This window comes from Cyprinodon tularosa, unplaced genomic scaffold (genome assembly GCF_016077235.1).
Source record: "Cyprinodon tularosa strain WSP-4 unplaced genomic scaffold, ASM1607723v1 ctg680, whole genome shotgun sequence".
NCBI classification, from domain to species: domain Eukaryota; kingdom Metazoa; phylum Chordata; class Actinopteri; order Cyprinodontiformes; family Cyprinodontidae; genus Cyprinodon; species Cyprinodon tularosa.
Genome location: NW_024039430.1, coordinates 119,389 through 263,567, shown reverse-complemented (window position 1 = coordinate 263,567; position 144,179 = coordinate 119,389). Strand labels below are relative to the sequence as shown.

Genomic DNA, 144,179 nt, shown 5'->3' with positions numbered 1-144,179 from the left:
ATTCTTTTATTAAAAAGAAATTGAATTTAATTTGATCAAATGATTCAAAAAGGAAGCCTAGCCACAGATTCTACTCATCTAGAGATAAATAACTGACCATTAAAGCGTTATCTGTTAATACTACTTAAAGGTATGCATCGGAGGGAACATTTCCTTTTTTTGTTATGTTCTATAAACAAGAAAACTGACATTTTCAACAATTTGCACCAGAAAAATCTGTTCATTTCAAGCATCAACTTGCAGAAAATGAGAAACTGTCCAAACAGACCTCAAAGAAAGAAAGTTTCAGATCAATTTCCTAAAAACACAGTGATACATTAGTTGTTTTGGCAGAATATCTCTGTATTTCAGTCACATCTTTTATCCATCTTGACCTACTCGCTTTGATTTTTCTTCTTTGGGTTTTTCCATTCATTTGATCAGCACAAGGATTTGTCTTTTTTGTTGGTCTCAGATGGATACTGGATCACAGTGCTTGTTACAGAGGCTGGCAGTGGTCTCCTTTTTTTCTCAGCTATATAAGTTAATTAAGAGAAAGTTTGGAAAAATCTATATTTGGAAGCAATTGTAAGACCTTTATTGGTAATGCAGAGCTCGTTCTAAATGTGTTTATACCTTGTTCCTTGTTATTGCAGACGTTTCTTGTGTTTCTGGTTTTCTGGCCAAATTATGAAGCACTTAAGTTGTTTCCTTGTTTGTTTTAGAAGTTGCTTAAAATAAACATTGGCAGCATTTGTTGTACGGTTCTTCATGTTTAGTTCCTTTTTATTGTTTTTGGTTTACTCACTATTTGTCTTGACTGGGTTAACTGTTGGGTATGTTGGTCAATGTTTGCTGCTTTTAAACATGCTATTAAATATAACTAAGATGTGAATGTTTTATGTTTACATTGAGGTATATTGTTTTAAATGCGGGACATTAGACAGTTTTGACAGTTTTATGTAGGCCCAAGAGTTTTATATGTAAAATAAGTCTTTTTCCTTTGAAATCCGATTTAGATTTTAAAGATTTTTCTTAACCATTACTTTTCATATAATAAATATAACACAAAAATAAAGGTATGTGACAACAAGAATAAGGAAAAGCTTCATATTAAGCATCCTCTCAATGGATTTAATGATTTGTTTAATGATTCTCTCATTTGAGAGTGATTTTTATGACAAAAGAATACCGTTTGCTAAAAACAATCTTCTACATTTTTGGATGATTTGTTCTAAATATAGAAGTTATTTGGGAGTTTATTGAGACATTTAAATAAGTAAAATAAAAGAATTTAAAAATGAAATCATTTTAAAGATTGATTTAATCCTTGAGAAGACCAAACGACATGATAAAATTTGTGGTTTATTTTCTATGATTTAGAAATTTTGAAAATCCATTTCTTATACCCTACTAAACTGTCTGTAAGTTCGAAACATCTCTAAAGTCAAACCATTAGATGTGGAGCTGGAGCAGTCAAGAAATATGCTGTTTAGTGACTTATTGCTCTACACAAACCGCTCTTTGAACCTCCAGGTCGTCGGCATCAGAACTTCTTATCACCGTTCTCAGGTGAAGCCAAGCCCTGCGCGCAGTGAAGGTAGTGAATCAGAGGATGGAGGCAGGGTCCCTCATGCTGCTGTGCTTCAGGAGCGTTGTGTTCTGGTGGAGAAGCCATAAAAAAGCAGTGCCACCCACACAGCTGGAATGTCATGCATGCAGTCTATAGAGTCTGTTTCAAGAAGGAGGTGAAGGGAGGGGGAAGGTGAGGTGAGGAACCCACTTTGGGTCCACGAGGTGGGGTCTGCTGCAACTACAACTTCTACTGCTTCATGAAAAGAAGATGGAGCAGGAAAAAAAAACTCTTCTCACCCATCAAAAGGTTCTCAATTAACATTTTTCCCCCTCTTTTCCTTGGTGGGAAATTATCAATGACGATCAATCAAGGCTGTTTGGTCTTCAGGCCGCCGAGAGGAAACGCGGAGGGGAGATGTGAGACGGTGGGATGGGGGTTGGGGGAGGTTAAAGGGCAGAGGAAGAAAGGAGGTACATTTTCGGAGGATGGGTGGTTTGAGGGGGGAGAGAAAAAAAAGAGAAGGAACAATGACTCCCATGTTTAAAAGGCTTTTCTCAGCCCCATGACACCTCACACAGACAGCAGTTTGGAGTCAGGCCTTTCAGAAGGGAGTGCTCCCGAGTTTGTGCTTGTTTCCCCCCCTTAGGCGCAGGATCAGGAGAAATAGTCAGGGAAACATGAAACTCTTTTTTGTTTTTACTTTTTTCTGATATTAATCTATAGATACATTTAAACATGTGATTTATACCTTAATGTTTAGCCTTAAAATTTACTGGTGAATCAGTTTAAAATCACTTATCATAATCCAGTTATTACATCAGTTAGGATATTTTATTTATTTTTGATTTGGTGCAAAAAATGATAATGATAACATAAAGCAAAATACAAATATGAACACTGTATAAACACTGGTCTATATGAAAAAAATGATTAGAGATTCAACAATTTCACTTTATCGATCACTAACAAATCTAAAAAAAATCATAAGAAAACAGCAGTCTTCTTAAAATGATTCTGATTGACTGACGTAGCAGAATTTGTATTAAGAAAAATATTTCCACATTTTCAATAAACAGTTGTGCAGATTATATATATTTTCGTTTGTTTGTTAAAATTACTTTTGATTATTAAATTATTTTGATAGAAAACTTGACAATGGGTATAAGCTTTTGTTCAAATCAAGACAACGAGTGATTGAATTGAAATATTTTTGTATATTTGGTAAAAATGTCTTTTGTTGTGTGTTGAAAAGAGAAAAAGATCAATCTGACAATTTTTAGAACATCTCATAATTTATTATTTATAACTTCTTTATTTCCCAAGTATTTTCCTTTTATTTTTTTCTTTTACTGGTCATTTTTTAAATCTTCCTGACTAAAAAAGTATACAAGTAAAAGAAAGAAATTGGTAGACAAAAAGAAAAGTTAGGATTTTTTAAATCTTTAGTTAAATTTTTGCAAAGAAAATATTTCATTAGGCTTTTTGAATTCTCCAGGAGAGAGAATAGGATTTCATTTTATACATGTTCATGACTTCTTTTAATTAAAGAGAAATAAACCATTCTTGACAAATCAATTAAACAATACAATACGTTTTAAAATGCTGGAATTCAGCTTAGCTGTGTTTCAAGTAAAGGTATAGAGAAAGCAGACAAATACATGTCTTTTTCTTTTTAGGTATCATAATCTTTTATAATAGTTTTTTGTGGGAATCCGTTACGTTTTTTGTTTTTTAAGTGAATTAACATTTTAATAAACAGTGAAAATCACCCACATTAATTATTGAACCAGTTTAAAAGATCTATATAAAAAGCTTCACTTCTCTCCAAAGTGAACCCTTCTCTTTACAGTTTCTAGTTTCACAAATTTAACTGATCTATTTTAGTGTATATAAGTCTATTTAAGAGTTCACCTTGCCATTTTAATTAACCAAACACCAAGAAACAACCTTTTTTCGTTGTTTGATGAATTATGGAAAATTGTTTGTTTTCTTATCAGTATGGAATCTATTGAAATTAATTAGATAAACCCTTGTGGTAAAACCATTTCCAGGTTACTGTGCAGTTTGTGGAAAAGATTTCTGAGTGTGCATTTGGTGAGGGGGGGCAGACCCACACCATACTTATCCTACCTCAACTTATATAAATGTATATGTATATAAATATATATGCATATACATTTATATATAGGAGTGCACAATCAGATCCCTTCTGAGCAGGCCGGGGTCGGGGGTGTGTGTGTGGGGAGTAAAGAGTGGGCCCTCTCCCACTGGATAATGCCATTATTTCAGCTCCTCTGGCCAGGAATGCTAAATTTCACAGCCCGCTACTCCTTCCTCTGCGTCAATCAAAGTTGTGGAGAAAAAAAAAAAGGAGAGGGGGGGTTGCACAGGGTCCGCCTCCTCCAACACCGTGTGGTCCGATCCAACTCTAGATCCCAAAACCCATGCATCCATGCACTTCCTGCGTTAAAAAAAAAAAAATATGTAAATGTAAAACTACATTTGGAGAAACCTGTTTCTATAAATCAAATTACACTGTAGTTTCTAGGCAATCAGACATATCCAATTTAAGAAGCTATTTATAAATACAGAGGGGCCACCAAGGGGGGTGGGCTGTGGGGTGGGGTGGGGGGACTAGGGGATGCCTTCCAACAAAACTGTTTTATTACTAATAATATTCAAATATTTTATGGAAATAATTTTTTGAGAAGATACAGCAAGTTTAATTTAATTTCAACAATTTGTAGTTATTCACCAATAATTGTGTTTGGGGTTTTGGGGGGGATTTTTTGGCTTTTAAAGAGCTTGACTTTTGAATTTTTCCTCCCTAATACTAAAATGCCTAGGATTATATTATTTATATTATTGTTTCTCAAACATCAAACTTATTGTGATCACAATAATGCTGTTGATGTTACTGTAACTGGGATTTTAACGGAAAAACAAAACTATTCTATACAGTATAATCTATTTATATAACTAAAGATGTATAAAGTGAATTCTGGCTGCTGTAATTTCATTTACAGTTCTTTTAAAAAGCCAGGAAGAATAACATAGTTTACTCTGTCTTTGTGGGGATAGACTTAGTTGTTCTTTTCATTAATTTATGGGCAAAATAACTCACATTCACATCAATTTGTAGTATTCTTGTTAATTGCTGTTTGATTTTCTTTTGAAGCTATTTCATTTTGAGTTGTGCAGAACTGTTGCCATGCAGTTTGTTAATCATTTATTTTACTATCGAATCAAAATTATATATCAATGAGTTGACAAAACTGTGACAGTTCCTGCTGTATCAGGCCAGAACTTTGAACATTTTCAGAATGTATCCTTTCATAATTAGCAAATAAAATTCCTATATTTTGGTTTCGTCTTTTAAGGTTGAGGCTCATTAACTTTCCTCTGCTGAGGTCCCTTAGGAATCTTCGCTAAGACCATATTTAAAGTAATTTTTTTTAACAACTAAAATAAATCTCTAAATGTTAGAAATATTATTTATCTATTTATACTTGTCTTATTTTTTAAACCTAGATCACCATAAAGGCTATTTATTTTAAGGCTTTTAGGTTTAATAATCCTTGATAATTAAATTAATTGATCAGCCTCCTTTAGTGCAGCGACTTTAAAGAATCTTCTTAAGGCGTCTTCATAGAGTTATATATTTCAGTTTATTTTTTGTTTGTTCTTTTGCCTAAACTTTAAAGGTTCAGTAGCTCACTTTCAATCTTTAAATTGTAGGTGTTACATGAAACAAACTCAGTTAAGTATATATATATATATATTTTTTTTTATCTTTTATTAGATCTTTTTTTAAATATTTGAGTAAATGCAACATAATAATGAAACCTTTAGATTTCTGTAAGATTTTTTTTTTTTGTTTTGGTTTGTAAACCCAAGATTATTAGTGGCCCCCATCATGAGAGCCCTTGAAAATATTTCTGGATATGCCCTTGGATAATTAGCTCCTGTACTTTAATTATTTGAGTTCTTACATTTAAAAAAAAAAAAAGATCTTGCTATCAGGACTTTTAAAATTTTGATTAGCGCCTGTAATGAAGACAAATTCCGCGCTAATCACAACCCCCCTTAAAAAAAAGCGCAAAGGTGTTTAAAACCGCAAAGTAAATCAGATAGTTTTCCAGATTCTAGAGTCCATGATGGGAAATTTGTGAATGGGACACGTTAAGTAAGGCACTTTGTGGTGCTGCGTGACGCCTCTCCCCTGTAGCCAATCACACAGCCCGCTGGAAGTGTCGAGCATTCCGAGCGCGAGCCAATGGCGCACCATGGAGCAAAGACTAGCGCAAGAAGCGGCCAATCAGCGGGAGGCATGCAAACGAAGAATTTGCTCCGGCAGGCTCTGAATGTCAAATAGTCAAAGATGGAGTCCGGATCTGAGAGGCCGTGTGCTTTTGCAGAGAGGATTTTTTCCCCCTCTTCTCCACCTTCGCAGATCTGCTCCCTGTCCGCTCGCAGCTTCTTCCCAGGATGACAGCGCCAGTACCCACCGTGAAGTGCGGCTTTCGGAGAACGGTTGCTTTTCTTTTCCTTTCCTCTTTTTTTTTTATGGGGAACTTTTTTCCCTCCTGCTCTCTTCTGCCCATAACGGATCGTCCCTCCCTTTGGCCAGATACTATTCATGATTTTGGAGGAGGGAAAGGAAAGGAGAGAGAGGATGTCCACCGTCAGTTGTAGCCTTTTTTGCGTAAAAATGCCAGGAGCTCCGCGAAAAAACTTGGAAGTTGTTTTTTTTTTCATGCGATCTTTAAGAGGGAGGGGGATCAGGAACAGCGACGGGAGTTGAGTCAACCCACGTTGCGCTGCGCATCTGGAAGCTCATCTCAAAAAAAAAAAAAAAAAAAAACTTGATCATGATCAAACGGACAAAGCTTATTATTTACAGCATAGTAATAAGAGAAATTGAGGTTTTGGGGGGGATGCGCGTGTTGTTGTTTTTTTTTTTTTTCTGCGTGTGCGGCCATATATGCTGTTGTGCAATCTAACAAGTCGCCTGTGATATGTTGTAGGCTCTGGTCCTGCGCTGCAAGAGGCGGATAGGCCGCTCACACAGATGCATGGCGGATTTGTAAAGCCTCCATATGCAGGTAACGCAGAAGACAACAACACCTGGAGGGCTTTCTGCAAACATCCACGGTGTTCTGGAGATTTCCAGTGACCCTCCTGTGCCATGCCATACGCTCAGTGGGTTGTGTAACTCTGTTTTCAGCGTTCAAAGTTGTCTGATTGTTGCACAACTTTCTTTTATATAGTTTTCCTTCTCCTCTAGCAGCTCAGGTGATTTTTTTTCTTCTTCTTGCCTTTAACACCTACATAACCCAATGTATATGTTGTGTTCTGGCTGAAAGCTGGTCAAGTGTGTTGCACCCCCACCCGTTCTTCCCTTTTGCGTTCATTCCGTTCTTCAACCCCCCCTTCACCACCAAAATTAGAATGCATGTCATTCACTGCAGAGAATGGTATGGGCCCACATGCTGGGAAATTCCCATTCTCCCAGGGTTGTTGAGGAGGGGTGGGGGTGGGGGGTGGCAGTGCTGTTTAATTTGGGGAAGTTCATTTAACTCCACCAGTGAAAAGTGATATTGTTAATCTGTCAAATCCTAACTTTTGCCTCCCCACAGATGCACTTTCTTCTAGATTTTCTGTAGCTGTTATTTGTGTTATCTTATGCAAAACCTGCTTGTTTGGTGAAAGTACCAAATACTTTCACTGCTTGTTAGGCTTTTTGGATGCATTCCTTTTTATTTCTAAAGAAGTATAATAAATGCACATATCATGTTAGAGAACAGAAGAGCTTGTTTTGTGAAGAGGAGGCCGGTGGGCTCCATGTTGTTGTCCACTGCCCTTTTTCTGTTGCGCTACTGGAAACTGACATGAGCAGTGCAATATTAAAAGGGCATTGGATGATTAAAAAGAAAAGGGACCCACACCCCTTCTTTGCTTACTGGGAAACATCTTAAGGGACATAAAACACCAAATGCTTAACTTTGTCATTTCTCTCTTTAAAAAGGGAGACACACCTCTTGCTGAACATGCACTTAATACTATAATGCTAAACATTTGGGTTTCTGACATCTTTTGTTATTAGAAAGTTAGTTTTCACCTTCTTTCTTTCTCATCCTCAAGTAACATACTATGTTTATACATGTACTTGTTGCTACATATATGCAAATGAAAAAGAGAAAGTAAAAAAACAGTTTTGGTTGTTATAAGTCCATGACCACAATAATCAAATGCATCAGTTATGATACAAAACTCATCTGATGCATCAGAATCTTTGTGCTTTTATTAAAACTATTTAGTAAAGTTACATTTTCTACTAATTTTCTCTTGTTCTAGTAGCCAATTCAAGGCAGCTAGTGCTTTTTGCAAAATATTTTATTTCACACAAGACAATTCAAAAATTCTTCTATTTTTTTTCTACATATTTGAACCTTTTTTCTTTATCTTATTTTTTTTAAAGACATCCGCACGTGATGCAGTTGTGAGTTTTTCATTAGAGGAGCAGCCATGTGCTCACACATGCTGAGGTCAGCTGCTTTGACAATGTTGCACTACTGTACCATCCATTCTAGCAGTGCAATAGTATTGTCATAGCATTTGGTCTCAGTGCTAAAAAAAAAAAAGATTAAGCCTGTTCAGAAAAAGAAAAAAAAAAGAAAACGGTGTGAGGAAGTAGAGCTGATAGCAGGTGTTGACGAGGAATGTAGGAGGTTCCTTAAACTGTTTACCCAGTTTACTCTTGTTTGAAATCAATAAATGATTAAAAATGTGCCCAAAAGAGAAGATAAAAAAAGAGATGGGAATAAATTAACCTAAGCTAAAGAAAACAGGATTGCTGATTTCTGTCCCCCCCACACACACGCACACACTCTCTCTACCCCATCCTGCTGGTCTTTATGTGACTGTTGTTTTGTTGTTACATCAAACACTGCCACAGTGCGTATTGATAAGTAGATGGAACAGGAAAAAGAAGCAGAATGGGGGGTTGGAGGTCGATGTGTGGCTCTGAGCATCCTCGGTGGCAGCAGGTCTGTGGGGGGAGGGGCCCTTCAGCAGGAATGCAGGGCCCTCACAGCCCCCCCAACCCCGTTTCCTTTTTTTTTTTTGCGTTTTGCCGTCTCTTTTCTTTCTCCCTCTCTCCTTTTATCCCCCTGTTGAGATTAGGTGTCAGTTCTCCTGTGTGCCTCGTGTTTGAACCCTCTGGTACAAGAGCAAAGAAGTTTGTTTGTTTTGATGACTGTGCCAGCGTTAAAGTGGTAAGTGGGTGGACGCGTTTAACCGCAGTCCAGTTGCTGTTAAAAGCTGCATTGAGAGGGACACTCAAGTCATTATTAAAAACAGACATGTTCAGGGGGGCCTCCGATGGCTGTGCTGCAGTAAAAGGTTTCGTTTCCCTGAGCTGTTTTAGGAAAAAGGTTTAATATGTTTAATCCCGACAACGGTTGAGAGTAATTCTGAATCAAATGTGAAAGCATGTTGTTGTTTTTTAACAAATTCACTCTAGAAGAAGAAAGCAGAAAGGGAAACTTCAGCTTCTTGACTTGTGTGAAATTCTCCCCAGGTAAAGAACGTGACTTGTTTAGGCTTGCTTTGCAGTGCTTGCTGGGAAATCCTGGAATGTGTGGAATGGGGGACGGTGGTGCTTCTGCAGTTATCTGACTGCACGGAGCAGCAGTGGAGCCCTACATGTCAGCAAATGTGTTTTCACATGTGCAGCTTTTGAAGGTTCAGCTTAGATGGATCAGAATGAAGCGTCTATATTTCCTAAATCATAGTTCAAACTTAATAAGTTCATAATGTTTGCTTTGGGTTGGTGTGTTAGGTTTTAGGTTTAAATGTGTTTAAAGACTTTATTTATAAAGAATAAAGCTGAAGTTTTTATTCCAGAAAGATCCATTGATTCACAGGGCTGTAAGTAATGAACAATTTCACTAATTCATAATCATTTATTTCTAAAGTCCTCTTTGAAGTTGTTCTCATTAATGTTTAAATTAAAGCTGTTTTCTTCGCCTATCTCCTTTGAAAAATGACAAATAAAGATAATTATATAATTCCACATTTCTGGAGGATTTTTCTTGAAAAAACTCAATAAATGCAGTCAAACATATGAAAGTAATCACCCTAAGATAAACATTTCTGGACAAAAGGAAATTCTGAGTTCATGGAAAGGTTCATTTAAAAAACATTGAATCTGAAAAATAGGCCTAAAAGGTATCCTCAGTTTGAAAGGGATATAATTAACTCTTAGTGAGCATTTTTTCAATTTCAGCAATCCTTTTGGTTAATCTTCCTTTATATTATAGGTTTTAAAAATCATAATTATTTAGTTCAAGCACAATGTTTTTAAAACTTATTGGAAACTTCCTATTATCTGAATTTGGTGCATCTTTAAAATATAAATCAAAGGTTTAAATGGTATGCTCAGGGGAAACATCCTAGCTAATAAATAAAAAAAATAAAAATGTTTCCATATGTAAAAAAAATGTATTTGCATTTTTCTGCAAAGAAATCCCTCAAAGTTTGTATGTGTAAATTAGGGGGTCTTTTTCTAAGAGTAAAATCAAAACACAAAAACAACTCATGCGTCTATGACAAGCTTTGCTTTTCTTATCAACATTTTTAATGTCTCAATAAGTTTCTCAAAAAAAGTAGAGATGCTGTAATTGATATTTACTGTTTAGATCATCATCTGCAAAAATAAAAAAAGCTTTTTCTGCTATTCAATCAGAAATACTGCTAACAGGCTTATGATCTAAAGCTTATCAGGCACAGGGGTAATTGATTCTTGTGCAGAGTAATGTTAGGATAAAGCTTAGTGTATCTGAATATGTAAAGTCTGTCAAAATCCATTCCTGCTTACTACTGCTCAACCCTCAAAGAAGCACACATGGTGTCAGAAAGGCCGCTTTGTGGTGTTGGCAGAAAGCAAAATGTTTTATTTATATCTCTGCTTTACTTTCAGATGCTTTTCAGGATTTTTAAAGAACTTGGATCTAAGAGGCAAGAGTTATGACATTGGTAGCATGTAATGCCAAAGGCTTTTTTAGTTGGTAATTAGATATTTATAAAGTGAACCAGTGACCTATAGAGCTAATTAAACAGCTTTGAGTATTGTTTAAAGCTATCTAAAAATCACTGAGTTTGGTATCCATTATTGATACTTGCATATGTAAATGCTAATAATTCACTCTTTTCATTTCGCTTTATCCACAAATCAAAACAACTGAATAAATATTTTTTCTTTTATTTCATAACACAATCTATTTATTTCCATCCTGAGACATAGCACAGAAGTGGTTAAAGCAGGATAAACAGTTCAGAAGAGATGAAAGATTAGGCTTTCTGCAGGCAGGACAATATAACAGGACAGAATTAACCAAATGATCTAGTAACAATAAATACAGGTGACAAGCAGACAATGGTGAAGGGAAATCCAAACAAACCAGAAATAGCCCCGTTACAATAAATGAAATCATCTAGGAAACATGTGTTTGTGTGTTTATGAGGACAGAGGCTCTAAGAAAAGAAGAGGGTTTACCACCTCCCTTTTTTTAATTAGCCTACAAAAAAAAAGATCAAGCCTTGAGAGTATAAATGGTGTATTCCTTCTAATATTTTAGTTCTGAGCACCTGCATAATGAAGCAGAAAACAAAACCAAACTCAAAAACAAAAGAAATGCAGTGGCTGTGTGTGCCAAACAGGATAGCTGTGACACTCTCCACACTTCAGTCCTGCAAGATGACTTTATCATTTCCTGTGAGGAGTGGTCAAAAAAAAGCTCTTATATATAATCACACATGAGCTCTGACATCATGCAGCGCTGAGAAGGAGGGAGTGTTTTTAACCACAGTGGGTAGGTACCACAGGACCACACAGGTCTGGCTGAGTGTGTGTTTGTCAGTTCATGTGGGATACAAATATTACACCTGATTAGATCACTTCTCTGTTTAATGGCTCTCCAGCAAATCAAAGGGTTTCTTGCAGTTTTTAAAGGGTTTGTTTACTGGATTGAAAGCGCAGCATGTCCACCAGTTTAAGTTAACTGATTAGAAACAAAGCTAACAATATTTGGCTGAATTTGATGCTAAAAATAAAAAAAATAAAATCAATTATAATGTTTATGGTATCACATGTTTAATAACTGAAAATAATCATTGCAAAAGTGGTCATTCTGTATGCTGCAGCAGTGATTAAGCGCCATCTAGTGGATCCTTGCAGGATAAAAGGCTGTTGCTTGTATGCAGTAACCAGAGGGAAAGTGTGTGTGTGGGGGGGGGGGGGGGTTACCCCCTGGACAGATTAACAGTCCTTCACAGGACAACAGAGAGATGCACAAAAAAAAATCATTACAGCACACACTGATCACCGGAAAATAACTGTGCACGTATAGACACAATGTGGGTATTCTAGAGAGACCATTTCATGCCACATGCATAGTTTTATATGGTTAGAGAAAATCTTGCAGGCAAAACTTGTATGTACAGGAAGCACAAGCTAGTTAAAAAGGAACAGGTATTGCAAAAACATGGTCAAAAACCACACTGTCTGAATAGAGTAAAAACATACTGTTATATTACAGTTAAGGCACAAATGTAATTGATTAGAATCACATTATATTTCTCAGTATATATATATTTGTGGTGGGGTTGCTGAAATGAAATTCACAGCAGATTGAAAAAAAAACAAAAAACAAATCAAAACAAATAAGTTCATAAATGAAACTGTGTACTAATTTGGATTTACACAAGGGAATGTGTAAAACAGACCTAAATGATAGTTGGCATAAACTCATTTTTTGTTAATAACATTTCCATTATTATCCTTCGATGTGAATTGCCCATCTGCATGAAATACTCAGCTGTAATGCAAACATGAGGGCTCTGAGGGCTCTATGCCATCAAATCATTTGTTTTTTAATTCAAAGTGGTGTAACCACTTAACCAGATTTTTTTTAGGAGCTTTACATTCTTTGCCTGAAACCACCCGAGATTTTACTTGTCAGTGCTTCGGGGCCGCTGTGTAACTAAAACCTTTACCCCTTTTTTCATATTTTAATCTTCATCAATTTCTTCGTTAATTTCTCCATTCATCTCTCCTTTGATCTGCAAGTATTGTGAGCTAGGAAAAAAATGCCACACACTAAAGTGTTCTCATTTTTGGACTTTCCTCCTGATAAGGGGTTTTAAGGTGGTGTTGAATACCATTCCTCCACAAAACAAGTTGTTTGGTATCATCTCTTAAGGCTTACTTAAACCAAGCTTAGACATACTTTTCCTTCAGCAGTGGACTGTGCACAGAGGCCACAACTGGCCCAATTTTTGTTATTTTTTTAAAAGATAAAATCTACCTTCAGAAGGATCTGTACGAGTATTTGTGCAACTCTTCTGATTTTGTGTCTGGACTCTTCTGTCATATTTCCTGTGAAGAGCACCCAGTAGGTAGACTTTATTCAAGTCAATGGGGGATTAAAAAAGGTTTTTGCTGCGATAAGTTTATGTGTTTGACGTTTCTTTTCCCTGGTGTCGTAAAAGTTAACTATTTTAGGAAACAAGCTTTCTCAAAAATCTGAACTCAAAGAATCCACTTCAATAGATTTTGAATGTGTACAAAGTTAAGATATAATTTACCCAATAAAAAAGAAACTTGAAAGTCTTGATGACAAAGTTTTTTATTGTGTCAAGGTATTACTAAAGATTGTTTATCATTTTGTATATAGGTGGAATTATCTTGAGGTGAATAACTAATACTTTCCCCCCCTTTTATAAATGAGGGCAGATATAAGTTTTTCTTCTTTCTGCTCCTTTTCATTCTCGGTTTTAGTTGTTATATGACTGCTTTATGTTGTGTTTTATTGAATGAAATAAATAAAATACAATAAAGATGTGGTGTTTAAGCAGCTTAGTAAATAGACAAGAATATAACTGATTTATTGACTTTATTCAGCAGATGTTGCACTAACAATGAATAAATAAAGTGTTTTTAAAACCATTAAACAAACCTTAGAATAAAAGTGCATCCTGCAATATTCCCTATAAAACACTCCTTCTTGCAATAAAAATCTTAAACCTTTCAGAGTAAACCTTTTAAAGGCTCCACAATATTTATCCAGTAGATGGCGCGCTTGGGGTCGTAAGGGATCTGACCATCCTTCCATATCTGTTGGGAGTAAAGGAAAAGGGATAAAAAGGTTTTTATTACAGGCATAAAACAAAGCTAACATATGTTTTCCATTTTAAATCCTGATAGAAAAACAAACCTTAGTTTCTGTGCGATGTGATCACATGGTTGTTCACATTCTGCTCTGTTGAAGCAACGTCTGCAGAGTTTTGTGAAGCTGTCTCATGGGGCATCTGAGAAAAGATCAACCTCAATGAGACATTTTTAAAATACATCGACAGAACTCCTAAAAGTTTTTAATAATAAAGGAGGAGCACTGACCAGGACTGGAGGAGCCATAAAGAGATAATTGAAGGGGTAGTAGAGGAGGTTGATAAAGGTGGAGGAGTAGAGATCTGCATAGCGAATCAGCTGACTGGCAAACAGGGTCTGTGTGTAGCCGCTGCGCAGAAGGCTGCCCATTTGCCCATAGGACATGTCCATTCTGTGGGTCAGCACCTGGAAGCAAAAAACAAATGTTTATCGGCTACAAACAATGGCCTAAAGGGACGGATACATTGTGGACCTGCAAACGTTTTTATATCATTAATGTTTTCACTGGAATTTATTTAAGTAGATCAATACACTGTAGTTTGTGCTTGTGAACCAAAAGCGAGGTTTAAAGATTTTTTATAATTTGAGCTAAAAGGCAACATTGGAAAGAGAGCAGAGCATTTTGTGTAGGGTAGGGGCCCCCGACTAAAATAGCAAGAGGTCCAGTACATTGATCTTAATAACAATCTGGAGTACAAACAGTTTAATCCAAAATGCATTTTTTTATACATTCAATTAACAATATAGATTTTTTGATCACTAATTGCAAATGTTCATTAGGCAATTGAATCGTCTGCTAAAAAAATAACAGTGCAATTCAAATTAAACACAGAAAATGTTATACACAAAACATTAAAATAAGAAAACATTCAGTTTAAAAGGTCAAGTAGTATTCAGCAAAACTAAGTGCAATTTATGCACCACAAACAAGCACAGCTATATTTCACAAGGAAATTATGCAATAACTGTCAATACAGCTCTTTATCTTTTTAATTGGACTTATTTCTGGACCACATGAACAAGTTACTCTAAATCCTTCCATTGTAGCTGTTTGGGATTGGTGTTTACCTTCTATAATTTATTGAAATAAAAAATTTTTAACTTGTTTTATTTTGTTTTACTTATCTGATCCCAACGGGAAAGTAATTTAGGGAAAAATAAAACTACAGAATGGCTCAGATTATCTCATATTATTTTATTGTGTTTTTTATAAGAATTTTATCTGTCAGCCGTATTGCAACTTGGACTGATCAGCAACCTTATAGGTGCTTAACTTGTGCTTATTAAACTTATAAAGAGATGACATTCCTCAAGCAAAAATAATCAGGATAGAAAAACTAATGCAGTTAATACCATTTTAGAAATTTACCTTTATTCTTTTCTGAATGCTGCTGATGTCAGGATAGTCTTTGCTGCCGCTGTCTAAATGCCTTCAATCAGAACAAGACAATGATTTTTAAAACCACGGCAACAAGGTAAAACAAAGCAAGCCCACTTAATCATAAAAAAAACTGCTGTAATCATAAGTTAAAAATGAAGATTACATGGTTGGTCTCTGTGACCAGGCTGGACCCACATAATTAGCTGTGCAGCAGCTTCACCTGGTGGCCAAAGTTAAATACACATGGTGCAAAAAGTGTGTGCGCATTAAAGGTACACTATGTAACCGGTGTTGATTTTCCAGCGAGGCTCCCCCCAGAGGGCGAAAGTAAAAGTGCACTGTCGTAAATATGCTCAGCTGTTCTCCTGGTTTCTCCGTCAAGCCAGGCGCGGTTGTTTTGAGCTTAGCAGCGAATGACTAATGCTGCGTTCACACTTGACGTAGCTGGCGCGACAGAAGCAGCGAGTTTACATGCAAAGTCAATGGTTGACGCGCGTCAAGGCGCAGCAAAAGGTCCAGCGGCGCGTTTTGAGCAACAGGCGCAGCACGTCTGAGCAGCTGAAGCAGCGCATCGGGCGCGTTTAACGCAGGGAGAGAGACACAGCGCTGATGATCACTCCTCTTAAACAGTTTATTGACGCCTAAATTAACTTAAAATGCAGAAATCTGCCGGCAGAATATGCAGTTTGGATTATTTAGATGAAAAACACCTACCAGCTGCCGCGGTGAACCGCTGCTTATGAAGGGATCCATACTGTCGGCGCATCCCTGGTATGTGGGGGTCTGAGCGGCTCCGACAGAAAAAATATTGAAGGCAGGATAATAATCTGAATGAACTGACTGCACTGATTACGTTTTCAGGTGTATTTTCTCACTTAAACACATATTAAAACTACTTTATTCCCACTGATCACAGCAAATATAGCTGCAAGGCAGAGAAAGGTTAGTGAAGCTCCGCCCAATGCGCCTCAGACACACTTTTGCACCGCAGCCAGAGCAGCAAAGCTGCTTCAGCCGTGCGTCAGAACAAACTGGTACAAGCAGCAAAAATGAAGCAGCAGACGTGCTTTTGCTGCGTGAATGTAGCATTACTGCACAAAGATTGCCACTGTGCTAGCAACGAGCATGCTTTTAACTGGGGGGTGTAGCAGTTCTCGCCGTAAAGCAAGACTGACTCTCACGAGACTTCTGAGCCTGTGGGTGCGGGTCGGTGCTCCTGCAGTTGCAAGTGCAGTATTTCCCCCACAGACCACCAGGGCGGCCGAGAATACCTTTGTTCAACCTGAAATGACTCATTTAATCATCCATAACGTTATGGAACACATTAATTAACTGAAAAATGTTGCATAGTGTGCCTTTAAAATTGCTTATGTATGATGAATATAAACTATGTCCTGGGAATTTTCTTTACATTTGTTTGTCTAAAATAATTGATAAAAATACGTGTGTGTGATTTTAAGATAAAAACAAAAAAAAATGTATGCAGGTACAAGGAAAGAAAAGCTATTTTGGTTTCAGTAATAAACAGAAAACAGCTGCTAAATTGTCTCTTTATCTTTAACTCTATTTAGGAACCTCCCATCAAGTACTTTAAATGCTGGGCCAATACAGACGCAGACTTACTTGTACAGTTCAGCTAAGTAGAAGTCCAGACGTTTCAGCTCCTCAAAAATATCTGCAAATTCAGAGAAAATCACCCAGAATTAAAAAAACAAATTACATAATGATTGTTAAATAGTAAATAAAGACAGAATGCTCACTTTTCCTTTCCTCCCAAACTTGCAGCTCCTTGGTTAGCTCAGGTACAACAAGGAAGGTCTTCCAGCCTTGGCGTTTCTTTGATTTAAGGATGTCTCCAAATATGTGATCTCCAACATAGAGGATATCCTTGCCTCTGACATCCAGCAGATCAGTAATGAGGTCTGAAGATCCTGCATTTCGAGAAGAAAATATGAATTAGGCATACAAAAAAATTTAATAAAATGAGGCTTATTTAAATGTAATATTGTGAAAGCAGGTTTAAACAATTAAAGTAGACTTATTCTGAATGTCTCTGTAAGGCTCATGGTTATCTTAAAGCAAATTAAATTCTAAGCACAGTAAATACTTTATTTTACACATACAGGGCCGGATCTATCAAAGGTTTGCGTGTATAAAAACGTGAGCTATTTCACTGCGCACGCTAAAAAATGTACAAACTGATCTATCAACAGCATGCTAAAAGGATTTGGTCTTTAAAACGTGCTAAATAGCGCCTCTTATCCATTTAGTACTTTTTCTGCTATGAATATGCAATATGGGGCGTTTACACGCAAAAGTGCGTCTTGTGGGAGGAGAACATGTAAATATATTAATTTAGCACTCGCAAAGTGATTTATCAAACCTGAAAGCAATTTTGCTCACGGTATCTGACTCTATATTTAACACGTTTAAAAAGAAGGTGCAAATGGTCTATATGCGTAATTGCGCACACATGGCAGCGGTTATTGTAGCAAGAAGGAGACATCGAAATGAAGCAAGGAGACGCAGAGAACGCATTTTTTTCACTCCGTGTGAATATTTTTGGAATGACTGAGGAAACGATCATCAAAACATATCGTTTATCCAGCATTGCCATTTTGGAGCTGTTGGGGGAACTCCGACTGGATTTGGAGCCAGCCACAAGGAGGACCCACGCAATACCAGATATCACAAAACTCCTTGCAACATTGCACTTTTTTGCATCTGGGTCATTCCAGTGTACGGTTGCAGCGAGAGCTGGGATCTCCCAATCTCGTTTTTCAGAAGTGCTGTCCGACGTTCTAAATGCCATGTCGCCCTGACGCCCTAACGGAGAAACCAGACCCCCTGCGCCTGTGGAGCAACATGCCAATGATGCGGGGATGCGCAGTACTCTCATCCACAGTCACCTCCTGTGTGCCATTTGGTATGTGCATTTTTCTACAGGCCAATACAAAACACTAGTTTTTTTTGTTTTTGTTTTTTACTGCAGTGAAGTAGAAATTCAGCCACATACCACCTTAGGGAATAAGGGTCGCCAAAGTTTTATATATATATATATATATATATATATATATATATATATATATATATATATATATATATATATATATATATATATATAAATATTTTCTTTTTGGAGGGGGTGGGGGTGTCACTGTAAGATTTAAATTTCTTAATGCACTAGTTACAAACTACAAACTACTTTGCCGCAAACCACAAAACGCGCAAAACCATCATTTAAATAGGGCGTCTCCAACAGTTTTGCACCTGCCACCAGTTACGCAATCTCTCTTGTTAAATCACCCGCAAACCATGGTTCAGCCCCTCGCGCAAAATTCCAGTTTGCGAGCGCAAATTACTGCACGCAAAATTGGATCTTGATAAATCCGGCCCACAGTGTACAGTGGGTTTGTAAAGTATTCAGACCCGTTTAAAATGTTCATTCTTTGTAAATGGAAGAACTTTGGGAAGACCTGAAGTCTTTCTAGACCTGGCCGTCCAGCCAAACTGAGGATTCGTGGGAGAAGAACCTTGGTCAGAGAGGTAAAGAAGAACCCAAAGATCACTGTGACTGAGCTCAAGAGATGCTGGAGATGAGAGACAGTTCCACAAAGTCAACTATCACTGCAGCCCTCCACCAGTCAGAGCTTTATGGCAGAGTGGCCCGACGGAAGCCTCTCCTAAGTGCAAGACATACCGGTATAAAAGCCTGCATGGAGTTTACCAAAAAAACAAAAAAAAACATGAATAACTTCTAGACTATGAGAAAGAAGATTCTCTGGTCTGATGAGACCATGAACTTTTTGGCGTCAATTCTAAGTCGAGAAAACCAGGCACTGCTCATCACCTGCCCAATACAATCCCAACAGTGAAGCATGGTGGTGGCAGCATCATGCTCTGGGGGTGTTTTTCAGCTGCAGGGACAGGATGACTGGTTGAAATGGAAAGAAAGATTTATGTGGCCAAGTACAGATATATCCAGGAAGGAAACCTCTTCCAGTGCTCAGGACCTCAGACTGGAATGAAGGTTCAAGAAAATGACTTTTACACACAGCTAAAATAACAAAGGAGTGGTTGGTAACAACTCTGTGACCATTCTTGACTGGCCCAGCCAGAGACCTGACCTAAACCCAACTAAGCATCTCTGTAGAGACCTGAAAATGGCGATCCACCAATGCTCACCATCCAACCTGACAGAACTGCCGAGGATCTGTAATAGCAGAGGGTCCTCACATCCAGGTGTGAAAAACTTGATGTATCATTCCCAAGAAGACTAATGAATTTACTAGCTCAAAAGGAGTGCTTCTACTCAATACTGAGCAAAGGATGAATACTTATCTGAATACTTATCACAATGTGATATTTCAGTGTTTCTTTTTCAATAAATTTGCAAAAAAAATCTACATTTTAGTTTTTGTTGGTGTAGATGGGGTGCTAAGTCTACATTTATTGAAAATTAAAATGAACTTTATTGATTTAAACAAATATGTCTATTTAAATATAACATGGAACTGTAATCTTGAATTTAACAGAAAACTAAGGGTCTGAATTTCCTGTTCTTACATTTATCTTTATCAAGTAAGATCATTAATTATGAACTAAGTTTACATCCTTCTTAATCTAGTCTTCTTTATGAATGCTAAACAAAGATTCTCCACATGAGATAAGCCTTAATGATGTAATCACCCTTATTCCAAACATAATAACAACCAGGGTAATATACTCATCCCTTTGCTTGGCCTGAGAAAACCTTGTTAGGTGACATCAGGCTGTTACAGACGTGGATATTGATTGGCTGATTTGCTTTGGTGAAATGAAAGGAGATACTGATTGAATTAATGGAGTGATTACTTAGGCAACGTAAGAAAGAAAGGCAGCCAGATAAGAGTAACAGGGAGATAATTGTTTTAAAAGCAAATAAATATGTTTAGAAGTTTTGATTTTAGATCTTAATATATTCAAGTGTATTAAGATTCATTAAGCCAAATCAGGTAATATTTTCTCATTTTTGGTATTTTCGTCTTTTTTTTCTCAGGATTTCAAAACTTTCCTTTACAACATACTTACCCATACCATGACTCAACCACTGCCATGTTTTACTGAGAGGTTTTTTTTGGGAAATTGTTAATAAAATGTTAGTGTTCTGCGATATAAAAAATAATTAAATATAGGCTAAAAAGTACAGTTTTGTCTATGCATTATGAATGTTGTATAAATTCCCATTCCCAAAATGCTAAAAAAAAAAAAGAAAAAACAAATAAATCTTAAAGTGTAACAATTAAACATCCAGCTGAATTTCTTTCGTATTTTTTGGGGGATTTTCATCTCTGTTGCCCAAAAACTTCAATTATCCAAAAAGGTGGAGGAATAGATTTAAAATAATGGCAAATGTAAAAATGGTTTGTAATGATTACGTATGAGCTCTTTTTAAAGAGTTGATAAATTACCTCTAACCATACCATTCAAAATACATGTTACCTATAATCCTTAAAAAGCTTTTAGGTGTGATTTTATCTATAGGGGAGTTTAATAATCAGTAAATTCGGGTCTCACCTCCAGAGTAAACTGTGCCCAGCTGCAGGTCGCCAGTGTAAGTCCCAATCCGCAGCTTTCCTGTGTTCTTTGTGTACAAAATAAAGGAGTACACTGTTATGTGACTGTGACAATGCACAGTAATAGTTCATCAAAGCACCTATAGCAGACAGTTTTCATACCGTGTCAACTTGTCTGAGCACAGTGCCATCTGCGAAGAACAGTGGTTTTCTGGTATCAACAACAACAAGGTCAAAGTAGGAGCGCCAGGGCTTCTTGGGGCTTCCAGGCTGCAAAAACATAAAAATGTTTTATTCTTTTTGACTAAATTACACCTCCCTTCCATGCACACAGCATATAATATAGCCTTACCTTTGCTTCACCTTCCAGTAGGTACTTCATGATGGCCTAGAGTAAGAAAGGATATAAAAAAAAACATGTTACAGTAAGAGAGTGGACTCATATTTTGTCTCCAAAAACTAGCTTCTTTTGAGCTCACCTCTGTGTAGTTGTAGTCACTGTTAGTGGCCAAGAAAATCTTTGCCACCTCTTTAATTCGAGTCAGGAGCACAGGGATGTTTGGCTGTGGAGGAAACTTGTTTTTTAAAACATTTCATCCATTCTGAGAAATAAAAACATTCACAGAAATGAGCTGATCAAGTATACTTACATCTCTAACAACATATTTGTCCAAGTTTTTGATTGTCTGCTCTTTTAGGATCCCCTATAGGGCACCAAGTTTCATTAATTAACATACTGAGATTTGATAGAAAATGTGCATTATGTTGATTGATGGCTTACTGTATCGTGAATAAAGTCCATTGCGTCTCGAACATCCTGGAACATGCTTCTGTAGGACATGAACAAGTCGCCATGTTGGAAACCTTTCCGCAGGCTGGAAAAAGGTTAATAGATATAGTTTATGTTTGAAATTCACAGGGTTATACATAGGTTGTAGAAAAAAATGAAAGGCAATTTGAGAAGCTCATAAAGATGTTTGCCTACCTGGTGTATCTGGAGCATCGGGTAAAGAAATCAACAAGACAGGCATAAAGATAAGTCTCTGAAGAATGAAAGGGATTGATTAGCTTATATTGCATTATGACTCACAACTATACAAGCAATCTCGAGATTTTTCTTAGCATTTTTTAGATCCTATACATGACAAGATCCAATCTAAATATACTTATTTTTGTCCTTACCTGACAGATTGAAGAGGGTGTTAAGAACGTAAAACCGGTCAGTGTCATCTCTTTGAATGAACTTGTTTGGGTAGTAGAAATCAATGTCTCCCCTGTGCATCAAACCACATAAAATGTTAATATTACTGTACCTAAATAGACTATTAAAGTCCACAAATTGATTGTCTAATATTTTCAGAGTACAGTGGCTTTGTTTTTTTATTCTTGAATTACGATTTGGGCATCAGTAATTATAGTTTTAAAAGTGCTATTATTGTATATAAGGTTAATAAGTCAGAATTGCAGGTTATTTAGTTGATTATCTGCTAGATTGGGTTATTACTTTATTCAGTTGTGGGTTAGGTTGTTAGTAAATCGGGTAAACAGATCTGTTGGTACTTTGAGATAATTTAAATTGTTTTCTAGTTGAGCAAATAATTGGTTGGCAAGTTAAACGGATGATTGTTTTGTTAGTTTGGTGATTGGCTGATTTGTTAGATTGTCCGGAGGCGACAGCGGCGTAGGATGCAGGAATTTGTCCTACAACTGGAGGGATGCCGGTTTGTACCCTGGTTCCAACCGTCTCTTTCACTGTGTCCCAGGAGGTCAGCTACAATGTACAGTAACTTTCTGGTGTGTGAATGGATGGATGACTAAACTTAGTAGGGCTGAAACAATTAATCCGATTAATTGTGATTAATGGATTATTAGAAATAATAATCAACTAATTTAGTATTCGATTAATCATTAACTGGAGCATAGAGACTCTAGATCATGTCTTTAGCGGACAGAGCAACCCAATTAGAGCAGTAATTAAATCAACATTGTAAAAAAATACATAGAAATTTTGCATTTAAGATGAAAAAACCTTTTTGTCTGTCAATATACTCTATCCAGAACTCCAAAACTGGAAAAGTTTTTGTTTCACCTGGTTTAATTTCATAAAAAAAAAAAAAAACTTCTTTAAGGAACCTTTAGCTGTCTGATTAATAATTGATTAATCGAATAAATAATCAACAGATTAATCGATTTGTAAAATAATCGTTAATAGTTAATTTAGTTAAGCTCTTTGGAAACCCTTGACTGAAAGGCTGCGTTAGAATTACAGGTTATTTACCTTGGTTAAAAAGTCAGTTGGGTGTTTTTTTTTTTTTTTTGGTTTGCTTTAATTAGTTGATTTAATGATTTATTAAGTGACTGAATTACTTATCGACTAAATGTGTTTAGATTTAATGATTGATTAGTTGGCTATTTGACTGATTATTTTGTTTTTCTGTTTTTTTTTCTTTATCATTTATGAATTAAATCTTGACTGATAGATTTTTTTCTAGACTGATTCTCAATGATACATTGAATTTACTAATTATACAGTCAACAAATAGTTTTTGTGAATTTTTCCAATGTATCTGGTATTTTAAAGAATAGTTCTGTTTATTCAGCTTGGTATCGATGATCTACATGTTTCTGATTAAAGAAAAAAAAAAAGCGAAACAGAACCCCATGCCAACATTACTGTTACTTAACATGACTTTGATCTTACTCTCTAAAGAAGCTGAAACCATGACTGCAGACTAAGATGTTGCCGTTGGAATCCACCTTCAGCAGGTTCCCTAATGTGGTGTCTAGGACGATTCCACTAAAAAAGAAAAAAAAAAAAAGTGAAAAGAATCAATATTTCACTTGGTAATCAAATAAAAACATGATTTGCAATTTTTTTGAACAAACAAATGAAGCATTTGGTAAGAAGACTGACCGAGTGGGAAAACTGGGGTCATATGTGTAGCGGAGAAGCTCATGAGGGTATCCAACTGAAACCATTCTGTCTCTTAACAGCTCAAAGCCCATGCTCTCATAGTCAGGAGATTTATACACTAGAAACAGAGAAGCACAAACATGATTGCTATTTAACCAGGAAATCTGTCATTTCGAATCTAGGTGTTTTCGCCTTATACTGTCCTTACTTGCCAGTGTGTAGTCCATGTCAAAGCCATAGCACTTGATATTTTCCAGTGTCAGACTTCTGTTAACAAAAACCCTGTAAATAAGAAATAATAAATATGGTTAAGATATGAACAAAGTAAGAAACATGTTATGCTGTTCCTTGATGACTTGATGATTTTTTGTTGTTTTTTGTTTTTTTTTCAGAAGGAGACAAGTCAAATTATCAAGCCAACATGTTTACCTTCTTTAAATATCAAAAGTCAAACTTGTTTTGCATTTCCTGACCTAATTAACTGTGTCATAGTTTTAAAAATCTGGTTTGATTTATTCTCAGATATTCTAACTGGTTTACTTTTAGAATAGCCCAGTATTAAATGCTACACTGATTCTTCTTTCCATATATTCTCAACAGTTTCCCTAACCCTTAATAAATGAATGTATCTACACAGCATGATGCTGCAACCACCGTGTTTCAAGGTGGCTTCTGTGTTCAGCATGATGAGCGGTGTTAGTTTTCTGCCACAATAATAACAAGCAAGCTTTATGGATTGTGATAAAGGTAAAACTTGTGAAATGCTTGAATTTCAATGTAATAAAGTTAGAATTTTTTACTTTTTTCATCATTTTGATTTGCTGATGATTTAAATTGCCTTTTAAGCTCTTGTACCCCAATCAGGTGTTTGAAATGGGTGGAAAAATAAGAGTTTATGCAGCTTCCAGCCAGTGATGTATCTGAGGTCCCGATTGCTCCCTTAGCCTTTCCTGAAAATCCATACTCTTACTGGACAGATGGCCTACATTTGTTGGTTTCTCTTAAAATGATCCAAGCAAATTTGCACAGGCAGATTGCTCCCTGTTTTTGTTGCGGGAGCTCTCACTGATTGGGGGGCAACGGAAGTGCCTGGCTGCTGACTCAATCATTTTGTCACAGGATGCAAGTTTTACCCAAACAAGAAATATATATCAGAAATCTTTTAAGAGGTTATTATTTAAAGATCTGCTATTTAAGCAAAAATAAATGAAAATGCCTTATTCTAATGTCATACATGGGTTATAACTGCGCAGTGTTATATTAATGTTGCAGAAGTAGAACTCACTTTTTGTCAATGTCCCTCTTTGCCATTTTCTCCACAAGGTGAACGTAGGGAGATTTGTCCATCGCGTCCTCAGAGGAAGCTTGCGGTTGGTTAACTGTGGTCGATAGCTACTCTCTAACGCCTCAGACAGCTTTAAATGGCCAAAGTTACCCAAAAGTTGTGGGTTTTTTTCTTCTTCTTTTTTGTTTACGTAAGCAGTTGACTTTGTGCTTTTTTCTTTTCTTTTTTTTTTTCAAAACCAATCCAGCATCTAGCAATTGGCCACACGCCTTTGCTCTGCGGTAGTTCCAGCTCTGAGCGTTTAGATTATGTTATCAGGAGCGCACACATGTGCCCAGGCTGCGTGTGCGTGCGTAAATAGGTGGGAGTTCCCTCGATTATTGTCGACAACACTCTGACCCAAAAGAGCTCAATTAGTTCCATCAACATAGCAGAACATTTGAGATATTTTGATTTGTCATCTATTTGGCTCTGTATTATATTGTTGACGCAGTGACGAAACTGCCTCAAACTTTCAAGTATTTTTCTGTTTATTATTATTATTATTTTCAGTTTTTTTGTGTGCCAAACAAACAGAAACATTACAACTGTAACATGTCCACTTCATGAATCTTAAAAGTGTTCTTTGCATTTTCCAACCCACACAGGGTCAGCACTGGAAAAAAAACTAAATCCAGATAAGTCTTTTTTTTTTTTAAATAAGTACATTTATTCTTGAATTCAGAATTGCAATATCTAATTATCTTATTTTAAGAGTAAAAAGATATATATATAGATATATATATATATATATATATATAGCTATATATATATTCACATATATATTCACATATATATTCACATATATGTTCACATATATATTTACATATATGTTCACATATATATGTATATATTCCCGTGTTTGTACTTTTGGGGACCGAAGGCTCTTCCTAATGAGGCGGAACCCCATTTTTACCTTAGAGAGTCAGTTTAGAGGTAAGGTGTGAATTAAATTTAGATTAAGTTTGGGGTTAGGAATGTATTGCTAGGGTTAGGATAAATCTCCGGCCATAAATGCAATAAATAAAATGACCGTAAGCCAATGTAAAGTCTTAAAGTCATTTGGATAGAAATTCAAACGTAAGCGTATCTGTTCTTTTTTTTAAACATTGGCCCATTTTCTGGAAAAATGGCATGTTGTGGGAATTGAGTTTAGCTTGGTGTTAGGGTTAGGAACATGCAACGGTTAGGTTTAGGGTAACAGTCAATGTTAGGCTGTAGAAAGTCGATGGAAAGGCCTTGCAAAGATAGTGAGAGAAGCTAGTGTGTGTGGGAGTGTTTGTATATACAAATCTGCAGAAAGGCCCCCAGTTGGCAGAGGCAATAATATTTTCTACAAGCTTCCTATTAGAGCTTAGAGAGAGGTAGTAAGATACCAATGAATTTCTTGTGACTCCCCCCATGCGAGGAGAAGACACCCCTGTGTCTTCTCAGGTCACAAAGAAGTAGAGGTGGGTGCTTATCGTAGCGTTTATCGATATCTGGATACGTTTCTAGTAATGATTCATGACTTATTGTCTAAAAAATTAATTAGAATCGATGGAGATTACAAATTCCAGAAACTGGGTAAATAGTCAGAATTTTGTTTTACAATATTTCTCCATTTTCTTAAAAAAAAATTTAAACTGGCAAATAGAAAACTTTGAAGAATATTATTAAATACATGTAATTATGAGATATTTAGTGATATAAATCCTACATTTTATGTAACCGGTGTTCTGAAGAAACTAATTTTAAATGTGCATATTCTTAAAGAATATTATTTGTGATTTTAGAGCTATGATTGCTGTGATAAGCAGTCTAAGACATAGAGCTACCTAGGAAAGACTGCAAAGAAGTCAGATTTTTGTTTTTATCATAACTTTTTTCAATATCACGGTAATATCACCCAATATTGTAACAATATTTTATGTGCATATTGCCCTGCCCTAAGAAGCAGGGGTATCTTCTAACATCAACAACCAGATACTAGCTTCCTATTAAGTGCACGTACTTAAAGGCAATATAAAACATTATTTTTTTTAATGTTTTTTTTACACATCCCCCCTCAATGGTGCTGATCTGCACAACTGGCCACATGGCCCACATAATCGAATACCTTCGGTTGGATTAGATTGACCTATTAAAAGTGAACCTCTATATATTTCTCCATAAATTCTCATCAGTTTTCCTATCCCTACTAAAGAAAATCCCCAAAGGATGGTGTGGCAACCCCCATCTTTGACCATGCATTCAGTGTATTTAGTATTTAGTATGACTTCTAATGGATTTTTATCAAATATAGCTGTTTTAAGCACTCTTCTATGAGGACCGCACTTGTTGAGCTCATTTCTAATAGTTGTCAACAGATTCTCTTACCTGAGCTGATTATCTCTTTCAAGGATTGCAGTGATATTGTAACCTTTATATTTATGTGTTTTAAAGGAAAAGTCCGGTCAGCTAAGAATAATCAATGGCTCATTATCTATACGTAAAACTAACACATTTGCTGTGATTTAATGAATTTAGTGTTAATCAGTAAAAACATAAAAAAATAAATTTTCATCTAGATCACTGAGTCAGGGAGCGGCCATTTTTGCCCAAATACAGTAACACCTTACTCCTGACATCTTCAAGCAGTGAAGTCACGGTGCCATAAGCTGAAGGTCATTCTCCTCGCTTTACAAGCAAAATCAATGGAAACTACTAGACACAGAGGCGCACCTTGTCAACAGGCAAACCAAGCAACTGCTTGGAGCCCCGAGCCGCTGGGGGGCCCCCGAGAGCCAGCTACTGTACACCCGGTAGATACAGCAACAGGCGAGCATGAAGTGGCAACGCTATAGTGACTGAAGAGATGCACAACTGCATATAAAAATTCCGATTGGATGGAATGTTGATTGACATTGGCTTTGCCCAGTCAAAATCCAGCCTTGCCCAGCCCAGGTGGATGACTTCCCTTAATGAAAATGAACGTAGCCTAGCGAATGGGTGACGTTGTAGGCCTATCGTTCAGTAAATTGGAAAGCAATTATGTAACTAAGCTGAAGGAAAATGATTCATTTTCCATGTCTCAAGAGAGACTTTCAGGACTGGCGTTTATTTCTATAGAGTATAGCGTGCGAAGGTCTTTGGATCTGGAGGACTTAGGCCCCGTCCACACGAAGTCAAAACGAACACGAAACGCTAATATTTTCCAGAACGTTTGTCGTAAAGACGGAGACGTAAAATAAATGTGATCGACCACACGAATGCATGAAAACGCTGCAAAATGTATGCCAGGCCTGTAAGTGGCGCTGTGGTGCCAAAGCAAAAATTGGCAACGAAATGTTGGGCATGCGCACTTATATTTATACATGGTTGCCCTGCGGGTCCATTTTCGTGGTTCAGTCAAGTTCAGGTGCTGAACTATGTCGTCGATATTGCTCTGTTCTTCCTGGAGATATTCCAGAAGAAGAAGATTCTGTTGTAAGCAGGGTGAGTAGCATTAGCAGCAACCATTCAACACAGTACGGCGCCATTGTTGTTGCGATACTGTGTCGCGCATGCGTGTTTAGAGGCGACGCTATGACGCATGCGTGTAAAAAAAAAATGCGGTTAGAGCTTAAAGATGGAAACGCGAAAACGGCGTTTCAAAATCTTCGCACTCTGAAGGCTTAATAAAAAAACGATTGTTTACAGACCCCCGAAACGCCGGCTTCGAATGGATGAGAGGCTGGTTTGGTGAAAAATTTGTGCATTTAGGCCAGGGTTCGGCTTCGTGTGGACGGGGCCTCAGTGTCTGCATTTGCACAAGCCAAGGCCCGTAAGCAACAATTCTGGAAGCAGTATAGGACCCCAATAATTTCACTACACTTACTATACTTTATATTTTGCACAACGTTTATATTGGGTATTTAAAGTAATTTACTGTGTTTTTTTTATTTTATTATACATTTATTTTAATGTATTAGTTTATTCTTTACTTTTATTCTTTTATATTTTCCAAAATAACAAGGTTGTTCATGTTTAGAACATTTGGAATAAAAAAAGTTTTATTTAATACATTTTTCTTTGGTGTCAGATTATTTATAGCCTAACATAATGGTGATGAACACTCGTCAGTAGGGCCCCCTAGAATTTTTTGCTTGGGGCCCCCACAGACTCTAGAATCGCCTCTGACTAGACACATCTTGAATAAAAACAATAATTTAAGATTTTGAGAGGAGTTCACCATTGAAATTCGCGAGAGCTATAAATAAACTGACAATGCCCACGTGCATGGCAGTTGGATATTGTAATACATTTGGTAAAAGTGAAAAAAAATTTGTTATTTCACCTTTCCGATTCATGATCCTCCACAATCGTTGGATTGCCACATAATATATAGCCAAGAAGAATGCTTTCAAGATGACTTGGGACTTGAACAACAGCTGATACCACACTGTGACATCACAAACCAGTAGGTCACAATAGTATTGTTTTTTTTTTTGGTGTTTTATGGCACTAGTGGGTCGTTTTTTCGGACAGTAGGTCGACAGGAAAGGGGGAATGAGAGGCGGGAGAGACATGTAGCAAAGGACCGCACAGATCACATTTAAACACGGGTCGGCAGTGTCGAAGACACCGCTACTGCCACCAAAGTATGCCTGGCAGTAGTGTTCTTTGACACACATGGATGTCTCCAGTAAAGCACATTCAAATGAAATTACTCTTAATTAAAAATCTTTAATTTATTTAGCAGTATGTAATAATATATATATTTAAAGTACTTTCAGAAGTTTCAGTTCTGAATATGACCGGACTTCTCCTTTAAACTGAACTCTGAGAGTGTGGAGCAATGAAAATTGCTTTCTAGCCTAACCACACCTTAAACCTCTCTACAACTACAACCCTTATCTGCAGCTAATCTAGGTCTCCATGATGCTGTTTGTTCAGTAATTTTACTTAACAAACCTCTATAGCCTTGAAGTAAACAGCTAGGTAAAACACAGGGGGATTTTTTTTCACCTGCAGGCAGTTGCACTAGAAATGAGAATGGGTAAAGTGTGTTTTTTGTTTCTTGTAGAAAAAATAAAAGGAAAGTGTGCCTCACACCTTTTAACCATTTCAAAGGTATTTGAAATAGTCACTTTACATTTCAGTTATTTTATTACACATATACACCATGGTTTCATTATAAAGAGTACTATTTGTCCAAACATACCACTGAAGGCTCAATGGAAGGAAAAAGATCTTTATATGTAGAAAATAATTATTAATGTTCCAGCCGCTGTAAGTTTGTGGGGATATGTACCTTTATTTGCCTTCATCGTGTTAAGTTATACTTCAAGCACATATGTACCATTCTTTTCAAAGCACATGAGAAGAGATAAGGTTAGACACAGCTGCGAGAAAAGAGCCTTTTCTTTGTCCTAAAAATAGTCACAAAAGTTTAACTTATTGCTTTGCAGACCATTCAGATTCTTCCACACAAGCCTTGTTCATCCATGGTTCATGCATTGCACAATTGTGCACAGTCATGTTGAAGAAAAAACAGGGCATTTCCAAACTGTTTCCACAAAGTTCTAAATATGAAAGTGTCCACAATAAAACATTTGAGCAAAAAAACTGAACCCAGCTCTTAAAATACCGTCTCACGCCATACAATCCCATGTCTGCTCCATGTTTCACATTTGACAGCATCTAGTATTACAAGTGCTGTTCTTCTGACAACATATAAATCCATACTGGCCCAGTGGATTCCCAGACAAAGAGGCAGAATTTGTGACTCAGGAAAACATGGCTCCACCGATCGGGAGTCAGTGTCATGGTGATTTATACCACTGAATCTGGAGCTTTGCCAACCTGCTTTTGTGTTTAACCGCGTCCATGGCCGTAATGCCGGTGTTTAAACAAATATTCTTGATGTAGTTTATACAAACATATATTGTGCGCTTGTAAAATTGCCTGTGAATAAATAAAGAGATCTGGATTAAGTATTTTTGACAGATGAAACCAATGTTTAAATGTTTGGTCATTAAACACATCAACACATGCATTTCCTGCAAGCTATCAAGGATTGTGGTGAATATTAGGATTTTGGCTTATGTTACAGCCAGAGGACCTGGATATTTTTGCAGTCTTTGAATTAACCACATACTCTGCATTTTAGAGACTGTTTAGTAAATCATAGAGCAAAATAAAGACATCAGGTCAATGTGTTACAGTGGCAAATCTAAATCCAAGTTTGGAAGTCATGTTTTTTACTCAAAGTCTGCTTGTCACTGTTCCATTTTTTTTTCCTACTACACTGTGGAGCTTTTTATCTCTGTTACTTCTTCCTTGTGGTGTACTTTCAGCTAAGAAGGCTCATCTAGTCCTACCCATGTGTACTTTAATGGCGTGTCCCCCATTTCCTCTTGAGAACCTTTACTTTTTTTTTTTTTCAACATATTACCTGTATTTCTGTCCTAAAATCCACCAAACATGAAACGTGATTGAAACATGATGGGATCTTCCAGATAAGTTAATGCGTTCAGACCTCAGTGATGATTCCTCCAAAGGTGTGTCAAAATAAAATGTGTTTCCCATGGTATAGCAAAAAATAAATGATTATTTTATGTGGATTTAGAACCACAAAATTTGTCTCAGCTTCTATATATTGACAAGAATAAATTATGAATACTGTTTGATATTTACATTTAAACAATGCATTAATTTTTTAATCAAAGAACTTCGTCACACTATACACATATGCCGCTACATTTAAACTGGCCTTGCCTTGTTTTACCCTGAACATGTGGTCTGATTTTTATTGGCCTGAGAAATCTACAAATATCTGCTTATATTTAATCTCTATTACACTGAACTGTAAATCTAAAATTATTGCACTTGTGGTTGAGTTTTAAGCCAACCTCTTCCTGTATCATAATTTGGTCTGTTGAACTTTGATTTCACAGATCCCAGATGACTGTTTCTTCTCTGAGGCCTTGTCTTTACTGTGCATCCTGTCAAACTCAACAGATATCTCCAGCGCTGTTCGATTTTTGGTCTCTGGCATGTTGAACCTCACATGGATCCCACAGATGAGGCAGGCAGCCAAAAATATAAGGAAGCAAAAATTACCCAGATTCTCCTGGAAAACGTTTCATTAATCAGTTAATTAACAGTCAAAGTCATCTGGACCTCAGGTAAGAAGGTGTACAGTTTAATGAAGTGATACTCACCACTAAGATGGGGAAAAGTACCCCAAGGACAAACAGGCAGATCCAGTTAATAGTGCATCCGACTGTGTATCCGGCTGATTTAAATGACTGAGTTAAAATTTCCCCTGGAAGAGGCACTGTCGTTGCAGCTTAGGATCAAATAACAGAATAGGAGAAGATGTTACAGCAAGATTGTATTTCAGAGGAGTGCGAAATCTGCTTGAACATTGTAAAATACACATACCAGGTCCACTGGAAAAGAAGAAAATGAAGAGGAAAAAAAGAACCATACTGCAGTAAGGCATCCACCAGAAACTTTTCTGCAGAGAACAAGAAAAAAATCTTGTCATGTCACACAGATTAAATAAATAACAAAGAAATACGCATTAAATATCAAATGTTTTAGAAGCTCACCTGAAAATAAATAGTGACTGTAAGAACGCCCATAGTTGCAGCCATTCCCATGTAACCTCTGAACAGCAAGACCTTTTTGCTCATACTCTCAATTATCATGAACTGCAATTATAAAGGAGATTTAAGAGCTCCACGCAATACTCAGCTGTCACAGCAAGGAGTTCAGTGACCACATGGGGGCCCTGTTTACACACATGTAGATAGAATAGTTTCAAATGAAACGAATGAGTTTGATATTTTAAAGGAAAGCTGTTGGTTTTTAGATTTACCTTTACTAAGTTATTCCTTTTTTTAAAATTAATAGGCCAATATCAGTAAAAGTGAACTTACACACACTATAGAGGTGGAAACTTCACACAAGCCTGTTCCCAATGCAGCATATGCCAACTTGTTTTCTTTGATTCCTGCAGTTCGAAATACATCAAAAGAGTAAAAGTACACCTAAAAAATAAACAAAACAAAAACACACACATATTTTAAACCCCTACAATTGATTTAGAATATATTTTTCTTGACAGGGCCCAGAATTGGCCAATTTTAGACTTGACCAGCAAATCATTGATCATCTAGTCAGTGATATTTTATAGATAGTCAGTAGTTGTTGCGGAAGTCGTTGCTAAAGGAAGATGTATTAGTAAGACGTTTTATAAAAAGTTTAACAAAGTCATAGGATTGGAATTAGGAGGGTTCAAGACAGTTGATCTGTTTTACCTTTTATAAAACTCCAATTATGTCTGTCATGGATGATACTGGATTTCGAAATGAGAGAGATATTTTATGGTAAAATAAGAAAATAGATGAGAAAAAAAATATGATCACAAGGGCAAAAGACAGTCTTGAATATTACATCTAATTTAGTATACGGTAAGTCTTGAAATAATATTGAAATGCTGTTTAACGTTTAACCATCTATGAAATTTTTATTTCAAAGAAAATAATAAAAAAGCAACTTTGGAGATTGTCAGGATCTACCGATGACTCTGCAACCAATAGATGAACAGCAGCAAGGTCATCTCATAGCTTCCTCCCATCATAACATTATATGTGAAGTCATTAAAATCAATAATTTCTGTGTTAAATAGCAAATTCTGTTCGATGCAAATGTTGTAAATTTAACACTCTTAAATGCAACCAGACGCAAAACAAGCTAATCTGGCCCTGGAAGAAGAATGCAGGCAAGAGAAGGTGAGAGTGGGAAGCATAACTTCACAACTGCACAACTTCCAGATGTTTTATTTTTTTATCATAATTCAAGTTATGTTTTCTTCCCAGTCAGATTAATTCCAATTCTCACAAATACTGCTTCAACTAAAACAGTAAAAACACTTGGCAGAGAAGTCAAAACTAATATAGATGTGTAATGCCAACTACATTTTTAAACACACTGAGGGATGCCACTTTTGGCTCAAATGTAAATAATTTATGACCATTTGTCAAAGGCTCCCTTGCATTTAGAATAAATGATTAAACAGCCTAAAACATAACCATATATGTCAAACTTTGCCTCTGAAATATTAGGAAGGACATCGCTGTAATTTACTACAAAAGATTTTGTTGTAAAAATAAAAAACTCCTGAGAGATGCTGTCAGGAATGCAAAAGAAAAAAATATAGCAATGACTTTGTAAGCCGTAATCCTTCTTGTAAGAGAGTGAATTTAATATGCAAAAGTTTCTTTTATATTTACTTATAGTTAAATTTGCCAAATTAACTGATGCTATTTCTCCTTTTTACTGATTTAGAAACAAAAACTTTAAATTGAGATTGTTACTGTAAATAAGGCAGCTTAATTTTACTATATATTCTTTATTTTTAAGAAGGCCCAAATGATACTTTTTACACAAAGTAGATCCTTTTTATTTATGTTTATTTACAAAACGAAAAGTTTGGCAAAATTTGTGATTAGTGAAGTCAGTGAAGTAAACAACTTTATGCTTTAAAAGAAGAACAAATATAAAAACGACTCATTGCATAGAAAGCAAATCACTATAGGCTGAGTCACAGCTAATTGTATCAAACAGAGTTTAACTCACAGCACTGATGCCATTTAGCTGCAGTGCAGCGAAAGCAATAACAATGGTGAGGAGCTGCCAGCGAACTCTTCGGTTCTGAATTAGCTCCAACACGGAGCAGTTTCCTATACCCTGGATTGCTGCTTTCTCCTCCAGCATCTCCTCGACTTCCTTGGTATAGTCTTTTTTACCCCATAGTTTCCTAAAAGCTATGCAGGAATAAAAAAAATAATTGCCTTTATATCCAACTGATGTTAAATACTAACACAGTCAATCTAAAATTGTATTCTTTGTCAGATTATTTAAGGAAAAGATCATGGCATATCAAACCCTTTTCAGCAGCCTGCAGGTTTCCTCTCTCCAGTAAAAGGAACCTTGGAGACTCTGGTAGGAGAGGCAGGGTGCAGAGCTGGAGGAATGCAGTGAAACCATTGAAACTAAGCAGCCACGGCCAATTCTTCTCTGAGCCAAGCAACTCTCTGTATAAGGGGAAAACTGACTTTGAGATGATGCAAGAGTCCAGCTACTGTATACACACTAGCTTTGCTTAAAATGCAAACTCCTGAAAATCGTTAACAAGCCACTGGAATGCATTCTTTTAATCAGTTATAATGAATCAGTTAGGAGGACTGGGGTAGAATTTTCAGAAGTTGATTTACTTAACATTTTAAACTAATGTGGAAAGTATGTTAGTCATCAAAATTAAAAGGTTTGTAAAAACCTTAGCATAGAGTTGTAAATAAATATACATTTATCATATATAGTCATGAAAAAAAGGCACCACAGATTCTAATATGTTGGAATATATTAAACAAAAGTGAAGCCAAAACGGAAGAGTTTGTTAAAAATAGCTTCAGTCACAAAACACAAGATAGAGCCAGTGTGTAAAAAGGATGATAAACAGGGTGACACTATGAAATATAAAGATGATGAAAATGTGGCTCAATGTATCTTTTGTTAATAACTGCATAGAATTTAAAAAACAGCATAAAAATACTGATTCAAGAAATATAAACGTTTTTGTAGTCATAGGTCATATATAACATTTTCTATAGATGTGATATTCAAGAAAATGCACATGTACATGCCTGCATTGTGAAGGATGCTAACCTCTGCTTTTTGCTGTGTATTGATGTGAATTCAGCATGTTGAATGTAAACACAAATTTAGATGAATTCTTTATCTGTAATGCCTCTGAGATAAATTTGTGATTCACTCAATCTTCTAAAGATTATGTCACAAAGAAAACAGTGTTTTTCTGACTTAGCCATAAATAAATTCATTGACTTTTTAATGATAAATTATACATATTCATATTCTAAGATCTGACATCACAACAACTATCAACTCAGTCAGAGTTTCAATGTGACAACATTGCATTAAACACTGACAATAATAAAGTTTAGCCTAAATAATCACACAACAAGTATTTAAAATACTTCCACGCTCTCTATGCATTATCAACTGGTAGTATTTATAAGTCTTAAGTAGTATTTTGTCTGTGGTCTTTTAGCCAGCAGTCAGTGGTCATCCAAGGAGAAGGAGAATCACACGTCTTTCTAAAGCGTTACCTTCCCAGGTGACAAGAAAGGGTCATTCTGGTTCTGCAAAAAAATTTGCCTCACCTACAGAGATGGGACGTAACGAAGTACAAATACTTCGTTACTGTACTCAAGTAGATTTTTCTGATATTTTTACTTTACTACTTATTTTTATGGCGACTTTTTACTTCTACTCCTTATATTTTTACACAAATATCTGTACTTTCTACTCCTTACATTCTAAAAAAATTGGCTTGTTACTTTAGTTTTGAATCATTTCAATGGAGTTACCGTTATTATTTTTCACGTCATCAATACCAAATTGAATCTAATTGGATGGGAATCTAAGTTGCATTTGACGCACCACTACAAGATGAATCGACAGATTCGGCGGTATTCATTTGCGGCAAATCATTGCAGCTTGGTGGCGGTGGCGTTAGCATAGTAGTATGGACGACGAGATGATTGAAAATTAACACAACAGAGATCTAGTCCTATTAGCAGACATCCATTTAAAATGTAGGCAACGGCATGAAAAAAGTGGTTTCTACTTTTACTTTTATACTTTAAGTAAATTTACAAGCCTGTACTTTGTTACTTTTACTTGAGTAAAGAAGTTTAATCAGTACTTCCACTTTTACCAGAGTATTTTTTAACACAAGTATCTGTACTTTTACTCAAGTACGGAAAGTGAGTACTTTTGCCATCTCTGCTCACCTATCACTTCACCCTTATAAACTTTTACTTTAAAAATTCCCTGCAAGGTGAATACCTGCATTATTTGTTTTTTCACAAACACACAAGAATTTATCTTGTACAGTCCCAGCTTAAACTGTTCAAGACCTGAAAATGTGTTAGCCAATCATGTTGCAGTACTGTGATATAATGCACAGGAGGATGTATGCATAGCTGCTGCTATTACGTCTGGTTTGTCAGAATTAACAGTTTCCTCTTTGAAAGAGGAACAGCACAATAACATACTTTATTGGACTTTCTCATGGCCTCTGCTGCTATTTCATTCATAACCATGATTGGCTATACTCAAATCTTAATCAGTAGAAGTTATGACAACTCACCTGATTCCTAGCAACTGACCACAAAACTTTCCGAAGGATAAGAAGGTTGCAATGGTGACACCAACCATTCCTTTCAGCTTTTTTGGTGCAGATTCAGTGAGATACATGGTTTGAGCTGAAAGACCGACCCCTGTACACAAAAACAAATAGTAAGACATGATTACTATTTACAGGCACACTACAGCTAGTGGTGAACAAAAGCCGAATTCTAAGTTGGATTACCTGAATTGATCCCATAGAGAAATCTCCCCACGATTATCATCTCGAAAGAAATGGCTGTTCGACTCAAAAGCATCAATATGGCTCCAAATATAGCCAAAAAATTATTTAACAGAAGACAACGTTTTCTGAGGGAAAACAAATGCCAGTGATCTCTGCACCATCAACAACGCAAAATAACCACACTGTAACTGTATACCGACCTGCCAAATCTGGAGGTGAGTGGACCGGCCATCAGTGATCCAATTAATCCCCCAATGCAGAATATGGACACTGTGAAAGACCAGATGAGCGAGACCTCCCACTCCTCCAAGATCCGGTCATATCTGTGCAAACAACTTTCATTCACCATCTCCTTTATAAACTACAATAAGGAAACACACAGGTATTCATCGGTTAAATGCATAGAAAATTTACCTTTTAATATTGTTTTAAATTTCACATATAAAAAACATATCGATACACTCTTTTAAACCATCTCACTTACAGCAGAGGGGGATGTCATCACAGAAACACTGAATCCATATTGAAAGGTCCCCCCGATGCTGCAGATGAAAATGGCAGCAATGAGGACGGGAGAGTCTAGCTGCAAATACACACACACACAAAAATATTAAGCAAAACTGAACTGTTTTGATCAAAATGTAATGTTCAAAAATAGTTGTTTCAGCATTAAGAGGGAAAAGACAATCAGTGAGGAAAAAAACATGACCGTCTCCTGATGCGAGGGAAATCACAATGACTATAGGTTGTTAGATAAAATAAAAAAACTTTTATGAAGTGAAATTCCCATAAGAAATGTAAGAACAAAAGATTGGTTGAGAGCAAACAATAAAATAAATGAATTTGGATCTTTTCAGTTCCTCTTTTTCTACAGCCTTAATTTACTATATTTTGTACACCAACAATGTCACTTAGTTCTTATGCAACACCAACCCTTCAGTGCAAAGTGTAAGTAAAAAAAACTGTCTGAAACCATGCTATACCTTACCAAATGTATGTATAAAGCACTTTAAACACCCAACAAAAATAAGGTGCGATACACAATCATAAGATACAAATAGTCAATCATAAAAAATAGATAAAGTGGTATATATATAAGTATTAATGAAATAACAAGCAGTAATAATATAAGAAAAACAGTAGACAAAAGTCAAGGTAAAGAAATGGGTATTATGAAGAGATTTAAAATCAAAAAGTGAAGAGTCATTCCACTTTTAGGAGCTGTGACAGAAAAAGCAGGGTCCCCTTTGAGCTAACGTTTTTTTTTTTTTTGGTACCCTCAGTAACAACTGCAAAAGAAAAATGTTTTTTTAGAAATAACTTACGAGGAGCGTCAAATGTTGTGGCATGGTTGGAGTCTGTTGTGTGTCTTCTCGTTTCACTTGCTTTCTTTGAGTTTGTGTTGTAACTAGGTGCTGAAATTATTAACTTTTGTTTTGGGACAAAATGACATGACATTCATTTCTTCAGCCGGTCTACACTTGTGAGGAAAAAAAGAAACCACTCTGAGCAATTTCTCTGTCTTAAAATGTAGAAAACTCCTCTCAATTCAGAACCAACAACAAAGGAAAAAATGGTTCAGGATCAGCCACGAACGCAGCGCACCCCAGGCCCATCAGGCTCACCTCAAAGATTCTCCATCTTTGAGGTGGGAAACCACAGTAAGCTACAAAATACATTTTAAAATGAGAAATTTATATATATATATATATATATATATATTTATATTGTCATTTCACTGTCTGTGTACTGCTCCAGGCTGATCCGCACTCCCTATTGGAGCAGCACTTTAGAGAGAGAGAGATTAAGGAATGGAGGAGGGAAAGAGATGAGGTGGAGTGTTGGAAAAACAGTGTAGACAGACGTATGATGTGAGGAGCGCATTTCAGAGCACATTTTTATGTTTGTTAGAAATATCATTCAGTAATGTTCTGACAAATAAACATTTGATCATTCATTAGCAATCAGATTTTCATTCTAGTTTTCTCTACTTCAGGGTAAAGATTGTTCAGGAGGTAAACAAACAGCATTTTGTACGATCATGGGGGGCTACTGTAACTCTAAATTTATTAAACATAAACACTAAAAAAGTGCGTTTATAAATGTTCGGTTTCCATTTGTAGGTTTTACTGTCCTTTCATCAATACCAGGGGTCCGTCTCTGCTAAAAAGCCAAAAGTTTGACCCAGTTAAGCCCTGATTTAATCCCATAACATTTAAATTCATCAAACAGATCCGTTTAACCTGTGATGTTAATTGAACCCAAATCTTAAATATTACATATCTAGTGTTTTTTATCATTCCCTCTTATTTGTTTAAAGAATTAAAGTAACTTCTAACTCCATTGACTTTTATCATTTAACCAACCCTGTTATAGTCAACCTTTTTACTCACTACACCATCATACATTTATGTTTTAAACAACAGATATTTGACTAATATTTGTTGAGGATAAATAGAAAACATGAAATCATTACCTTGAAGTGTATTTTCAGCTGGCACAAAATGTAGCCACGTTCTACAAAACATTATAACTTAGAACCAGATCAAATAAACCTGTAAGATCTTTTACACTAGAAAGAAATTATAAAAATGCAACTGGGAGAATTTGTTTAAGTATCTCTAAGAGCTGTACAGGTGCTAAAAAAGACAAAAGATTTTTTGGGGGCATAGTTTCTTGCAGCCTGAGAACCTAAAGCACACCGAACTTGGAAAATAACCCCTCAAAAAGCACTTGAGATATTTAAAAAGCAATCTCCTTACATCTGTAAAGCCGCAGCTGTGGGGTTAGTCTTTCAGAGGCTCTGCCTGAGTGAAACAACTTATTCAGGTCTGGGCAGGAAACATCATTTGTTATGGAAAGCTCTGTGTTTACACCTTGAAGCTTTCTTTCTCTGGTTGTTTTCCTGAGAAGGGATAACTCTTTAAGTAACCCTTCATAATGTATATGTATTAAATAACCATGAGACATGACATGGGATTTGGACAGAAATTGTAATCTTACTCAGACAGAGAATTTGCTTAGAGTTACAGAAGGCAATTCTTACCAACCGGGCCAAAATACCAACTAAACCAAAATCACAGTTTAAGAAGCATTTTATACAACTCCAGTATGCCACATCATGACATCATAGACGTTTGTAGATGAGGAGACTTCCATGGCTCCAGCCTTATCAAAATATTACTCCATGTTTTTAGATCAAGGACACTGCTCTCCTTCCATTCCCAATCTACTGAAGATGACCTTTCATCCTGACAGAGGAACTGTCCTAATAAGATAAACTACTTGGAAAAACATTAGTTTCACATACTAATTATGATTAACCGCATGTCCTGCTCAAATTCACAAGCTATACCCAAACCTTATTCCTGGAAGACAGTTGAGCATAAAGGAGGCTAAAAGATCTTTAAAACAATATTTTTTGCAGTGATCTGAAGAAAAAGCAGAACAGAAACAAAGTCACTGACATCTTTCAGCCTTGAAAGGGTTACTAAGGCCTCTGACTCAGCCAAATTAGAGCAAGGCATTATCTACAGGGATTATTTCAGGAGTAAATCAACCACTTATCCAGAAAATCACAAAAGAACCAAAAACAACATTTTGAACACTACATGCTACACTTGCCTCTATTAGGGTCAGTGTTCATAATTCAACATTATGAAAGGACATCATTGTTTTTACTAAGATTCGGATTTCTCTGATATGAATGGCTGTTTCCTCAATGCTCCAATTATCATGCATGACACAAATGCATAAATAAATGTAATCTGTGAAAAGCAGAGCACAATGATACTGGTATCTCTGTGTTTGTGCTCACAGATTCCCAGAGGAGATTGTTAATCATTATTCCAAGACTCTCTTTAAGAGAAATAGTTATTTATTGTAAGCATGAATCCTACAATTTTTGAAACAGAGATATGAAGTTATTTGTAGAGTCATAGACTTTCTTTGACTTATTTTATGACTGATACGTTTAAATCCAGTTTAATCTGAAAGGTGTGTTACCTATTTCTAGGTGTAATGTAAAATCATGTTAAGGAATAAGGTTTTAAAAATTCTAGTCACATAAGATTTAGGATGAGTTTTTATTTAATGAGGACAGAGATATCCTAAGGTGTTGCTTTGAGTTGCTAAGAGGATTCTGTGTTTGGGCCAAAAATAGGCCAAGTAAAAACTAACTTTACAATTTGCCATTAAGAGAGACACAGTGTTCAGCAGTGCTGCTGGCTGTAGTAAATTGGAGCTTCTCAAGTTTCCCTGTGGCGAGAAAAGAAAGTATATTTTTTAGAGCTTGAAGATTAAGGATAGTAACCTCGGGGTCTTTGCCGATCCCAGTTTAGTGTTAGTCCCAGTTTAATACCCTTTTCTGATTCTGATCACAGTCACACAGATTAAAAAAAAAAAGAACCCTCTTGGCAAGGCCCAGTTTTTCTTTCCAGATGTCACACTTTCACACACGTAAAATAAGAACCAATAAATAAAAGGACAAAACAACACTTGAAGTTACTTTTGATTCCACATTTAGGACAAGAAATACGGAATAATTTCTAGTTCCTCAGGTTGGACAGTAATGAGATTTAGCCGGCAGTCAATATCTAACCTTATAAACTCAGTTCATTAAGTCTACATCTTATTTTTAGGAATAAAGAGTGATTAATATGATCCAGATTAACTCTCACCCATGAAACTGTGCACCGCCAGTGCCCATCAATTCACTACAAGCATCTAATTAGGCACAGATTAGGCATTATTTTAGAGTCAGATGGAGGAATTAAACACCTGAAAGGGATAATAAAGATTGTCATATATTTGTTTTTTTAATTACATTAATCCCCTTTTGTACTTCCCTTTCCATTTGGAGAAAATTGTCTAAAAGATTTAATTAAAACTATCTTTGAAAGTGCTTACTCTGCTTAATTAGGTTCAAAGCTACAACTTGTTGTGAGTGCTTGATAACTGTGTTTAAAGTCAGTTCCCGTCCATTATTGGACCAAATATGATTAACTTTAACCATCATGTTGATAACACATTTGCATTCATAAAAATACACCTACAGTAGCTCTTTTAGATGGCAAATTATTTCAACACGTCAACATAATGTGATATTTATGCGGTGCAAAGCAACTACAAAGATAATTTATGTTTAAAAAGGGGGAAAAAAAATATTTTCTAAAATGTTGTTTCAGAAGTCTTGGAACCCTTACACAGTATTTCACCCTACTTTGGCAAACTGTCCATTGATTGAATTTCAGCACTTTATCTTCTTTGGTAGGAGTCTATCAGCGTCCATCATCTTTACTTCATGGAATCTAGGTGGAAGCTCAACTGTAGAAACTAATTGCTCTCCTAAATCCACCTGCGACACAGCCAATCAGCTTTGAACCACACCTCCACGAAAACCAATCGGCATCCAAAGTTCATCTTAAAAGGCCTCCGATCCACTTGTGTGTTCCTTTGCGCAGGGGGTGACATCATTCAGATGACACCGTTTCAACCCACTTCCAGTCCCTCCTACACCATCATAGCTAAAGCTTCATCAGAGAGTCATTCCTTCCGGACTCTTACTGCGTTCCCTGTCTCATCTCAACCGGTCCGGCAGAAGACCGCCATGTTGAGCCTGGTTCTGCCAGAGGTTTCTTCCCATTAGTGAGTTTTTCCTCTCCACTGTCGCTTCATGCTTGCTAATCATGGACAGGTTCTCTCAACCTGTGTTATCCAACTGGACTTCCATCTTCCAAGTCCCTGAGCGAAGCTCTAGTATCAGCACAAGCAATCCACTGGATCTCCCCATAAAGCTCAGCAGACCGTCTCGCTAACCAGCAGTCTATAGACTGACCAACTTCATCTATCTCCACTCCACTCCACCACCAGTTTAAGGCCTGGGGGGAAACTGCCCTATTCTTTGCTCCTGTTCATGCATATTTATCAGAATTAAGTGCTATGTTTCCTGCCGAGGTCTGAGCGCCAAAGACAAAGTAATTGTATCAATACATTTCTCCTAATTGTCCTTTCTCTGTGAGTTTTTCAAATTGAAATAGTCTTTGCTCACCTTCAAAAACTTTTCTGAATCTCTTAAATATTGCAAACATCTTTCTTTCACAACCCCCTTGAGGGCATGCCATATATATTATTTTCAATTTAGATCTAGAGTGCCAAATCTAAAATAGTTTTTAATAACATATTCTTTTGTGGATTTGGATGCATGCAGGCTTTATTTGGAAAACATAAAATATGTCTTCAGCTTTCTTGCAACCACCTGACAATCTGGGGTAAGATGGTCTGGTATGTACAATCAGAACAGCGAGGAAAAAGTTAATAATTGCTCAAAATGTGCTAAACAGAATAGAGATTAATGTAGTCAACAACATAATCCAAGTGAATGTCTACAGTCTCTACATGGTCATTCAAGAGGGGTGTGTCCTGCAAAGTCAGTGACTCAATGCAGTCAGCTGGTTTTCCTGTGAAAATGTTAAACAATCCGGCTGCATGATCTGACTGCTGTCTCTAAAGAGGAATTAGAACCACAAAAAAAAAAAATCATCCATGCACCACACACAGGGTGGTAGAGGCATTAAAATTAAGTAAATAAATGTGACAAAAAAAAAAAAAAGATTAAGTTTGGATCAATGTTTTAAAATTACTAGAATTCTACTCTTCCAAAAGACTTTTCATTACATAATCATTCTTATACATTGTTTTTACTCATTAAATTGACCAACTGGGAATGTCTTTAAAAGCTATATGAGTGCCCCCAAGTGGTTAGAGAATTATTGCTTTCACAGTCTGCATTACAGCGATTAAACCTAGTCTGGTGATGTCTTCATATGCCCCCGTGTTCCCCTGGATCATTAAAACAAAACAGATGCATGCCACGGAGTGACAGGAATATGAGAATGAGCTTTTTGGCACCAAGCATGCCAGGTAAAGCTGACATTAGACAAAAGACAAATAAATAAAAATCTCATTCCTTCTGTAATGTATGATGAATGAGTTGTGATGGGGAGAGACTTCTTTCTTCTTTTTCTTTCAAAAACTTTATGAGTTCAGAGGACAAGTAGTGGAAGCTTCTTTGAAATACTTAATTGCTCTCTCTGTATGCTCCAAACTTAAGCTATGTTAAAAAAGACAACTTAATAATGTCCACTGTAATTAGCTGCAGGAGGAATGTCTATGACCATGTGACCTGTTACAAAAAAATATCAAACTTTAGATTCTACAGTTTACTTGCACCATGGGTGTTTCCTGGACCTGGGAACATTGAGGAATGAGCCCACACCCTAGTAGGAGCATCTCAGGAAGTTTAACTGGTAAAAAGGGCGTTTTATTGAAGCCTTATTTAGCATTCTGGCTCCTTGTTTGAAGCCAAATACAGCAATGTCTACAGTCCTCTGTATAAACTTGTAGTTTGTGAAAAACCTTGGGAAATAAATTATTTTTATTTATTTGTCATCATGGGTGAAGCTTAAAAAATAAACACTTAAATTACCCTATATTTGATTCCAGCCTCTAGCTTCTCCATTTTGATTTTCAAGAATAAAAAGTAATAAGATCATGACACATCATGAGAGTGAATACATGTCAGATCATTTATGCATAAATACCAAAACTTGATTGAGGCTAACCTCCTTCATCCTTTCTGTCTTTGTTCTTGATTGTTTAATTTAGATCCACTCGCTCCATTCTAGAATCCAAGTCAGTAGTGAAAACCAATAATTGATGCCATAATTAGTCATTTTATTTTTGTAAGAATCTGTTTTGTCAAAACATCAGCTTAAAATAGGTGGTAAAGCTCAAGATCACAAAGTATCTGAAACATTTCATAACTGAAGTAAAAGCAACTCTGGAAGCTTTTACTCTTTCCTCATTACAGCAATGCTGCAAAATAGTTGCTTCTTGCATAAAATTTTGAACAAAAAATGTTAATGTGATGCTAAATGATTAAACTAGAATAAATCCCTGGTTTATATTTGTCATTTAAAATGTGTTGTTTAACTTTCTTTAAACTAAAAAAAATGTGTATAATGAGCATCAGCGCCCTAGTAAATTATGCCGAGTCTAATCACTGAAGTCCATCCCCTATTAGTCAAGCCTCTTAAAAATTACCATGTACTGTTTACATTTGTTGCAATGGTTATAGAGTTATCAGAAATAGATAGGCAGCTCAGTATATATTTTTCTCTACATTTTCTGATAACAAAAGACCCAGTATGAACGATTTCAAGTGGGCTGAAGAGTCTTTAAGGAAAGGCTTGGCAGCAGAAGCAGACACTCCAGGAGTGAAGCCAAATTTGTAAGGTCCTTCCAAGCTAACAGAGAGTCACACAATGCTTTATCACAATGAATAATGAATGAGTCATGGGTTCACTTTACAAGGAGTTGTTCACGTCCACACACATATGTTGTGTGGTGTCTTCAGCCTGAAGTGAGAGGGAGTTTTGGAGTATAAAACTTCTAATTTCTTCCTGGTATTTACTGAAATCATTTATAGCATACCATATTTGCTTTTATTCATCTCTAGAGCAAGTTTCTTTAAAAAAAGAAAATGAAAACCTTTCCGTTCAAGAAATGTCTTAAAGTGAAATAAAGATGAAAGGTGAAAAGATTATTTCCAAATTTCATTAAGAAATACAGAATTTGGTAAAAGCTTGAGGACACTCTGCTTGAGAGCAGAGACCATAGTTGCAAATATTCCAATAAGTCATCCAGGTGCTGGAATAAATGCATCTCCAGGCCATTTTTGCCATTCCTGCTGCTACTTGTCCTGATTTCCACCTGTTTGTGTTTCAGTTAATTATCCCCACCTGTTTTCAGCTACTCCTTAATTTATTTAAGCCTGCACCTTAGTTGTCCCTTTGTCTGGCTTTAATGCTGACATAAATCCACTCTGTTCTCGATTTTCTGATTAAACCTTCTTTACAATCATGTGCCTTAAACAAAAACAATTACACTGCTGTGTTTTACTTTTAGAATGTTTCTTTTTCTGAATTGTTATTTTTATACCACATTAAACAGAATGGATTTCTCCAGAGTTCCACTTTTGTCCTATAAGTCATTGGACATTGTTCTTTTCCCATTTGTCTTTTAATTTGTGAATTTAATAGGATTTTCTACAGAAATTGTGAAATGGTTTTCCTTTGGGTTGTGGAGTTATTTAGCCTTGGAACTCTCCTAAGGATTCCAGCTTTGTCCTTGCTATAAGTTGAATTATAAACAATGTCATTAACAGTGGGAGATACTTAAGCATACTTTTTTCTTTCAACCTATTCCATACGATTTTAATTTGCTATAGGAGTAGATTTTGTTGAGCCTTTTTATGAAGGTCACCACTGTTTGTTTTCTCCATTTGTTGGATAATAACTCCCATACTGGGTTATTGGAATCCCAAAATCTAACAGTGCCATTGTAAACTTTTTCAGACTGGTAGACTTTATTGTCTTTGTTTGTTTTGGGTTCTTGATTCTTAAGATTAGAAAATTTGGTGTTACTTTTTGAGCTTTTTTGTCTAATTCTTGTCTTTGGAAAGGTCATGGTGAAGGGCTTTTTTGTATCCACGGGACAGCCAATAATATGGGCTGTATGAAATGGAGCAGTTTTTGCATAAGGTTAATAGTTAATTGTTTTTTTAACAAAGGTTCAGATAATTTAATTACTTTTATAGAACCCTTTATAAAAAACATTGACCTGAAAATGTACTTTGTTGTTACTCAGATTAGCTTTTCCCAAACATTATATTTATAATTAGGTCAAACAGAGTAAACTAAGCACTGTATGTGCTGAAATTTTAAAGATTAGGGAAAAAAGTGTTCTACTTTAGAGTCTATGATACTCAGGACAGCAACAGGTGGGTAATATAATCAGTATGGTCTTTGGTATGAGTGATATGGCTCAACACCATGGCCCCATTTGCTTCATAAGTCCTAAAAAAAAAAAATTGGTAAGTTGTGTAAATAGCTCTTTCATTTACATTTATCTCCAGGCAATAGTATGTGGACACCCCATTGTTGCAACCATTGGTTAAATTCATAAATACATATTCATATGAATTCATTTACCCAGTAGATTAAATACATACATATAATGCTACATTTACAATGTATTAACAATATAAAAATATTTCAATGCACCCTAGCAATAACACCAAACTTTTAGCTAATTTCAAGCAATCTGGTGTGGCATGGATCACATGGCCATTTTGACATTTTTAAACCATGTGGATAGCATTTGACCATTGTTATCTGAAAAATGATAAACACATAAAGCAGTTAGAACTCAGCTACATGATGCCACTGGGAATACAGCTTTTTTAAACTGCAGTATGAGGTGAAAACAGAAAGTGTAGATTTATTTTGATATCCTATTCAACCTTAAATCAAGACAACAAAAAAAGCCTTATATAGCTGTTTTCTTAGAGGATGTACCTTTGTGTTTGCAGGGGACAGCAACATAAAAGTCTCACCCAGGGTTTGATCCATGCAATAACGAACAAGGTTGGCCTGACCACTGGCATGCAGAGCATTCACCGGGTGGCTTAAGCCTATTTTTGGCCTAGCCCAAGGCTTAAACGATGCAATCAGAATACGTTTTATTAATTATCTATTCTATTAATCTATATAGAACAAAGAATGAATTTACCAAATTATATTTAATTCAGTTATTTAAAAATCTATTCTTTTCATGGCAACAAGGATACATGAAATACGGCCAATTTCTTGTTTTAAATGCTTAACCCTCCTTGGCATGCCCCTTTCCTCAACTCTGACTGAAGTAATCAGACTAAGCTATTAGAGGTGACTAGGTTTGCAGAGCTCACCTTGGTCTACCCTGTAAAAATTACTAATAAATCACTATAACGCAAAGGGATTGCAGAGTAGGCCCCAAAGCCCACAAGGTGACACAGCCAAATATGTCAAAACAATATGCTTTTTTACACCACACGTGCAATTGGAGCAGTGGAAAGGACAAGTATGCTTTGCAAGTGGATTCAGGTGAGGAGGAGAGAAACGCGACCCAACAGGGACGGACTGGGATCAGAATAGTAACTAAAGGAGTAGTAAAAAAGGAAATCCTTTGTGCTGGCAGAGATAATAGAAGATAAAAGAATATGTATTAGACCTACAAAGAGAATTCACCTGTTATAACCATAGTGGTAAGAGATAGGGATCCAGTACTGAAAAGTAGCAATACAAATAGATATATTTCCATAAAACATACAACATTACTTAAATGCTAGTTATAAGCTATAAACTAGTATTAGTGAAACATTGCTTTGCCAAAATGGATGATTTATCATTGGTAGAGGTTTTTAGTTATTCATATTCATTTCAAAAATACCTAATTCTTTCCAATGGGACTGTTGGTATTTAAGATTCTTCTGAAGAGGATGCACACTGTTTACCATTATGCTCTATATTTTATGAAGAATAAAAAAAAAACTGGGCACATTTACTTGTGTAACCTTTTGAAAAAAAATTTGTTTTTAAGGAGTAGTTTAACTGCAGCTATCATTAAAGACAAAAGTGGGGCCATATAAAAGTGGAAAGTAAGCTTGTATGAATGATGCAAATAGCAACTTTTAAACATGAGGAGAAATGGGCCAATGCATTCTCTCGCACTTGTTTAATAGGTGGTCCCTCTCGGGAGCAGGTACAGGGATGTGCATGTATTTTTTTTTGGGACAGGGCGGGTCTGCTGCTATACTTTAATTTTTTAAACCATTCAAAATATGAATACTTTATGTGGTACATCATTAAATATAATTAATTATGGTTTCATTGCTTTTGGTTTCCTTTAAATTTTTGTTTTGAAAGGATCAGAGGAAATCACCTAAATCTGTGAGCAATAGAGTTAAAACCTTGTAAGATGCTTTTAGTTTTGCTGCTTTCTCTTTGCCATTGGAATAAAGAAGAACCATGATAAAGAGTAATTATTGTATTTTTTTCATGGCACAAGAAATATAATATTATTGCAACATAATACTAGCATCACTGAAAATGCTTATTGTATGGGTTGCAGGCTTATTTGGTTAAATACTTGCAACCTGATGTAGTAAGATTTTTGTTGAGATATTGTTATCACTGGTTTCATCAGCTTCAGATTTTTTTGTTTAGCAAAACTAAACAACAAGTCCTTTTTGTACTCTTTAAATCAAACATTTGCAAGAAAAAAAATCCTTGTAGTGACAGTCACTGTAAATCAGCTCTCATTACCAGTTCAGCAGACTGATCGGGACAGCAGACAAACAGGAAAAAAAAGACGTAAATAGTTTTACAGGAACTGATGCAACCTTAGTTCAGACTTTTCTAAAATGCTCTCACAAGGGAGTCAATAAATTTTATTGTTTTTGCTTTTTTGTTGTTATAATTTCAAAACACCTTCACACAGAAAGTCTGGTTCTAAATTAGCATTCATAGTGAGCATCAGCAAGCTATAAAACATTCTTGTTTATGAAAAAAAAAGACATGCAAGCCAATTAGGCTTTGAGTTTTTGCAAGTTTATGAAAATCAGCAGCTCATTCACCATCTCACAAAGAAAAAAAAATACAAATAAGTTACCAGAGCATCAATATATCACCCTGCTTACTGGAATAAACTGAGGGTCAAATCTTGCTTGGCGTGCCATCATGTCCTTGAGTGAGGCCCTTAAAGCAAGATTGCCTGTAAATCTTGCTTAACGTAAATAGGTCTTCTGTTCAGTGTGGCATGCCTGAAAGCTCTGTTGACTCGGATATCAGGGACGTTAGCGGATGAACAATAAACAGGAACAGTAAAAAGAGGTGCTGATTGCTCCAGAAGGGTGATCTTTTCAGGTCAGGTGTCCTGTCTTCATATGACCTGTAGCTGAATAAATCATGCTGAGATAATTCCAAGAACAATGAGTCCAGGTGACTTTGGATTTGTGGAGAATGCACAAAAGGACAGTCCATGTATTTCCTGTATTTAAATTTTTTCTTTTTAAATAATGTTTGCTTATCCTGACACTCAACACCTTAAAGTCTGGTGCTAGATTACAGATATGATTAATTCTGCTGTTAAATTATATTTTAGGATGCACTAATGAAATGGGAACCAAAGCAAAGTGTGTAATTAAAAACTTTTCAAATTTAATTAACCTGGCAGCTAAAGTTTAGTATGTAAAACTTTCCAACATTCAGTCAACCTTTACTTTTAGTAACATTAAATTCAAGTCCTTTAAGCATAACCAAGAGTAAAAGTTCGCAAAAAACATGTTTTTTTTTTTTTCAAATCTCATACAAACCTTTCTGCACAGGATGCATCTAACCTGAAAATGGAAATTATTTCTTCCTCCCAATTATTTTTAGAATAATGAATGTCAAAATTCTTATTTTTATCAAATTTTTCTATATTTAGTTTTTTTTTGTACGTGTCTGAATTAGATGTGCTTTCAGCTGTTACTCTGAGTCATGCTAGAGATGTCAGACTGAATTAAGAGGTGCATAAATTGAGTTTTGACCAGAGGGCACAGCTGCTGTTTGCAGAATAAATGACATTCACTGCTTTACCCTGTTCAAATATTTATGCTTTAAAACTGGTCATAAACTGCCATGGTTTTAAGTATTTTAAGTGTTTGTGTATTCTAAGGGTTGCATTTCTCTTACACTTTACTCTGCTTTGTTAGTGATGTTTTTCCATTATCTCCAGTTTACTCAGTGCTCTCACCTGTGTACACCTCTGTACTTTGTTTTCTTTTCTTATGAACTTCCTCCTCTCCGTATATCTGCATTTGACTCCATCATCTTCAGAAATCCTGACAGAAACACTCTGTGGAACATGGGTCTCAAACTACATTCTTTATCATCAGTTTCATCATCAGGATATAACCAACTTCTAGAGAGCTATGCAAAGACCTGAGCAAGGACACATATAAAAGTCAAGCAATTTCCAAATCTGTCAAAAATGTTTTTTCATATATCTTTTCTTGATCCATCTTATGATTCAATTACACATTTAGATATATGCACTAGGACCTATTGCCATTGGAACTAAATAAAAAGCTGAAAATGTGCATCCAAACTTGAATAAAATATATTTTTCTGGGATAAAAGTATCTCATACAGGATCTGCTGTGGCAGATTGATTAAAGCAATTTGAAACAATATTCAATATAACCTTAGAATCAGTATACAGTAGTTGCTGTGGTAAGTCAACCGTATAGAAAACAGAAAGCCTGGGTTCGTGTCCCAGCTGGGGCTAATGGGCTGTTTGTGTGGGTCGTTAGGCAAGATCCTTTACGCTAATGCCTGCTTTACGGAGTGCGGCCTAGAGGTTAGGACATTGCACTTGAAATTTCTGAGGTTCTGAGTTCAAGCCCACTCCCATGGACTGCCCCTCTGGCACCCTGAGCAAAGGCCCTTAACAGCACTCTGCTTCCCAGGCCAGGTTTGGACTGCCTCTGCCCCCCAAGGAGTTGAGTTAAATGCAGAGATTTCATTTTGTTGCCAATAAATTTCAGGTAGATTTGAGGTACAGCTCATTTTAATGTGGACAAACCACCTGAATTTCAATCATCATAACAAACATTGAGATATCTGTTGGGACCAAGAGTCTTGATATTCTTGTTCAAAGTGAACTTGCACCATCACCCAAAGGAAATCTCCTCTAAATTACTCTTTCTGTTAAGTAAGCAGTCTGTTTCCTTTTGGCTGCTTCATTAGCACTTTCAGTCTGTAAGCTGGTAGGACCAAAATGAATGAAATGAAGTTAATCTTTAAATAAGAAAAAGTGTTTTTTAAAGGAATACCAATAGTATGGAATTAAAATCTTCTTATCTTCAGAGAAATAAATAATAACATAATAATAATAATAATAATAATAATAATAATAATAATAATAATAATAATAATAATAATAATAATAATAATAATAATAATAATAATAATAATAATAATAATATTTAGTATTATTTGGGATTATGCCAACCATTTCCACAAACATGTATCTGGTGCTCATGGTCTGAATTTATTTTCATTGTGTGTTACATTTTCCCTTGCATAATGATTCTTATTTTGTTTGTTTGGAAATGTTGAAATGCTCTTTAAATAACATAATTAGTCTACTGTTTGGTTTTAATTATTGGTTCTGGTGGTAAGCCTAAGAACGTGTTTTTAAAAAATCCAAATAATTTATCTCTGTGAATTTACAAGGTCAATTTCTGATTAATTAATCCAGCACTGAGATAGATCTTAAGCTGGCTGAGTCCTGATTTAATGAAAAGACATTGATAGAACCTGACCAAAGAGGATTTTCCAGGACATACTTAGCAAGACTATATCTTTCAGATTCTACTGCAACTGTTTGTGTCACGTTTGATGCATTTGTCTAATTTTTGTCTGATAGTCACATGGGATTTTGCTTCAGATTTCTTTCCAAACCAGGAAATGTTACAGTTTTGAACATAAAATAAGTAACTAAAAGACGCCCAAAACAAACAGTTCCAGGGCAGACCTCTGTGGTCTATCATTTTAGAGTGAACTGTGGACAAACTGAGCTGCTGTTGGAGAAGGAAAGTTGACTTTCCCTCCAGTCAAGAGGAAAAAATCCCTAGGGTAGAACACAAGTTGGTTTCAAGAAAATAGACATCCTGCCTAAACCATCTCTACAGTTATTTTGCCAACAATTGTGGTGAAGCAGGTTCCCAGATTAGAGGTGGTTTTGAAACTTTTAGAAACCTACATATCCTTTCTCCCCTAAAATTAATACAAACTACTGTATTAGAACTCATAATGATACATGAATCTCCTTACTTTAAACTTTCAAGAGAGACTTGTCTGTGATAAAAGTTTAATTTTTTTATTAACTTCCTTTTTCTGCTTTTAGCAGTAAAGTTAGTAGAATTCATTTTTCTATTTGTGTAGTTTATACTTGAAAGTTAACATTATTTGCTACAAGAAAAATTAAATAATATTTAATTACATCAGCACCTTTCCCTTTTGAGATTTTTAAATACCACATATTGTATAGAAGTATACAAGTATTTAGGATAGATTTAGAATATATCTGAGAATGACTGACCAATGTCAATTTACAACTTTAAAACTATTTTGTTAAATCCACTTGTAATCAAAGCTGTCTAAATAGCATAAGGAAAAGATTTCTGTTATCTCCCCTTTCACTAGAAAGAAACAGAATAATGTATGTATAAAAACATCTTGTAAACATCAATTATCCATTATGAATATTCTTGATATTTATATTTCTTTCTGCTTTGCTGCTTAAGTGCCTTCCTTGAAAAAAAAAAAATTCTCAAAAGGGTTTGTTTTTTTCATCATGCAAAGACTTATGCGCATTCATGCATGCAAGTCTCTGTGTAAGCTGCAATGATATGACCATTAGAGGGAACAGCCAAAAAGACCCAGTCAGTCAGTGTTTGTTACAAGTTGCTCATGTGGTCAGAATGCATTTAAGTGCCCGCAAGATTGTTATTATTAAATTCCAGCTTTTAATTGTTAAGATCATTGCATTTAAATTTACAGTGCTGATTAACCATAAACTGTGAGGGGATATATGAGTAATTAGTAGATAGACAAACTATCTGTCACCAAGTAAGCAGTCCTTTATAACTGTCCCCGAAACTCAAGCTGAAATTAATAAAAAAAAAAAAGAGGAACAATGGAGGGCAGAACAAAAGCAAGAGAAGAAAACAAAACTAAGACAGATGAATTGAAAAAACATGCCTTTTTCCTCATTTGGGGGAAACAAATTGTTCCTCCTTTTAGTTTTATAATTAATTTTTCATTTCCCATTATGTATATACATTTCTTTGTATTAATCACAAAGCTTTGTACTGAGTTTTTAACCATTTTGTCCACGAATAACAAATACAAAATGTTATATTGTTAATGTGTAAACAGTGCAAATGGTACCAAATGCAATGGTTTTGTATACATTGTACTTTATCTCTCTTAACAATCTAATACTTTTTTTGTCGATCCTACCACCAGAGGGAGAAATAACAAACCTCAGAGATTTTAGTATATCCTATTTTTCTACCTTGATGGTTCAAATATCAATGCTTTTTTTTTTACATAGATAGATAGATAGATAGATAGATAGATAGATAGATAGATAGATAGATAGATAGATAGATAGATAGATAGATAGATAGATAGATAGATAGATGGATGGATGGATGGATGGATGGATGGATGGATGGATGGATGGATGGATGGATGGATGGATGGATGGATGGATGGATGGATGGATGGATGGATGGATAGATAGATAGATAGATAGATAGATAGATAGATAGATAGATAGATAGATAGATAGATAGATAGATAGATAGATAGATAGATAGATAGATAGATAGATAGATAGATAGACTTAAATGGATAAGGACTGCTTTCATTCATTTTCACTCTACATAGAAAACAGAGGCAAGCTCCAGCTTAAGGAAATTGTGTGTGTGTGTGTGTGTGTGTGTGTGTGTGTGTGTGTGTGTGTGTGTGTGTGTGTGTGTTGGGGGGGGGGGGGTCACGTGGTTTGATTCTCGAGCCAATGAGGTGTAAGTGCGCATTGCGATCCTGTGCAGAGGGGTTGTTTTATTGAGAGGTTGCTTGTGATCAATGAGAGCTGTCCGTGGTGCTGAAAGTTACATATTTGATTGGCTGATTTTTAGAACCTCGGACAGCGCTTGATGGCATGTCTTTATGTTCGCACATTTTATTTATTTATTTATTTTTTATTTATTTTTCGTTTTTGCAAGTGATTTGTCTTTACTTTTTCACACAAAAAAACGGTCTGGGAATAACTGGACTATAGCTGAAACATTAAAAGGCTTACAAAAAAGAAAGAAAACAATAGCCCTACAAAACCAATTCTCCACCATATAGGTTCTGATACCTAATTTGTTGCCGATATAAATTCAAGAGGCGCGAATAATTTGGGCTCAGGCTCTTTTTCATGCCTCACAGGCTCCTCGATTGTAGATAGTTGGCTGCAATTCCTTGAGGGTGCATTACTCTCCAGCTCCATAATAACACAGCCACCAGTGGTCCAATCAGTGTTTGGCTTCACACACAAACCCTGGTCATATGGGTGCTCTATTGTCCGAAACTGCCACAGTGGCCATTGAGCAGGATAGAATCATAGCTTTAAGCTGCTAAAGATGTGTACAATGCCCTTTCAAGATGATTCCTTGTTTTCTACTACATTTTGTCACATTAAAACCTTCATTTTTTTAGAAAACATTTAACAGCTACATATATTGCTTTACACAATAGTAAATCAGATGCTAAGGGAACCACTGGCTGCTCTTTTTGTCCATTCATTTTCGCAAAGCGTCATAATATTAGTGTTATAAACCAAATTTGCATATGTGGTAATATCGTAGTAGATTTCAAAATAAAATTGGTTTTATTTAATGTTTGAATGTTATGCATCTATCAGGAAAAATGTAGGACTTAATAACACAAAAAAGTCGACATTTTTATTTTAAATTATTTATATTTTTTTCCACAACATAAATAAGCTCTACTTTTAAAATGAAATCTTAACTAAACACAGTTAGGTTTGTACCTATAACAATGGATTCTATTTAAAGCTGTAGTGCCCAAGTCCAGTCATTCAAGGTTAGAAAAACTTCAGGAATGGACTTTCGGAGGCCTAATGTAAAGCAAATAAAGCACATCATAGGAACACGGGTGGTGGTGTGAGTGGTGATAGATATATTTGGAGAAAAGAGTGGTGATCATTATAATAATGATACAATTGTATTGATCAAAGACATTAAGCATTAAATATAAAATGATACCCTTAGAAAATAATAAGAATGCACAAATTAATTTCAAATAAGCCAAGGAGCATACAAATGATATTCTTGTGTGTGGCAAGTTTGCAGTAAATTCAGAAAGCAGCAATACTCTCTTCTGATCCCATTATGAAATTCGGCAGGATTTCACATCCCAACGTTTTTCGTGACGTCGAGACAGTTGTTTTGGTCTGATCCCCCCGCCCCCCCAGCCCAATCGGAGGTCCATCTCACACATTCTCCCGGAGCCGAAATGGATCTGCTCATGCAGCGGCTCTGTCCTCCTGTGTGGAGGACCAGAACGCCCTTAGTCGGGTGCTCCCTGGTGCCTGACTGCTGCTGTGAACGGCAGCACTGACATGGAAACCCCCTTCCAGCTGCACAACGACTTCTTCCCAGAGCAGCAGCAGCAGCTCGAACACTGTAGGTACCAGCACTATTACTGCGGACGGGAGCAGCAGCAGCAGCGCTTCGGCAAGCAGCACGACCAATGTTGCACCTGCAATAGCTGCAACACCTGTGATGCGAGAAAAAGCCTCGTCTTTCGCGGGACGTCGCCGACCACTGTGGGAACTTTAAGGACACCTTCAGAGACATCATCGAGGCAAGGCTACCAGCAGAGTACCGCCTGCGACTTCACACCTTCTAGTCATGGTAGTTCATCCAGATATCCTCATCCTCACCAACATCAGCAGCAGCAGTACTATCGTCAGCGGGGCAGCCTCGGAAGCAGCCACAAAGACAGCAACTCCTACAATGAAATAGCCATGAGCAGCTGCAGGTACAACGGCGGTGTCATGCGCCCGCTGAGCAACTTGGGCTCATCCCGCAGAAACATACACGAGTTCGATTCCGAGTCGCAGCCTCTGCAGCCCATCTGCGCCGCAGATGCGTCGGACACTCTTGTATCCAAGCCGGAGAACAATTCCGCCAACCTGATGCCTTATGCGTCGGTGGACGGAGGGGGTGGCTGCGGCCACAGCAGCGGCAAATCGGGGAAGAAGAAGAACCAGAACATTGGGGAGAAGCTGGGACACCGACGGGCCTTGTTTGAGAAGAGGAAGCGCCTCAGTGATTATGCTTTAATCTTCGGGATGTTTGGGATCGTAGTGATGGTAATAGAGACTGAACTGTCATGGGGAGCCTATGGAAAGGTGCGTATTTTTCCTCAAACTTCGTGGGTAATTTAGTCACTCCTCACCACAACCACTGTGGATGCAAATCGTTTAGATGTAAAAAAAAAAAAAAAAAAACTTTTTTAAAAAGTGTGGAAGAAAAGTCTGATCCTCTGTTGTCTAATCAAGAAAGAGAACCAGAATGATTATGTTAAGAAACAGCCATGTCCCAATTAGTTGCAAACATTAATTAAGGACATACTCTGTATTTTCAGAAGTGTGCATGGCATCATGTTTAGTCTTGTTTGGCTTTAGTGTTCTCACTCTTTTGCAGGAATCCCTGTATTCATTAGCTCTAAAATGCCTGATAAGCCTTTCTACAATCATTCTCCTGGGGCTGATTATCATATACCATGCAAGAGAGATACAGGTAATGTAAACTTTTTTTTTCTTTATTCTCCTTCTACAATTTCATTATATTTGCTGTTGTTTTAGTAGAGTAATCAAACACTAGTTATAATATTTAACAATACTATAATCGTTCTGTTGGGTCAGACTTTTATGCAATATTCCACATGTAATGCTCACCATCCAGGGTGACCACCAGTCATTGGGTTGCAGTGTAACTGTTTGCAGGAAGCATGCTTTTCTACTGCTTGCTTGATGTACAGTCAATGCTGAGATGGGAAGTAGGACTTCGACACTAACAACATTAATAACGATAATGATAGAGATATAGATTTTTTTTAATATATGATTAAAATTGTTTAAAGAAACATAACACATTTACCTATCTCTGTCCACATATCAGTACAGCATAAATGCATCTTTCATTTAGCTTTACACTGACTTTTAATACCCAGAAGACAAAACCCAATAACATCTTTGGCAGTTTGCATGTTAATGCACATAGAAATACTCTGTGTAAAAGGGGTACATTTGCTCACCCTTCCAAAAACCTTACAAAACATGCATTCCTAAGATTCTCCACTTAAATATAAGGCATCTGAGGTCTAGCGCTGACTTCCAGCCTTCAGCCTGTTGGGTAAAATTAAGGTGGTTAAACACAGAAACTAACACTGCTAAGAATTCACAACATTTTACAATATATTGATGTTAAATATTGAGGGAAGACCAACTTGTCCAGAGTTTGATGGATACACTTTAAATCACCAGGGAAGATCGAATTTAAGGAGATTACTATATGGCCAAAAAAAGTATTTATAACATGTAAAGTTTGGTTTTATTTTTGCATTATTTTCTTTCATTAAGAATGCCCTCAAACATAAATTTTCTTTAAATTAATTATTTTCAAGTCTTGCGCTTTTTACTATATGATCTTAATTGTTGGTTCTTTACATTTTCTTCAAATATTATAATTTGTTTACTGGCTTAACCCCTAATAGAGAGTGAATCCACACCACATTTTGTGTTCCAGGGAGGAGAATATGGACAGTGTCTGTGAAGTGCCACTAAACTTATTCAAAGCTTCAGATCTAGTGCAAAACTAAAGTGTGTGTTTTGGGTTTTTGTCTGGGGGGTGGGGATGTTGCTTTTTTCTTAGTGGTTTTTTGTGTGAAAACGTCTGGATTCAATTTGATCATATTTAATTCAAAGTGTAAAGTGCTTAGATTGAGCAAACCTAAACTGGACTTTCTTTACTAAAAATAGAAACCCAGGTATCTTTTAAGGCTTATTTTGTTTGAAAAAATACACACAAACAATGCCTTGATTTTTGTTTCTATCTGCTGTTTTACCCTGTGCCAATCAGAATGCATTACCTACTGTTAGCTTTGATTTCAGAAGTTTATATAGAATTAAAAATTTTTGGAAGGGTCCCTTTTGCCACAAAACTGGCTTAAATCTGAGGCTACTAAACTTACATTCTGTTTTACTGAAAATGTTTCAACACCCACCCGGTAGTCTTTATCAATTCTGTCAGCTCCCTGACAATCTGTAGAGAGCATTGCGAGTTAGATGCAAATCAAAGACCCACCCTTCATTCTCCTGAGTTTTTGGGGTCTCTTGATTTGTATGAGTTTTGTGTTTGGTCATTTTAATCATGATGCGACTGCTTGTATAATGTTTTTCAGAATTAGTTCAATGACAGAGTTGTATATGCTTGGGAGCTGAAAATACAATCCCCCCTTCTGCTTAGTGTTTCTTCACCCCTCTTTCAAACCATCTTTCATTTCTGTCAAAGATCTGAGCATTTTTGTTTTCAAAGGTGTGTCCTTTGTTCTTGAGGTGCAATTGTATAACTGAATCTTGCTCAGAGCAGATGGCTCTACTGAGCTGTGACATGCTTTTATGTAGTTGTTGTTTGGTTTCTTCTGTGTAGGAGTGTGAGCTGCCCTTGCTTTACTGGATTGGATAAATAACACAGCTCACCGTTGACTTAAGTGTTCCTGTCTTTAAGATAAATCAGTATTTGTCTGAAAGTATTGTTTGGTTTAAGACCACGGAGCCGAGAGGTGGGCAATAGAGGGTTAATGGGTCCATTCCTCCAACGTCTACCGCTTATCTGTCAGGATCACAGGGGGCCAGCAGCATTTGGGCAAAAGGCAGAGAACCCAAAAGACAGGTCACCAGTCCATCAGAAGAGATACAACCATGAAGAAACACACAACTTTATAATTCTATCCGTATTGAGACTCTAAATTGACTTACAAGCCTAACCCTGACATTTACCATAACCCTAAGCATTATCAGTATATCCCTAACCCTAACCACACTTAACTGACTCTAGGATCAAAAATGGGGGTCTGCCACATTAGGACCAGCCTTTGGTCCCATAAGGCCTGTTGGTCCTCAGAAGGTCAGCAAATATACCAAAAATGGTCCTTTATAGGTAAGATAAGCAAGTACAGGCACACACACTCAAACACACTGACACTTGTCTCACTATCTTCGTGGGGCCTTTCCATTGACTTCCATAAATTTCTACATCCTAACCGTAACCCTAACCCTAACCATTATGGGTTCATACCTAGCCATAACCACAACCTAAACTCAATTCTATACTTCGTTCTAAACATCACCCCTGACCCAAGAACAGCAATTCCCTCTGTGGTGTCCAAGCATCGGGCCCCATAAGGAGCAGTCAGTCCCCACAATGTGCATTTTCCCTGAAAGTGGGCTCCAAAATGTATTAAAAAAACAAGGAAACACACACACCAACTCCTAAGTGCAATTTAGAGTCACATGTTAACCTAATAGTTATGTCTGAGAGCAATTAAGAGGAAGCCATCATATCCAGCATGGACAGGGAGACCATGCGAACTCCATGCAGAAAGACCCTTGCCTTGGATTCAAACTCAGGACCTTCATGCTGCAACGGCAACATCTTGCAGCCCATTGATAATAAATTAATAATGAATATGAATAATAATGCAATTAACCATATGTATTTTGAAACGTCAAAGACGAAGTGAAAAGAATAAAAATAAAAAAATTTTAATAGATAAAGCATTGAATATTAATCATAAATCCTGGAAAAGCTGAATGTGCACATCATATCCCTTGGATTTAATTTAATTTTCCCTTCACAGGCTCTGTGATGATTACTCTTGGGGGGGGGGGGGGGGGGTTTAATATTCAGTTTTGGTTTTTATATACATGCAACAGTACTGAAGTTTAGTCATGGTCTTTTTCGTTTTGGTTCAGTTGCATAAAGATGGCTTGCTTCCTGCAGCATGAATCCATCCCCCCCAGATGTCCTTTTCCCTGCTGATATTATTCTGTTAGCAGTATTGTGGGGTTGGGCAAAAGGACGGTTTCGCCCAGGGCAAGAGCCAGCACTGCATGAAATCATATCTTTTATAGCTTTTTACTGGTTCAAAAATATGTTGTTTTTATTATCCAAAACCTCCACTATGGCAAAGCACATTTTATCAGAAACAACAACAACACAAGGTTTAGTTTTAGAGATTTAATGTTTTCAATTTAAGGTTTCACAGTTCTTTATTTAAATGAGTTGCCTCAAGTTTTTTTCCCCTCAAATCAAACCTGCTAAGCAATACTTAAAGTGTTTCTTTCTGCAGGTATGCTTTTAAAAATGTATCACAGGCCTTAGAACTCTCTCTACTGAGATGCTTCAACACACGTTTTTTAGCTCGCCTTGGAACAGTGTTGTGCTTTGTCTGCATGTCTTCACAGAGTTCATAAAATTAACTGCAATTGCTGCTGAGTAGATGCATGTTGGCTGAAAGGTTTCATCTATCTAAAACATATTTTTCTTTTTATATAAAATTAAATCAAAAGGAAAAGCTCACTTTAAAGAAAATGCAACATAAGCGCTTCCTCAAACAGCATCATGTTCAATCATGTTAATGCATTTTCTTATGCATATGATTGCCTCAATGGGCATACGCTGATCCTGCTGGTTTCTGTCCCGTTTAAGCCTCTCTCGGATATTAATAGATGCCTTATTTTTCTTCTCTTTTCTACTTGGATGAAAAGGTTACCTTCTTTTATTTCTTTTGATCTAAAGTCACATTATCAGTTGAATGGATCAGCCTCGTCGGTAAATTTAGAACTAGCAAATCCCATGAGAGGCTCAATCATTGCATTGTGGCACTGCTTTCAGCTGTGAGTCTTTCTTCATGAAGGATGACAGCAAATCACCAACATCCATTCCACATTTCATTTCATTACAGAGGTGTTTGATTTTCCCTGCAGGCAGGCTCAAATAGACATAAGAAATTAGAAAAAAAATAATGGCATGGGTAAAATTTGACACGTTATTTTAACCTTCTCTGACTCCTCTGGCTTCTACACAATTAACTTAAACAAGGCATGGATTAATACATCAGTTTTGCTGAGGGGGTAACAGGTTGGTTATCCAGTTGAAGTGGATTTTTTGGTTCTTGAAAAGTTCCTTGAGTGATTTAGTGGAAGCAAAGGGTTCCAGTAAAGCTGTTTGACAAAAGCAATATCTGTTTCTATAGTCTGAGAAAAAAGACAAGCTTGTGTCCAGTGCAGATTTGATTCCAGGGTCTCTCTTGTAACTAATCTTCTCTGTTGTGTTATTGGATAGGTTCTTCCAGCACAATTTGTTTGACTTGGGTATCCGTTATTACACTTTTCAAGAAGCTTGCAAGTCTAAGAACACCATCCAGTAAATTGCATCATAAAGAAGCAGTACCTGAAAATATTAGCCATGTCAAGTCAAACCTTGGGTTTGAGTGGGTTTTTCCAAATGGATGATTCCATCCATTTCACCAAATTAGTTCAAATTTGACTTAAGGATAACAGAGTGTATGTTATAAAACTTCCCTTAATCCAACATGACCTAAAATAGTAAAACTTTGTTTTGATTTTGAGTGAAAAGGGAAGAGAATCTGCTTTTTTTTTGTGTACATATCTGGTTTCAGTTGTGTATGCTTTCATTATTCTTTCTCAAAAAATACTTTTGATTGTCTAAATTGATTATTTCAGCTTTTTCTGTTTGAATTGCAATAAAAGCAAAGATGTCCCTTTGCCCCTGCTATCTCAGGAACACTGAAATGCTCATTTTAGCTCTAAAACAAGCTTGTCTTGCTTCGTGTTTGTTGTCAGCCGTTGTATATTTATCCCACAGAAAGACTGATTAAACCTCTTTGATCCAAGCTTCCCTGACAGTCACATCAAGAACCAAAGCATGTTTCACACCAGATAGCTCTTCCTTCACAAAGAGAGGTTTTTTTTATTATTATTTCATATCCTGACCTAAAAAGAAAAGTATTGCAGTAATTGTTTGCCACAGAGTTGATTATTGCAGCTCAGATTTCAACATAAATTCTTAATAACTGAACTCTGGAGACAAATCTAGACCCATTATCATGTCTTTCTCAACACTGCTTATCCCAGGGTTTTGTAAATGTAAAAGATGATGAGAAGCTCTGTCTTGCAATTCATTGAGCCCTCTTGGGGCGTATATAGCAACCAGCTCCCTTTTGCCGTTTAAATCCAGCTCATACTGTTTATGTTGCTTCTTCCACCTCACCAGCTGCTCCTTTCCTTCCTCGCTTCAGGCTCTTTTGTGGCTGTTGTTGCTACTCTGTCAAAATCTGTTTCCTGCAGATGGACATATGTTCTGAAGCACACATGCAGACACACATACGTGGATGAAGAAATTCCATATTAGCCTTGATCATGTCGCATGTAAACAGCCTTACTGATGATTTTGCTTGTTTTTCATGTCCTCTGTGCTTTTGTCTCAAGAGGAAAATTTGACTCAACTAAGTTGCATATTCTAAACATTGAAGAAAGACCCATATTTGTTGCTTTTATTTGCAGTTTTATGGTACATCTAGTCAAATAGGTAAAAGGCCATACTTATGGATTCAAGCTTTAAAGATTGATACAGATTGCTAAAACATGAATAAATTAAGGACTTTTTAAACAAGTTAAGGTAGTTTTACATCACTATCCTGAAGAAAACCCAAATTTGTCCAAGGTTTAGCTGCTAGATGAGTAATTTTATTTAAAGCTAAAGAATTTTAGAGATATTCCTGCATCTTTTTTTAATACACCCACTTTCTGCAACACACCAATACAACTGGCAGTTAAAACAATCCATTAGCATGATGCTGTCACCACCATGCTTAATAGGTACAATAGTCCTAGGTTTTAAAGCCCAATGTTGACTCATTCAAACATCAGTCTAGTTATTGAGAAGAAGCCTGTCAGTCTAAACTTGCTTTGATGTAGGAAATTATTCTGTTTTTTATTTTGTTTGTTTTTTATTAGTTTTCAGGTAAATCCAGGTTGAGTCTCGGTGATTCCTGGGTTTTTTCTTGAGGACAAGTGGAATTAAGTTTTTAATTTAAAGGCTGATGACTGTCAGATGCTGTTCCCACAATAAAGGAATCATGTGACTGGTTTTAGAAATGAAGAGGTAACAGTTCTCAACATTGGTTAGGGAAAAATATAAAGACCCTTCATCTTAATAAATGTATTGATGCTAATCTTACAAAACAAAAAAGTTGCACTCTAAGAGCTCACTCTAAAATCCAACTAACATTTAAAGTGGAGATATAGCTGTCATTTTAACTTTAGAGAAAGTCTCCAGCTCAAAACAAGAGTTTTGCATGTGCCCTTCATTGAATTTGATTTCTATTTTTGGCCCTCGCCTCATTACTCTGCACAAAAATGCTAACATGTTTGCAGTGTTGCCATATAGATTTCTACCTCTAAAGAACTCTTTTTTTTCCCTGCTCCTGCAGTAGCATAGATTATGCATGCACATCCATGAGTACTCACAGATGCCTGTCAGAGGTAGTGGGATAAGTCAGGATGATGAGATGTTTTCTCTCACCATTCCCACCAATCACAAAACTGATTTTCTTGTCAGGCTCTTGGAAGAAAAAAATAAAACTCAACACAAACACTTTCCCTCTTGGAGTAGGTAAAATATCCCAAGGTTAGGTCAATCAGGATGGAGGTGCAACAACACCTTTTTTTGCAGGAATACATCTGCTCTGACAGTGATTTAATAAAAAACAATCAATACAACTACAGCGTCGGCCACATTTACTGGCACTCTTGAGAAAGATGTTTTATAATAAAAAATAAAAAAAACTTTCATCCATCTGTACATTTGCATAACTTTAAAATGTAAAAGTGAGGAAAATTTCAACCATTAACTTGAGTAGCCTACATCTTCTTAGTTTTGAAAATTCCCAATTTGAAAAGGTTTTCAACACAATCACTGGTGGCTGAGTTTTTTATATTAAACATCAACCCTAAAATATTGTAACCAAGTTATTTTTTAATTAGGTCTATAGTTAATAATGAGATTATTAATACATGTTTTTGCATTCTTGGTGTAATGTCATCATCCCTGTGCAGGAGATTGATGACAAGGCTGATGTTTTGTTTTGTTTGGTGAAAGATTTCTATGTTGATTTCAGCTCGGTAGAATTGGACCAACTAACTTGGTCCAAACAACTAACTTGGTCCAACAGATGTCTTAATGAAATATTTGGGGGATATCTAAAGTGTCCATGAAGCTATGCTCTCTACAAAGTTTCCCAAGCTCACAACATCATACTTCTCCGCCTGTTCATCCTTAAATCTCAGAACTACCTATTCATTTTTTTTTATTTATTTATGTATGTATTTTATTTATTCTTTATTTTTTTGCTAAAAACTTCTGGTCCAGGCTAAAATCTTGGTATCATAGCAAACTCCAGTGGGTTTGTTTAGAAAAAACATCTTCCTGCATCACTGAGAAGCAACTACTTTTCATTTAAAGAGCATTTATTGTTTCTTTTTATATAAATTTTTTTGCCCTACGCTTGTTATCACTTCCCTTTCAATCCTTTTACTATGTTTTAATATATAAACTCATAATTTGAAAATAGCAATTTTGTTTTGTTTTGATTTTTTTAACACAATATAATGTGATCAAAAACAAAAACAGAGTAAATCTTTAGGAGGCAAATACTTATTTGCTGTGTGGTGAATGTAAAGACAGGACTCCATAGTTTAATTCATTTCATTTTTATTATTTACTAATTTTTTATTACAGTTTTAGGATTTATAAAATGTTTTTCTGAGCATGTTTGATGCAATTGCAGTGAAGCATACCATTTAGTCTGTAACTCTGTCCTGACTTTGACTTCTCATTGCCTAAACCTGATACAAGCTGCACGGAGCTGGGATCCTCTTCTTGCTGTCTGACAGTTGATGAGCTGAGCCTTTTTCTGAGCAGACACAAACTCGCATCAAGGATGTCTTTGCTCGGGGGCATCTGTGTTGAGGACACAATGTCTCTCTTCACCTCGTAGTGACAGTTTTGCTGAGTCCTCCTAAACTCACGCAAAATGCTTTTGGGGGCCTTTTCTGTTTTGGCTAAAAGTTATTGCTGACACTCACACAGTGTTAAACTTTACAGTACATAAGAACAGTAACACAGCCCAGTGTCCGAACTTGCACCAGGAACTCCTTCCTAAGTTGAATTCTACTGCTGTTGTATAACCTTCCCCCTCTTAGTACTGCCATATGTGTCAGAGATATGCTTCGACTTACAGGAGGCTATCTGCATTTCTCAAAGTGAAATCTGTCCTCTACCAACGTAGAGTCCAGACTGGAGTCAGATAACCACCTCTGGCTGGTGACCTCAGTGTTTTAACTAAACGTCCAAGCTCAGAGCAGAAACACCCAGGCATGCCAATTCTAAAGATTATTTATTGATAATATTTACTGCATTTCAGTTTAAACATGATGATTATTTTGTATTATTAATGTGAACAACTGGAACTGGGCAGCAGTCTCTGCTCACTTAAAGACAGGCATATTTATACACTGACTCTGAAACATTTGCTTGAGTAGACAAAAACCAAAAACAAGTTTGAGACTCTATTTCAAGAAACAAAAGGAAACTGAATCTGCAGCAGCCTTAGATTTACTCAGATTTACTCTGCAAAGTTGCCTCTTAGTGGCTCGCTTTGATACCATAAATAAAGCATTGCATTAATTCCTAATTGGACGGAACCTCTCAAACTAATTTACTAATGAGACTGAGTGATTTAATTCTCAATGACAAGATATATGTTTCCATCTCCACATTACACAAATTAAATATTGAGTCGCACTCCATTAGATTTATTAAGAGTTGCGAAACCAGTAACTAAACTAACTGGTGATTTGCCTGAAGCTCTCCCAAACAGCTCGAGGTTCATGGAGGGAATAAAGCTTAAGACACAATCAAGTGTGCAGTACATCAACATGACATGAATAAACCTCTGCTGTGATGAGATATGGGACATGCACTCTCAGTGATTAGACTGCAATGAGTCCATCAGAAAACAAGCCGGCTATCTGAGAGAAACCATGTCTAAATGAATGTGTCTTCAGTATTAAATGATGACCTCTCGACTTGCCCTTTGAGCCTTGTGTTGCAAATTAGGGAGAGGTCTTTTATTTTATTTTCATGATGAGACCACAATTTAAAAAAAAAATGTGAGCAATGTTTGTTGGATCTGAGAATTATGTGTTGCTCATGAACTGTCCCTGTTTTTTTTTATTCTGTGTATTTACTGGGAGTAGGGGGGTAGTATTGGCGAGGGTGTTGCAATACGATACACGTCACGATACTTGGGTAATGATACGATATTATCACGATATTGCATAATATATTGCGATATTTTACATAGCTAATATTGAAGATAAATGTAGAGAAAAAAGAGCAAGTGCTGTATATATTAATCAGAAGACATTGATCTATCAGTTATCTTGTTATTTTGGTAGCCATGTTATTTGGGGTTTGAGTCAGTCACTGTGACTGCCTCTACTATAAAAATGTTGATGCTCGCCACAGCAAAAAAGCTTAACGGCGCCATCTACTGGAGCGGCATTGCAGAAGTAACTCGTTTACCCCGGAGTAACCGTGTGGTTGAAATTCAGGATAACTTTAAAGTCCTTCCTGAGTGAAATTTGTTTTTCTTTGTATGTTGAGTTTTTAGTTAAACAGAAACACAACAGTAGCATAGGATGCAGAAGTTTGTCATCCAACCAGAGGTTCACCGGTTTGAACCCTAACTTCTTCATTCTCAGTCATTGTTTCTGCTTATGAGGGTCAAAGATCCTGGTAGGGTCTATGTACCACAGCTGTGTTTCTATCAGTATGCCACTGTCCATCCATTTTCTGACACGCTTAATCCCGATTGGGGTCACGAGAGGTGCTGGTGCCTATCTCCAGCTGGAGGAGGCTCTGAGGAAACCGCCGACTGCGGCTCTCTGACAGGAACAGGGGAGCCCGCCGATTGCGGCTCCCGGTCAGGAACAGGGAAGCCCGCCGATTGCGGCTCCCGATCAGGAACAGGGGAGCCCGCCGATTGCGGCTCCCGATCAGGAACAGGGGAGCCCGCCGATTGCGGCTCCCGATCAGGAACAGGGGAGCCCGCCGATTGCAGCTCCTGATCAGGAACAGGGGAGCCCGCCGATTGCGGCTCCCGATCAGGAACAGGGGACACCACCGGCTGTGGTTCCACCTCTGGAACTAGGGAGGCCACCGGCTGTGGCTCCACCTCAGGAACTGGTGACACCACCGACTGTGGTTCCACTTCTGGAACTGTAGGGAACACCAATGGAGGCTCAAGTTCAGTCTCTGAGGTGGCTTGAGGCGTCTGTGGAGGACTCTTGGTGGTTTGTGGCCTTTGCTGAGGGGCTCTTGGAGGCATTTTTTCACCAACTCCACTTTCTGAAGCCCTCTTAAGCGTATGCTCAGGGGTCTCTGGACGGCACAGAGCAGACTCAGGGGTCTCTGGACGGCACACAGCAGGCTCAGGGGTTTCTAGACGGCACAGAGCAGGCTCAGGGGTTTCTAGACGGCACGGAGCTGACCCAGGGGTCTCTAGACAGCACAGAGTTGACTTAGGGCGACGCTGTTTCTTACGCCGAGGGGTTTTAGGAGCTAGGCTAACCGGTTTATTGATTGAATCTGTCGATAAACTAACCGGTTGAAAAATATGAATACCAGAATGAATTACAGGAACTGAGGCTAAAGAGTCAGGCATGGGGTCAGGATTAAAACTAACTGGTTCAGGATCTAGATAAGGCTGGTGTGGAGCAGAATGTGGTGGCTCGAAAGGGGAGATATCCTCTCTATCTCCATAGAAAAAGTTCCATAGATCTGTCTCATGGATGTGGGGAGCCAGATTATCAGGCGAGAGAACAGGTCTAGATACAACGGTGACGGGTGCAGGTGTCTGATCAGGCTGGCGGGGAACTCTAACTGTTTGAAGTGAAATTGATGGGTCAATTTTGAGTCCTTTAACGGATGGGGCTTGAATGTGAGAACAGAGGGTAAACTGGCGCGGGAAGGAACAGGAACTGGTTTGAGATGCTATGTCTAACCCAATGGCTAGTTCTATGAGATCCTCGAGGTTAGCTGGTTCGACGTAAAAAGAAAGCTCTTTTCTGACAGATTCATTTAAAGCTAAGAGATAAGCAGACTTGAGTGCAGACTCGTTCCACCCGGAAACGGCTGCTCTACCCAGGAACTCGGAAGAAAATTCAGCTACTGACCTATTACCCTGTTTAGAATTCAGAAGGTTGCAGGAAACGGAGAAACTAGAGGACTGATTAAAGGTTCTTTCTAACTCCCGGATGAATTTCTCATATGTGCAGTTTTTTCTAGTTTTAAGCGGAAATTTTGTCTCCGCCCATTCAAGGGCTTCACCAGACAGAAAAGAAACTACAAAAGCAATCTTATCCTTATCCTTAAGAAAACAAGTAGTATGAAAACTAAAAAATAACCGACACTGAAATAGAAATCCCTTGAGCTTACGTGGGTTGCCAGAAAATCTCTCAGGTAGTGAAGGACCAGGTGACGAAAACGACGGACTGTGTTCGGACCAGAAAGGAGGGTTATCATCTTGACTCGGAGGTGACGTCACTGCCGGTGAACTAGGAAGCGGAAGTGAATTCGGGACAGGACGAGCTGCTGACGTGCCGTTAGCATTGTAGAAGTGACTAGAGAATGTTTGATTAAGCAGTAACTCACGGAGGGTTTGTGTGTGTTCAAGTATCTGAGCGTCCCGTTTCTCAGTCCAACGGCGGAGGTGTTCTGCTGGGCTTTGTGTTTGGCCGCAGTGTTCTGTCATGATTGGGTTTCTGAGAGTAAAGCCCAAGATGCAGAACACACACGGAGGCACTGGTAAAAGTCCAAAGAGTTTATTTAAAGACAAAAGCACATGGATTATACTGGAACAATACAGGCAGGGGGCTGGTTCACTGGGGTCTGTGCAGGGAAAGGGAGATGGCTGGTAGCTGAGATCATGTGAGGCTAAGCATTTAGCTTCAGGCTTAGCCTGGCAGTCCTGGGTTTGAGCTTCCAGCTCACAGCAGAGAACATCAGGGGAAACACGAAGGATTTCTCAGGCTGAGCTTCCAGCTCTAGCAGGGAACAACAGGGGATTAACTCAGAGGATTCTTCAGGCTGAGCATCCAGCTATCAGCAGGGAACATCAGGGGAAAATCCACATGGGAACCTCTAGGGAAACTCCACATAGAAGTCGTCAGGTTACAACCACGTAGGAATCTTCGGGTTGGCTCACCAGGGCAGTTTAGCTGGTTTAGCTCTCTTTGAGCTTCAGACTTGTGACTGGTTTCCTGTGGTGCAACTCTCCCAGAGCTGCAGGCCAGAGACAGGTTGCCAGAGAGACAGCTCTTCCAGGGCTTCACGAAGAGACAGGAGGTTAAGCTCATCCAGAGCTTCACGAGGAGACAGGAGGTTAAGCTCATCCAGAGCTTTCACGAAGAGACAGGATTCCAACTAAGATCAACACTGCGGCATTGAGGCAAGATCTGAAGTCAGCTTATATAGGAAGGGTCTTCTGATGAGAGGATTAGCAACAGGTGTGCAGGAAGGTTCCAGCTCCAGAAGACCCACGGCGCACTCTGCTGGAGGCAGAGGGTAGTCCCCAGATCCACACAGTAACTCAACCCTAAGGGAAAAACACAGAGCAGAAGAGGATCCTCGGCGCCCTCTGGAGGGCAAGCCTGAGGATCCTAACACATTTCAAGTTTCAAAATCGTTAAGAATGAAATTTGTTGTTTTTTAATGTAACTATATCATGATTTATTTTACTTTTAGCCCAGTGGATCAGTGGTTATCAAAGTTTGTGGCTTATCATTCAAAAAATAAAACTGACTAAACTGACTTGACCAATTAAAAAAACAGGGAAACGCAATTCTCTCATAATTGACCTATGCAATATGAAGCTATTTTACCCTGTTGTTTTTATCCACAGCTGGTAGAAATTGGATTTACATGATTTAATTACAATCTCTTTACAACCTCTTTGTGTTTCTCTAAAACACATAAAGTTTCCAGTGTATTGTGACAGAAGTATTTTTAAATCTTTTAGGTACAGGAAGTTTTATCTACTGTGTTTTGTAATTTTATCAAGAATGTTTTAATTTCAAGAAATTTTAAATGACTCATGTCAGTAACACACACTGTGTGCCTTTAGTATTTTACTCCATCTGTTTATCATAACTTCTACTGTGAGCAGGGGATATTTTCTCATCTAAGGTAAAGGGCCTTTAGGGGTGTTGTATTTCAGGTCATCCATTACTATAATTGCTTTTACACACCAAGTAGGCTTTCCTCATGCAACCTACCCTAAATGTTTAATTACGCAGTTTTAAGGTTAACAAACTCCGTAATTGCTTTTGACAGGGCCGGTTTGTTGGCTAAAACGTACAATAAAACGGGCCTTGTGCTTTCTACAGACAATAGACTCAACTGCTAGAGTCTCAGTTCTTCCAGTAAAAAGCTGTAGTTGAGTTCAGTCCCAGCTTGTGTTTCATTGTCTACATTACACTTAGTTGGAAAGCCAAACAAGGGCAAGCTGTGGTTAGAGTTACGCACTTCTCTGACAGATGTCAGTCTGTTCAAGAAGCTCAGTGTCAATCATTTGAAATGAACAACTGCCCTTGAAATTTTAATGTCTGTTTTTTCTTGGGTTGGAGGAGAGACTCATTGCAGGTTTCATATAAATGTAAATGAGTTGCAGAGGCTTTGTGGGACCGTTGAACTGTTTGTTCAGGGACATGTGTTTATAGTAACATTCTCTGCTTTGTATGCAATATGCCAGCTTGTTACTTTATATTTCTGCCACTGAAGCTTTTCGAAGCATAATTGACTCAGAGGTGTGTAGTGTACACTAAATTCTGCGTGTTAATGTGAAGCGGATGAAAAGCTGTGGTTTTCAGAGTGTCTTTTGAAGCTGTCAAACTACGCCAAGCATTCATGTATGTCTGCAAAAGAACTGCTAGCTGTTGGCTTTATTGATTCTTTGTGCACTTATCTTTATCCTCGAGATGAGCACATTAAACAGGAGCTTTTGTTCAATGTGGCATATGAGATTCTTTTAATATTCTATTTTATGTCGGCACTAAATTTAACATCTAGGTCACTGATCCCATTAGCCCTTCACGAGTAGGACAGTTCCTAATTACTGTAACAAGAAATCCCAAACTCAACTAACTGAAAGAATGTTGGCTTAATATCAAATTATGATCTCCCACAGCTCAGCTGACGATCATGAACAATTAACTGCTTTAGTGTGTTTAAAACAGCCATACCAATGTAAAAAAAAATGATATTTACAAATATTAAGCTTTCCAACGTAAGAAAAAGTGGATGTAGATAGAGACTTAGATACATTTCATTGTACATGTCTGAACGTTTGAGGAACAGTTTATAGGAATAAAGAAAGCCTTCATAAAGAAAGCCACAACAGCATTTTTCTCATATTTTTTAGATAATTTTTTATACAGAGAATTAAAAAAGTGCATTTTATATTAAAACATATGACCAGGCATAGAAATATGCCAAATAAAACTTAAAAACTAGATAAAGAAATTGTACTTTTACAGAGAATGAGAGACTAAGGACAGAAAGGCAGGATTTTGTTTTGCAAGGAAATATTGTGAAATGGATTTTAAAATGTACATGTTAATATTCTAAAAATATCCTAAATGCAAATAGTAAACCTAGAGATTCAGATGTAAAGAGATCCTCTATACTTTCTAACTTGCTTATTGTTAAAAGATATATTATTTAATAGGCCTGTAAGTAAAAATAATAATCGTAACAATACACGATTTTTAGCACCTTAAGGGAAAACTAAGTTGTAAAGTGCTCCACAAAATAATATTTTATGGAACACAGAAAAATACATAAACAAAAGAAAAAAATATTTTTATTTTCTTTATCTATTATGTCTCAGTTTTGTGAAGCAGGGATCTCCAACCTGGGTCCTGCTTGTTTCAGATGTGGTTCCTTCACTACACCTGTTCCAAACACTATGAAATCCTCAGCATTGTGCTGCTGAAGTCTACTAAGATTCAAAGTCACATGTTGAAATGAATAGAGTCCAATTTCCAAAATTAAAAATAAAGGTTAGGAACAAAAAAGAAGAGGTTAGAGAAGAGACTGCAGAGAACCAGTGAATGTGGCGAGGAGAAAAGACTAAGAGCTTGATTTTTGATTGTTCCCAATTCCTAATCCTTTACCTCTCACAGATTCAACAGAACACTTTCATTGGTAGGAAAGGAACTTAAGATTGCTGTGCCTAATTTGGACAGCCTTTAGCCTTATAGACGTCATTACACAACAGATGACGCTTGTCAAAGGAGGAATATATACTTCTAAAAAGAACTACAAAAAGCATAAGGTACATTAATGTAGCACTCCATTATTAAAGACAAAACTTATGAAGATGCATGTGTAAGACATAGTACACTTGAAGAAATAATGTTTTTTTGTTTAACTCCGTGAGATGGTCTATGCCTATAGGTTGCTATTATGCAAAGAATTCTGGCCAACTGCATAGTTCCTATGCACTGGATAGGAGCATCGGGAGGTCCCTGTGCTAAAGGAATAAGTGATAGGAAGCATCTTGCTTCCTGTTCTACTTCCTTACTGCCAGCCCTATTCAGACAGCACTTATTATGGTGACTGCTGACGATTTTGCTTAAGTGCCCTTATCAATTTGCAGAATTTTAAATCATTCAAACGCTTTTTAACAGCTGGTGGGATTCATGAACAGTTTGAAAACCAGGTGATGCTAATTAGGTAATTATTAGCATTAGCTGATCTGGGAAATGGAAGGATGTTAAAAATATTTAATCTCCATAGTCCCACACATTCTCATCTTTATACTTTGGACCTTGTGCTGCCATATGGCACTGGCTGTGAATAACAGTATTTCCTCATAACTCTTTTTTATCTGATCACTTTTTAGTTACCTTCAAACTTACTTCTCCTCACCCAAAAGAAGTTTTCACTTTAGCAGAACGTTAAAAGATAATGCAGTTATAAATTTTAAAGAATCTGTTGCACTTTGTATCTCCTCTGTATCTCTGAACAAAACGGCAGAGGGTAACCATTTAATTTATTCCCCTTTACAACTTTCTGATTTTGTTGATGGGGTTACTTCTTCTCTATGCACTGCTTTAGACAATGTAACCCCTTTGAAAAAGAAGAACTGTATTAATAGGAGGCTTAGCTCCTTGGTTTAATACAGAGCTGTTTACAGCGAAGAACAATTCTAGTAAACTGGAGAGAAAACGGTGCTCTATGTGTCTACAGAAACTATTTGATCTAGAAAAACAGTTTACTGCAGTATAGAATTACCTTTTGTGAGACAAGAGCAGAATATTTCTCTTCATTAATAGAGGAGAATAGGAATGATTTTGAATTTAACAAACTCACAAAGAGGCATAGCTCTGTTGAACAGTCCGTTTCCCCTGCTCTTAGTGTTAATGATTTTATTTGATTCTTTATAAATAAGAGTTATTGCATTAAAAATAAGATCATGGCACCGCTAGATATGATGTGTTTATCTCTGAATGGTGAGGTTAATTGGACATAAAAAAAAAAAAAAAATGGACATAAATATAGAACCTGAACTGTGTTTGAACTGTTTTGATCCAGGTGAACTTTCAGAGTTGACAAAATTATTATCTTCATCTAAACCTTCAACTTGTGTGTTTGATCCAGTTCCTTATTTAAGGAAGTATTCCCTCGGATTTCCACCTACACTTTAGAAATTATTAACCTATCCTTGTTCCCTGTTTGGTAGGGCTAATTCTCTTATATATATTACTATATATTTGCTCCCAATTCGTAGAATTATTACACAGCATGAGATTAATTTCCATTGTTATCCTGATGATACTCAGCTTTATCTGTCCCTGAATCCTGAGGAACTGAACTGACAAGGCTCAGACCATTTGACCCAGAATTCAGGCAGAAAGAACTGGTTAGTTTAAAGGGAAGACGCTTTATTGAAAGCTCTGGATAATATGAGGTGTTAGCTGGGACCGGCTTGCTGGGTTCTCTGTAGAGACAGACACTTAGGTAAGTGATCACTAGGCTCAAACGGGGAACTATAATGAGCATGTGAATCACTAACTGGTTATAAGTTCAGTCCGTGTCCAGAGGAAAGAGTGGGAGTCAGTGGGATGACTTCTCCACTACATGTGGCGGGAACCGCCCAGAGTGTTCCAGGAGCAGAGTAGAGCAGCCTTTAGAGCGGAAGCCAGCTGATGCTTAGAGCAGGAGAGTCCGGAGGTAGAATCCAGAGCAGGTAACAAAGCAGGAGTCCATACCAGAAGATCAGAGAGATGTAAAGGTACAAAGGGGATTATCCAAGCAGGTGTCAGGGGACAGATCCAAGTTTGCCATCAGGCAGAGTAGAAAAAGCAGTCCGAGAACAGGAGACAGGCAGAAACAGACCAAATCAGGGGCAGACCAAAACTCAGGAATCCAGTGCCAAAAACAGGTTAGGATCAGGTAGTCAAAAAACAATGCAGGGTGCGCTAGAAACGTATCACACTAGGCCTCGAATAATCTTGCTCCGATGGCTGGTAAACAGGCATCATAAATAGGAGCTGGAAACGGGTGGATCAGATCAGCGGTAATGAGCAACCAGGCAGAGTTAAACAGGTGAATAGAATGAGAAATTAAGCCAGCCACAAGCGCAAAGATCATAACACTAACCCATTAGACTACAGGCATATCTTGAAGACGTAAAAACCTGAATGACTCTAATCCTTCTGCTTCTGAAAGCAGACAAAACAGAAGTTGTTGTCTTTGGACCAATCTTTGAGAAAGATAATTAGAAAATGACTTCATCTGGTGAGATTAAATTATTATTAGTTAATAAAGTAAAAAACCTTGGTGTTATTTTTGATCAGGACGTGGAAATCCCATATCCAAGATTTTCTAGAATTCTTTTATCATCTTAGGGATTTTGCAAAAGTTGGAATTTTGCTTTTTTCCCAGTTTTTAGGTTTTTTGTATTGTTTTGTGTAATATCTTCATAATAGATAAATAATATCAAATAATTGGTTTCCTGTCTGAAAAACGTATATGCCCATATTGTGGCAAATAGTCTAAAAGGCAGTTAAGTACACTATGGGGTTTGAAGGTCTGTGCTATGATTTGGTTAAATCCTGAGTGCTAATGAAGAGATGTTGGAAAGCTGACTCCTGCATTATGAAGACATTGCAGTAAGTGAAAGCTTTGCGGCTCCCAACTGCTTATAAAGTGTTTCATGGCCTGATCTAGAGGAGATAAAAGCATGAATGACAGTAAGTCACTTTAAGTAAGTGCTGTTATCAATCATGCAACAGAAATTACTGTAGAGCATTTTTATGCTCAATGAAGGGATAATATATCTAAATCAATTAGAGGATACAATTAAATGTTTTGCTGTAATAAAATTGTTTAAACAATAAAACGCAATAACAGATTTTGCTTAATGAAAATGGAAAATAGAATTAAACAAAATTCCCTCAGTGTTTATCCAACTGCACATCATGTACTTAGATGCATTATTATTTTACCCAATCTTTTGGGCAAAGGTCCAAGCATTAATACCAGCGTATATCACACAGAAAGTTGTGCTTGCTGGTAAAATATTATGCAGTCAGTGACTGTTTACCCAATCCTAACACCAAAAGTCTTAACCTGCTGCTCTGGGTGTCGCTTCGCTTTAAAGCAATTGTGGGCCGTAAAAAGTGGGCCGTAATTATTTAAATATTCTTATTATTTTCAAGAGACCTTGCAGCATTTTGCTTTCATATATATATATATATATATATATATATATATATATATATATATATATATATATATATATATATATATATATATATATAGTCAATAAACATCTGATGTTCTCTGTTTTTAGTACAGATAAAATTGTGCAAATGATCAAACTTGACAGCAATGTACATGCATTACATAAATTTGTCCAAAAAAGCTTTTATTTTGAAACTTAATGCTGCACATTTAACGGTGAAACTGAATTAAATTGTGTTGCATTTAATTGAATGTTTTTTTGTGAGTTGGCTTGATTAGATATGTAGAAAGACTTCATGGAAAATAAATGTGAAAAGATAAATCTGACATGGGATCCATGAGTATGCCAAAAAAATCAGTAATTCCCCCAACTCACTTCAAATTCTGTAGCTTAAGATTTCGTTCAGGCTGTGAAGCTTTATTAAGGTTGCGCTTAAAGTTCAGCCAACCTTTGCACAATTTTGCCTCTAGCTATGTTACTGTGTAAGCAGAAAGATTTTACTGCATGTGCATATCACAACCACACATATTGGGCGGGTTTATGATGAAATGTACTTGTATAGTGATTTTCTTTTTATTTTTTAGAAGGCTGTCCACTCAGAAAAAAAACTGACGCCTGAAATGTTCACTTATATTTGCTGACGGCAACATTTTTTTGAAATATCTACTGCTGCTTGTGACGGCTGGTGCAGTCAAAGGACCTTGACATGATTAAGTGAATGGAGCGAGAGCAGCTGTGGAGGAACATCAGCGTTGTGAGAGAGAGAGAGGGGGAAGTTAATATGGCTCGATAGCACTTGATTTGCAACCCAAACCAGAAAACAGAAACCTCCCTAAGACGAGAAAGATTGAGACAGTCTGTCCACACCCATGAGTGTGGTAAAGGATCATGTGTAAGCAGAAGTGATGGCAGCCATTGCGGAAGATCACAGTACATTGGATCGAAAAAGATAAAGATGAGGTTTTAGCTGTAGTAGAGGTGACCATGGGATGGAGCTGCAATATATGACAGAGGACAGGGAGGAGAAGAGTAATGATAGCCACTGAAATCCATTCACATTAACTCTCCTGTGAAACTGTCTGCCTTCTGGTCAGAGCGGCCAGGCGATCAAAATCTTATGCTAATGCACAGGTGGCAGATGTTCTAATCAGAGAGATGTATTTAGTTTGAAAACATTTACAGCATGCCGCAAATGAAGCATTAGGTGTTAGAGCTTTTGTTTAGATGAGCTGGAGATGGAAAGAGAAAGACATTCCCTTAATTTGCCTGAATCTTTAAGTGAGATTTTGTGATTACTTTTAACTATTTGACATATTAGTTTATCTTAACAAAAGCAATGTTCTTATAGAAGAAATATCCCAATCAACGCTTAGGAGTATCTAGTATCCCTTCGTTTTTCATCAGTTAATCAGGGTCGATTAGTGAAGTATATGAAAAGATTGAATATCTGTAGCTTTGCTGGGTAGAGCTAAGGTCAAAAATGCGAAACGTACACACAGCCAAAGATCCATTTGATTGGGAGTTTGAACAAAAGTACCCATTCAACTTATGTCCATTGAAAGTCTAAAAGCAGATATTGAATACATGAATGTTAAAATAATGTTGCTTGGAAATGTTGGATCATAAATCTTCATAATATTCTTGTCAAATAACAATTTCTCTGAATGCTGCTCAATACATGTCAAAGTACCTACCTAAACTGCCAAAAATATCCAATTTCCTATTCAAATCTATAAATTAAAGTGTTTCAATAGGGTATTGGGCCAGATGTTTAAAATCAAGGACAAATATCTTCCAGTGTTTTTATATGATATATATATAGTCCTTCTCTTAGTGAATTCCAGCATAGTACAATTTAAGGCTGCCATCTTTACAATGAATAAAATTGTGAAATACCTTTGCAACTAAATATTCAACTGTTTTTGGTATTATAACTCAGATGAAATAATTGCAAATGACAGCAACTTACTTATATAGAGGAGACAGCAGACATGTTTCTGTCTATTGCATTTTTCTGTCATTTTTCTGTCTATTTATTGCAAATGAGTTTAGCTACTGTTTTTCTGTTGTTCTGTTGTTCTATTTCTGTCCATGTATGTGAAATTACTGTAGTTAAATTGTCCTTTATTAACATCACCAGATTGAAAAACACAATGTTCTGTACCTTTGCTTAAATTTAGTTATTTTTTTCTATTGACCTACATTAATATTTAGTTTAGCAACATCAAAATATGTTTTTTTAATTCAAGTCTACTTGAAATTATCGGCCTTCAAGGCTTCATCACTTCCATTTTTCCTGCTTTATTTACAGCTTTTTATGGTAGACAATGGAGCCGATGACTGGAGGATAGCCATGACATATGAGCGCATCTTCTTCATCTGCCTGGAAATCCTGGTGTGTGCCATACACCCCATCCCAGGGAACTACACCTTCACCTGGACGGCCCGTTTGGCATACTCCTACGTCCCATCAAAGACGGATGCGGATGTGGACATCATCCTGTCCATCCCAATGTTTCTGAGGCTGTATCTCATCGCTCGGGTCATGCTGCTCCACAGCAAGCTCTTTACTGATGCCTCTTCCCGGAGCATCGGTGCCCTCAACAAGATCAACTTCAATACTCGCTTTGTGATGAAGACCCTCATGACCATTTGTCCTGGCACTGTGTTGCTGGTCTTCACCATCTCGCTCTGGATCATCGCTGCATGGACAGTGAGAGCTTGCGAGAGGTGCCTGGATCAGTTTTTCAACCTTGGACTGTACTTCACAGCCCCAAACATAGATAGAACCATAAAAATAGACTAATCACTTCTCTGCTCATTGTTTCCGAGCAACAGAAGAGACTGATTTAAATATAACAGACTGAGCAACACAATAACTATCTTTGAAATCTTCAAAAGCTAAAGATCAAAGTAAAATATTAGGTGTAACTTAAAACTTTTATTGTTTTCACAGGTATCATGATAACCAGGACATAACCAGCAATTTTCTTGGAGCCATGTGGTTGATCTCAATCACGTTTCTGACCATTGGTTATGGGGATATGGTCCCTCACACATACTGTGGAAAAGGAGTCTGCCTCCTAACGGGCATCATGGTTAGTGTACATTGGATGGTTATACCCTTTATGGTGATTTTTTATGAATAATTTTCTCATAATTTAAATATGCCGTTTTTACTTTTTTTCTGGGAGGAAAGTGAGAATCATAAAACCTTATTAAACTCAATTTTGTCTATTTCCATTGGACAGCTGTATTGAACAAATGTAATCGCAACACAGTTTACGAGGCAAACAGGTCCATATCTATTTGCTTATTAACCCAAATTAGTATAAGGTATAAGATCTAAAACCACCTACATGCCATCTACTTAGCTCTTTCAGCGACTGTATACAAGAAAGAGACACAATGAAACATGAAAGCAATAAGCAAATAAAACTTTATTTGGAATAGAAAAGTGATTACATAGTTAATGTCAGCTATAGCTCTGTCAGTGGCTCAGTCCAAGAAAAAAAAAAAAAGAAAACGGAGCAAAGGCAGAGTAAATAAGGGGAGTTGTGGCCTAGTGGTTAGAGCCTTGCGCTTGGGTTCTGAGTTAAACTGAAACTGAACGCCACTCTGGTTCCCTGAGTAAGACCCTTAAACTTATTATTATTAAAGCAATGACTGCACCAAAAGCTTTATAAGTAGAGAAAACCGAAAAAAGTAGTTTGTGTCCTCCATCTGTCCAACCCTATAGCAGCATTATTGCTATACCTCAGTGACTTATATGCCTAGTTGAGTTTTACCAGAGAGTTACGTCTTCAGCCAAGTCTAAGGATTTTAAGTAATATGATGTCTGCCTCACATAAACACTTTTTTAACAGGAGAGTAACCTAATCTCTCCACATACTTTGTATAGAGTAACATTTAAACAGCTAGAGGAACCAGCCACAGGTGTTGACAGTATAATAGTTTTATCTAACGAATCCGATGTGGTCAGAAGACCAATTTGGGGGGACACATCGAGGGATTTGTAATCATGAGGGCATATAATGGCCCTGGATATAAATTTAGGAGATAATGTGTCAGCTGTGACTTGTCATCAGGTCTCTCATTTCTTTTCCACAAAATGAGGTGAACAATTTTATCCAGCCATCTTACCTGTGTTCTTTTAGGGTGCTGGCTGCACTGCCTTGGTGGTAGCTGTTGTGGCAAAGAAACTGGAATTAACCAAAGCTGAAAAACATGTTCACAATTTCATGATGGATACCCAGTTAACAAAAAGGGTATGCCAGTATTCTTCATTCAAAATACTGTTTTTTTTTCCTCCACTCCTTTGGTTTTAATCCTTGCTGTATTTTTGCATTTACAGGTAAAAAACACAGCTGCGAATGTTCTCAGGGAGACGTGGCTCATCTACAAAAACACCAAACTGGTGAGGAAGATGGACCACGCAAGAGTCAGAAAGCATCAGAGAAAATTCCTTCAAGCCATTCACCAGTAGGTTCCGCATCCATAAATTAATTCATTATATGATAGGATGTTAATTAAAATGATCAAAAACCTGAAATCTGAATTGTTTGACACCTGTAGCAAACATACATGTGCTCATATCAGTCAAGAGTGCTGCTTTTCACACATAGCATGCCAAAAATATGTCAATGTGCTGGTTTTAATCATGCTTGTAATTTAATACAGCTGTTACATTTCATTAGTATGAATGCTCATTATGAAGGAAACATGAAACTTGGTTTACCTTAGTATATTGTGGTGTTTGAGCTGTTATTGATTCGTCTCTTGCTGGCCCTGTGCTGCCAGATTGACTCTCGTGTATCTCTTTCTCTGTGCGTCAGATGTCAGGCTGACCTCAGGGCTGACACATTGGTGTTTCTGCTTCTCTGGTGGCCGGTCCGGCACCTACCTGTCAGCTAGTCCTTTAGTGGCTCCCCAAGGACTTCAAAGTTACTCCAAAACAGTATCGATTTTAGCCTCACCTCGCTGTTGTTTTTCCTCACGCTACAGTGCTCACCGACACTTCTGCTCTGTGTCCTTTATCTGTGGCCGCTGGAAATCAGCGCAGAGCTTTATCACGAAAAAAATAACTGTAGCAATCTAGTTAGTATATAGCATAACATTTCAAAACGTTTTTGTTGAGCACATTTGTTTTCTTTCTGTGGTTTGACTTTGTGCTTATGAACATCTATAGTGTCCCATGTGCAGCTTTAATTTGTCCATGGATATTATGAAAATGCATTTCTGCTTTAAAGATATCAGGAGACATTATTATGAGACAGGGAGGCGAAGTCACACAGAATGCTTGCTGCTAATTCTCCTGCTATAACTTGCATCCAGATCAGCAACATTTATGGTTGATTATATCTTATTCTCTATGTTAATATAAAGGCAGTTTGCTGCAGAATAGACAGGGTCTTGTGTCCATTTCCTGTTCTATGGTCTTAGGGTTGGTTAGTCCTATAAAGGGAGTTGCCCAGAGTGGCAGCTTAATTTATAATAAACTAAATCCATTGGGGAAAAGATTACATCCAGCACACAGCTGGGCGAGAATATTGTCCATATTGATCTTATAGTATATTTTCCCTCTTTAGTCTGATTTAGAGGGTTCAAAAGGTTATATTAGTGTTTGAAACAATCTGTAGTCTATATGTTTTGTGTCCTACAGTATTAGGGAAATTCTTGTTTGAGATAACTAGCGAAAAGATGCATCAAAAAGTTACTATTGATAAAGCAGCTGTCATAGATTTTCTTTCTCCTAATTTTCTCATCAATTAAAGGAAAGAGCTGTAAACTGCTGCTAAATGACATAGACACTTTTTGGCACTGCCTCTGTCCCATATTGCTTCAGGAATGTTTCTAATAGTGTAAATATAATCAAGATGGTTGATTTAATTTACTCTTCTGTGAATATAACAAGATTAGCATTGGGGGTTAAAATTCAGGGATTCAGGGTATGAGCACAGCTGCACCAGAAGTTGTCGAAATATTAAATAAAGAGGCTTTGTTTTTAGGATAAAGACAGCTGAGGTGAGAATATTACATTTGTGGGTTATTGACATGGATGCTGTATACATTTTCTGATAATACTCTTCCATTTTTTTTAAAGTGAAGCAATGAAATTATAAACAAATATACAGTTTAAAAAAAAACAACTCAGATGGATGAGTTGTTGTTTTTGACATAGCTTTTCTCTAACCCAAACAGGGTCGAAGTTGTGCATCCAGGCTGAAATATGTACAAAAACCCTGCATCAGTGCTAGGAGAAAAGACTCTTAACAAACTGTGTAAGCATGATCCTTTAGCCGTTTGTTCTAGAAAAGTAATGTTTGCCTGCTTAATCCAAACATTTACTGATTGAATCATCCATTCTAATCTTAGTTTAATCGATCTAGTTGTTAATTTGAGGTTAAGTTTAAAAAAGAAAATCCTGTTTTAGACTTATTTATATATGAACACTTTGTGCAACTAGTAAAATCCACAGAGAAACATCCCTGTCGCATGATAATGCTACAGCCATGCCCGTGTTGATTAAGTGTTTCTTTTGTTGGAAAGCCTTGTGGTTTCTCCTTCTAGATTAGTTATTGTAAATGTAACCTGTCTAATTTTATAAGAAAACTTTGCTATAGGAAAACTTACAAACATCTTAAAGTTCATGCATTTGGATTGACCAAAAAAATATTTTGGGATGAAAACCTGAACTGAGAGCAGTCTTGGCCCCAAAAGAAGTACAAAACTCATTCCAGACTGTGTAGATAAAACTGGTGACTAGCTTTGTTGCTGACACACATTGGACAAGCTAGAACTTAGTTTTTAACATCCTTATATATTGAAGGCTACCAGAAATTCCGTCTAAGGCGTGTGAGAGTTCGGTTGATTCCAGGATAGCAGGAGAATTTTATCATGCAGGCCCAGTGAATAAGGTGGGACCTAATGGAAGCAGGAACATATACCTGGTTCGGAGTTCCAGTGCCATCTTGCGGTTCAGACCGTTAAGCCTTCAAGGATTGATTCTTTATTTCTCACAAGGCAGGAAGGTTGAATGACTGTTAAGATATTGGGTTCCTGGTAACTGGAATATTGCCTAGACAAGGCATCAGGTTTCGTGTTTTTAGAGCCTGGATGGAAAGAGATGACGAAGTTAAAATGGGAAAAGAATAGAGAACAATGTGATTTTCTAGGTTTCAGACTAGGGGTGTAAATCACATCCATCATGGCGATTCGATTCAGTATCGATTTCCTGACCCAACGATTCGATTATTTTCGATACTCAAGAATACACCACGATTCGATTAATCGATTAATTGGTTAAAAACTTTTATTTTTTTTTATTTTTTTTACACCTTACAGGCTAAACAAAGTTTCAAGTTTGAAATAAATCAATGAAAGCTGTAATATCTTTATGCATTTTTTTTTTAGAAACAGCAGCAAATAACAGAAGTAGAAATGTTGCATTAAAAAATACTGCAGAAAATCAGTGCAATGAGTTCAATTCAATACCTCGGCTCCAGAGTGTCGACATCCCCGCCCCCTTGAGAGACGCTCCGCTGCTCCTCTCCCAAATTGTAGCTGACCACAAACAGTGCCGCAGACAGGAGGCCGGCTTGTTTTGTTTTTATGACCGAAATTGCGGAAAACAACTCGTGAAGTTTGACCTGCTAGATATGGCAAGAACACTGGGACCCTTTTTCCGCCTAGATCTCCGCTCTTTTTGGCCCTCATGTCCCTCCGTCGTCGGACTAAACTCGCCCCCACTTCCTCGCCGCCTCGGCCGTATCTAGACCCACAGTGTGTAGCACAGACCACGCTTCAATATTGAGCATAATTTAAAAATGTCTGTGTCAAGCTTACTGTAACACACTGCTGTAAGAGTATAACCAGGAAGCGAGGTAGGAGGGCAAAATAGGTTTAGCGCCACCGCAGCACGGGAGGTAGAATTACGCCCAGGAGCAAATGGATAAAAATAGACCGGAGGAAAAAAAAAAACATGAATCGATTATCTTGCGGACGTGTCGATGCATCGGATCGTCGGCTTTTGGATCGATGCATCGATACAGAACGATTATTATTTACACCCCTATTTCAGACATTTTTCTTCTTGGAGATAGGACAAATTCTTGTGGTCCGTCCCCACAATAACAGGATGTTGAACTTTTCAACCAGAGGTGACACTCTTCAAAAGACATTTTTTATGGCTAAGAGCTCTCCATCACCCACATCATAGTCCTGCTTGAGACAAATAGCAGGAAAAGAAGGCACATGGACAAAGTTTATCATTGTCAGAGGAAATTTGAGAAAGGACTTTAACCACCCCTAAATCAAAGGCATCAACTTCATGGGCTATTTTTCTGGATCTGGGTGAAACAGAATCAGGGCATTGGCAAACTTTGTCTTGAGCTCCAAAAAAGCCCTTTTGATTGTAGTTTTTCATGAAACTCCGGTAGAAGTTGGCAAATTCTAAAAATGTTGTAGCTGCTTGCGATTTGAGGGAGTTGGCCAATTGGGAATTGCCTCAATCTTGTCTGGATCTGTCTTCACATGCCCTCTATCAAGATGGGTTCTCTGGAAGACATTGGAGAACTTGACACACGTGGGTCTTATGTTTGGAAAGGTCCAAAACCCTTTAGTAATACACAACTTAAATGTACCAATCCCTGGGATTTTACATAAAATATTGACACAATACATTTTACTTCATAACAACAAACCACTTAATAAGAAACCTAATATGTGTATAGTCCGCAATAAAAGTTTATTGATTATTGATAATACTCAATGAAAACTTTTCTTTTTTTTCTAAATCGAAATCAAACAACGTTTTTACTATAGACCTTAATCCTCATTATCACAATATCACCCTTAATAATAATAATATTAATAATGATCAAAATGCATAGTATAATACTGAACAGTGATAATACTTAACAATGTCTTTATTTTGGTTCTGTTTAAGATTTCTTCATTAAGTTTTCATTGGTTTTACTTCAATCTTGTGTTGTTCTAGTTATTTTTGAGTTCCTATGCATTTCTTGTTTACCCTCTGTTGCCCTCTTGTGTCAGTCTCTTTCCCCTAGCTCCCTTCTAGTTTCTTCTTTCCACACCTGTTACTCGTCTACTTCGTCAATTTCTCCTCCCATTCTTTCTGTCTCCCATGTATACTCCTTTAGATCATTTACTTTTTGCTGGTTCCCTGTAATTTCTTTGCCCTTCATGTGAGTTTTCCCTGATGTTTTTTCTGTTCTTCTGTATTCTTGTATTTTTTGGATTTTTGCTTCAGTTGCCACCTTTTTTTGTTATTAAATCTGCAAAAAACCACCTCAGCTTCCGTCTCTGCAATAGGGTCCTCTAAAAACCTCCACTCAACCTGACAAATAATGAATTATAGTATACATAATACTTAGTTTTCTTAGGTCTTGTTAATTTCCATATAGCCTATTATTATATTGTATCTCATTATCTGTATACATTTTCCTATAGTTTGACATGATTTTATTTTATCACTGCAGCTGTAGGTTGAACTCCTGAACAAAATAAGATGAATGGTGGTAGTAAGATATTGCTAAGGGGCTGTTTAAGGTCCATGCTTGCCGACAAAATATTTAATTTAAATAGATCCATTGATGGTTAAAAAAGCATGATTGTGTATGGTCATATTTGAGCCTCTAAATGTAATTTTGACCATGTGGAGTTTTGAGAAAATCCCGAATAAATTCAAACTCAAAACAAATTCTTGTTTTTAAAGTTAATTAAGGTTTCTTTGTGGTACACACCTTTGAACTTGAGAAAAATACTCTTCAAATACATTATTGAAAGCTTGAAATTGAAATGACATTCATGTCAATAATCATCAACTCAGAGGTTAGAGTGAGATCCTAAGAGTTGCTCAGCCAAACCTATAGTGTCATATTTTTTTTATTTCATCTGAATATGTTAATCTAATGTTGTAAAAATTCATTTGTCTACTTCATGTTCCCTTTTTTTCCTGTGTGTCGACACAATGCAATAGAGCTCGAAAGTAAGTCTTCGCCTTTAATGTAGATAGAGACCTGTTGTGTGCATGCCAACGAGAGCTTGTCCTTGAACCCGATGATGCTACTAAAATATGGCACTCCCTCGTTTGATAAGTGAAATTCATGCTTTTAAAAAGATGCCTTTTGCATCGAATCATTAAGTTTTCAAGTTCCTTAACTTGCTTCAGAAGATTTTATTGGGTAAAATTTATGGTAAACATAATTGAAAACACAACAAAAAAATATCTTTTTAAGATACTTTCTATACTGGCCACAACCACATATCCATGAATTTCACTTATCAGTGATGGAGGGTGTTTTTCTTTCCATTTCTGCATGGATGTGATGAGCCTTTGACCTTTAATCAGAAAGCTGCTGATTAAACTCCAATCAACTGTGCTTTCACATACCGAAGGATGACAGTTAGTGCTCCCCCATACAGGCAGGCCTGTTGTTTTATAATTCACGACATCCTTTAAATACTTTCTACATGCAGCGGAGCAGTTGTCCTCATATAGAGTAAGGCTGGGAGGGGTCATCTTTCGGCGAGTGGAACCATTATTGCGCATTTGCAGCTGCATTTTCCTCTCATTTCTTTTTGATGACTCAGTGGCATATATCCAGGCTGTTAAACAGCACAGCAACAAGGATATTCATCAGTCATGCAAGGGTAATTAGGAGCGTTTGCAGCATAAATGGTGTAAATGCTGTTGAGGTCGTTTGGATCAGACATGGTCAGTTTACAAACGAATGACATACGTTCTAGGCCATAACAGCTTAGAACTCAAGTGTGGCTGTACAACATTATGCTCCCTTCCAACTCCACCCCCCAAAGCATTACCATCATTCTCATCCTCAAGGTTGAAGTGGGGATCATAGCAGGAAGCACCATAGCGAGTGCTTGTTAGTTCAGAGATCATTGAACTGGAGAAACAGAGAGTGACCTGTGAAGAAGGTCGAATGCAAAGCAATCCCATTTGTGTCAAAGGGAATGTGACTGTGACTACCAGCATGACACTGTTAACAGCGACAGCCTGGATTAAACAGGAAGCAGGCTAACGGAGATGAAATAATGAGTTTACATCACCACCATCTTTTTAGATGAGACAGTTTTTTTAAAAAACAAAATAGAAAATTGTCATATTAAACTTATCTAGGAGGATTTTACAGGTGTTAATAATACTGTATAGGAAATTTTGAATCACTAACTGCAAATTCTCCACTTGTGATTTTTATTTATTTAATTTTTTTATATCACCAAAAGAAAAAAAAGTAATTTCCTAAAGTCCTCAAAGTCTGAAACAAAGCATTTTCCAAAGAATGGTTGGTACATTTGTCATTTCCTGTTGCAGGGCTTTTCAGGGTTTTTTTTTTTTTTTTTAGTTTATAAAACTTAACTTGCAGACTCTCTACTATTAGTATATTTTGAAAATGTATTTTTTAACATCAATTTCTTTCTGTACCACAGTTGTGAGATGCTCAGTTACAAGTAGACAGAGCATGTGTGAAAAAGCAGCAAAATAAAAGACCTTTGGAAAAACTGGGGCAGTGTTAAATAGGAACTTTTTAATAGATGTCTGCTTGCGTGGAAGCTCTATTAAAAATAAAAATATTTAAATGTTTTTTTTCTACAGTAATGTGCATCTCTCTATCAAAATGCATTCTCAATTGTCCCAAACAATACTTTTTATTCATATAGAGGACAGAAAACAATGGCCTCCAATCAAGATATACATTTATAATCTACACAAGTGAAGAAATGTGTGTTCTTTTCCGTCATTTTCCATCATGCTTTGGAAATTCTGGTCAAATGTCTTTCCTTAGAAATTAGAGATAAAGAGAGCCAGGGCAGCAGCACTAACTGGGATTGCCTTGAAAGATTTAGTGTGGCGTTGAAAAGCTGAGCATAGCCGATTTCCCCTGATGAATAGCAAGCAGATTTAGAGTGCTGGTTGGAAAGGGGAGAATGTCCTAAGAGGACTGATTGACCGAGCTGGAGGGAAAAAAAGACTGAATTTAACATTTCATCATTCTGACCTTAAGCTATTTTGTTTTTGTCAAATGTAAAATTCTATTTTACACCAAAAAAATCATATCCATCTGGACTTTATTGACCACCTCCCTCCTTGTTTCATTTATTTTCTTAATGATTAAAGCAATAGGATGAATGCTTCTGGACTTATTTCTCAGGACGTTAACAACATTGTGTTTGTCTTTATGACTCCTGTGGCGCCCTCTGCTGGTCAAACGTATCATGTTTGCTACACATAATGTCTATCAGAAGATAATTAGACTGCACTGCAATGCAAAACCTGGAAAGATTTCAGCTGACCATCAGACCTTTTGTGCACCATTTTATTCTTGAAAGATATTTTTATATATATTCCATAGATGGACTTTACATCTGGAAAGTAAAATCATAAGTGCTTATTGTGGTTTAGAGGAATTATTGCCTTGAATCCATGTTTAGTTGAAATACTGCATTAGAAAATTGCAGATTTTGAACCCCCTGAGAAAATAAGGGAAAGGAGACTTCAGGGACCTAATTAAATAGGCAATGCAATTCCTCAGATTATATCTCTCCAATGAATAAATTAACTTTCCTCATTTTAGAATTTGTTTTTCCCTAAAGTAAAAAAAAAATTGCTAAGGTTGCAGTTTATGTTTCACAAGAGAAATATCAAAACCAAAGCTAAGCATCTTATTCCAAAACAATATGTCAGTTTTTGAGCATGTTTGAGGTTTTCTAAGTTAATACTGAAACGTTTCCAAAAAGGGAATTGTTTGAAATGAATTGCAATAAAAAAGGTAAACATTACAAAGCAATGCAAAAAACTGATTTCTTTTAATTATGTCAAATTTTATCTTACAACATAATATGCAGTACATTTTATCAGGATTTTATTTGATCTGCTCACAAAAACTTGTGCACAATTGCAAAGAATACACACAAACAGGGCTTATTTTTTTACGCTCTTTTCTAATAAGAATCTCAAACGTGTGATTTAGATTTGTATTCAATCCAAATAATTTGATGCCCGAAAATTAAAATCTAGTGCAACCAGTTCATAACCAAACAGACTACAGTTTTGTCAAGTTTATAAAAATATTAATGATAAGCTTATATACGTTGTGGTATAAAGCAGGTTAGAGTTATATTCTAAGGTTAATATTCTAAGGTGTCAACATTTCATGAAGTACCATTCAATGTATTATCTGAGGATTTATAATAAGTGACAACTGCAAACCTACCAAGACAACCTCTGACAGGCCAGTGAAGGACAGCAATTATTAGGAGGAGCTGCTAATATGAACTACTCAGGTAGGAGGATCTCTGGACACGACAAACTGTCCCCATACGAGTGCATTCTTAATGTATGACATGTAATAGGACAGTAACAACAGTAAAAACTATTTTCTTTAAAGAAAGGTATTAATTTTATAAGCTTTTAAGGCTGATTGTGTTAGAGAAGAGAAAAACATAATTCATTGAAGAAGGTTCTCCCATCAGAAAAGAACAGCATTACACATTTGGGCCTTTACAAATAGCTGTTCTTAATAATGTTGAAATAAACTCAGTATTAACTTGTGGGGGTTTGATAAAATTTGAAAACTAAAATTTTTTTACTCCAGTTTAAAATTATGCTCTATTTAATGTTAGTTTATCTCATAAAATTGCAATAAAATGTGCAAAAATTATGGTTATTAGTTGTAAGAACTCAAAAAACGTCAAATGGAAGGATAGAATATAGATTAAACTTGATGTCAACTGTTCCCATCCATACTGTAGGTAGCATTGATTTATGCAGAAAGAAACAGATAAAATACATTCCCTGTATTTTAACAAGCCGAATACCAGCCTAGACTTGAAATGTGTGGATTTTACAGAACATAGAAACTCTGAAACCTCCTTCCATCCTTTGTATGGTAAAACATTGGTCAAAAATGCAGAGCTTGATCTTGCTCTCCCCTCTCCGTGGCCTCCTTCCGAATTGCATGCAGTTCAGACAGATTGCCCTGCCTTCTCCTCCTTTCTTTACTTCCCTCCAATCCCTTCATTCTCTACACACATCCTGTGCATGTCCCAGGAGTGCTCTCCGTGTGTATGCCCCTGTGTGTGCACAACCTAGAAATTCCTTATAGCGTTTGTTTTACCGGGTTCTGAATGGTCTTGTGTTCAGATTGAGAAGTGTTAAAATGGAGCAACGCAAGCTGAATGACCAAGCAAACTCACTAGTGGACCTTGCTAAGGTAAGATAGACTATTACACTGTAAATTAGCTTTGTTTAACTCCTGTGAGTGGGCTCAATGCATGCTTTTTCACTCACTAAGTTAGTTGGTGTGTAGACAAAGTCTACAGGTGTCAAATAAACAGACAGGCTTCACATCTATGTTCTGTTTTAGCGGCACTTACCTGAGATTGTCTGGGTATGACAAAATAAACCCTCTTCATTTTACCGATAGAGGTATTATTCCAGGGACATGTCCTCTAAAAATATATATAATAAGCTTTCTTTTTATTTCCAGCATAATTTTCATTTTGTTCACCTTTAGAATCACTAACCACAAATGGACCACCCTCTGGAGGACAGTAGGCCGGGTGCCAGCCTGACAAAGCAAAAACTCTTAACCTGAGAAGAAAAACACACTGTGATCTGATTATTCATCCTGAAATATTTAATTATATATTATTTATTATTATTTTGATATTTGTCAAAGTATAGGCACACTTGTTGACTTACTTAGATTTTATGTTATCAATAAAAAAAAAAACAGTTAAAGGGAAGCCAAAAAGATCTGGGCACACAATATTTGGACAAATCTTCTTTAGAAGACAAAAATCGTCCTTATCCATCTACCCCTGAACTCTAACCAGGAAAGTTTATCAAAGTTTAGAGGTAGATGGATAAAAATAATTACACAACAATTGGAAAAGAGAAAAGTAGGAGAAAGAGTTGACTAATGGTTTGTCTTCAATAAGCAAAACATTTAAAATGGAGCCAAACTGTAATGAAATACTAAGATCAAAGCACATCTATGTTTTAATTTTCATAGAAGTGACAAAAATTGTATTTTGGTAGAATATATAACTAATAGAGGCCTAACAGAGACATGTAACCAATATAACAATCCTGAAGCAGTGTTTTTATATTGATTTGGGAATATGAATACAAAGCATGCAAGTTATTTATTTATATTTTTATTTGATATTGTATATCCTTCTCCATATACCTCACACTTATACATTATTCTGTGATGACCAGTAATATAAAACCTGATTACCACAAACAGGCTTAAATTGGAAGGCAACCAGACCTCCGCCCAGTTTTTTAGGAAGTTTTCACACCTATCCAGGAGTCTTTGTTCATTCTTTTGGCTCAGACCAGAGCAATCTCTAACTGGAGCGCTAAATTCCATCCTCCTGAGCACATTTCATGTCAGATGCTAATCAAAGAGCTGCCCTTTGTTCTTCCGGATTGTTTGAGCCTTTTGTTGTGCATGCTCTATGTGAATGTTCTTTTGAATCATAATGGGAGTGCTTATGTAGTTTCAAAACATCTTCAAAAACTGAGCAAAAGTCTGGTTGCCTTCTAATTTTAGCCTGTTTGTGACTGCCATGACCCGGATGAATGAGAATTTACACAGGCATACACCCTGATTGAAACTGATTTACATTTGTGCCTGTAAGGTGGAAAAATCTGAAAAAGTTCAGAGCTTCAATCTTTGCACTAGAAGTATTTATGGATTCAAAAATGTAATTTAAAAAGTAAAGCTGTTGTTACTGACAGAAGTGTCAATGTTTAGCCAACGCTGCAATAGATGAACAACCTATTTCATTATCCCTGCCTTATATCAGAAGAGGACACGGTAAGTGATAGATGACATTGCCTCCGGCTTGCCAAGGATTATAGGGCTTACAGTGAATAATGCCTCAGATACCATCCTCTGACAGATTTACTCCTAAGGCATGTGCAAAATGTTAAATATATGTTTTTTCTACATCTGATGAATATAGATGCCTAAAAGCTCGAAAGAGGAACAAACTGCAAAAAGAGCGAAAAGAGACCATATTTTTTCTTTATCCTTAAGCCCAAAAAAAGTTCATACTTTGGTTAGCACTAAAATGAGATTACTTGCAAACTCTCTATAAAATTGGACATTCAGGGGTTCTGTGATAATGGCACCAGCCATGAGCAACATTTCAGCAATGTTATTAACAGCGTGTTTAACTTTTTTTTATTTTATTCTCTTCAGGTTTCCTTCTAACAATACAGTGACCATATTTGCATTGCATTTCCTACCAAAGATGTTGAAAATTAATATGTAAATTCAATTGCTACTTTTTTTTCAGTCAAAATGTTGCCTAAACTTTTCAGCAAGGGATTGGCTAAAACAAACAAACAGTTGGGAGCATCCCTTTGACTTGTTTAACCCTCCTTTGAGGAGTATTCATTTACTGCAGTCCCTATTTAAACCAGTGGATGTCCCCACAGCTCGAAGAGGAACATATCAGGGAAGTGCATTAACAAGGGTAAAATGGGTGTAAATAAACCATGTGTCTTAATTTAAGATTATTCAACATTTGAGATAAAAAGCTGATTCCTAAAGAAAAAGAGTGTATAAAACTGAAAATTATCTGAGTAACACAAACTCAAATCCTGTCTATCCCATTTGTTTCTTTGTTCTTTTCAGAAATGTTTTAAATTCATTTGACAGCAGTTATATTTTGTGATTTTTTTTAAATCTAGAATTTATTTTCAGGTCAACATTTTTCACCTTTTGCTTTTCTTTAAATAGACATACCTAATTTGATAACCCTTGAAATCTAATATTTGCAATGTGTAAAATCTAAAATGTTTGCATTCTACATTGATATCATTTCAGCTATGTTAATCGCCTTAAATTCAGTTTGTTTTTTCAGGTACTTTTTTAAGTGCAATCTGCATCCTGGAATTAAATGAATTAAGAAAGTATATTTGTTCTGAATGACCTCTCTATTTTTTCTTTCTTTTTTTTACAGAAAGACCAAAAACTGCAAACTTGAATACATGCAAAATAAATGTTACAGTGTATTGATATCCTTGTACATTATATTTCACAGGTTACTAGTTATACATGAAAAACAGGTTGAAAAATGAATAGAATCAAGGGTGTTTCTTCCTCCCATTGCAGACACAGAACATCATGTATGACATGGTGTCAGACTTGAACGAGAGAGGGGAGGACATGGAAAAAAGGATTGCCTTGTTGGAAACAAAGCTGGAGACCCTACTGACTAACTTGCAAGCTCTTCCTGGACTCATCAGCCAGGTCATCAACCAGCAGCACAGGGACTTTCTGGAGGTGCAGCTTCAGCCTTACGACAAACACAGCCCTGAGCGCTCGCAGTCGGTGTCACGGAGGAGGTCATCGTCCACAGCACCACCCACTTCCTCTGAGAGCAGCTAGAGTCCAAACGGGGAATGCCTCCGCTCAAGACTTTTGCCATCATATGGCCAAGTTGCATTTACTGTAAAGCCTTATGGTTTCAATAAGTATTATCCAAATTCTGATGACAGAATCTGACTTACTGGGGACAATGCATTTTAAAGGATAACTTCATGCTGTTCTTATTTTTATTACCTCAAAAAATGATGTTATCCAGGCTCTGGTGTTAGACTACAAAAAATAGCCCTTCCCTCAGTAATAAAAGGGGCTCTGACAGAAACTCTACTCCGTCTCTATGCAGAGGTAGCCAGCTCTAGGTGTCAAGGTTACCAGACGTGAAACTATTGCACTAAAGTAGTGCTTCTCATGGACTTTGCACTTCTGCTGGCTTTATAGTTGCAAACTGAGAAACTACTGAGAATTCAGACAGAGAGCATGTTAGAAAAAGGATCAAAATAGCGAAGTAACACTGGATGGCAGGTAAATATCACTCCGAGAAATTGTGGCTGAAAGATAACGTAAAAGCTTAAAATGAGGAAACAAACATGCATCTCTTAGGTTAGAAAACAACTGTAGTGGTTTTCCTTTACAGAGGCCCCACTGTAGACTGATTTACTTATGTTAATTATTTTTTTTTGGGGGGGGGGGGGGGTGCAGATAAATTCAAATCAATTGAATGCATCAAAAATCTGTACTTGCACTTAATTTTTAATGAATGCACTTCAATGCTGGCTAACATATGTTGTGACAATGTGTAACCCATTAAAAGAAGTCATTTGGGCATGGGGTTTTTTGTCAGTTATCAGTTTGTAGTTTTGTCTAATCTACAAAGCCCCATTTTCTTCTTTTTTTTTTCTTTTTTTCCAACTTTTCTCTTGATACAAATGCATTCACTTAGGCTTGTAGAGGTCTATAGAAATGCACTGAATCATCATAAAGTGATTCCTCCCATGTGTTGCTGTGTCTCAACTCCTGTTCTTCTCTCCTGTGTTATTTATGCTCTCAGTCTTCCAAGCTGGGCAACGAGATTTGCTGAACAAAAACTGTAAACCCTATATACATTTTGAATCTTAAAAAAAGACATATTTTTATATATTTTCACAAAGACAAGCACACCTCTTACAGTAAATAAATGTCAGGAAAAAACATGACGAGACAGAAACAGCATATTTGGAATATGGTTGAAGAACTCTTAAGAAGGAGATTATTTGTCTGAGTTTTTTTCAGAATATATAAAGGGAATGAAAATTCATCTAATTAGGCATTGGACCCCATTTTTAAACCTTTTAAAGAGTAAAAAAGATCTAATGGTCACTCAAACATGAACCAACCAGATGTGCAGTCCACAAACATTAACAACGTAGAAACCAATGAGAGATTCTGTTGTATGCAAGTGAAATGATAAAACAAAAATAAAAAAATACCCAATTAGACTGGTTTCTGTCCTTTTTTCTTGTATGACACATTGAGATTAAAAAGACGGGGCGTGTTTATGTGCTAATGTTAGCAGGAAACATTATCTGCCCCCCTGAAAAGTGTGTACAGTTTTTGACAAATTTAATTAAGTGGGTTAAACTATTAACCTTGTAACCCCAGGGGAAATATATTGTTGGATTAAGTCTTAAATACATAAAAAAAAAAAGGCTGCCGGACAATATTAAGAAGATTCAGCCCTTATTTGAAAGACATTTAAGAACAGATTTTTCAAAAAAAATTTGTTAAATCTTTGTTAAATCTGTCAGAAAAGCCATTACTTTGGAAACCTGCCATGTCACTAGGCCATTTTATAAAAACTTTAAAAATGTAGTACAATGAGAACCTTCCCAGGACTGGCCAACCAAATTATCACAATACATCAAAGCCTCAATCCAGAAGGTCAGAATAGACCCCAGGTTAGTTAAAGCAGAATATTTTTGGACATCAGTTTGTGACCTTTAGGTCTACTGCAGATGTTTAATGTAGCAGAACAATGATCTAATGAATATTTCCAAGTTGACATATGAATAGCTCAGAGGAAGTTTCTTGAGTTAGCTAGCCAAAGTCTGCAGTTTAATCTGCATCAAATGCTGTGGTGTGACTTTAAACAGGGCATTCATCCTAAAAAAAATATATATGTATATATATAATATATAAAACTTTCCAGAAGAACTAACCCTATCCTGTAGAAGTCATCTCATTAGAAAAAGATATTTACTTGTGTCTTCAGAAATCTGAAAATAACCTGTTTTATATTAGCTTTTATAGAAGAATAGCAAAAAAAAAAAAAGGAAATTCTAAAAGAAGGTGAAAGTCTAATTTGCAGCTATGCCAATGCATTAATGGACCACAAGAAGGTGCTCTGGTAAGATGACAACAAAGCCTTTGGGGTTACAAGCCAAACGAGGTTAAAAGCAGATTTGATAGCTTTTAAAAATTAGCCACAAAATAACTTACTGAAGTAAAAGTGAAAAATATTTGGTAAAAAGGCTATTGAAGTGCTGAATTATTCAGTTCAGCTTATTTAATAGTGTCAATTTAAAACACGTATCCTCTCAAGGTACTTTACAGAGACAATTCAACCAGATCATGCAATCAGATTGGTTGAAAGTTTTCTATCTAAGGAAAACCAGCAGATTGCATAGACATATTGACTCGACAGCAATCCCTCACACTATTAACTGATGATAGCATTTAATATTTATCTAATATGTTATTAACAGACAAAATATAGTTATGTGAAATTCTGATATTTCAGAGACTAAAATAAAAATGTTTTTATTGTTATTACCATAATTGAAAAAACTGGGGAAAAAATCAGTGCAAAAAAAAAACTTTCAAAAACATCTTTTTTCAACATAAATCTTATAAAACCAATACACAAAGTAGAAAATGTATACATTTTAAGACAGTTTAAAGTAAGTCCAGGGTCAATATCTACTGTTAACTCTGCGTTTACTAGACCTCCAGTTAAACAGCAGGCTCAGCAGATAAAAAGTTACCCTAAAATATCAAAGCTTAAGTAGAAAGAGGAAATCAAATTTTAGCAAGGAGTTACTATAAGTATGGTGCATGCACAATCATTACAGCCGTTGACATCGCGAGACTTCCCGTGAACTATCGTACAGCGGCATTTCTGTGTCGTGTGCATAGCATGCTAAACCGCTAAACGCTGCCAAATAATTCGTAAAATTCTCGAAACTGGTTTGTGAAACGGTTACCATTCAAAATGAGCATACTCGCCAAAATAGCGGAGATAGAAAATGAGGTAAGGTAAACATAAAAATTCCAGTTAGGAGCGGTTAAGTTGGTCACGTTTTAGCTAAGAGCCAGCTGTTAGCGTTAGCATAAATGTTCTGAAACCTGGAACAGTTTTTGCCCACGTTTTTTTTTCACAGCTGTTAAGTTAAATTCTATCTATTTTACTTATAATTATATTGTGGATTAAACACCGCTATGTGACCTATATTGATTTTCGAAATACACTGACTAGCACTCAAACTGAATTACATATTTTACTTTGAACAACCCTGCCTGACCATACGTAAAGCAGACTCTTTGAAGACGTGAACTAACTTTAGCTGAACTAATTTGGTGTAAATAAAATTTGTAACATAGCGCAAAAAAAGTATTACAAATCTTATATTTTCTTTATTCAATTTTTCTTATTTTATATATTATTACATAATACATTTGTGAGTTTCCAGACGTACAGTTTAGTTTAATCTGTAGCAGTATAATTAGAAAAATGTTACAATTAAAGTTGAATATAGGGTTATATGTTTTTGTTATTTTTATAGTTTTTAAATTTAAATCATTGCGATCATTAAAACTAAGTGAAACCTTTACTCAAAATTTTGAATAAATAACAATTAGTAACATTTTTGCAATGATAGAGAATTATTTGTTATACCTTGTGTGTTGAATTTTACTGACTTGATTATTAACTAAAACATTTACTAATAAAGTGTGTTTTAAATTATCCTTCATCCTCTGTTTCAAGGCTTGTGCTGTTAGTAGTAATGGGTTGATGAGGCGACATGAAGCGTTTCGACACATTGCAAACTGTTATGCTACTGATTTGATAGTGTCTCACTGGGTACAGACACCTGCTGGACCTTTAAATCCCTACCTGCAGCCGATTTTTGCATATTTTGTCATTCTATTTTAAATTTTATTATCTCATATCTTAGTTTAAATTTAGGATATCTGTGGTATTTTTATATGCAGTCAAATAATCTGAACATATATCATAACAGGATATTTTTGTTGAAGCTGTGGAAGATGATGCTTGTGGACTTGGATAAAAAAAAAAAATAATATATATATATATATATATATATATATAGCAAGTACGTTAAACTAAAAGTCAGTTTGAATTACATTTAAATTCAGATAACTCGAGTGATCACTGAGAGGAACAGGATGACGTAATGAGAAAATGAAAAATATGAGGTCAAAATAGTCCCACATGGTTGAAACTTTTATTTTGCCTTGAGGCTGCTCCATATTTCTTGATGAATTTGGTAACGAACCGCAAAAGATCAGAGATATTATTAGCAGATGCATCCTGTTGACAGATGCACTTATAAACATAGTTTTTTGCATCAGTCAGTTCAAAACAATACGCGCACAGACACAGGGATTTGCTCTATGAGGTGCCAATGCATTGGACCCACCAATAGCTTTTAGCCATGCTGCGTTAAATGTGGAAAATACTCCTTAAATAAAAGCAGTCCTTTGCACAGAACAATCTTGCACAGCTTACCCTACCATACATTTCCTGTTGATGCTGATCATTCATGTACAAACATGTCTTTCATACTATAGATGGCTAGGACGCAGAAGAACAAGGCCACAGCTCACCACTTGGGTCTTCTTAAAGCACGTCTCGCAAAGCTAAGAAGGGAACTGATCACACCAAAAGGAGGCGCCGGGGGTGGAACAGGAGAAGGTAGTATCTCCTTATTATGGTTGATCTCTGATATAATTGCTCAGTTACATTTTTATGAACCTTAACCAAAGTTTGTTTACTGTAACCCTTCAGGTTTTGATGTGGCTAAAACCGGCGATGCCCGAATTGGATTTGTTGGTTTTCCATCAGTGGGAAAGTCCACCCTACTAAGTAACCTTGCAGGTGTCTACTCTGAGGTTGCAGCCTACGAGTTCACCACTCTTACAACAGTGCCTGGAGTCATTCGGTATAAAGGAGCCAAAATTCAGGTACAAACATTTTTACCTTTTTCACATTTTGCTGAAAGCTACAGGTCTATTAGTTTCAAATGTCCATCACCTAATTTCTTTCTTTGTAGCTTTTGGATTTACCTGGAATCATTGAGGGGGCAAAGGATGGCAAGGGGAGAGGCAGGCAGGTCATTGCAGGTAATGCCGGAATCTTGATATTGCTGTAAAAGCTTAAAAAAATAAACATAAGAAGTTTTTTTGTTGCCATTAAAGTTTCCAAATCTTGATCTGAATGTATGTACACTTTTTTTATTATAGCAGGGTCTCTACACAATCTGGAAAAGTATGAAATGTGTTTCAAGGTTGTTTTTTTTAGGTCTGATAAAGTATGTCAAAAGGAAATGCAGTGTGAAAAAAATATATATATTGAGTATTTCTTTCCTATCTTACTGGATGAAAGAACCATTCATCCATCCAGGCATACACCTTGTCTTTTTGCCTACCAGTTTTCGATTTTGCAAGATTCATTTAGAAACTGGTCCTAACTGAACTATCTGACATTTATTCAGAAGTTAACCTTTAAGTCTGGGAAAAAAATATAACATTTTGACTTTAGCCATCATACAGAGTGTAATTTATACACTCCTTTTTTGAGCTTGGTTTAGTTATTATTTCACAGAAATAATAAAGCCTATAAGAAATCTAAGATTGCTTTGTTTAATTATGTATATATTTTATAACTATACACACTGTAAACCTTAGAGTATTCCCTTATCTAAAACACTAACTATTCTTTTCTTCTCTCCATTTCTCTCCCAGTGGCTCGAACCTGTAATCTAATCCTGATAGTGCTTGATGTGTTAAAGCCTCTTGTTCATAAGAAGCTAATAGAACACGAGCTGGAGGGCTTTGGCATCCGACTTAACAAGCAACCGCCCAACATTGGCTTCAAGAAGAAGGACAAAGGAGGCATAAACTTTACTGCTACAGTATGTCACATTTTGCTGCAGAGCCTTATTTACAGACCTGAAAAAGCTCATTCATGCACCACACTTGGAGATACTGAAAAGGGGGGGGCTACATTTGTACATGTTTTGCTACTAGGAAACATGTTTATCTTTATCAGCTTATCTTTTAAGATGAAACATATTTACATATATCAAACAGTAAGATAAAGTTGAGTTTGTGGATCAGCTCAACTCAACACTGTAGGTGTTTATTCAGTATAACTATAGAAGAAACACATCAGGCATGTCTTACCTCGTGTGTATAGCATTAAATGCTGTATGAAGTTTGCATGGAGTGGCAGATCATGCATGCATAGTTTAGCACTTCGCACAACAGAAAGAGGTTATCAAAGGGGAAAAGAGAACTATATGTTTGGGAAATACATTTCAGCATTGAAAAATTGTGCCAAGACATTTTCTTTGATGCTAAGTACTGTAGGTAGTTTTGGGTTTTGTATAATGATTCAATAGGTTTGGCGCTGCTCTTGGTGGGTGAAATTAATTAATATTCATCAATCCACATTTTAAAGTTCAATGAAATGCTTTATTTTACATCTTTTTTCATGCCATCCTACATGTCCTCTATCTGTTATCAGTGTGCACAAAGTGAGCTAGATGCGGACACGGTTAAGACCATCCTGGCTGAGTACAAGATCCACAATGCTGACATCACCCTGCGCAGCGACGTCACAGCTGATGACCTCATTGATGTGGTGGAGGGAAATCGGTAAGCTGCTGTAGCAGCCTTCACCATTCTTTTCTCTGGGTGTGGCTTGTTGTGTGTAACGCCATGTCGGCCAGTATATCCACAGCAGCACAGAGGGCCTTAAACCTCTGGCGGTAGATCTACTCTCTTTTTCAGCTAATTTAACTTATACTTAATCAAACACATGAAAAAAAAGGCAAATTTAATTAGGAAGGTTTGTGTTCGATCTATTTGATGGTCTTTGTAAAAAAAATCCTTCTTGGCAAAAACCCTGTCTTTAAATGCAATCATATTTATAAAGGAAATCCATTTGTAGGTAGAGCAGTGCAGTCGATTAAGTCGGTTGCACCCTTGAACATCTTGACAAATCTTCTCTGCCAAAAAGCTTATTCTGCTATTAATTCTTGCGTGGTGGATCTATTATTATTATTTTTATTTTTTATTTAAAGAAATATACTAAATTCTAATTGAACAATTTACTCAACAAAAAAAAATCCTTCCTGGTCTATGGGGAAATCCAGATAACCCCACATCATCCATGGAGCTTTTTTCATGCTGATGATCAGCTTGGTCACATTGTCATAAGGTTGTATTGGTTTTCCTTGTAATTCTAAAGTGATTTTTTTTTAAATAAAAATTAACTTCACACCAATTAAAAAGCTGTTATAGTTCTGAAACGTAATTTTTCAGGGTACCTGCAAACCCAAATAAGCTAATGCTGTAAATGACAGTGAGAGAAAGTAACTCCACCGCAGTGTGAGAGAGGAATTAAGTGGTACTGCTAAAGGAGAATATGCATATTTCATTGTTTCACCGTGCCTTTATAGCCTGGCTTTATTAAATTGTCTGTGATACCGTGTGATATCCTGCGCATTGCTAAAATAAATGTCACATTATAGTCTATGCCTCAGTTCATGTTTTAAGTGGACGGCAGAATGCAGTTAATAAAGACAGAGTTATTTCCCTATGAAATTTGGTCAAATTTAAAATTACGAGTAAGTATTTACTGTCATAATTTTTCATCAGGGTCTACATCCCGTGCCTATATGTGCTAAACAAAATTGACCAGATCTCCATCGAGGAGCTGGACATCATCTACAAGGTGCCTCACTGCGTTCCAATCTCTGCCCACCACCGCTGGAACTTTGATGACCTGCTTGAAAGGATGTGGGACTACTTAAAGCTTGTTCGCATGTAAGAGTGGATTGATTTCTTCTGTTTAGAATTCTCTAGTAATTGTGATTGAACCAGGCTGAATTAAATGGTTTGCATATGCATGTTCCAAAATCTGACTGAATGTGCTCATTTACAGCTACACCAAACCCAAGGGCCAGCTCCCTGATTACACGTCCCCTGTTGTTCTCCCTGATGGTCGAACTGCAGTAGAGGATTTCTGCTTAAAGATTCACAAAAATCTAGTCAAAGAATTCAAATAGTAAGTAGTTAAGAGTTGACAAAGATCTAAATAATTTGCTGTATGTCATAAATTTTGAGAGGTTTTTGTGTAGAGCACACATTTCAGGAACTGGACTTGGATAAGTTGAAAAGAAAAGTTATTACAGTGAATGGTGGAACACAACCATTTACTGTTGATTGATTTCATGCATTAGAAGCAGCTTTTTATATATATATATATAATAGATAGAAATGCAGTCAATTATGGAATAATTGAAAAAAATATCCCAAGAATGCTTTTTGGGTTTTTTTACTCTTGAACAAATGAGAAAAAACATGGTCAAAATGTGTAAAAGATTTTACAAAAATATGTTTAGATGCTGCTATTAAAATATGGCTCATTTGAAACATTGAATTAAAATATAATTGTAGAAAACAGGATTTTAAACCCAAACTGGGTGTAAAGTCAAGAAAGAGCTCCTTTCAAATGTAGCACCGGCATATTTTAGAGTAACACAAATGCATGTGACCTCTTCTCTTTTAAAGGGAGTTATTTTATCCTTCACAGTTTAGAGCGGTCATATTAGTAACTCCTTGGTAAGTGCAAGATCTGGCATCTGTACAATAGCACAGTTAGATTAATGATGACCCTGCAGAGGTATTTTACATGCAGAGCAGTTTCAAGATTTGCATGCAACCTAAAGCAATAACAGGCACTCTTGATCGAACTCGGCAGCTGCAATGCATTTATACTCATGTACTCTACTCTATAATCAAGACTGTCATTTAAAAGGTGTAGGTTTGTTGTTTTTTTTTTTTTTTTTTTTTTTTTTTCTAATGAATAAAATTAAAACTCCAGATTAATCTAAATTACTGGTGCACTTAAGAGCCAGACTGAGGCAGTCTTAGCCAAGTCTTAGCCATCCTCAGATATTTAGTGTTTCTGGTTAGGTCTCAAATATAGGTACGGTCATGTTTTTGGTTGTTTTAGGACTCATAGGGCCGGATTTATCAAGATCCAATTTTGCGTGCAGTAATTTGCGCTCGCAAACTGGAATTTTGCGCGAGGGGCTGAACCATGGTTTGCGGGTGATTTAACAAGAGTGATTGCGTAACTGGTGGAAGGTGCAAAACTGTTGGAGACGCCCTATTTAAATGATGGTTTTGCGCGTTTTGTGGTTTGCGGCAAAGTAGTTTGTAGTCTGTACAAACTAGTGCATTAAGAAATTTAAATCTTACAGTGACCCCCAACAAAAAAAATAAATAAGTATATATATATATATATATATATATATATTTATAAATTGGCAACCTTTATTCCCTAAGGTGGTATGTGCTGCAGTAAAAAAAAACCAAAAAAAAAAACCAGGTGTTTTGTATTGGCCTGTGACTGTGGATGAGATCCCCGCAGCATTTGGCACGTTGCTCCACAGGCGGAGAACCCCGACCCCGTCGGACAGCACTTCTGAAAAAACGAGATTGGGAGATCCCAGCTCACGCTGCAACCGTACGCTGGAATGACCCAGATGCAAAAAAGTGCAATGTTGCAAGGAGTTTTGTGATATCTGGTATTGCGTGGGTCCTCCTTGTGGCTGGCTCCAAATCCATTCGGAGTTCCCCCAACAGCTCCAAAATGGCAATGCTGGATAAACGATATGTTTTGATGATCGTTTCCTCGTTCATTGCAAAAATATTCACACGGAGTGAAAAAATGCGTTCTCTGCGTCTCCTTGTTTTATTTCCATGTCTCCTTCTTGCGACAATAACCGCTGCCATGTGTGCGCAATTACGCATACAGACCATTTGCACCTTCTTTTGAAACGTGTTAAATATAGAGTCAGATACTGTTAGCAAAATTGCGTTCAAGTTTGATAAATCACTTTGCGAGTGCTAAATTAATATATTTACATGTTCTCCTCCCACAAGACGCACTTTAGCGTGTAAACACCCCATATTGCATATTCATTGCAGAAAAAGTACTAAATGGATCAGAGGCGCTATTTAGCACGTTTTAAAGACCAAATGCTTTTAGCACGCTGTTGATAGATCAGTTTGTACATTTTTTAGCGTGCGCAGTGAAATAGCTCATGTTTTAATACACGCAAACCTTTGATAGATCCGGCCCATAAGGTTATTTTTGTGCTCAAAAAGATGTTTTACCAGCATCTCCCGATGGGTGAGCCAGAGGCATCGATCATTCTGTGTAATTGCCTCTGGGTTAAATGTCCTAAAGAGTGGATGGGTCCAACTGTCACATGCAGTCAGATGAATTATTTTCTTTTTATTACATAAACAATAACTTTAGCTATGTTGGTCTCTCTGCAATAAATTGATGAATTTACTTAATAAAAGGTTTTTTCCTTTTTTTTTTTTTTCCAGCGCACTCGTGTGGGGCTCGTCTGTGAAACACAACCCACAGAAAGTGGGGAAGGACCATGTTTTGGAAGATGAAGACGTTATCCAATTGGTTAAAAAGTGAACTGGCTCTCGAAGCACTGCATGGCTCAGCAAATATCTCAATTTTTACATCTCTCATGCGGTCAACTTGCTTGCTATGTTGCATCACATTTAAAAGAACCCACAGTACCGAACGCCATAAATAGTTCATATTGAATGTTGGTAAATGCTTCCATTAAGAACCTAAAGCTGTACAATAAAAATATCAAAAACAATTGAATTTGTCTGATTTCTTCTTCCACTGCTCCCTTTTCAAGAGAATTTCACTATAAAATAATTTAAACTTGCACATGATTTAAGATCAAAGCATATCTGCAATGCGATGTAAAGCATCTGTGTCACTGCGAACATTTTAGTCTGGCTGAAGAGGTTGAAAAAAAGAAAATCTTGTTTGAAACCACAAATGATTTATGTGACATTGATGATGAAGCCAGTTATTCATACTGATGGATCCGCTCCCCCCTCCCCTATGGGGTATGGCCACTCAGGTTAATAAGTACATTCGCCCAGATGCATTTTGGGGGTCATTATATGAAAGCTGTTTGCAAGTAACAAAATTCCAGAGAGCAAAATAAAGCTTTTATTATCAGCCGTAGGTGCTCTAGTAGCTTTTAGTAAGCTGCATGCATCGCGGAGGGTAAAGAAGTCATGTTTCTGCAGAGATAAGCCAGTGAATAAAGTTAATGCATCCAGTGCAAAGATGAGCAGCACATCAAATTTGGTTTGGATTTCAATAAATAAAAACTTAGATTTGATTATGATAAAAGTATACTAACACTTCGTTCTTTGTGTGGGATTTTCAGGGTTTTTTTTTTTATAAAATTTTATATATAGGTTTTATTCTACGTACGCTATTAGAAATTCCAATGACTCAACCTGTTGTGTTACATCTCTTGAAATAATGTTCTTGTACATAGTTCTAAATTAATTTTAAACGATACAAAGACAAAATAACTTGGTAATCTACAGAGATAAAAGTGAAAAATCATCAATTGTACAGGAGTGTATGATTATCAAGGCTATTTGTACTTTTGACTGATTATCATACAGAATAATGTATCAAAGGAATTTTAAGATTGGTTGCCCCGATTTATCTTTGCACACTAGTCATTTGAAGTATTTAGTTTCCAGCAATTATGCTTATGTCCTTAAATTTTTTGCATAGTAGTGTTGAGAGTCAAGATATTGTTTGAAAGCAAAAGTACGAAGAAAGTGGCAATTGTAACAACATCAGAAGGCTGAGAAAAGGAGATAAGACTAAATCTAAGTAACTAGCTGCTTTTAATAAAAGCTGCAGTGGTGGAGCATGACGTCTACTGTCCAGCAACAGCAGGATCAGCCCTCCCCAGACACCGCTTTCACCCTACCCCCCCTTTTACCCTGTAAATTATAGCAGCACTTTAGCTAATGAAAGAGTTGAGGACTGGGCACTAATAAAAGCCATTAAGTGAATAAAGCACTTCCCCCTCTAACAAAATTAAAGAATCCACCCATTTAGAGAGGGCGGACTCTGTATTAATATTTATGAAATGCGGAACCGTCCGCCCCCACCTACCCCAAACTCTACCAACCCCTTATCCAATCCCAAATTGACCAAGACTTCATTGCCATAGCACCTATCCCAAGAGAATGTCACCAACCCCTCCTAGCTTGAAGGAGGGGCACAGGAGATGGGAACTTGAAGGCTGCTGAGGACGCAGTCAGGACAGTCTTCCACCAGTAGAGCAAGCTGGAAGACCCCAAGACACTTCTCATATGATCCAGGCGCCTTCATCACCCAACATCAACGCAAGGTAAAGAGATGGAAAGGTAGATATCCCAGAAAGAAGTTTTCTGAAAAAATCCAAAGTAAGTTAAAAGTATTTGATTTACAGTGAGTTCTGGATAACTTGATAGACCTGATCTCTGTCAGAAGACAACTTAAATTCTGGTTTGTCTTTTCTAATGCTTAAATTCAAAATCGAGATTTATAGATTATTTGGTATCAGTCTCCGAGAGGTCTCTGTCAAAATGAACCTACTGATGACTTGGAAATGTAAGGTAAGAAAGCATGACCGGTGCATTAAAACCATCCCATCATCTTTACCTCATATCAATGAAACATGCTCACCCTAAAACCTTTAACTGCCATCAGCCACCATTTTCCACAAACGCTCCAACTCCTAAGCCATTTGGTAAATTCGAACCACATTCTTTTCTTCCTTTTTTTTTTTGTTGCATTGATATTCTTATGGCATTATTTCATCAGACAAAGTGGTTGAGCTCTAAGTTGATTATCGCACCCAGTTTTCTCATTTGAGAAAGACGTCCCAGGGGAAGCTGCAAGAGACTCCAGAGAAGGTAACAAGATTGAGAAACCTTTTGGGAAAACGACTCCCTTAGATTAATGGTATCTTAAAGCTTGACATTGCACTCACCGGCCGATAACAAGGTTGGGACTGAGATGTAAGACTGGATTGTGTCTTTGCGGTGAAGAGATGGTCAGTGTCCGCAAATGGAGAGCAGAGATATCCCTATAATTCTTGAGGTCAGTGAGCCACCGAAGCTCTTTTAGAGTCAATTACAAGTTATATTTGTAGGTCTGTTCTCTTTGAGATGCAATCAGTCTTAGTAAGATCTGCTAAATTCAGTTTCCATTGATCAGTCGGGTAGTACTTAATTGACTCGTAAGACAAAAAACAAGCCAATGAATCTTCGGCCTGTTGTAAAAATTATCTTGATTTTCTAAGGCTTATTTCCTAAATCAGTTGAATTTTTTTGTATTCTTTTTGTTCCGAAGTGTCTCAAAGATTTCGGGCGAGAGGGTGGGGTTTGACGCAGTTCGCGTACAGAAAGGGTGTTGCCTTTTTTTTCTGCAGTGACCATGACCTATGACAAATTTTTCGTCTTAATTATCCTGCAGATGTTTTTAACCGCAGGATCTAAGTATAACAAAATGTTTTTTTTTTTACAATACAATACAACAAAACACTTTGGCTTTTACCTAAAAGCAGTTTCTGAATTTAACTGGGGGCAAAAGAAAAAATATCAATTTATACGTTTTTCAGGATTATAGCTTCTCATACTGAAATATGCATTTCCTAAGACATAATAATAATAAAAATACTGTTATGCAAGATTTTTTTTATTTTATAATCCTTAATGTCCTTTGGAAGCAATCTGCAGAGTAAGACTTGGGTGCATTGGCTTTGCATTGGCTATTCTCGTCTTTGCCCAAGACCCCATTGTGCTTGATCTAACCATGCAGTGCATCTTCTGTCCATGGTTGTGCCAAGCACTTTGGGGTTTTGTGAGCACACTCAACAATCTTCTCCCTAGCAAAGATATCAAATCATTTTGTAGTTCTGCACTGGTTTAAGGGGGACATTTTTTGATGTACATGTTCCGATAACAATAGCAAACCATTGAATAAAAAAATCTGCTTTTGGTTTTAATGAAACTGTCTTGTCTTACTTCATAATGCACATAAAACTGTAAAAGTCTGACTAATAAATTAAATTGAAACCCTCTTTGTGTGTTACTTTTTTTTAGCTGAATAAAGTATAAAACACAAGGGAAAAAGGGGGGGGCTCACAGTGTTCATGGATTTCCAAGCATTTTTACAGATAAACCTGTCATTATCTCCAAGCTTGGTGGTCAAAATATGTCTCGTTAGTGGAGATAATCAATTACAGTAAGTGCTTGGTGGCTTTTAACTCTGTCCAATAATTTCAGTCCGTAGAGGTCATACATTAAAACAATGTGTCGCCTGTCGAGACTACAGATGCGTCACAGATGGGTACATCAAACTATATTACACTGCTACACAAAATCTGAAACACACAAGTGGCCAGGATCAGTTTATATTCCTGAAATTATTATGAAATTACAGAACTCTACTCTATCCAACACTCAGCTCCTTATTTAAATTCAGTCACTGTTGTTTTATCAGAATAGACACACTGAACTAATAAATTTCATTTGTGAAAACCAGACTCCTCCTTTCCTTATGTCTCTCCTATTGCAATCAATTTATAGTTTGTCTTCTGTTTTTTCCTTTTCTTTGTGTCTTAAATAAGAGCTATATTAATTTAGCTATGATTAGAAATGATAATGAATCACAAACCTTGCTTTATAAATGGTAGGGTATTTCATGAAGAAACATTCAACAATAAATCTGTAAAATGCAAGTGTTTCAAAGGGTCATCTACATATATATTCACTGAAAAAAATTTATATACTTTTAAAACTACAACTTATTGTTCTTATTTCTTTGTTTAATAAAAGGGACAGTAATGTTGAGAACATTTCAGAGGTCACTGAAACGCATTGCAACCCCATGACACAGCTTCCAAATGTGGGGATGAAGAACCGAGGCAGCTGCTTTGGCCATTAGTGAATTAGATCATAACTCTATCAATTTTATTTACTTGTTTGGCTTGTCAAAATATCTCTGAACAAAAAAGAAATGAAAGAAAATCAATACAACTGCAGCAGTTTTTGAGATCCTGCAAAGAGGGCACAGAAATAACACTCAGATAAACTACACTATTCACTTTGTTTACATCTGATCATTAATCAAATAAGTGCAAAAGTTTGAACTGACTTTGATTTTTTTTTCTTTTTGTCTGTTTCTAGTTTGTAGGAAAATAAACTATGGAGGACTTAGATATTTTTCCTAAATGCTAATGCACACTTTATTCTACCTTGATAAACTGTATAGACATTTAAGAAATGAATGAAAGTTAAAAGAAATGTTTAAAGTTTAAGACTTAGATGTATATTATATAATATTGAGAGAGATAGATAGATAGATAGATCTATATTCTGAACTATTCTATTCTGAACTATATTCTACATTTGTTTTACACTTACTAAATTAGATCTATGCTTTTTTTTCCAAGCCCTCCTCGAAATTATTCCTCTAATTCACTACCCAGACTGCAATGTACGAACTCGAAGCAAAACCCCAGCACTCATTCACTGCATATATATATTTTCTGATAGCATATAAAACCTTGCACAGTATGCAGTCTGAATGGTTTATACTGAGAACAGAAAACATTTCTTAAATCTTTGTTCCAAAGTAAATGAGTTTGTTTCCTTGTATTTGCCTTCTATAGATAATGGATTTAAATTCTTGTTCTTTTGTGTTAGTTTAAAAAATAAGTTCAGAATGAAGCACACTAAATAAATATGGGCCATTTAATTAAGTAAGCAAAATGTTATTTAATGCATATATTTTTTGTAATTTAGATTATTTCAAACAAACAGTGCATTACAAAAAAAAAAATGTGCAAACAAAAAAATTTTTAATGCAATTATATAATCTTTAAGTTTTATTTTTTAATATCTAAAGTTAGTGTTTGATGGTTAAAAGGGTTTGGAGCATGAACTGATTGTAATTGGTAAAGCAGTGCTTACATTATAACCAGGACGTCTCAGCAGCTGTCTAGACCTTTCACCCAGACGGTGAGTAGGAGGTTTACACGTTATCCTATTAGGGCAGACTATATTGGTTTAAGAGACAATGCAGACCTTTTTTTTTTTTTTGCAGCATGATATATCCCAGCTACTTTCATGGTAAACACCACAAGATATAAGGAAAATTAGATTATTGGATTAGTCGGACTACAAATGTAGCTTATTCTTGTAACCCACTTGGTTACCAAAAACTGCATGTATTGCTCCTCATTTACATAATTAGGCCCGAGCAGCAAAGCGCTGCGAAGGCCTATTGTATTTCGAAAGTTTCTTATTATTATTATTATTACGATTCTTGTAGCACTTTGAACGCATTTTACGGGGACTTCGCATTTTCAAAAACTCAGGAAAACGTGGCAGTAAATTGTCCCCCGCGTGAAATAGCCGGTCTGTAATGGAATCCAAAATGGCCGCCCCCAAATTACGCCACAGCGCCCCCTAACGTGAGTTGGGGGAAACTGTAAGTCCCAGAGATTTGAAAGTTGGCACACAGGTAGATCTCGTAAAATCATGAAAAAAAGTCTCTTGGAGGTATGCCCTAAAACCCACAGGAAGTCGGCCATTTTGGCTCAAAGTGCGATTTTTGGCCATTTTTCATTTTCGCTCATGTCGAACTTTAACGAACTCCTCCTAGGGATTATGAGCTATCGGCTTCAAACTCGGTCATTATGCAGTTAAGGCATTGGAGATTAAAAGTTATCAAAGGTTTTCGTTTTTGAGCATGTTTAAGGGGTCCCCAGGGGCCCCGAAGTTAGGGTACTTTTGAAGAATTTCAAAGTGGAATAACTTTTACAAAAAAGGTTCAAATCAAACCACGTTTGGCAGTAAGGAGCCCCTTTGGGTGCTTGACCATACTGGATGGTCAAATGATGACATCATCTAAGCCCCGCCCCCTAAGGGAAGAAAGTCACTTTTTTCACTTGGGAGGGTCCCTTTGAGTCATTTTAAACACCAGCACCTTGAAAATTTGTCAGATGATAGAAAACATGTTGGTCTAACTTCGTTTAAAGCACAGAGATTTTGAGTTAAATGGTGTTGCCGTGGCACCCTGGCGAAGTGAGGCGTTTCGCCATGAAAATACGATTGGCTCTCATTTCCTCATTATTAATCAGATCTGCACCAAAATCGCAAGAGATGATCCTAGTCCAACTCCAAACAGGAATCCAGAGCAATATTTTGTGGGCGGGGCTTAATTTCACTACAGCGCCCCCTAGAAATAACAAACTTCAAACCACCAGCCCCAAGCCGTTTTTAGTGCTAGAATATTGAAACGTTGAACACATTTGCATCTCATCAGGCCCTAACTAAAAGCCTCTTGAAGCCATGGTCTAAACCCCACCGGAAGTCGGCCATTTTGAATTACAATTTACTCTCTTGTGAAAGCACTGACCTTTTTTCAAAAAATTGTATAAAATCAGCCTTTTATCCAAATGAGCTAAAACTTTCAAAATACGTTCTTTACAAAGCCTGCTGTAAGCTGGTTACAATAGCAAAGCGCTTCTTTAAAGTCCGTCACTCTGATTTTTCAAAAGTTTGCGTTCTCGCCTAATAGTTGGTCAAGTGGACAGATAATGCCAGGAAATAATTCAGCCCCTAGCCATGCTCGTTCCTAGGATAATGAAACTTGGCACACATCTGTATGAGCCCCCCACCTACAAAAAGTTTCATTGGAGCCATGGTCTAAACCTCTCATGAAGTCGGCCATTTTGAATCAAACGGCACCCTTATGAAAATAGAATCACTATGTTAAAATATTTCTAAAAAATCAGTCGTTTTCCCAAAAGCGCTAGGACTTTTGGAATATATTCCTCTAATCGGTACTTTTTTGATGGTGTACACAGCATAGCTCTTCTTAAAAGTCCGTCACTCTGATTTTTCAACAGTTTGTGTTAACAGGAAATTGTTGTATCTCAAAAAGTTTTATAGCAATCCTAGCCAACTTTGGAACAGTTATTTATCCTTTGATTATAGAAAAGACTGCCGAGTTTGGCGTGAATCCAGGCATGTTTGAGCATCTTATGGGGTTTACAACTGCCGCAGTATATGGCATTCAAGTTTAAAGATTTGTATTTCTTTAAATTATTTAATAAATCATTTAAAAAAAATCTAGGACATGCAAGATGTGTTCCTTGACATTTGTGATTTTTTTCGGGATTTTATTGCAAACTATAGATTTTTAATGAATTGTTTTGTTTTGAGTAGAGTCGGCCATTTTGAATTACATTTTACCGTGTCGTGAAATCACGGACCTCTTTTCAAAAAATTTTATAAAATCAGCCTTTTATCCAAATGAGCTAAAACTTTCAAAATACGTTCTTTACAAAGCCTGCTGTAAGCTGGTTACAATAGCAAAGCGCTTTTTTAAAGTCTGTCAGTCTGATTTTTCAAAAGTTTGTGTTAACAGAAAATTGTTGTATCTCAAAAAGTTTTATAGCAATCCTAGCCAAATGTGGAACAGTTATTTATCCTTTGATTATACAAAAGACTGCCAAGATTGGCGTGAATCTATGCATGTTTGAGCATCTTATGGGGTTTTCAACTGCCGCAGTATATGGCATTCAAGTTTAAAGATTTTTCTTTCTTTAAATTATTTAATAAATCATCTAAAAAAAATCTAGGACATGCAAGATGTGTTCCTTGACATTTGTGATTTTTTTCGGGATTTTATTGCAAACTATGGATTTTTAATTATTTTTTTTTGTTTTGAGTAGGGTGTATTACCGCTAACCGTGGAGTTTGGCAGTGCTGTTTCTCCATCTTTTGAACATATACTTTTGACCCACCACCTGAGATGGCCGCAGCATCTATCTCACAGATGAGATTCATCCCAGATATTATATTTTATCCCTAGTTTAACCCTTCCTCACCAAAGCTGTGGTTTTCTCCGGCTGGTCCAGAGGTGAAGCGTGGCGCCTTTTCCGCTGGCTGAGAAGGAGCAAGGGGGCGGCAAACTTCTAACTTGCTGAGCCTCGATTTAAGACATAAGGGGTCAAAAGCAATCAAAAGAGTTTTTGCTGTGACAAACCATGTGGGCGTGGCCAAGCATCAAAATCAGACTTTGCGCCATTAGAGTATGACTAAACTGCCTCAGGCCCTGCTTTTATTAAGGATTATTAAATTTGTATAGCCGAACACGATGCTCAAAAAAGTATATTGGAGTCATGGTCCACACCCAACAAGAAATGGGCCATTTTGGATCAAAGATACCATTTTCTTTTTTTAGGTCATGACATATCTGAGGGAAGGGCTCTTGGGTTTTTTTGAGTTTGAGACTTCAAATTAACTTTACATGGACTATAGTCATAGCAAATTAAAAGTTATCAAAATTATTATTCTACATGGGAGCATGTGGGCGTGGCTAAGCATCAAACTGTTAACTCCAGTCATCCAAAGCCATGCTTTTAGGAGGAGGAGAAGGATGATGAGGATGAGAAACAAACAGCAGTAGGAGATGCAGTGAGAGCAGCAGCAGGAAGAAGAATATGAAGAGAAGGAGCACAGGGGGAGGAGGATGATTAGGAAGATAATCAGCAGAAGGAGAATGGAGGAGGATTAAATGAAGCAGGATAAGGAGGATGAAGAGGATCAGGAGAAGCAGCAGTAGGCAGGGGATGAAGAGAAAGAGCATCAGCAGGATGAGGAGGAGATGCAGCAAGAGCGACAGCAGGATGAAGAGAAGGAGATACAGCAAGAGCGACAGCAGGAGGAGCAGAAGGAGACACAGGAAGATAAGCAGAAGCAGGATGATGATGAGGAGAAGCTGCATTAGCAGGAAGATGAGGAAGATGAGGAGAAGCTGCAGGAGGAGGAGGATAAGAAACAGTGGCAGCAGCAGAACAAGAAGGAGGGGGAGGATGAAGAGAAGCAGCAGCAGGCATAGGCTGAAGAGCAGGAGCATAGGCTGGGAAGGAGCGTGGAGGTGGAGGTCGCTTGGTTCCCGCGATCGCAACATACCAGGCGGTGCGAGCTGCGAGGGCCGCCCAATGCCACTTGTGGCTTTAATTTGAATTGTTTCTCGCAAAAAAAGGCCAAACAACAGCACTTTGTGCAACAGATGGTGACAGTTTTGCAGCTTTGAAACGAAACACACACATTTAACAGCAAATGTGTTTTATTAGGTTACATTTTCACAGCTTGGTTCGACTATGAAGATGTTAAACAAGCATTTCCAATGCAATACAAATTTTTTATATCTTACACTTCCAAATTTATTTAAAAAGCAAGACATGCTTCAAAAGGAGTAAATTAAACATATTTAAGGATTTGAAAACGGAGCATTGAAAAACAAAAGTTCACACGGATGCATTAAACACACAAATTGTAATACTACAATTTAGTACAAGATGGAGGGCTTTTGTAACACACCAGTTCGTTAGGATGTTGGTGCCATTTTAACAGGCTGTAAACAGTTTATTTAGGCAAGGTTTCAATTCACAACATGTGGTTCATTTTGTACATTCGTTTTAGACCCTGCACACAGCTCCTTGTAAAATGCATCGATGGAGAACAGTATGGCATTTCAGTAAGACTTGCATTGAAAAAAAAAAAGAAAATGCAGAACTGAAAGTCAGAGGTTAAGTACTGTAAAAGGTTTTTTTTTTTTTTGCACATAAAAATAATGTATGCTCTACAGTGACAGACAAAATCACGTAACTCAAATCAAACAAACTGAATAGATTCAACACTAAATCTCAAATGAAAAAACTTAAATATTAATCCAAAGCAAAAACCAGACAGGTTCTCAATGGCTGTGCAGTGCGATGCACAACTTCCTCACCAGATGCACATCAGTACCTTTGCTAATGAGGATTTATATGGTTATTGTAAGACACTATGCCTCTAATGCTGAAGGACAGCAATATCTTCAGAGGGCTGGCAATTTTAAACACAGTTTGATGAACAAAAGCTACTTTTTTTCCGCAAAGGTAAAGAAAAGCCCAAATTCTTCTGTTTTTCCTGTCATAGATGCATTGATCTTGTATCCCCTTTATCCAGTCATGTAACTGTATTGTGCTGCAAATAACCCTAAAACCCCATGAAATGTAAGGACTCGCTTCCCGCGTTTCCTTCAACAGCCGCAGTTCTTCATCAGGCAGTGGGTTCATTTGGCAAAGCCCTTGAATTACAGCAATAAGTCCATCAGTTTTCAGTCATAGTCACCTTCTTGTGTCAAAGTAAAAAAAAAACACATGAAAATCCACGAGGCTTTGGGAAAAACAAAATGGAGAAACAGTCCTTTGACAAAATAATTTTCACAAATAGGAAATTTGTCTGAATTTTACCAATAATAATGGAAGACACACCATTGCAAAAACAATGGCTAACAAAACCGTGCCAGTCAGTCTGTACAGTGTCCACAAAGATGGTAATGATGTCCATCATGTTCCGGCTGTCGCATTTTACAAACAGTATTACAGCATCTACAGATCAACAAGTGTCTGCAAATTAAACTGAAAACCTAACTTGTAGGAGTACCCACAAAGTTTCATTGGACGGCTTCAATCAGACTTAAGTGCAGGTTAAAGCATGCCAAAGTTGACTCTGGACAATATCCATCTCAGGCGTAGATGCGACCAGGACCAGAATGTGTGGTTTCTCCACCCATACGCTCTTGGCTTGGCTGACGGTTGGAGTCGCTGGACTTCGTGACACTGGTGTAGTCATGAATCCCCACCTCCAAGTTTTTGGCCCGCAAGGCAGCAGTATGCAGTTTCTCTAGAAAATCTGGCATACCTGACAGGGAGTTGGAAAACAGATACTCAGAAAATAGGAATGAATGGGAAAAATGCAGCTTATCATCTGCACTACGACAAAGTGGAAGGGGAGCTGATAAATTTACTATTCATAAATTCCTATTTTTTCCAGGTTTAGATTTTCTAATAATATTAATTAACCATTTCTAATATTCAAGAAACAATGTAATATATAATTAAGTGCCCATTGAAACCATCTTTGCCATCAAATTAAAACATACCAAAAGATATCTGAATCTTGTTTTCTTGTGTTCAGAGTTTAATTATATGATCATCTTAACTATAGATTAACAGAATCATATCAAGCCAGGTATAATAAAGAAAGTTAGAAAGCTAAATTCTAGTAAGTAGGTATGAGATCAATTCATTATGAAAATTCATATTCTTTTTCTTTTTTTAAGAAAGGCCAAACATATTTTGTAAGAAAACAGAACAAAAACTGATCTGGAAAAATTTTTTTTACAAGAAAATGTAAATGCCACCATTTTTAAACTGGTTTCTTTTTCTCCTACGTTGTTTACTTTCTGATCACTGCTGCACTTTATTTTCTTAACATCCACAGAGGACCAAAGCACAATTAATAAAGATATAGTAGCATGTTAAATTTGAGTTTTTAAAATAACGCTTCGGGGGCATGCTTCCTAATAACTTAACCTTAAGGGCTGGTTATGCTCCCGCAGCAGTGTGTCGCAGTGAACTTGTCGCAACTTGTGACTTATGCTCAATATTGAAGTTCATGCCACAACGCAAGAGGGACAATCACAAAATAGCTGTGGGTCTACATACGGCCGAGGCGGTGAGGAAGTGGGGGTAAGGTAGTCGGACAACGGAGGGACATGAGGACAGAAAAGAGCGGTGATCCAAGTGGAAAAATGGTCTCAGCGTTCTCGGGCACCTCGATCTTCTAGCTGGTCCATCTTCACGAGTCGTTTTCCACGATGGCGGTCATACAAACAAAACAAGCCAGTAAGGTACTAAACAAGAAATACACATAGGGTAGAGTGGATGTAGATTTGACCAATCAGAGGCCTCCTGTCTGCGGCAGTGTCAGCTGTGATGTACAATTTGGGAGATGTGTGGCAGAGTACTGTGGAGGGGGCGGGGACGTCTCCGCATTTACCGCAACACCTACGCAGACGACCTAGTTTCGACTTATAGATCAGTCTTTAGTCCTTGACGTGGCCAACCCAGGTTCAACCCAGCCTGTGATCCTTTGCCGCATGTGTCTCCCCCTCTCTTGTACCCTCTTTCCTCTCAGCCTACTTTACAATAACGAGCCACTAATGCCGCAAGAAACAAAAAACAAAGCTTCGACTTCCTACCTTTGAAGCAATCCTGAGCCTGTATTATAAATCCAGTCTTATATTGTTTACAAAACAAAACATTCGGTGATGAGAAAATCGCTACATAAAGTCAATTTTTACCATCAGAAAAGTTCGATCCCTATAGCTAAGGCTAACCGTCTTGTTAATTACCCTAGTTTCCACAAACATTTTCGGCTGATCTTTGGTATTTTTGTTTTCCTCCCCTTCCGGCCTACAAAAGAAAATGGTCTGCGTACATCTAACGCCGGGACAGCCCTCGAGGTCCACACAAAATGGTTTAGAGCCAAAGAAATTACCCTTTAAAACAAAGGTAAGCATGGCTAATTTAAATAGTGCATTCTGGATATATTGCCAGCCGTAAACGGCACACAGATACATTAGTTTGTCTAAGTCTAAATGCTACTTTTGAAGACATGAGGAATCCTGTGGTGATTCCAGCTTTCAGTTTGAAACTTTCGATAATGTTTAACCCATTTATACAACAACTATCAAATGTATGAACGATCCATGATGAATTTAAATCGCAGAAAAACGCAGCTTACCACTTGACACCATCCAGCTCACACAGTAACGAGGAAAAACCGTCTGTGGATCATCACTGTATGTCAGCAGGTAATCAAACCCATTCTGTCAGAGAAAAAACACAAACTCAATTGAAAAAAAATTTATAATAATTCAAAAACACACATTTCATAAACTTCAAAACATTTGAATACTTAAAAGCTGATCACAAACCTCATCAAAGGACTTATGGGGGCGAATGACCATTTTTGACTGGTACGTGTGGACCCTCACAAATTCCTGAGTCTCGGGGACTCTAGGATGCTGCACGGCTCTACTCAATACCAAACAGCAAGTTATGAGATTAATCATAAATTTGTTTATGCCTCTAAATGTACAAAATACCAACCAAAGTTACAATTCAACAAATACTTAGGAGTCTTACCTTGACACCAAGATCATCATATTATTTTCCATGTCAACATCGTATCGTCGCACATAAACATAATCCCTTGAATACATTGGATACTGTGAGGAGAGATTTAACAACATATCAATAGTGTGATCCAATCTATAAACTGAATATCTGGATTAGTTTTGTTTTAAATAAATATTAGAAGGACTATAATAAGCTCTGAACACTGAAATGTTCTCATACATGCAAACAAACAGCAAACTTACTGGAAAGTGTGTTGCCCAGTGCACAACTTCAGAGCCTGTGTTGGGATCTCTATCAACCACTTCAAGCTTGATAACCAAGGAATCCCACTTTTTCCTGTACTCTGTGTCCAACTGGAGGAGAGAGAGTAAATAGAGCACAAGCATTTATCGTTTGTAATGTTTCCCCTGCACACAGGAAGAGAAAGTGGGTTATGACAGTTATAAAAAAATAAAATATCTATGTTATTTAAAAATTCAATAAAAACACACAATGTTAAAATATGAAGTATACAAAATTACTTTGTTGTGTATTTCCTGGTTCAAATATAAGGCTTTAACTCGTAAAACCTTCTGAGCATTTCAGAGCCAAACATTTACCAAGTTGGTATTTATTAAATTTCTAAAGAAAAACAGTAAAACAAATGGAGATTTTATTCTGAACTGGTAGAGTCCTATGTTACCGACCGTTTGGCACCTAGACAAATTAAAAAGATACATTTTAAATAAAACTGCAAACTTAACATTTGGACAGGATTCACTTACACTAAATACAGATTATTTTAAAACACAGATAGTAGTTTTTAATGTCAGTTTCTGTTTTGAATCATCTTTTTTTTTTGGAATGTAAAACATTTTTTAATCCTGAACCCAGAGGCTCTCGAAGACAAATAAACCTAGTGACATAAACCTTTGCTTTAATCTAAAAATAAGATAAGGTACAAAGCACTATTAGAAATTCCAGTGATTCTCTTCTGGATTAAGGCAAGCATTTTTCCATGCTTCTTTTTTCTTACTTCTCTACACTTAAAATATTATTTTTCCTCCTCCTTTAAAAAGCCAATGTTTCCAGACTGAGAAATAACTCTAAAGTTTACCATTCTTAATCATCTTCTAAGCTATAGTTTAACATTAATACTCTGCTGAACAGGAAACAGGATTAGTAGAAAATAAGATTAATGAGTTTACCTGTACATTGAAGAACTGTCGTGGTGTGACATCATTGTAGGAACCCAATACTGCAGTGAAAAACAAAACAAAATAGATTTAGTCTGCAGAAATACAAACTCAGATGGTTCTGACACATGCAGATAAGAAACCTGGTGTCAGAAAGCAATGATGCCAACCTCGATATTCATAGAGGTGACTGTTGGGAATAGGCCTCTTCCACACTCTGAAATCCTTCTTCTCCACCACAGCTTCCCAGCCACTGTCTGGTTGTCCAGCCACAGTAGCAGAGGGTGTGCATAGGCTTTTCACAGCCTCCATGGCCTCAAGCTCAAGTCCACATCTTTAAAGAGATGCCAGCATTAGAATACCATTAGCACAAGAGTTACAACTAACATGATAAATCACAGATAAGCTAAGCCAGCCTGAATAGGCTTGTAATAACCGTTTACATAAATGGAGGAATTGGCTGATTACAGGTGCATAGTCAAAATAAGTTCCAATTTCAAATTGGTGACATCTTCGATTAAACCGGTCACATAGTTTAAAGTCCTTATGTGAGATGGCAGACAAAGAGCTGGAGTGATCCACACCTACTACAGCTATATTTTGTCCCTTCTCTACTTGTTGCTTTACTCTGCGTGTTCAACTTTTTTCCTAGTTAGTAGAAAAACAAATTAGCCATCTGGGCTCCTCATTCCATCCATTAAGGACATTTCACCCTAGCGCTGTGTGTCCTGGGCCGGTAACATCATCAACGACCCCTCACACCTCCATCATGGAGTGTTCTCCCTGCCGTTCTCTGGGAAGAGGCTTCGCAGCATCCGCTGCAGGTCCAGCAGAATCTGCAACAGCTTTGTTACCCGCTGCCATCAGACTGTTGAACTCTAAACTGGACTCTGCATCACATTTGCAACATTGTTTTGCAATATACCAATGTGCAGAACTTTTATAATCCCTTTAAAAGGGACACAACTAAAATATTCTACTGCAATTGGCACCATATTTATTTTGCACTGCACTGAACCATTTCATATTAATGCCCTTTTGCACCATTCATTTAAACAGCTTTCTTTTCTCCTACTCCGTTTACATTCTTAATCACTGGTGCACTTTATAATGGTATAATGTTCATTTACTGTTGTAAGCTGTAGGAGACAGACTTTCGTTTTTGTATACAATCTGTGCATACAAAATGATAAAGTTTGTCTAAGTCTAAGGTGGCTGGGGAATATTTATTTTTCGTGAAAAACTGTTTCAAGCAAAAAAAAATAAATCCAATAAATCACTTTTATTTAAGATATACAATTTTAAAATCTATATTTAAAAGTGCAGATCTTTAAACCAGCGGACAACAGACTTAGTTAGATGAAGCATGCAGCTGGGAAAACAATGCTAGTTGTGATTAAGCCTTAATTTTTAACCCCCATTTCTCATACATCACCATTTTGATCCCTATAATGTTTTCTTCAGGAGTTATATAAGATGTAGTGAAAACGGGCCAACAAAAAGTCCAGCCAGGGGCAAAGCAGAATGTTGGCATCAATCGCATGAATGCAAGGACCTGTAATATTATAGCCTTTCAAACAGTGTAACCAAGGACTGCAGTGATGACTCTTATATTATGCCAAGTTATTTTACAGACTCATAGATCAAGTATCTTTTCAGGCTTGATTTTAAAAAGTTATACAATACACAACTTTAATGCCCTTCAATAGCAAATTAAGTTACCTTCACTATTAAATTCTGTTCTAATGTGATTTCTTAATTTTTCACTGAAATATCATTAATCATATACAAAATGCACAAGAAAAATCCCTGCTGCTTTAAAATGATCAGTAACTAGGACAACTGTTGGGTGTTCAGTTCACTAAGGTATGAAAATACCTCTATGTTGACAAGTTAGTTTGCACCAAATAATTGCACAGATATGTCCATGTTGCAGGTAAAAGATGGGATCCTCACCTGCGGATCTCTTCATCTTGAATCTTCTCGTTTTCCCACATGAACACCCCTGCAAGGGCCGCCATCAGCTTCCCGGTAGGGGCGTGACTGTTCTGAAATCTGCGCCATATGTTGCCGATCAGGGTCCACCTGGTTCTCTCGGAGTACAGGTTTGAGTAAAGCTCGCCCACTTGGCAGGCACGTCGCAGCCTCTGACCGGTCACAAAGCCGCAATGATCTGCAAATATCGACAGCAGTCCTTTCTTCTTCCTCTGACCCGGGGCCCTGGAGGTCCCCACGCCTGCCCTCTGGAGCCATGACAGCAGCAGGCCCACGTTCCTTCCCAGCCAGGGGAAACTCTGGAGTTTCTCCCCCCTCTCCTCCACCGGTCGCCACAGAGACCTGCGGCTCTGGAGCCTCATCGTATTCACACCGATCTCGCAGATGGGACGCCGAGGCACAGAGTGAAACATGACTGACAGCTATGACCGTGACACAAGGTCCCAGAGGAAAATACCAAAGACAGGACAGCGGCTGAAAGGTTACAGAGCTAGCTAACAAAAAACTAACGCCACGGAAATAACCACCATAGATCAATCCTATGTTCTACAGAAGCGCGAGCTCAGTTACTTATGACCATAACTTCACTTTGCTAGCAACTGTTAGTCAATCTTTTGCGTACTCGTTACATGTGTCGTTAGCATTAGCTAGCAGGCATTCAAGACTAGCTATTGCGCCACAAACAAAGACACAAATCCCCTGCAAAGCCACTTATATCTGCAAACTGATCCGTTTAAATTTGCTAGATGAACTGTGTGGTCATACTAGACCTCCGTTGACCTGTTTAGCTCTTGTATTGACAACCTCACGCTTTCCAAAAACTCTCCTAGATCATTTGACCTCCTCTTCCTATTGAATCTTGCACGCCCACTCATAAGCCCCGCCCACATTAGCGGAAGTTTTCAGCGTATAACAATTCTAATTGGTCCATATGGATGACTATCTTAATTAGGCGGATACACGCTAGCAAGTTTGTATGCTTTGCTTTAAAGAAAAGCCAACGGTCAGCTCTTTTACTGATCCTGGGTCGGCTATCTTGTCCTTAATCCCGTAGAACCTCCCTGCGTTGCAAACTAAAGCTTAAACGTAAATCCTGATCTAGGATCGGTATAAATGAAAAGCAGAAATGGCTAGATTTAAGAAGGAAGTAGTAAAAGTCGCCCTCAAGTGGCGCTGATCAAAAATACAGTTAGTTATGCAAAAAAAAAAAAAAAAAAAAAAGTGAGCATTTTAAAAGAATATTTTAAGGCAAAATTCAAAATGTACTGTAAAGGAAGAAAATATTCTAACATAGTTAACTTTGGAAAAAGATTGGCTTCTGATTCTTCCCTTCCCCAGGTCCACTCGTTTTAAGGCCTCCTGTGCTTTGAATACTTACCCATTAGTAGTTTTAAATCATTAACACAGCCTTGTTCAAAATTAAGAAATATGTTCAAGTGAGAGTGTTTACACATGCCATAAGATTAACTGTAATAAAGTCCAAAAAATAATAATTTTTCTTTAACAGTACATTGCTAGTTAAATAAAAGAAAATGCTGGGTTCTATTGCTGTTCTTTTTATTATTTCATTGCAGAAATATTGATTCAAAGTCAATCGACAAAAGTCAGCACAACTAAACGAAAAAAAGAAGAAAGGCATGAAAAACTGACCACCCAGACAAGTAAACACCAGTTATTTTCATGCATTCTCTTAAGCTGGAAACTAAAGTAAACTGGAAAATTTTTCAAGACAAACTATTCAGGAAATATTTTCAGTTTGTAACATTACAACCAAAAAACTTTTCTCATGTTTTAATCATACCAATGTTTTAATCATAACATACCAACAATTATACCTGCAAAGTAAAGAAAATAATAGATTTTTTTTTTCAAAGGAGGTTTACTTTTTGCTCAAATATAATTACGAAAAGTGTTGCATGCATTACTAATCCAGCTGTTATGGAAAGGCCTTAAACATTCTTACTCAAGAGAATTGAAACAGTAAATAGAGCATTCATCATAAAAGCAAACCCAGACAACAAATCCAACTTTATTTGGATGATGGAAGACTCAAATAACAAAAATGTCAATCCATTTATTGTTTCAGAATACAGTTTTAAAAGAGATCAAATAATTATTGACAGGAAACATATTGGGACTAATCCTATTTCCTCTTTTGAATGATTCTAGTTGATTATTATATAAATTTAAGCACAATTATTCAGACAGCAGATAAGACTTTTTATTTTAAGTTCTGGGGCTAACAATAACCTTTATATGGATTACCTCACAGGTACAAATAAAATGAAATGAGCTTGCAGACAAATATTCAGCATAAGCTACAAAAGTGGTCTAATTAAAAATCATTATACCTCTGTACAGAGGAAATCACACTGGGGGGAAGAGTTAGCAAGCAACCGACTTTATATCCTTTAAGGAAAAGTTGGACAAATAGGAAAACATAACTAAATGGATTGGAGGAAATCATTATACATGAATTAAACCTATGGTGGTATAAGATTAAACAGTATCTGGTTCAAATGCGGTTTGCATGTAACAGGAACATATGGGTATTTAATTCAAGTTGTGTTATAAAAAAATAAATTAAACTAATAATGCAAAGTCTTTTGGAAAAACAATTCATACATAAAAAAAAAAAGACAAGACTTAGAGTTAAATCACCTGCAGCTAATCATGACAGAGGTAGTTACAGAAAAGTTGGAAGACATACTTAAACTTATGATGTCTCAGTTAACACTGTCAGCTAACTTATTCTAGTTAAAGAATTTGCCAAACAAATCCATGCATTTAAAGCATTGGTTTGCGTCTTATTTTTTAAATAAATTCTAATTGGTTGAATCTCATGAAGAAAAAAAAAAACATTAAGGACAGTACAAACAATACATTTGTTAACATAGTGTACACCAGGGGGCGCTGTTTTACTTGCATAAAATATGTGTTGAATCAGAGGTCACAATATGCAACTCTTGCAATGTAGATAAGCTGCAGCAGAAAATTAAGCTCATCAATATTTTTGTGACACACATTAATTTGATAGCTATTGAGAAGGGACTTTAGCTTTCTAAATTTGTATTTACAGTCCCATAGAAGAATATCCGCAACTCCTGAAGAATTGTACTTTTTTTAAAAGTTCCATCGGTGTATGTAGTTGGTGATTTTATGTGCTAGACTAAGGGCAGATTGTTGAGCTAAATTAAGTTGTTTGTTTGTTTCTTTTAAACTTTGTAGACTAAAATAATTTTGCTCAATGCTTATAAATTCAGGGGAGTGGCACCCAGTGGTTAGGGCATAGAGCTTGAAATCCTGAGGTTCTGAGTTTGAGCCCCACTCCCACAAACTGCTACTCTGGCTCTCTGAGCAAGACCCTTAACCCCACACTGGATGGGATAAATGCAGTGGTAAATTTCTCCAATGTGAGATCAATAAAGTTCAATTATTATTATTAAAGTGCCACTACCTCGGGATGAATGGAAGGAGGGTGTATGCAAAACATTAACTCTTTATTTTAAGCCTTGCTACAGGTTCTCTGTTAGCTTCAGTTCTGGCTCATAACTGGGCCAATATAAAATCAATATGCTCTATTATAAGCCGCTCTAATAAAGATTTGGCTGTATCTTTAGAGTTGTCCTGCTGGAAATGCTTAGAAGAAATCAATGCCTGGATGTGCCATAATTTTCTTCAACTGAATAAAAACAAAACTGAAGTAATAATCTTTGGACCAATAGAGGAGAGATCTAAAGTTAGCACACAGCTTCAGTCGCTTCAGCTAGTAACCACTGATCAGGCCCGAAATCTAGGTGTAGTACTGGATTCAGACTTGAACCTCCAAAAGCATTTAAAGACAATTACAAGGTCGGCTTTCTATCACCTGAAGAACATTTCCAGGATTAAAGGACTAATGTCTCAGCATGATCTGGAAAAAGTAATCCATGCGTTTATTTTTAGTCGAATTGATTACTGCAACGGTGTTTTCACAGGTCTGCCTAAAAAGTGGATCAGACAGCTGCAGCTGATCCAGAACGCTGCTGCCCGTGTCCTCGCTAAGACTAAGAAAGTAGAGCATATCACCCCTGTTCTAAAGTCCTTACACTGGCTCCCTGTATCTCAGAGAATAGACTTTAAAATACTTCTGTTAGTCTATAAAGCTCTGAATGGCTTAGCACCTAAATACATCACAGACTTGCTATCAGTGTATCAATCCTCCAGACCTCTCAGGTCTTCTGGCTCCAGCCTGCTCTGCATACCTGGAACCAGAACTAAACATGGAGAAGCAGCATTTAGTTCCTATGCTCCACTTATCTGGAACAAACTTCCAGAAAACTGTAAAAGTGCAGAAAGCCTGAGTTCCTTTAAATCAAGACTAAAAACACATTTTTTTTAGGATTGCCTTCGACTATTCTAGTTAAACAGTTCAACAAAAACATATTTTCTTTAGTCCAACTGTTTTTAATATTCTTTTTTGTTTCTGCATTTTTTATTTTATTTTATTTATTTTTTAATTTTTTCCTACTTGCTTTGATTCTGTTTTATCTTCCTGTATTTTAATCATGTAAAGCACTTTGCATTGTCTTTGTACTGAATTGTGCTATACAAATAAATTTGCCTTGCCTTGCCTTGCCTTGGATGGTGAACATTCACCCTAATCCCAAGGACTTTGCAGTCTCTATCAGGTTTTCTTCCAGGATTATTTAAAAAAATATAAAGAACTAAGTTTGAATTCTTGACACATCTCTTTAATATGTTTTAGGTCTGAAATTTTTGTAACCTGGTTTTAAACCTGGTTACAAAAATTAAAGTGGCTGTTTAATTCAATTAATGCAATAATGCATGTTACTCGAGATCACGATTCTCAGCCACTATTATATTGTGGGTTTTTATTAGTTTGGAAACCACTAATCTTACCCATTCCATTGCATGAATTGCGTTGTTGTTCGTTTGGGAGGTAAATCTCTAACCACTGAAGAATTTTTAAGCCTTTAACAGTTTTTTTTTTTTTTTTTTTGTTTTTTTTTTCTCACTTTTTTCACTATCGTTGGACCAATAATGTTCCCGTTATCTCTCACCGGCGTTGTTGTTGCCAGTAACACATAATGCTGCTATCACTCTTAAAAAGTAATATCACAAAGTTGTGCTGTGTTAAGAAGAATACTTCTAAAGGTCCTTGGTTACAATTGATTTCGATTGGTTGTATCAGTTTAGGTGTTTAAGTTAAAATGGGTGCTGAAAGAAAATGAGTTTGATGCTTTTCTAATTTTCTTTGCAAGAAATTTCAATTCCAAATGCTTTCCTTGCTTCACAGTCATCCACTACTTCTGTTGTTTAATTACACTACGTTTTATGCATTGCATTTGAATCCTGGAGTTATCATGTGAACATAATGTGAAAAGGTTAAGGGGTATTAAGATTTGTAAAAGGTACTGTAACCCTGCAAACTTGGTGCAACCTATAAATCTAAAGCCTCAATAGAAACCCAAAATGTGTGTTTACAGAGGAATCGCTACCTCGATAACATACCTATCACCAGAAAAACACTGAATTTGGTCCGTAGAGTATTGTTTGAGATCATGTGTTTGTTTCTCATAAAAACTGTGGTGAAGCTCGGCATCATGTGACTGCGAGGTTAGAGTTAAGAAACACACTTTGGAGTCGTTGTACTTGTTTTTCTGAAGTTTTATTTTCTCCCTGACCTCTGGTTGAGGTAAACAAAAGAGTTTTTCATAACGGTTAATTGCTATGTTTGTGTAAATTGGGAGCTGAAGATGACACAAATTATATCTTTAGAGGTTATGGACAAAGTTCTGGAAATTACCATCGTAAAACCATAAATGTTCAGTTGGAGACTTCTTGTACCATTGCTACTCCTGTTATTCAGGTACTTGGCAATACAATTACAAACCCCTGTTTTGCCCAGGGAAAATTTTCCATGATCCCTAAAGCTGCAATGTCAATTAAACAATGGGAAAAGTAGACAAAAGGTAAAACAAAGCACCTTTTTTCCCGTTAACAATGAATCAGCCCTGTATCCTTTGTTTAACCTATACATAATGGATCTCTGTTGACGATATAAACCAGCAGTGACCAAAGAAAGCCATTTATGCTAGTGTGGGTGTTATCATTTTCAGCTGGATGCACCTCAATAACTGACAAGTCTTCTGTAATGCGTCCATGATCCCTGGCTCAGACTGTTTCCCTGCTTTGTTTCAACCTGACCTCGTTTATCCATTTGTATGGAAATCAGATCGTGAATGGCTAGGCCAGAGTTCTTTTTCACAATAACTTCAAATAATTTCTTCTTTATTAAAGTAACGATAGTGATAAAAAACATTTGGCTGATTTACAAACATTTCTGTGGATGGGGCAGAGACGGAAATACAGCATGACTCAGAGAACATGATGTTTCATTTTAGTTATTATAATAGCCCGCGTCTTTTTTCTAAATGGTTTATGGTATTCTGTTCTGGATCACGACTTTCAAGTCCAGTGACTTTTCTGGAACCCAGTCTGGTTATAACCTGTTCAGACATGAACTCTGCAGGGATTGTCTCACAAGAAGAGGTCACTTCCTGCATTCAAATTCAGGGAAAAGTTTTCAGTTCAGGGTAAAAAAAATAAAAAAAGAAGACGGTTCAGTCTTATGTTCAGTTAAGAAGGAAGTGTACGGGTGTGTCAAAGTGTTTTTCCATCTCCATTTGTTGTTCGAAAGCATTGCCCAGACAAAATTGTTAAAACTTGGAATAAAATTACAATGCTATCCTTATTCTGCGTTTAATGTTCTATGTCATGACAAAAAAATTGTAAATTTAACACCAATCCAAGTAGATTTGGTCCCACTCTGAATAAGGTATAGAGAATAAAATATAGTTCAATAATATAGAGAGTAAATTAACTCTCTACATAGCATAAACCTTACTCCAAGAGAGTCAATGTGCTTTGACACTGCATATTTAACACTGTGGTATTTACTGGGTGCATGTTTGCTGTTCAAATCAACAAAAAATGTTTGAGGGTGGTATATTTTAAAACATAAAGAGGTGGGGAAACCTGATGGCCAACGTATTTGCAGCATATACCTGTACTACACTGCATTACTTTGTTAAAAACACTTTGCGATTCACCTTTTGTTTACTTTCAGAATCACTATCCTTGAGCTTAGTCACATTATTTCTCACATTGAAGCTAAAGTAAAGTAAAGCAGGATTCGTTCATCAGATCTTCATCTGTCTTTTAACCAAGAGTTTGCAGAGCTGTTACAAAAGATCAAAATGAGCTCATGTATTAAAGTATCAGTCAGGAGAAGGGTGTAAAAAGAAATCTTAAGCAAATTGAATATATGCTGTGAACTAACGTAGATGTTGAAGGTTGGCCTGTTTTTCAGTGTAGTCCTGTTTCTCTTACTGTGACTGGCTGGATGTGCTCTATTCATCTTCTGACATTGGGGCTGGCTTGGAGCTTGTCTGCCTGGCTGTGTTTCCTGGAGGGGGCAGCCTTTGGAGCTGGTTGACACTTTCCTTTTGTATCTCTGCTTCTTTCTGTGTGTCTGCTTCTGTCTCCTTGAACCCCAGTCGGCCTCGGCAGATGGCCGCTCACCCTGAGTCTGGTTCTGCTGGAGGTTTCTTCCTGTTAAAAGGGAGTTTTTCATCTCCACTGTCGCCACAACCATGCTTGGTGTGTGAGATTGCCTTTGAGGCAATGAGTCGATGCAATCAACTGGTTTTCCTTAGATAGAAAACTTTGAATCAATTTGACTGTGTGATCTTGTTGAATTGTAAAGTGCATCGAGATGATGTATATATAAAAAAATTGAATTGAATTAAAATTAACATAGTCATCGATAACTCAAGATGATAATGGATTAATAAAAAAAAAAGAATTTTCTTTACATTATTGTAAATAAAGGAGACTAGCGTACCATAAACCCAAGAGGCTGATGGTAAAGGGAAGCAATTTCCATATGTGTGGACAAAGGAGAAGGGTCACGGGTAAACTTTTGCTTTAAAGAAAACAACAGTACCTAGATAACATCTGTCAAAACAGTGTGGCAGAACCTGTTAGTGTCAGAATGAACCAAACAGAGAACTCTGGGCCACAATCCCAAAGGCATGAACTTAGAGAGCAAAAAACTAAACAAAAAAACAATAACAACAAAAAAAAACAAATATGATATGGTGATTTCAGTATGATGATATATAATACTTGTGTTTACAGATGTTGTGTTAAGGTGGGTGGAATAGTACTAGTCAGTGTTCACTGTAACACATCAGACAGAAAATTTAAGAGAAGATTTTCATTTTCAGCTTTAAAATAACAAAGCGTACACCGAGGCAACAAAGCAAGGGCTGAACAACCACAAAATGAATACCTGGAAATTTTCTTACCATAATCCAAAAACAAAATCAAACAGAGACTCTGTGGCATCACTTAAAGAAGTGGAATGCTGGTTAAAAAAAAAATAGACGCTGAGTTTCAATGAAAAGATGCTTTAAGGCCTTATATTGCTTCTCCCTTACAGGTTTATCTTTTTTTGCAAGTGAATCTATGCCGCAGAAACATCATGCATTTTAAATGCAGCTCTCTTTGCAGAGACTCCATTCAATATTTTTTATCATACCAGAAGCTTGCTTTAGACATAATCTTGCAGGTTGCTTAGGACCCTTCCAACACCTTCAGTGTTTGAATTCTCCCATACATCACAGTGCAGATCTGATGTGAATACTTTAAAATTCACTGTGATTTTAAGTCAATCACTAATATGATTTCAAGATTGCCTTGGGAATTTTCAAGAATTTATTACATTTTTATGCCTTATGATACTAAAACATGTTAAAAACATATTTTAAGTAATATATATTTTTAAATGGCAACAGACTGGGAACCTGTCCAAGGTTTACACCGCCTTTCCTCCTTAGACTAGTGGAGATAAAAACCAGCCACCCTGCAACCCTGACGGGATAAGCAGGAGAAAATGGCTAAATGGATACTTTTTTTTTTATCACCAGTTGTATAGTTTATGTTTGCAATTTCCGTCCTGCAGTCATAATTCCTGCAATCTTTTACTGATTTCAAGTAAATCCTAAACAATAATTGACAAATGTCTATGGTTTCTTGTAAGTAAATCCAATCAAATCTGACCCTTTCTTCCTTCCTGGACCTATATGTGATGGAAAACAATCAACAAACACCACTGCAGATGAATAAAAATGAACAAGCCAGAGAAAACCCTCTGCTAAATAATTAACATCTGACACCTTTTGGAACACTCTGTTAAATGTACCATTTTTTTAAAAGAACATCGGGGTTAAATTCATCTTCAAACATGAAGTGTGGAAGATGTTGCTGCTGAAGGTGGCTGTTTTTTAAGTTTAAATTTATATTGGTACCATGCTTTGATCATTTTCTATGTCAATATGTGTAAAGCTACAGTGCAATGGCTTTTACACAACATTTTGTATCATTTTACTTGTATTTCATGTGATACACCAACAAAAATAGCCTAACAATTAAGTGAAAATAAGAGAAATGTTTTTTCATTATTGTAGCTTTCATTACTTTCTGGATCAGTACTGTTTTTAGACTATAGATTTTTGTTTATTTGTAACAGGGCTTATATGTTTAGTTAAATTTCTCTCTTTCTATATGAAGCCACTAAAGATGCTATAATGTATCAAAAAGTACTATTGAACTAGGGTAGTGTGTGAAGTCCAGGCAGATTGCTGCTCTTTTAGAGCCATTTTGTACTGGAAATTTCTTCCTATTAATGGGGAGTTTTTATTTCTGCTATGTGCATGCTCACTATGAGGGATTGCTGGAAAGTTAACAAACAAATGAAATTGAGTGTCCATTGTGACTAAATCATTTTAATGGAAGAGGGATTAAAGCAAAGTCGATGACTTAATCTAATGTTCATACTTATATGATTTGGATTAAACTACTGCTTTATTCCTTGTAAAGCCTATATTAAAATATGAGAGAACATTATGCTCGTTGTGTAAAAGGTATTAATTTGATGATTTTTTCCCATTAAAAAAAAAAAGAATATCCTTGTTTTTCATTGTATCTGGAGCAAACTCGAATTTCACAATGAAATCCGACCCATCCCTGGTTTTGTTACGACAGAAGCGGCTCCTCTGCCGGGGGCGGGGAGGCCACATGCGCCGATCACGTGAAGGAGAATCTGAGAGAGGCGGGGCCTCTTGAAGGGCGCATCCAATAAAGAAGGAAGCCCGACGCCTCCCAGAACCGGCGTGAGCAAGTTTCATACATGAGGTAGAGAAGCTTCCATTCAAACGGAGACGTTTCTAGAACTTGAAACGCGTTTTCATCGATAGTATTTTTCCTCTTTAGGCATAGTCTGGCGTACAATTTTTCATTCGAATATTTATAATTTATTCTAGATACAGCTTTTGAAGACATATTTTATAACCGCTTTAATTATTCATTATCCCGCGCGCGCTATCGAAGCCAGCCGTTTTGTGCGCGCGCGCTAATTAGCTTACCGGCTAAAAGGAAGCATTTTCTACACGACTGACTGCTGTAACGATTGGTAAGTGTACTACTTTAATATCTTTTGTTAACACTTCGACATATTTTCTTTGGTTATTGGCATGACAATTTACTTAAGACTTGTTTGAACGATCGGTGTTAGCATCTAGCCGATGGTACATCGTACAATGACACAACAGACGGTATATGAGCTGTTAGCAGAATTAATAAGAATAACGAAATACAAGCTAAATAAATATTTTATGTTTATCTTTTGATTTAATTACTACTATCGCCACATATATGATAGAGGGCGTATGGCTTTATATAAATTGACATACTAAGACCGTTTTAGAATAGATCTCTAAATATTGACATTAGGGATATATACATAAAAAATACACATTAGAGATCTGGACGCTTTTGGTAGAACATTAAGTTAAAGTGGAACAACATATGACACTCATTCTGACTCTCATCCGGTTGCATCCCCCCTTTGGCGGAGAAAAAAAAACAAACTCGTCTTGTATAACCTAGAATTGGTTTATTACACACGGCGGCAAGTATGGCCGTCAGAAAATGAATTTAAGCCGTTTGCGACAGCTATGCTGTTGCCTACTGCCTGTTCGAGCCTCACGATCACAATGGGAATGGTTTTTCTTCAAGTGTGAATGAATGACACGTGCAGACGTAAAGCAGTGTCTCTATTTAACATAACGGAGCGGTTTTTTTTTTTTTTTTATCTCTGCACCACTTTGAATGATTTACACGATTAAGGGTAGGTAAACATCGACGCTGAAACATTCTCTTGGATACGGATCGTTATTTAAGTGCTAATACCCTCTACTCTTCGTGCGCCATTTCCTAAATATGGCTTCCTCTTTTCTGGAAAGCACGCAGCTGACGATTTTCCGGTTATTGCAGCCCCTAGTGTTTATCTTATTTTAATGCAGTCCTGTTATACGTATAAGAAATTCTATATGTGGTTTTCTTTTTTTTGTTATTCTCTAGTCACTTTTTTCATACAAATGTTTTTTTGTTTTTCAGAATGTCCCCCTGCCTACCAGCTGTAACATTTGCACAATGGCTGGTTTCACCCCCTGCTTGACAGCCAAGCACCAACACAGCAGCAAAAGATCTCGTTTAATTACTGGATAGCAATAAATCTCTTATTTTACCTCTAGTTTACTTTAATTGATTTCTGGTCAGCCCCAGATTTTCACTAGTTTGCACTGCTGGACCTCAGTAATCCTGTTAATGCAGGTGGTCCTGTAGAAATCTATTTATTTATTTACCCGATACCTCTTGAGTTTACTGGCTACTGTTTTTAAAAGTAGCCCCATTAAAAGTATTTGTATTGCTTTCCCTTAAAATTGTGAAGGTATTCCTATATAGTCTACAATCATGGTTTCTCCAACCACAGCTGCAGTTATACTGACTACTACTGTAGCAGCAATGACCAACACTCCTCTGACGGAGTACCTTTGGCTGCTTATTGTTGGCTTCATCATTGCATTTGTCTTGGCCTTTTCTGTGGGTGCCAACGATGTTGCAAACTCATTTGGCACAGCTGTTGGCTCTGGGGTCGTGACCTTGCGACAGGCCTGCATTCTGGCTACAGTGTTTGAGACTCTGGGTTCTGTGCTGCTTGGGGCAAAAGTGAGCGAAACCATCCGTAAGGGCATCATCGACGTGCGCATGTACAATGGATCTGAGCACACGCTGATGGCTGGATCTGTCAGTGCCATGGTTGGTAAGTAACTTGATGACCTGGGGCTAATGTCTGTATGAAATGTTATGCAGATGATAACGATAATTACACCATCCTATACAGTGTTTTTTTTTTACTGAAGGTAATCCTCGATTTATTTCCCTAGGTTCTGCTGTATGGCAGCTGGCTGCCTCTTTTCTTAAGCTCCCTATATCTGGAACACACTGCATCGTTGGTGCTACTATTGGTTTCTCATTGGTTGCCAAAGGTCAGCAAGGAGTGAAGTGGCTGGAGCTCGTTCGTATAGGTAAGACAGCCATTTTATTAGTGCAAATTATTTGCAATACATGCATCTCGTAAATGCATTAAAAAAAAAATTCTTTTTTAATTCTATTGTACGTCTTATGAAGTCAGTGTTTTTGTACTCCTGCCTGTTTTATACTCAAGTTTTGGTGATCTGTTTTCAGTTGGTTCCTGGTTCCTGAGTCCCGTTTTGTCTGGAATAATGTCGGGCATCGTTTTCTACTTAATACGCATGTTCATTCTACAAAAGGTAGGATTGTTTGAAATATTTAATCTATAGTGAGACAGGAACTAGATGTCTTTTGTTGCCCTCCTGTTCTGTTGTGCATCTGCATGGATCACATTATGTTTATGACCATGAAGCTGTAATTTGGTAGTGAAATCAGGCTGCAGTATTGCCACAGAACAATTTCTGAATTGCTTTTCTGTACCACAGAAAGACCCTGTACCTAACGGCCTGAAGGCTCTGCCTGTTTTCTACGCTGTGACCATGGCAATCAACCTTTTCTCCATATTGTACACTGGTGCTCCGGGTGAGTATCATTGTCTTGTTTTTCTTTACGTGACTGCCGGTGGCCACAACCTAAAATAAACAGCTCCCTCAGACAGCCGGATGCCCACACATATATTCCAGACGGAACCACACTGTTTACCGTTTTCACATAAGCCGTGTTTATTTTAACATGTTTTTAGGCCCTCTTGTTTGTGGTTCTGTGTGGGTCATAGCTGGAATGAAGTTTAAGAGTGGAGCACAACAGGGGCATGGAAACTAGAATTAACTCTGGGCATCAGTGTTCTTCAGACTTCAGAGAAGTAAAAATGTGATAAAGTGGTTGCAATTTTTTGCTTCTGGTTGTTGCTCTTGTTCTTGATATGTTGGTTATATTCACCTTCCAGAACGCTTTATTAAACGAGACGCTTTTGCTCCTTGTTTTTTTTCTCTCTCTGCAGGGCCAAAAAGTTCAAGATGTTAGCTGGCCTGGGCCCTTTAAATGGTGGCTACAGGCCAGAGTTTGACTACATTTGGTGTGCAGATGTGCATGCACATCGGCGTGTTCAGAGGAGATCACATGCACTTGGAGCATAGATAGCCTGGCTTAGTCAGACACATTCAGCAAAGTTGTTTGATGCCCCTTGCATCGGAACGTACAATACGTGAGGACCAGTAAACGGGTGCCTCGCATTAAAAGGTGTGAGACTTCACTTAGAGATATTGCCAAGCCACCTTGTGTTAATCACATTAGCCTAGGATTACTTGCAGTGGTTAGATTTACATCAGGTATTCAGTTAAAGAACAATCACAACATGAGAAAAGAGATCCCCAGAATGGGCGTATATTAATACATGTTGGGAAATATTATTTAAATTTGATCATACCATCTTAGAACTGCGCTTCAGCAAAGGGTGTTGACTTATTTATTTGCATCAGTGCAGCAGTTGCATTAGTATTTGCAATGCACAGAGTACAAGAGTGCTGCAAGACTCCAATTCAACATTTTAGCAGAATGAAGTGACTGGAAACCCCCGACCATGTTGCTACACTGTTTATAAACAGCAATGTGAGATGGAGAGCACTTTATTTTGGTAAATGGAGGGGGGAAAAAACCCCAACAATTATAGCCCTGGATTCCAACAGCACACTTCAGCTGATTATGCTTTATGGATGATTTGGTAATACCTGTGGTCTACTCATCTTCCAATTCCTTCAACTGCTGTTGCTCCTCTCCAGTTGTGTTAGTTTTAAATGATTGAAACATCAGCACTAATATTAGTAAAGTGGGGAAATGTGTCATAAACTTGCAACAATACAACACTTTTTATGAAGTAAATCTAGTCCAAGTATAGACTTGATTAAAGATTCCAGAATAACAGTTGTATACAAAAAAAATGTATACAATGTTTTGTTGCTGCTCTAGACTTAGTTACTCATAGAAACAAAACTTTACAGACAAATTAGTCATAAAGGGGTGGTTTTACTAGTGATTTGTTATTGAAGTGGATTTTAACATGCAGGGGAAGGAAAACAGGCCATATTGTTGTGTTATGTAGGCCACAAATACCAAGGTTACTAGGAGGGGTTTGGAATATAGTCGTGGTTAACTTCATTTCCTGTATTGTGTGCTTGTGAGATAAACTCACCCACTCTATGTGGAAGTGGTATTCTAGTGAACACCATTTTACTTCTGTATAAATTGTCCCAATATCATCTCTCTTATAAGTAAGTTGCCCAACACCTGGTATTGTAGCTGAAGGCAGTCCTCTTGTCAATGCTGTCTTATGCCAGTCCCAAGGGGGGGGAGAGCTTCCATTGCACAACTGAACAAACATCAGTAGTGCTCTGCAGTCTTCTGCTGCACTGTGACACGGTGAGAGAGCACACTGTCAGTGTGGACTCTGTCCTCCAATTAACATAAAAGCGGACACTCTTATGAATCCTTGGCTCTCATTTCCTTTAATCTTAAACTGTCAAAACAAGTCATGATGCACACATCCAAGGTCACTCATAACTGGGTTGTTTTTGGTGTGTTTTTATTTTATTTTTTAAATACTTTTTCCCCTAAGAGCAATCACTGCTGACTCAAACTGTTAGACAAAGATGGTTACCTCTGCTGGGAAATTCAAATAAGATGCTTGAAATGTGCTGCACCAGCTTTGCTGCAGTCTTGGCAAGAGGTTACCCTGACTACGGTGAAAATTTGCTGTATGCAATTATTTTGCCTGCCTTTTTGTATTTTATTTTTTTTTAAAGGCATTCACATGTATTTGTCAGCTGGACTCGTAGGGATCATGTTATTTATGTTCCTCACCTGTTGGGTCTTGTGCAAGTGTTCACATGGGGGGGGGGGTTCACTTTGCATTTATAGCTGTAAGACAATGGTGCAGTACTCAGTTACAATGTCTATAATGTATAAGGAGGACCTTTCCCAGTTATGTGCTCAGGACTATTCTTTATTAAGGTAGCCTCTGCTGCCTTGTCTTATGAAATGCTCTTTCTCTATTTGCCTTGTTTATCTTTTTCTTTGTGGATCCTGGTGATCTCTCAGTGCTGGGATTTGACTATATCCCTCCGTGGGGCATCCTGCTCATCTCATTGGCCTGTGGTCTGGTGACTGCCCTTGTGGTCTGGTTCATTGTCTGCCCTCACCTCAAGAAGAAGATTGCACGTAAGTCCACTTATGTGTTTTTATTGTTTCTGTGCGAGTGTGGTTGAGTGTTAAATTGCTATAACCAGCTTCCTTTGACTCCTGATGAGTTTTTAAGGGCTGGTGAACAATTGAGTGAGGTACCTTTTCTCATTTTAACCTAAACCCATTTGTGAATAGAGCTAAGGGATGTATTCTAGCTGTGGATTTGACTGGACGAGTCACTTGACAGTATTGTCACCTATTTATGCTTCATGATCCTGGATTATTTTTTTCTCTCTCTCAAATCAACGTTTCTACTGTAGAGCAGCACACCTTGTTAATCCTTTTCACATGGCTTTTGTACCCTTTAAACTGACTTGGTGGTACCTCTATTGTAACATGACCTTCAAATGTGATGCAACACAAAAAGTAGGTCTTATAGAATCATTGGGTTTATCTGACCATAGATTCTTTGAGCTTCTGTCCACCTTTTTAAGGTCGGTTAATTGGGTCAAAGTGATCCTTTAATAGGTATTTAGCTCCAGGACTAAAATAAGCCTGGGTTGACTTGAGGTGCTCACATAGCCTCCTTTGCTGGCTTAAAGAAAAAAGATGGGAGGTGATATCAAGCTTTACTTCCTGGTATTTTTGTAATTTACACGAAATGTATGAAATTTGTTTTCCTTGGCAATCTGAGAACAGGTTGTTTGCTGTTCTCAGATTATGTAACCTCTGTGCAGTAATGTACACATGGTACTGCTAATCCATCCATCTATCTGATCCTGTTAAAACAGGATCAGTTTTAAACATGGGTAGCATTACTTTTACAGGACAATGGTCTTTTGATTGTCTAATTACACAAGTCTTACAAAATTTCAGATTATGAAGAACACAAATATTTACTCTTTGGTTATCTCTGCTGGATGGTTTACATATATGATCTTGCCTTGTTTTTTTTCCTGCCAGGCGATATCAAGTCTTCCAGTCCTTCTGAGAGCCCCCTGATGGAAAAGAAGGAGCTCAAAGAGGCTCACTGTCCTATCCTGAAACAGACTACCAAGGAGACGTCTTCTCCTGCTGCGCCGGTTGTCAGTCAGAACTCCTCTGAATCCCAGCCTGTCCCAGAGGAACGGAGGGTGGCGTTTGATATTGGGGAGCCCGAAGAGGCAGAATTGAATAAGGAACGCAAGGTTGCTTTTAACATTGGCGATTCGGACGACACGGAGGACTGCCATACAAATGGTAAGTTAAAAAAGACAAAATTAGTGGTTGTATTTCAGCCTGGATTTCTGTAACAATTTTATTGTTAAACGGCTACTGAATAATGGATTCTATAGACATAATCTAGCAGATGCGTAATGTATAAAGTACTTCCAACTGTATAATAAGCTATGCATTTCTGCCTGCAGCACAACCGAATCCAACAAATGACCAAGTCCAGCTCAACAACCTACAAAGCAATGGCTCTACAAATGCTCCCAGTCAGGTTCACTTGAATAACCAAAGTCAGTTCAACAGGCCAGCACAGAGTCCCAGTAACGGTTACTGCCAGTACCATACGGTCCACAAAGATTCTGGCCTCTATAAAGACCTGCTGCACAAACTCCACCTGGCCAAGGTTGGCGACTGCATGGGAGAACCGGGTGATCGACCCATGCGGAGGAATAACAGCTACACCTCATACACCATGGCCATCATCGGCTTGCACAGTGATTTCAGGCAAAAAGAGACGGATATCCGTGGAGGTGAAGATGGAGAAAAGGGGCCAGTGTCAGGCGGACAGGAAAAGAAGCGCGTGCGTATGGACAGCTACACCAGCTACTGCAATGCTGTAGCGGAGAACATGACCCCTGAAGAGCTTGTTGAAAGTGATGTGACACTAGAAATAGGAAACGAGGATGCAGACAGCAGCCGAAGCTCTGTTGAAGACCGGCATGAAGGAGACAAGCCTGAAGTTTCTACTCTGTTTCAGTTCCTCCAAATTCTCACTGCTTGCTTTGGATCATTCGCCCATGGTGGAAATGATGTGAGGTAAGGACTCTGATGACAAGTGACAACATGACCAGCGATATACAGAGAGATAAGATAAAACCTGTTTGTCTGCCAAGTAGCTAGTGACATTGTAACTTGTCCTAGCTCTTTGCCCACTGTGTGAATAACCTCACTCTTTCCTCTTCAGCAATGCCATTGGCCCTTTGGTAGCTTTGTATTTGGTTTACCAAACGAGCAGCGTGACCTCTAACGCACCTACACCCATTTGGCTTCTGCTTTACGGCGGTGTGGGCATCTGCATCGGGTTGTGGGTGTGGGGTCGCAGGGTGATCCAGACTATGGGAAAAGATCTCACCCCCATTACCCCTTCAAGGTACAAAAAAAAAAACCTAACCGCATCAACTCCAGACATTACTGCTACATTAGTAATGTAGCAGGTTAGTCAGGCATCCATGTGTAAGACGTTTTTCCTTTTCCCCCTGCAGTGGTTTCAGCATTGAACTGGCCTCTGCCCTGACTGTCGTGGTTGCTTCTAACATTGGTCTGCCTGTCTCCACCACCCATTGCAAGGTAGGCCAGTCAAACATTGTGGTCTGTGAATTTGACTGAGAAATGGGAAGGCTGTTTATTAGGACAGAGTCTGAGTAAACAGTCTGGCTCTGGGTCCTAATATGGACCCCAGACACTGCTGTGCTCTGCAGAAGTATTCATACTCCTCAGACTTGATCACATCATGGGCATGAAATCTAAATGGATTTTATGTAATTGGCCAAAATAAAGTAAGGCTGGTTACAATTTTTAGAAGTAGTTTACAAATGGACAGAGTGATATGAAGTGGAATAAATATTCGAAGGGAGAAAAAAAAAAGTTGTTTAAAATTCATATAGAAAACAGCAAACATGTAGGTTAAGAGCCTGGTCAGATTAAGATAATGGCAGCAAACATGGATATTGCACTTGAAGAAATACCCTCTATAAAATGGGTCCCTTAAGTACACAATTCACCTTAAATAGTGAAGTTATTTTATTGAACACCACAAAAATGTCGTCTTAATTTATAATGCAATGTTACTTTAAAGTGCTCTTTTACACTCTGCTTGTTTTACTTTGCAGACAAATCTTATATATAAAGCCATCTTTATAAGGGGTGCTCTGTAAATGTATTGCAAAAACTACTTGTTAGAAGTCTTAATGTGGAAAGGCTCATGGGTTATGGATATATCTGTAAGGTCTTTAGATTGACTCAAATTAAGACAGCTGCTTTGTTTGCAGGTGGGCTCTGTGGTTGCAGTAGGATGGCTGCGTTCAAAGAAGGCGGTGGACTGGCGTCTGTTCAGAAACATATTTATGGCATGGTTTGTGACCGTGCCCATCTCTGGCCTTATCAGCGCTGCCATCATGGCCATCTTCATCTATGGCATCCTTCCTGCTGATCCTCCATATTAACACTGAAAGGAAGTGTTTGAAAAGGACTCATGTGCCTGTGGTTCATATTAAACTTTGCTTTTGCCGTTTGTTCCTTTTGGATCCCATGACCTCCAATCGGGGGAATCCTATTTCATATCTTCTGTAAATTCTTATCAGCATCAACTGATCTTTTTATTTTTATTTTATTTTTACATTTCATTCATGTAAATACTTTTTTTTGACAGTATTTGAAATGCAGTAAAGATTATCATATGTAATCTCAGACATAACACATGCTGAAAGTAATGTAGATGCAAAAGCAGTACCTTGGGTGAAGAACACCATATGTTGCTGTACCTCTTTTCTACTGAGAATATTTTTTTTTTTAGATTATGCATCTGGCTTTAAATGCCCAAACCTGGCACTGCATTTGTTCTAAAGAAACAAAAAATCCGTTGGTTAAAATGGTTTATTCTCCAGATCTCAAGAGTGCAGCAGTTTACAGTGCAAAATGTAATTGTGTATGGATGAACACTTGCAGATTAATACAGAAAATGCTGTAATAGATTCATTGTTTGCTCTAAACAAAAGGAAGAAAAAACTATGCCAAGTGCAAAAGCAGCCTGAAATTGTCCACCTCAGCTTAAGATGTAACAGAATGTCCACCAGCAGAAATATTGTACTCCCAAAAAAGACCTTAAGTCTCCTGTTTAAACTTGACTCAATCATCCTTCAATGGTTAATGGTTCAAGCCTGCTTTAGCCTTGTATTTCCTAACTCGCTTTGTAAATGCTACTTTCAGTATGTGTTTGTGATGTTTGCACCTTCTCAGACAGTTCAGTTACCTTAACTTTACACTTGTTTTAAATAAGGCAGAAAATACCTTTAAAACTGGAACTGATTTGTTAGGTGTTGGCCTGTTTTCAGAATCCAGGCAACTTGTACTGTTGCATGTGGTCAATTGACTAAATGCATTCAGACCTGTAGATGCTTTAGTTGCCTTACTTTGTTTTGGTTTTGTTTTTTTAGGTACCAAAGATTATTTTTTATTAAATGCACATCATCCTCTGCTCCACATTTGTGGATGAGAAAAACAAATAAAAATTGTAAAAGAGAATACTTGTTGAAACTTTATTTCAGGAACTTTAGTAAACTAAAGCATCTGAATGTAGCAGTTGGAAAAACTTGCTTGTTTTGATCTATGGTGGAAAACAAGAGGAGGGATGGTTATCCAGACAGGCGGGATCATTTTCCCTTTATTGATGGAAAGCTGGGAGCATCTGGCGTGGTGGTGACTAAGCGCTGGGACCCACGTGTTGCAGGGATCTCTCATTCACGCATCTGAGGCAGGGACAGACAGAATTCCTTTACGCCAGCTTTATAAACACAATGCAGTGTTTTGCTGTTTTTTTTTTTTTTTTTTTCCATGGCCTCAGGTTAATGAATCAACTTCTGGGTTTTCAGGTCTCACAACCCCTGAGGGGCAAGATGAGTTATGACTGCAGCAAATTTCCCACCAATGCAGTGAGGTTTATTCCCTACCAGTCTGGATTTGCCGCAAAGACACTTTTCCCTACAGTTTTTTATTTTATCCCGTTATTGGCCAATCGGAAAACTTAAATCAAATAATTTTGGTTTCAACATTTTTTTCATTTAGAGCTGCAGTGCATCCTTGTTCCTAAAATAACCAGAGGCAAATAAAACTATAAATCAAGCTCAGTAAGTACCTGGGGACAGATGCCTCTGAGTGTCCTGGATTCTTGTCCCAGATTTACTTACAAAGAACTGTGTCATAAACATCTTTATAATGTCAAAGTAGCTATTCTCTACATAATTTTAAAACAAACCTGTTTTTGTTTTTTCTGGGTGAGCAGCATAAAGTAGTCAAACCTTTTATTTTGACTGCAGACTAAATTCCACAGACGGCCACCAAACATTTGTCGCACTATTTCAAAAAGTCAAGCCCAGACTGGCTGTGACCAGCTTTTTTTTTTTTTTTTTTTTTCTGTCTGGTTTATTGCATAACTCACAATTTAGACTTTACTGGTTTGCTGCAAACGTCTTACCACATCTCGCCTCTGCAGGTAATTCTGAGTCTGCCTTCAAGAATGTTAAACACGTTATGAACTGAGCTTATTTAACAGTTTGGATTCCTAGCAGCTAGAGGTACTTATGCAAAATTAGATATTAAAGGTTGATGTAGAAAGCTGAAAAGTTCACCTTGGTTCTGGGTTGATTGCTCACTGAAATCTGGGGTGAAAGAAAAATAAAATCAGTATTTATAGCTTGTTCTCATGAGATGTTTAAGTGTTTTCACATACCCAAACAGCTCTCTGTTCCCGTGTCTAGGTGCTCTGGAAAAAAAAATGTACATTTTCAAGTTTTTTCACCTCTGATACTTCTAATAATACAATTAAATAGTTCTAAGATGAGAAAAATCACTGCCTCTCTGTAAGGAAATCATTAAGATAACCATTAGAGGATACATCTTTAAACTCTTAAGAAATATATTTGTTTAACACACTCACCATAAGTCTCCTCGGAGGAGTTGGAATCTGACTCTGGATTTAAAAAAGGAGATAAATGGAGACCTGATTCAGACTTGACACGGCTGTTGCTTTTTCAGCCGTCCTTTGCTGCCACCTAGAGGCATAATTAAAAACATGCCTCACCTTGAGCTGCGCCATCAGAGTATGCTGCTCCCTCTGCTGGACAACAGTGGTACAGTAAGACTTAAATGCAGTCATCCCTCTTACATTTCTTAAATGTTTTATTTTCAAAGTGACAGACGAAAAAAAAAAAGACCTTTTCAGTTTTAATTAAAATTTTCGGTCATTTTCTTTGTATACCCGACGCCCGCCCCAGTCTTTTGATGAAAAACGTTGAAAAATGTATTTCCATTTTTTTATTTCCATGTATTTATGAAATCTCTTAAATTTTATAACGTTTTCTTCAAGGTGAAGAAAAACTTCCATGCGTATAGAAGAAAACATTGATAATGACATCCCCATAAAACAAATGAAAAGCATCTATTGACATGTATTATTTTTAAATTTGTGGTTAGGGGAGCAGCTTCTTTACAAATTACTCTGCATAAAATAAGGAAAATGAAAAATTATTGTTAAACTTACAAATCCATTAAAATAAATGAAAACCAAATGTTTTGTGTAAAAAAGAAAAAGAATCTAATCTGGCATTCTAGAGGCCAATTAATAGTTGATTATGGTTAAGACCAAGTTATTAATGGTATAAAAAACAAAATAAAGTCAGTATATGTAGGATTAATGCAATAATATTTAAAAGAGCAGTTTTATGCGTGCAAAGGACATAAAAGAAACCATTGAGAGGGACATTCTATCAACAAACCTTTGCTTTCACCATCGTCATCATCATGCTGCTCTACTGTTAAAAACATTTTTAAAAAGAAACTTAGTTATAAGATTTATGTTTGGGAAATAAGAATCACTGTGTGCTGTACTAGAAACTTACCAGAACCACCTGTAACAGTGTCT

General features: G+C 37.0%; 6 protein-coding genes across 9 annotated transcripts; 3 read left to right on the top strand and 3 right to left on the bottom strand.

Moving 5' to 3' along the window:
* Positions 1-13,493: 13,493 nt before the first annotated feature.
* On the bottom strand, positions 13,494-25,046 carry nt5c2l1 (5'-nucleotidase, cytosolic II, like 1). The gene is made up of 18 exons (XM_038267668.1): positions 24,923-25,046; positions 23,846-23,919; positions 23,638-23,755; positions 23,425-23,520; positions 21,906-21,997; positions 21,709-21,766; positions 21,505-21,598; positions 21,374-21,427; positions 21,203-21,286; positions 21,076-21,111; positions 20,886-20,993; positions 20,725-20,791; positions 16,929-17,099; positions 16,792-16,843; positions 15,157-15,217; positions 14,016-14,192; positions 13,834-13,927; positions 13,494-13,733 (listed from the first exon to the last, which is right to left on the bottom strand). Exons 1-17 carry the CDS (start codon positions 24,982-24,984, stop codon positions 13,835-13,837), a joined length of 1,497 nt encoding a protein of 498 aa, XP_038123596.1. The 5' UTR covers positions 24,985-25,046; the 3' UTR covers positions 13,494-13,733; position 13,834.
* A 6,121-nt stretch (positions 25,047-31,167) lies between these two features.
* slc2a11l (solute carrier family 2 member 11, like) lies at positions 31,168-38,744 on the bottom strand. Its single transcript, XM_038267688.1, has 12 exons — positions 38,696-38,744; positions 37,855-37,953; positions 37,571-37,731; positions 37,371-37,495; positions 37,149-37,278; positions 34,862-35,010; positions 34,553-34,740; positions 32,851-32,961; positions 32,521-32,622; positions 32,351-32,426; positions 32,128-32,255; positions 31,168-32,036 (listed from the first exon to the last, which is right to left on the bottom strand). Exons 1-12 carry the CDS (start codon positions 38,717-38,719, stop codon positions 31,827-31,829), a joined length of 1,503 nt encoding a protein of 500 aa, XP_038123616.1. The 5' UTR covers positions 38,720-38,744; the 3' UTR covers positions 31,168-31,826.
* A 17,587-nt stretch (positions 38,745-56,331) lies between these two features.
* On the top strand, positions 56,332-95,708 carry kcnn2 (potassium calcium-activated channel subfamily N member 2). Of its 4 annotated transcripts, none has more exons than XR_005279165.1 (9): positions 56,332-57,290; positions 57,586-57,681; positions 79,155-79,573; positions 79,800-79,941; positions 81,001-81,114; positions 81,200-81,325; positions 86,844-86,852; positions 91,029-91,098; positions 94,021-94,158. XR_005279165.1 is itself a non-coding variant. In XM_038267690.1 (9 exons), the coding sequence occupies exons 1-9, from the start codon at positions 56,496-56,498 to the stop codon at positions 94,294-94,296; spliced, it is 2,046 nt and encodes a 681-aa protein (XP_038123618.1). In that variant the 5' UTR covers positions 56,333-56,495; the 3' UTR covers positions 94,297-95,708. The 4 variants fall into 4 exon arrangements, 3 of the variants coding, with proteins under 3 accessions (XP_038123618.1, XP_038123619.1, XP_038123620.1); XM_038267690.1 differs by having other exon boundaries at positions 56,333-57,290; positions 81,001-81,111; positions 81,198-81,325; positions 94,021-95,708; XM_038267691.1 differs by lacking the exons at positions 86,844-86,852; positions 91,029-91,098 and having other exon boundaries at positions 56,333-57,290; positions 94,021-95,708.
* A 1,651-nt stretch (positions 95,709-97,359) lies between these two features.
* On the top strand, positions 97,360-105,215 carry drg1 (developmentally regulated GTP binding protein 1). The gene is made up of 9 exons (XM_038267669.1): positions 97,360-97,519; positions 99,082-99,205; positions 99,299-99,474; positions 99,564-99,633; positions 100,255-100,424; positions 101,039-101,169; positions 102,175-102,342; positions 102,461-102,583; positions 104,923-105,215. The coding sequence occupies exons 1-9, from the start codon at positions 97,481-97,483 to the stop codon at positions 105,020-105,022; spliced, it is 1,101 nt and encodes a 366-aa protein (XP_038123597.1). The 5' UTR covers positions 97,360-97,480; the 3' UTR covers positions 105,023-105,215.
* A 9,341-nt stretch (positions 105,216-114,556) lies between these two features.
* stard7 (StAR-related lipid transfer (START) domain containing 7) lies at positions 114,557-122,522 on the bottom strand. The gene is made up of 8 exons (XM_038267681.1): positions 121,613-122,522; positions 119,827-119,990; positions 119,669-119,718; positions 118,724-118,834; positions 118,488-118,570; positions 118,277-118,376; positions 118,084-118,168; positions 114,557-116,196 (listed from the first exon to the last, which is right to left on the bottom strand). The coding sequence occupies exons 1-8, from the start codon at positions 122,062-122,064 to the stop codon at positions 116,021-116,023; spliced, it is 1,221 nt and encodes a 406-aa protein (XP_038123609.1). The 5' UTR covers positions 122,065-122,522; the 3' UTR covers positions 114,557-116,020.
* Positions 122,523-131,875: 9,353 nt separating this feature from the next.
* On the top strand, positions 131,876-141,784 carry slc20a1b (solute carrier family 20 member 1b). The gene is made up of 11 exons (XM_038267682.1): positions 131,876-132,191; positions 133,178-133,883; positions 134,008-134,148; positions 134,309-134,394; positions 134,581-134,677; positions 137,189-137,308; positions 138,236-138,511; positions 138,679-139,300; positions 139,449-139,634; positions 139,747-139,831; positions 140,533-141,784. Exons 2-11 carry the CDS (start codon positions 133,535-133,537, stop codon positions 140,704-140,706), a joined length of 2,136 nt encoding a protein of 711 aa, XP_038123610.1. The 5' UTR covers positions 131,876-132,191; positions 133,178-133,534; the 3' UTR covers positions 140,707-141,784.
* Positions 141,785-144,179: the final 2,395 nt, after the last annotated feature.

Bases quoted from the DNA above. Each gene is read 5' to 3' on its own strand.
- nt5c2l1 (XM_038267668.1), bottom strand. From the start codon at position 24,984: ATGGACAAATCTCCCTACGTTCACCTTGTGGAGAAAATGGCAAAGAGG. The intron at 23,756-23,845 runs GTAAGGACAGTA...CTCTGTTTCTAG, and splicing joins CATGGACTACACACTGGCAA to TGTATAAATCTCCTGACTAT. The intron at 21,767-21,905 runs GTAAGGACAAAA...TTCATTCTTCAG, and splicing joins CACCCTCTTCAATCTGTCAG to AGACTTATCTTTATGCCTGT.
- slc2a11l (XM_038267688.1), bottom strand. From the start codon at position 38,719: ATGCCACAACATTTGACGCTCCTC. The intron at 32,256-32,350 runs GTATGTGTATTT...TTTGATCCTAAG, and splicing joins CTTCTTTTCCAGTGGACCTG to CTGCAACGACAGTGCCTCTT. The intron at 32,037-32,127 runs GTGAGTATCACT...AACGTTTTCCAG, and splicing joins TACTTTTCCCCATCTTAGTG to GAGAATCTGGGTAATTTTTG.
- kcnn2 (XM_038267690.1), top strand. From the start codon at position 56,496: ATGGAAACCCCCTTCCAGCTGCACAACGACTTCTTCCCAGAGCAGCAG. The intron at 57,682-79,154 runs GTAATGTAAACT...CTTTATTTACAG, and splicing joins ACCATGCAAGAGAGATACAG to CTTTTTATGGTAGACAATGG. The intron at 91,099-94,020 runs GTAAGATAGACT...CTCCCATTGCAG, and splicing joins CACTAGTGGACCTTGCTAAG to ACACAGAACATCATGTATGA.
- drg1 (XM_038267669.1), top strand. From the start codon at position 97,481: ATGAGCATACTCGCCAAAATAGCGGAGATAGAAAATGAG. The intron at 100,425-101,038 runs GTATGTCACATT...ATCTGTTATCAG, and splicing joins GCATAAACTTTACTGCTACA to TGTGCACAAAGTGAGCTAGA. The intron at 102,343-102,460 runs GTAAGAGTGGAT...GCTCATTTACAG, and splicing joins TACTTAAAGCTTGTTCGCAT to CTACACCAAACCCAAGGGCC.
- stard7 (XM_038267681.1), bottom strand. From the start codon at position 122,064: ATGTTTCACTCTGTGCCTCGGCGTCCCATCTGCGAGATCGGTGTGAAT. The intron at 119,991-121,612 runs GTGAGGATCCCA...ATCTCTTTAAAG, and splicing joins CAAGATGAAGAGATCCGCAG to ATGTGGACTTGAGCTTGAGG. The intron at 119,719-119,826 runs GTTGGCATCATT...TTTTCACTGCAG, and splicing joins TCACCTCTATGAATATCGAG to TATTGGGTTCCTACAATGAT.
- slc20a1b (XM_038267682.1), top strand. From the start codon at position 133,535: ATGGTTTCTCCAACCACAGCTGCAGTTATACTGACTACTACTGTAGCA. The intron at 137,309-138,235 runs GTAAGTCCACTT...TTTTCCTGCCAG, and splicing joins CCTCAAGAAGAAGATTGCAC to GCGATATCAAGTCTTCCAGT. The intron at 139,301-139,448 runs GTAAGGACTCTG...TTTCCTCTTCAG, and splicing joins CATGGTGGAAATGATGTGAG to CAATGCCATTGGCCCTTTGG.